Genomic DNA, 144,179 nt, shown 5'->3' on the forward strand with positions numbered 1-144,179 from the left:
TTACAATTTATTAACATTAAATGTTATATTCTATAAAAAAATAAAAAATACCTAATTTTATTTTAATTAACTTTTCAATATACTACTATCTAATTTAAATATATATATATATATATATATATATAATTTAAAAATTTTAAAAAAATGGTTTAACAAATGTTAAACACATAATTTTAAAAAAGTTTAAAAAATTAAAAAAAATTGAAAAAGTTTGGGGCTGTGGTCCCTGCCTGCTTCAAGATGCTCAGCCACTACATATAATTATCATTAATTTAATTTATAAACAAATATTTTCAATTAACTAAATAACATCAATTAATTTGCTATCCAAGATTTATCTTCAAAATTATCTCAAAGGTTGTCTTTAAGATTATCTCCAAGAGTATCTCATGTAAGAATGTCCCTTTAAATCTCGTGGGTAATATAATCTTAATCAATAGTTTTATCTCGTAGAAAATCCAACTCAACATCCAGTCTAGTGGTTTTAATTAATAGCTATTTCTGCATAGTGATACTCGAATTGCTCCCTATATTTCATTAGGGGAAATTTGAGATTTTTGTTACTTCTTATGCGGGTAAAAGAGGTTTAAGAATAAATGAGCTTAGTCTTAGTAAAAGTTTTCTTGTTCGTAAGATTCCATTTCTTTTTAAAAGGAGCTCCGTACTTAGCTGATTAGATCTTACTTATAATAATCTCTCACGTAAAGTACACAAGGAACTTGTTAGTATATCATACATTTCTTTTGATTTCTCACAAGACCTTGACTCAAAATTAAGGGTGCTAGACTACTATTCTTTTGAAGAAGACTCATTAATTAATGATCACCACATGTCCAATTTCACATACTAGCACTTGATCTACCAAATCGATCATCAAATTAGAAAAAACAAGTCAATGATCATGTTGTTTGTTACTCCTATCATTTTATTTGGTATTTTAGTACTCCTTTCAATATTATATATTCTCGAGATGTATTCCAAGAAAAAAAAAACGTGAAGAAAATATCATCAAAGAATAGAGATTGCATTTGAGGATATCATTGAAGTAATCGAAGACTTTGACCTCAAGTATTGTATTGGGACTAACGCATATTGAGCACAACTGCCTACTGGAAATACTATCGTGTTAAAAAAACTCCATATGACAAAAGTTTTTGAAATGAAGTAAAAATGCTACAAGAAAAAAGAAAATAACACAAAAGATAGTGAAAATAACTAATACTTCTGCCTCTTTACATAGTTTAATGAATGAGATCTTCAAGGAATACTTAAGAAAATTTGTGTTGGTTTCTTTTGATGATATTCTGGTCTTCAATGCTACATGGAATGATCACTTATATCATTTGGAGCTGGTTTTGGGAATTTTGTTGCAACTTAAAGCCAATTTGATGAAGGCTCAAAACTATATGAAGCTCCAGGCCAATAAAAAGAGAAGAGAGTTTCAGCTGCACATTGGAGATCTCGCATTAGTCAAATTGCAGTCCCACATACAACATTCAGTAGCTCTTAGAAGAATAAAAAATTAGGCATGCGCTTCTTTGGACCATTTGAAGTGGTGGAGAAAATAGGTCCAGTTGCTTACAAGTTGAGGCTTCTTGATACAGTCAGAATTCATCTTGTTTTCCACATTTCCTTGCTTAAAAAGTTTGAAGGGACTCACTCCCAACAATATATACCATTACCTTTGACTACTAGTGAATTTGGACCAATCTTAAGTCCTATGAAAGTGTTGCAGCAAAGAGTTATAAATCATAATGATGTTATACAATAGGTGTTAGTACAATGGCAATCGACTCAAGCCAATGAAGCTACTTGGGAAGACTTTGAGGAATTTCATAATACTTATCCTCAATTCAACCTTGAGGGCAAGGTTGAGGTTAAAGGGAAGGGTATTGCTACAAGAAAAAAGAAAATAACAGAAAAGATAGTGGAAGGAATGGGCCTAGTGGAAGTAGAGCCACATGATAAGGCATTGAGGAGAAGCACACGTGAACGGAAAGAAAACGTGTATTTAAAGGAATTCATTCAGTGAGAGAGGCACGTGTCTGGTATGCAATCCTCTCTGCTAACTGTTTATGCTCCTTCTCTGGTTATTCTCTCTCTGTTCTAAACCAATTTTGTTACTCATTTCATCATTCCCTTTCTTCAGGTATCCGCATTGAACGTAAGGAATTCCATTACTTGTGGCTTCGTTATGTTTTCCATTTTTAATTCCTTGTAAACCAAAATCCATCATTTCAAATTCTGTTGACAATTCCATTCCACTGTTCCATTGGATTTTTACTGTTTCATATGCTATTTCACTGTTACTTTGGTTGGTCCTACTCGTTACAAAAAATGTTAACAGAAATCCATCATAAAAAAATATCGTAAAGCTTTATAACTTTTTCCTCCAAAAAAAGTACATGTTTCTTGTTTATCGACACATTGAAAGGGGAAGTCCTTATTTTATATTTTAAATAATGATGTGGAAGCTCAAGAGCTCAATAGGAATAACAGGGGAAATGTCTTTAAAAGGATCACACAAACTTTATCTTACATGCATCGTCATATTATATTGAGATGTAACAAATAATAATATTTTATTGAACTCACAATTATATTCTTGTGTGTCAAATTTTGGCACGACCAGACTCTTTGATCCGTTTCTTCAAATCCCTAGAAAGCTATGTCCAATACAATAATGTAAAACTTGAAATCAAGCAAATAAAGTCTATCAATAAAACTAGTATTGACCTATCTGTGCGTGTACATGCTTTCTTCCATATAAATACTTAAGTTATAAAAGAAAACTCGAAAAGAGTAAGGTACACTAATACAAAGTATAAAACATTCTATGATGATGATAGTTTAACAATCATAAGTAATGCAATAACATTTTTGTAATAAACTTCAATTTATTTCACGTGAGATTATGAAAGTCATAACAAGTATATATTATGTTTGTCTATACTATAAAACCATGGTAATAAGTTACTTAATATGCTCAATTGAATCTCCACTGACATAGTAAGTGTTTTCAATTTTCGCAATTTTTTTCAAACTCTCATCTCTAAACCCGATTTTTCTTCTCCTTTCTCTAGTCGAACAACAAAACATTCCCGGAGGAGCCATTCAGTGAGGGAGGGAAGATTCAAGACCGAACAACATTCCAACTCCATTCTCTATCCTCGTCGTTCGTGTAGTCTTCGTATTCACAATCTTCAATAAACTCGTGAGTCGTTTCTACCCGCGTTTTAATGTTTACTAACAATGCATTGCATCCATTTTCATCTTTGGTGTGTGGAAAACGAAATTTCTAATTTCTATTTTTCACTGTCATTTGAAATTGAATTTGATTACCTTGGAATTTGTATGTGGAACTAATTTTACTTTGATGCTTGTTGACATATCTTTAGAGTTGCTATCTAGAGCTTGTTCATGACATAAAGGTTGTGTTATTGCTTTTGTCTGTAAATGCAGTTATGTGGATTCTCTTTCGAAATCTTTTATGCTAAAGAAGCTTCATAATGGACCAACTACACATCCTTCACAGTAATTAGAAGGATAGCTTAGAAGGATAGTAATATCTGATGCTTTATTTAGAACTCGCAAAAGCTGAAAAACTTGTTTCACAGTGATTTATCCGTGACTATAAATAAGAGTTTCTTAATTAATACTTTAATTTATCTACATTGGATTTCATGTGTATTTTGTTATTCCTCTTGCGTACATTTTGCTTTCATCAGTTCTTGGAATTCTTGGCCAACGAATCCAAAAACCATTAATGTATAATTGATTAGACAGATAACTAAACCAACCTGTGAATACATTGATAAATTCATGGGTACTGCCGTCCGGATATTAAACATCACATTCCATTTTATAAAATAACCTTTACTTCAACCAATCATATCATAATTCTTTCGGGAAAAACAAAGTCTTTGAACTTTCATATACGAGTCTTTCTGTCACTGCTACATATACCGACCCTTAAATCTTGTGGCAAATGTATCATTACAACAAAATTTAATTGACAAGTCAATGAATGAATCAATTATGGCAAACTGTTTTTGCAGTTTACTAGTTATGGCCTTGTATATGATGGGTGAGCTATCATCTGTGTTTGGTGCCATCAATCAGGAACGCGAGGCTTTGCTCAACAGCGGTTGGTGGAATGATTACCGTAATATCTCAGACCATTGTCGTTGGGTGAGTATCGATTGCAATGAAGCTGGAAGTGTTATTGCTATTGACAGTTGGTACATGAAGACTCCTTCATCACAAGAATTGCTTTGGATAGATAAGTTGAACTTCACTGCCTTCCCCAATTTAGTCACTCTGTATCTAACTGGAATGGGTCTTAGAGGAAGCATCCCCACAGCAATAGGCTCACTTACAAACCTTACTTATATTGACCTGTCCAAAAATATTCTCCAAGGTAAGTTGTTGTAGTTCTCTTTATTGCATTATTCCTTACAAATTCTGTCAATGGGAGAATTTTATTATCTCTTTCTTCCTATCATCCAATTGCAGGTTCAGTACCACCAGAATTTGGTAACTTGACACAATTGCAGACGCTATCTTTCTTTCATAATTCTCTATCGGGTTCAATCCCATCTACATTGGGTCAATTGATGAATTTGAAATTTATGTATCTTGATTCAAACAAACTTGAAGGTAGGATTCCCACAGAATTTGGTAATTTGACAAAATTAGTCAAATTATATCTCTCAGATAATTTACTCACAGGTTCAATTCCTCCAAATTTGGGTCAATTAGAAAGCTTGACATACTTCTTTTTTCAATCCAACCAAATTACTGGTCCAATACCAGTAGAATTTGGAAATTTAAAAAGCTTACAAAGGTTATATCTCTCAAATAAGATACTTTATCAATACTTATCAATAAAATATCTAATTTATGAAATCGTAGTAGACATATATTTATTATTTTTTTAAGAATTATTGTACATTATTCAATATTCATATATCATATACCGTATCATATTATTTTCAAAATAAACATATTGACGTATCAGATACGTGTTATATCCGATACACATATCAAATACGTGTCATATCCGATATACGTATTGTATAGTATCATCTCTGATACACGTCTCGTATTATTGTGGATACAATTTCATAACTTTTAGGCTTAAATAGTCATTTGGTCCTAGTTTTGGTCGATTTTTTTCACTTTGATCCTACTTTTGAAATTGTTTTCAATTGGTCCTACCTTTCGTTAATTTTTTTCAATTAACTCTTTTTCCTTAACTTCGTCTAAATTGTTAACAGAACAGTGACTAGCGCGATTCTTTTGTGTGACGTGGATTACTGTTCAGTGACATGTTCGTTTCCACTGTATGCATAAACCAGATATTATAATTGAAAGTTAGGGTTTGTGTGTTCTTGAATTGTGATTGTCTTCCATCCATCTTCAGCTGAAAAGGAATGTCTCGTGGGGCATCTTCCTCTTCTTGCAATAACTGGGTTCACCGAACTTGTAATTCATACCATGGTGGTTATAGGGTTTCATGCTCACTCCCAATTTGCGATTGCGGAGACATTGCAGTGGTGCGCACAACTAGAAAAAAACAACTACAAATTAAAATAATCCATCGAATGCATAAACAAAAGTGTTAATAAATCCTAATCATCAACACTAATAACAATCAATAGTCAGCAAAAATCAAACCCTAAACCAAAACCTACCTTCGCGATGAACACTTTCAACCCTCCGCAAACGATTCTTCAACGATCAGCGTCAATATTGGATGGCAGAAATTGATATGAGATGGCCAATTGAAAGATATCCCCAAATCGACGAACAAATCCCCAATTCGAAACCAAATAGTTCATTTTAAATAGGTTGAATTTAAGCTAAGCTAATCTCTTTCAAAATAGTTCATTTTTCAAATATTTTTCTTAGACAAGGCAATTCAAATTTATCGAATCATATTTTTCTTATTTGAATGACATATATTTTAATTTCGATCAAATTCAAAAGAATATTTAGATATTAACAAATAATTAATAATTCAAGAATATTAGTATTGATGATATATTTTAATTAATCTTTCTTTATATTATTTTTCATTAAAATCTCATTTATAGTTTTTTCTATTCAAATTGACAAACTTTTTCTTGATTGTCGATATTATTTTCAATTAATATCGAATTTAATTATTTAGTCTAAGATCAATTAGCTATTTGATATAAAAAAATAATAATTAAAGACATCGACAAAAGAAAAACACTGTCAATGAAAACCAATCTAGATCACATCCACTAAAAAATAGTCTTCCAACTTTGACCAAAACAATTGTGTCTAATATAAAGAAAGAAATAACAGTAATTGGAAACAATAAAACAGAATTCCAGTAATGTAAATAAAAATAATTCTTATTAACATCAATAAAAAACCTAGTCTACATCGGTCGAAAGGTAGTTCACCCACTGTTGGCCAAGAAAATTGTAACTAACGCTGATAAAAAATAACTTCGGCATGTAGTGTCCAGAAAATACAAATAATTGATGTTGGCTGAAAAGGACTTTGAATAACATCACATGAAAATAATTGAAAAAAAAAAAACTAGTTTGACTTCACTCGAAAGACATGGATAATGTGGATCAAAGAAAACTCTGACTAACATTGGTTGAAAACTAACTCTGGTGTAACATCAAAAATAAAATAACCTTGGTAGTGTTGATCCAAAAATAAAATAAATTTACTTTAGTTTAGTTTAAAAGAAACCTTCGTGGATACTAAGAAAAAAATAATAATAAATCCAATCGTTGTACTTGTCTCACCTCTTTTAACAGAGACCAATTTTCATCAATGACAATGTGAAATGCTAGTAGCCCTAGAAACCAAGAACAAGGAAAGGTTCGTCAACGACACTCTTCCTTGTCTTTCGCTCGACGATCCCCTCCACGACGTTTGATGGTGCCCTCCATCAAGTAGTTTGTGATGTGGATTACACTACGCTCGAAATTCAGAACTATCTTAAGGAAAGATTTTCCCATTCCGATAAGTGTCGTGTAGTCGTTCTTCAATATCAAATCCAAAATTGTGAAGAAGGTGAGTCCACTGTTTCTGATGGAAAGAAATTGAGCTATACCATTTATGATGTAAAGATCTTATGGAAAGAAGGTGAGTACACCGTTTCTGATGTAAAGATCTTAAGGAAAGAAATTGAGCTATACCGTTACATTTTGGCTAGTACTTACTCCATGCCTTGCTCTCGTGACCTCTTTCCTAGATTGCAAATATCTTATTAATTACCATCCAGTCATCAATTTATAAACTAATTTTATTGATAATTTAATTTTAGAAATTAATTATAATTTTTTATTGATAACCGTTACTATTTTAATGATTAACAATTTTTTATTTCGTAAATTAGAATTTAAATTTATCACTTTATTAACAAATAATTTTTTATTACTAAAATTATTTATTATTAAGGGAGGATTTTTTTTAGTGAAACAACATATTTTATCATAAAATATTCACTACAAAAAGCAAGTAGAATTATTGATGGACAAAATTTGTGGGTAATCATAGAAATTTATCAATAAATTACAATAATTTTTTTATACAATTACCAAGAATTTACTAACAAATTTTAAAAGAAATTGAATCTTCAATGAATTAATCCATAGATTTTTGAAAGATTCGATTACCGACAAATTAAAAAAAAAAATCCATTATCGACTAATTTTAAAAGAATTCATTTCTGGTGAATTTATCGACAAATTTTAAAGAAAAATTAATTACTAACGAATTTATCAAAATATATGACTACAATATGATCAAGACCCAAAAATTTTAACATTAATTTTACCAATAAAATTTATAGACAAAAATACTCATTAATAATAAATATTATAAATTATTGATAAATTTTGTCAACAAATTTACTATCAACATATAATTTTATCAATAATAAAAGTTTTAATTTATCAATGAATATCATCGAAAATATTATCGACGTATATTTTTGTTTGTAATTAAAAATTACAAAATATGTTGATGAAATCGATTAGTAAATTTCATTTCCCGGACAAATTTGTATTCTTTTTGTTTGTAATTTCGCACTTTCTAATTGTCACTAAAATAAATTACCCTCGTTAAATTTCTTATTGGTGACGAAACTTCCTTAACAAAAGTATTTTTTTTAATTTTAATATATTTTACTTTTTAAATTTGTATATTCATTAATAAATAATTTTTTACATCAATAAAACAATTTTATTTGAAGATCTCTATTACTCATCCAACTAAAAATAACTTGATGTATGCTAAAATATTGAATAGAAACTAATACAAAACGTTGATGTGAAACTTTAAAATATTCACTTAAAACAACTTCGAATCAACGCATAACCAATCTAAAATAGCTAAAATTTGTAAAAGAAAAGAAAATAAAAGATGAAGAAATCTTGTTTAAGTTAGAATAAATATGTTTTGAATTTCAACCGGTAGGTTTTGATTTTGGTTCTTTCAATTTATATTTCTTTTAAATCTTTCAAAAATGGAAAATTATTAATTTGATATCCTTTTAGAGAGCTTATTTATTTGTTTAACGAGAAGATAAGTGATCATTCTAACCGATATCTGTTTATGAAATGATGTGAACATTTGTAATAACTATATAATTCTTTGATGAGAAAATAGTGTAAAAGTATAATTACCTTGAACATGATCAAGTTTTATATTTCATTTTCATCTCCAATTTCCGTAAAATCTTGTAGGTCAGTTGTCTGACAGGTGAAGGATTACATATTGCTCAACTCAATACATAAGTATTTTGGAATGGAAAGTGATATACTCACATGTAGAATTTCATTACTTCTCTCACAATCATACGTGACACTGCCTTGTTTTTTTCTTTTTAATTTTTAATGAAATTTCACGCTGAAATTAGTCTTCAACTGTGTTCGTTCTCTCAAACTAGTCTTCCTCTTTTTCAACCTCGTGTACACTTCTTGAATCGTTGTTGTTGGTGTGCAATATATTTTTGTTGTTAAAGTGTTGTTCTTTAACTCAATTGCTGATGTTCCTCTCCAACCAGTGATCTTCTTCTTAATACATGAAAATAAGAGTTGACTAATTAAGTGTACTTTTCGATATACATTGAAGACGACGGTAAAAGATATATCCACACTGGAAGGGGCATTAAATGAAATTGCAGGAAGGGGAAGAAAGTCAATCAATTAGCACTGCACTTTCTCATACAGATTCCTCATTGAATGCACTTCACACACATTTTCTCTATCTTTCCACAAATATGGAACCTTATTCAACCAATCCTATCATAATTATTTTGCAGAAACCTTCACATACATTCAATCAAATAAGAATAATGTTCCGTGTGCATGAAAAGTGAATTTACGTCTAAGTCCTCGGCAATGCATTAAAGAGAGTGCACCAACCTCAAAAGCGCTGAACATTGGTAAAATAAATACACAGGGGCCATGGGTCCAAGCTATTAGGTGTAAACTAGTTGGTATTATAAATGTATCATACATATCTTTCAACCAATCCTATTAACTCTTCTGAAAAACCGCGTCTTTGGACTTCCATTTTTTCACTGAAAACGGTTGAGCAGAATTTCGAAAGCATGTTTCCATGGGTCACTATTATATAGTTGATGAGTTACCGAAGGCATTTGAATCTGATACAATCAAGTATGGCTAAGTGTGTATGCAGTTTACTACTTATAGCCTTTTATATGATGGCTGAGCTATCATCTGTTATTGGTGGCGCCATGCATTCTTCTTCCATGAATCAGGAACGAGAGGCTTTGCTTCACAGCGGTTGGTGGAATGATTACCCAAATATCACAAACCATTGTGATTGGGACGGTATCTCTTGCAATGTAGCAGGAAATGTTATTATTATTGGTGGTTCAACGATGAACATTCCTTCATCAAAAGAATTGCTTTGGATTCAGAAGTTGAACGTCACTGCCTTCCCCAATTTAGAGTATCTGTATCTAGATGGAATGGGTCTTAGAGGAACCATCCCCACACAAATAGCCACACTCACTAACCTTAGCTATCTCATCTTGTCTAACAATCATCTCCATGGTAATAACTTCTAATTCTCTTCATTTCATTCTTACAAATTCTAACTCACTCTTTCTTCATCTCCTCCAACTGCAGGATCAATACCACCGCAACTTGGTAACTTGACACAATTGCAGATGTTATATCTCTCTCAGAATTCTTTAACAGGTTTAATCCCATCTTCACTTGGTAATTTGAAGAACTTGCGTGCTCTCCTTCTTCATGCAAACAAACTTCAAGGTAATAACATGTAATTATATTTCTCTCATTTCTCATGTAATTTAATCATCTCTTTCTTGCCAACAATAGAATCTAACCATCTCTTTCTTGTTTCTTGTTCTGATCCAATTGTAGGTTCAGTACCACCACAACTTGGTAACTTGACACAATTGACGAACTTATTTCTCTGTGATAATTCTTTATCAGGTTTAATCCCATCTACATTGGCTTAATTGATGAGTTTGCAATTTCTCTATCTTGAATCAAACAAATTTCAAAATACCTTAATGGTTAAAACTATTTCTTACTCTCATCCAATTGCAGGTTTAATACCACCGGAACTCGGTAACTTGACACAATTGGAGGTCTTATTTCTATGTAAGAATTCTCTAGCAGGTTTAATCCCATCTGCATTGGGTCAATTGATCAATTTGCAATATCTTTATCTTGAATCAAACAAACTTGAAGGCAGGATTCCGACAGAATTAGGGAATTTGACAAAATTACAAATATTACTTCTCTCGGGTAATTCACTCACAGGTTCAATTCCTCCTGCTTTTGGTCAACTAAAGAACTTGACGGATTTCTTCCTTCAATCTAACCAAATTACTGGTCCTATACCAGTAGAGTTTGGAAATTTAAATAGTTTACAAAGATTACATCTCTCATATAATTCCCTCAACGGTTCAATCCCTCATAGTTTAGGCCGATTGGAGAATTTGGTACACCTCTACCTTGATTCTAATATGTTACAAGGGCACATACCCGAAGAATTAGGAAATCTGACCAAATTACAAGTTTTGCAACTTTCTCATAATAAGATTTCCGGTTTATTACCTCAAAAACTTTTGCAAATGGAAAAATTATCCTCTTTATATCTCTCGTCAAATCAGTTATGTGGTTCAATACCATTAAAAACCATGAAATGTCCCTATCATACAGTCGTTGATTTGAGCCATAACTTATTTAATGGGACAATAACCTCTGAAATTGGTTGTGTAAATGACCTCAGTCTGAGTCACAATTTTCTTGTTGGTGAGATTCCATTTCTTTTTAGAAGAAGCTTCATACTTAGTCGATTGGATCTTAGTTATAATAATTTTTCAGGCAAAATACACAAGGAAATTGCTAGTTTATCATACATAAACCTTGCATACAATTCCTTTGACTTCTCACAAGACCTTGACTCAAAATCAAACCTACCAGATTACTGCTATTTCCAGGAAGACTCATTAATCAATGATCACCACATGCCCAATTTCACATACTGCCACTTGCTCCACCAAACAAATCCTCAAACTAGGAAAAGTAAGCCCGTGATCATGTTAATTGTTCTTCCTATCATTTTCTTCATTATTTTATTACTCCTTTCAATATTATATTTCTCAAGATGTAAGCCTAAGAAAAAGTGTGAAGGAATAGAAACAAAGAATGGAGACTTGTTTTCTATATGGAACTATGATGGTAAAATTGCATTTGAGGATATCATTGAAGCAACCCAAGACTTTGACCTCAAGTACTGTATTGGGACAGGCGCATATGGTAGTGTTTATAGAGCACAACTACCCAGTGGAAATATTGTTGCGTTAAAAAAGCTCCACCGTGTGGAATCTCAAAACCCATCATTTGACAAAAGTTTTAGGAATGAGGTGAAGATGTTAACAGAAATCCGTCATAAAAATATCGTAAAGCTTCATGGCTATTGCCTCCACAACCGGTGTATGTTTCTTGTATATGAATACATGGAAAAAGGTAGTCTATTTTATATTTTGAATAACGAGGTTGAAGCTGTGGAGCTGAGTTGGAGTAAGAGGGTGAATATCATTAAAGGGATAGCAAAGGCTTTATCCTACATGCATCATGATTGCAGCCCACCAATTGTTCATCGAGATGTAACAAGTAGCAATGTTCTATTAAACTCACAATTAGAGGCTTGTGTCTCAGACTTTGGCACAGCTAGAGTCCTTGATCCTGATTCTTCAAATCAAACCTTGGTAGTTGGCACCTATGGCTACATTGCTCCAGGTGAATGCTACTTTCTATTACAAAACAACAATATCTTTTTGTAGAACTTTTATAATTGGAATTAACTTTCTTTACTTTTTTGTTCACAACAGAGCTAGCTTATACATTGAGCGTGACAAAGAAGTGCGATGTTTATAGTTTCGGAGTGGTGACTTTGGAAACATTGATGGGGAAACATCCCAAAGAGATAATCTCATCGTTATCAAACCCAACTACTCAAAATATGTTTGTGAAAGATCTCTTGGATTCACGTCTTCCTCTCCCTCTTAGGAAGGAAGCTCAAGATATAAGTCTTGTGATAAATGTAGCATTATCATGTTTGTGCTCAAAACCAAACTTGAGGCCATCAATGCAAGAAGTGGTTGAGAAACTCTCAAGTTTCAAACTACCATTATCTTTACCTTTCCATGAAGTTTTGATCTATCAGTTGATGAGTCAAGACATATGCTATCTTTTATCCAATTGTCAAGAGTGAACTCTATTGAGCCAAAGTTGAGGAAAGTAATAATGCTTTGCATATTAAGAACACTAACTTTTGCTTTTATTGAATTCAAAAGGTACACGTTATTGTTGTTTGTTTTCTAGTTTACATTATATTTCCATTTGAAAATGTTTCTCATTTGTTTTCTTATAAGTGTTTCCTTAAAACAACAAAAACTTGGTTTGAAAACCATTAAAAGGACTATTTTGTTAACTTTAAAACATTTCCCAACCTGATACAACTTTCTGATCACATGCACAATCAGATGGTATTCAAAGGAGTATAGTTAGTGAATCGGGGACCTCTCCTCGGGTCCCTAGACGATCAGCCAACCTAATGGAACTTTCCCATCATGTTCTTATCAGAGTTTTCCTCCATCCTAACTTGCTTTCTAAAGTCTCTCAAATCCTCCACTTGCATAAACTTTGTCGCACGCCTTTGTTATTCATATGTTGTATGCGCGCCTTTTCTTCATCTCTTCCATACTCATAAAGGTAGGTCTAGGCCCATTCTTGCAACTTAGAACCTAAGGAATTCAAACCTGATATAATTCCTCCACTCCTAGTTGAATGAATCCTTGCTTTAATTTGCAAGACTCTTTCACCGAAGACTACTTCTAGATCATGTGGAAGCCTCTAGCTAGAGTGTGATGATTTGTTTTGACTTTGAGACCAATTTTCCAACTCAATCCAAACTAACTAAGTAGATGAGTTGTCAATTCATCACTAAGCATAAATCAAAGCACAAACTATTAATGAAAGCATAGATAAATATCCAAGAAGTAGGAGTACAAAGAATTAGAATTGGTTACATATAACCTCAACACGAGAGAGTTCAACTAATTATAAAATATTATAATACAATTCCAACAACATCTACATATAGGATTTACAATAAAAGCATCTCTCTCTAGTCTCAGAGACCTATTCCTATTCTACTGTTGCATATTTGAGCCTCCACAATTCCTAAAATGAGGAAATGAGGTCTTCATTTATATAAAGTGCTCAGCCCAACTTTTTGCGCTCAACTACAAAGGTTTCCTTTATGGAGGATTTTCTTATCATTTCAGCCCCTTGTTCTTGTGCTTAGCACTTGACCTTTCCTTTTTGGGAGAGTTTTCTTGATTGTTCAGCCTCATTCATTGGTGCTCCATCTTTCCTTCCAAAAAGGATTTACTCATGTGGCTCAACTCCAATTTGTTGTGCTCAGCTAGGAGATCAAAATATGATGTCCTATTTTTTCTACTTCCATGGTTCAACACCGGTGATTGCGGCTCAGCTGCATATTTGATATTTTCTTTCATATTCACTGCAGAATAGCCAAATTTCATTAAAATTCATAATACCTTATTTTGTATCTTAAGTCAAAAAGGGTTGTTTCCCCCCTAAATATAATCATTTAATATGACTAACATGTCAAATTTGATATGAAATTGAAGGTATCTTGAACACTTTCACCGTTGCTTACACCTTTGTTGTTCAGTTCGTCTAGTGTGTTACCTGTCAAAGACACTTTGACGCTAAAGTCCGTGTTCGGTTAAGACAAAGTTCAATAAATACAGTAGATTTAAAAGTATTTTATGATACATTTTTATTTTCTACTCTGCATTTTGATTGCTATCAAACTTCTGTTTCCTTTGACAGTACGTTTTATTTGCAGAATTTGTTTAACTGATTAGTACAAAGGTAAATCAATGATTTTATTCTCTTTCAAGACCAAAACTGTGACCTCCCTCCCTATGTCTAAAATCTTGATGATTTTTTTTACTTTTTTATTTCTAACTGTTTGATATTCGCCATTCATGTTTGTCAGAGCCCAAATATATTTTTTCTTTAGGGCCTTCCGTGTTGCACTCCAAGGAAGCATTCCCAAATAATAAGCACACTTACGAAGCTTAGGGATCTTAACCTTGGCAATAATCATCTTCATGATATGTCTGTGCCTAAAGCACTTTTAAGTCTTTCTGAATCCTTCCAAGAGCAGAATCTCACATATCTATTTCTTACTCTCACTGGATTAATTGCAGGTTCAGTACCACCAGAACTTGGTAATTTAACACTATTGGATACATTGTCTCTTCATAATAATTGCCTAACTGGTTCAATCCCTTCTACATTAGGTCTATTGAAGAATGTGGTCATATCTATCTTGATTCAAACCAATTTGCATATATATAATTGGAAAATTTGACACAATTAATGGAATTATATGTATCAAATAATTTACTCACAAATTCAATCCCTTCTGCATTGGGCCAATGAAAGAACTTGACTACTGTGTACTTTGAAAACAGAAAATTTTTTGGTCATATACCAGTAGTATTTTGAAATCTGAAAAAGATGTTTGCTAGTTGAGTGTGCCTCTTGTTTTCGTTCATAGAATTTGAATTATTTCTCCACGTTGTTCCCACAAGAGTTATTTGGAAAATTTCCTGGTTTTGTTTTTATTTCCCATATACTTTGATTTCTTCCTCCTTAAAACCTCCACTGTATGAACATTATGCAGCCTATTATCTCACTTCATAACAAGGAGATTTTCAAGCTGAAAATAGAACAAGAGATATACCACTTCTTGTGTGTATGAAGGATCATGGCACAACTTCCTTTCATTCAAGTATGGTTATACATAACCAGCTGATAAAGTTCTTAGTATATATGTAGAAATTACATAATTACAATGATAAAGTTCTTACAATAATTACATAGCCATGTATAGAACTCAAATATTGTAGTTGTTGTTGAGTTAAGGTTGCTGAAGAGTAATCTATAGTTTGAACCTCCATGACAGTGGTGGTGGCCCCAAGTGCATGGCTTTAAGAGTTTGAAACCAAAGTGATCAAAAAAGTCAAATAGATCAGTGGCTATAACTGCAGAGGTTAGGTCCTTGGAGAAAATAATCGGAGCCTCCCCTGATATCATTTTAATATCCTCCCCAGATTTCTTCATGATCTTCTTTATCCAATTATTATAGCATCAGTGTCAAGTTTCAGTGTTATATAACACTATTTCATTGAATCTTTCACAGTTTCATTCCAATAGCATTGCCGGCCAAGGCTACTTTAGCCGGCTAAGTGGAATTATAATAAATAGGTTAAAATGTTTCGTTGGTCCACGTTTTTGTTCAAAAATCTCAATTAAGTCTTAAGATTATTTTTAATCTCAATTGGATCCATATTTTTTAAAATGCGTAACAATTAGATTCATTTCGTTAGTACGGTGGTAACGGTGTTAAAAATATGTCACGTGTCAACATCTCATTTTATTTTTTTTGAATTTTGTTTTTGCCACGTGCCACGTAACAATTTTTTTTTTGGAGTCACGGTCTGCAACTGCAAAATGATTTCTGTAAAATATATGTTTATTTTGGCCACTTGGTCCTCCCTCACACCAGAATCAATAAACCATTCATATATAATATGTTAGATTGGTCACTGAACCAGTAAAAGAATAAACAAAATCATAGTATGTAAAACCAACATTGGTTCATTGAGATTGACGAATTCAAGTGGTAACTAAATGTGTTATGCAGCTTTTTAAGTGTTATTTTCTTAGAGGAATACGAGACAAAATCTCAACCCAATTTCCTCTTACCAATTACACAGAGCACAAAAGTAAAACAATAACAAATCGATCAATTTAACATAACTTTGTTTATCATTCAGTTTAAAGTAAAAATAAAAAATTAATAAAATATATGAGCAACGTGAATCTTACTCATATCTCGTGAAGTTCAACTAAAATCCACAGTAAAAGATATTAAGCAGAGTCCACTCTACATTGGTGAACAGAGATGTGTAAAGTGCAACGTTTTGATGAAGGCATGGAATGAACTTGTAGGAAGGGGCACAAAGTCTGTCAGTCAACACTGCACTTTCTCATACAGGTTCCCCAATCAATGCACTCAACACACATTTTCTCTGTCTTTCCACAAATATGGACCCTCTCAACCAATCCTATCAAGTGCGTGTTTGGTTCTGCGTCAAAATGATGTAGAATTGATCAGAATTGATTTTGTAACGTAGAATCAATGTGTTTGGTTTTCAAAATCAATTAAAGGAAAAAAAATTTACAATGTGTTATATTTCTCACGTAATTTACTAATCTCTTACTTGTCGATATAGGAGAATCTGATTATCTTTTTCTCACTCACGAAATTTACTCATAGGTTCAATTCCTCCTACTTTAAGTCGATTGCATAATTTGACATATCTCTTCCTTGATTATAACCAAATAGAAGGTTACATACCCAAAGAATTAGGGAATTTGTCCAAATTAGCATTTTTGCAATTTTCTCATAATAAAATTTCAGGTTCCATACCTCCAAAACTTCTGCAAATGGGCGCAATGTTCTCTTTATATCTCTCATCAAATCGGTTATGTGGTTCAATACCATTAGAAACCATGAAATGTCCCTATGCTCCAAAAGTTGATTTAAGCTATAACTTGTTTAATGGAAACATATAACTTCTCAAATTGTTTGTGTTAATGACCTTAATCTTAGTCACAATTTTTTTGGTGGCGAGATTCCATTTATTTTTAGAAGGAGATCTGTACTAAGTCGATTGGATCTTAGTTATAATAATTTCTCAGGTAAAATATATAAGGAACTTGCTACTCTATCATATATAAACCTTTCATACAATTCCTTTCTCTTCTCGCATGATGTTGACTCAAAATCAAAGGTACCATATTACTATTCTTTTCGAGAAGAATCATTAATTGATTATCACGACATGCCTAATTTCACATACTCCACTTGGTCTATCAAACTGAACCTCAAACAAGAAAAGGTAAGCCAACGATCATGTTCATTGTTATTCCTATCATTTTTTTTCAGTCTTTTAGTACTCCTTCCAATAGTGTATCTCAAAATATTAGTAATTACCACACACCGCAAACCGCTTAACACCTTTTACATGTGTCCAAAAGAGTAACACGCGTCCAAAGGAGTGACAGTTTCTTACTTTCTGTTTTTCGTTTTTCTGTTTCTCTTTTCTTTTCCTATATAAGTTCTTTCTCTCTCTCTCTTCTTAGATGTACTTTTTACCAAACAGTTTGGAAATAATACGTTCTTTCTTTTGTTCATTCTCTCGCTCTCTTCTCCTACTCGTGTTCCTTTTCTTTATGCCATGGATAACAATGCAAGGTTCTGTTCATCAGTCATGCTATCAGTCAGTAGTGAAAACAATGAATGTGGCCATCAGTCAAAGAGAGAATTTTAAGATGGTATTAGAGCACTTCTTTTGAAGTGCTCTGCTGTGCGTCTCTGTTTTCTTCATCTCTTTCGCTTCCTTTTCTGCCTTTCTTTTTGATCTTGATATCTTCTTTTCTTCTATTATCATGTCTGGGGATTCAAAAGATGTTAAAGATCTTACTAATGAAGTTTCTGTTCATAGCTTCTTGTATCTCCATCCTGGTGAGAATCCTGCCATTTCACTGGTTTCACTAGTTCTTGATGTCAACAATTATCACGCATGGAGCAAATCGATGATGACGGCTCTAAGTGCGAAAAACAAATTGGAGTTCATCGATGGAACTACTGTTGAACCATCCATAAAAGACGCCACCTATCAAGCGTGGAAACGGTGTAACAATATGGTGGTTTCTTGGATTGTGCATTTGGTATCTCCTTCCATACGCCAAAGTATTCTATGGATGAATAAAGCAGAAGAAATCTGGAATGATCTCAAATCCAAATATTTTCAAGGCGACCTTTTACGTGTTTCTGACCTTCAGATGGAGGCTTCTTCTATAAAACAGGGAGATCTTACGGTAACTGAATTCTTCACTAAACTGAGAGTTATTTAGGATGAGTTAGATAATTTTAGCAAAGTTAAATGTCCCTGTAATCCTATTTCTTTGATTTCTAAAAGAAAAAATGAGGATCATGCTATGCAATTCTTGCGGGGTTTAAACGAACAATATAGCAACATAAAGTCTCATGTGCTTTTAATGGATCTTATCCCTTCAATCTCCAAAATTTTTTCGTATGTTGTGCAACAAGAACGACAAGTTATGGGAAATGTTTCATCTAATGAATCTGATATAAAAGTTAATACTGCTAATGTTCAAGTTTCTTGTAGCTATTGTGGCAAGAGTGGTCACACTGAGTCCACGTGTTATAGAAAGAATGGTTTCCCCCCAAACAATGATAGCAGAAACTCCAAGAATCCCGCAAATAAAAGGATATGCAGCCACTGTGGGAGGAATGGACACACCATAGATGCATGTTATAGGAAACATGGTTTCTCCCTTGGACACAAGTTGTACAATGGGAAAAGTAATGCTGTCAAAACCACTGATGTCAAACAAGAAACTGTATCAAAGGGAGACTGCTCTTCCACGGATCAGGAAATGCGCCTGACACCACAACAATATCAAAATCTTATGGCTCTTCTTCAATCTAGTAACAAGGATGGTGTTAATTCAGAATCTCAAAACAGTCAGATAAACACTGTAACATCCGGATCAACACATCAAGGTGAATCTTTTCCTATTATTAACTTTTACAGGAAGACTAATCTGTGGATTTTCGATTCTGGAGCCACAGACCATGTCACTTGCTGTCTTAATAATTTCTCATCTTATAAGAAAATCAATCCTATAATTGTTAGTTTACCAAACGATGCTAAGGTCACTGCTATGCATATTGGTTCTGTTCAATTAAATGAAAAATTGCTGCTAAACAATGTCCTGTTCATACCTACTTTTGGATATAATTTGGTTTCTATTTCTAAGCTTTTATCTTCCCTCGATATTGAGATTGTTTTCACTCAAGATTCTTGTATTGTTCAGGATCCACATACGAAAGAGAGGATTGGTATAGCTAACACTAGTGTTGGCCTTTATATGTTTGACAGTTCAAAGAATGTTGCTGCTTTTGATCGAAATTGTAATAGCATGAATTCCAACTTATGGCATGATAGGTTAGGACATTTGTCTGATGAAAGATTAGCTGTCTTGAATCAGAAACATTCTTATATTCGTAAGCATAGGACTGATAATTGTGGGACTTGTCACCTTGCCAAACAGAGAAAATTGCCCTTTCCTAGCAGTAATTCCTATGCTGATAAACCCTTTGATGTTATACATGTTGACATTTGGGGGCCGTGTGCCATTACTTCTTTACATGCATACAGATACTTTCTTACTATTGTGGATGATCACACACGTTTTACTTGGTTATACTTGATGAGTAATAAATCTGAAACTCGTAAGCATTTAGTAAATTTCATAACTATTGTCAAGAATCAATTTGATAAGTGTGTCAAAATTGTGAGAAGTGACAACGGTCCAGAATTTAACATGAAGGACTTCTTCAATTCCGAAGGAATCGTACACCAGACAAGTTGTGTCGAAACCCCAGAGCAGAACGGGATCGTGGAAAGAAAGCATCAACACTTAATGAACGTGACACGTGCTCTTCTCTTCAGGTTCAATGTTCCTACTCAATTCTGGTGCTATGCTGTCAGTCATGCTGTTTTTTTGATAAATCGTATACCAACGCCTTTTCTAAAGAATGCTTCTCCTTTTGAAAAATTATATAACAAACAACCTGATCTTAGTTATATACGTGTTTTTGGTTGCATGTGTTACAATAACACTCTTGTTTTTAGCAGAAATAAACTTGATCCACGTGCTAATGCTAGTGTGTTTCTAGGATTCAAAAGTAATGTGAAAGAATACATTGTTCTTGATCTTAAAAATCATAGTATTAATGTTTCTCGAAATGTGGTTTTCTATGAAAAATTATTTTCCCTATTCTCAAAAGACCAATGATGATACTAACATGAATTCCTCTGATATACCCTTGCCTGTTTCCGAAAATTACCATTCTATTATGACAGATATTATTAAAAGCCTTTGTGTTGACATTGATAATGTTGATAACGAAAGCTTAAGTTCTAATGAGGCTGAACCTAATATTGATCATTCTACTTGTCAACGTGAGTAGAAGGCCACCTTCATACTTGAAAGATTACCATACTTTTTCTGCTGCTTCTGAATTAGCTAAAAATGTTAGATATCCTATTGAATCCTATATTTCATATTCAAAAATTTCACCTAGTTTTCGAAAAGTTATCTCTGCTATTGATAGCAATGTTGAGCCTACATCTTATGAGGAAGCCATCAAAGATGAAAGATGGAATGCAGCTATGAATGAAGAGGTTCAAGCTCTCCAAAAGAATAACACCTGGACCGTGACCACCCTACCTGAGAATAAGGTTGTTATGGGATGCAGATGGGTATACAAGACAAAATACAAAGCTGATGGCACTGTAGACAGATTCAAGGCACGCCTTGTAGCCAAAGGCTACACACAAATGGAAGGTTTGGACTATCTAGATACTTTTTCTCCTGTTGCAAAACTGACCACAGCTCGTCTGTTGTTGTCTTTGACTGCTATAAATGGATGGCACCTGAAACAATTAGATGTTAACAACGCTTTCCTTCACGGGGATTTGAATGAAGAGGTGTATATGGACCTTCCTTTGGGTATGAAGTCAACAAAGCCGAACCAGGTTTGCAAGTTGCACAAATCTCTTTATGGTCTTAAACAGGCTAGTCGCCAATGGTATGACAAGCTCTCCACTTTTTTGATTTCTCACCGTTTTAAACAGGCTAATGCAGATCATTCTTTATTTACAAAAACCAAGCATTCTAGCATTACTGCTCTATTGATTTATGTAGACGACATAATCTTGGCTGGAAACGATTTAGTAGAGATCAATAATATAACAAACGAGTTAGATGTATCCTTCAAAATTAAAAATTTGGGAAATCTAACCTATTTTCTTGGTCTCGAGGTGGCAAGGAGCAGCAAGGGAATACATCTCTGCCAGCAGAAATACACTTTGGACTTACTACAAGAAACCAAAATGTTAGCTTCTGCTCCTATGCCCACTCCTATGAAGTTTTCTAGATGTAACATCATTGAAAATGGAGAACCTCTTACTGATACCACTGCCTATAGAAGACTCGTTGGAAAACTCCTATATTTGACCAATACCCGTCCTGATATTACCCATGTTGTTCACCAATTGAGCCAACATGTTGCTGCTCCTACCATAGTTCATCATCAGGCATATCTTTGTGTGCTTCGTTATCTCAAACAAAATCCTGGCCATGGCATTTTTCTTGATGCAAACAGTGAAATAAAAGTCAAAGGCTTCAGTGACTCCGATTGGGCAGGGTGTCCAGAAACAAGAAAGTTTGTTACTGGATTCATCGTTTATCTTGGCCATTCTCCCATTGCTTGAAAATCAAAGAAACAAAGCACTGTTTCTAGGAGCTCAACTGAAGCTGAATATAGGGCTCTTGCCTCCACCACATGTGAGTTACAATGGATTTTATATCTTCTTCAGGATCTTCAAGTTCAACATCCTCAACCTGCTCTCTTATTTTGTGACAACCAATCAGCCATGCAGATTGCCACTAACCAAGTCTTCCATGAGAGAACAAAACATATTGAAATCGATTGCCACGTTATCAGAGAAAAGGTTCAAAATGGCATCATCAAACTTCTCCCTATTGACTCCAAAAATCAGCATGCGGATATTCTGACTAAGGCTCTGCCACCTTCAAGCTTCCAAATTCTTTGTTCCAAGCTGGGTATGCTCAACATCCACTCCCAGCTTGAGGGGGGCTCTCAAAATATTAGTAATTACCACACACCGCAAACCACTTAACACCTTTTACACGTGTCCAAAAGAGTAACACGCGTCCAAAGGAGTGACAGTTTCTTACTTTCTGTTTTTCGTTTTTCTGTTTCTCTTTTCTTTTCCTATATAAGTTATTTCTCTCTCTCTCTTCTTAGATGTACTTTTTACCAAACAGTTTGGAAATAATACGTTCTTTCTTTTGTTCATTCTCTTGCTCTCTTCTTCTACTCGTGTTCCTTTTCTTTATGCCATGGATAACAATGCAAGGTTCTGTTCATCAGTCATGCTATCAGTCAGTAGTGAAAACAATGAATGTGGCCATCAGTCAAATAGAGAATTTTAAGATTTCTCAAGATCTATTCCTAAGAAAAAATGTGAAGGAATATCAACAAAGAATGGAGACTTTTTTTCTATATGGAACTATGATGGAAAAATTGCATTTGAGGATATCATTGAAGCAACATAAGACTTTGACGTCAAGTACTGTATTGGGATAGGTACATATGGCCGTGTCTATAAAGCATAACTACCAAGTGGCAATGTCGCTGCATTGTACTTGGTAATTGGGAGGTTGTGAGTTTGAAACTTGGTTAGAATAAAATTATAACATTTTATATTTTTTTTCCTTGAGGACGAATTTGAGTAGATGAAAAATTTGGGATAGGTTCTACGAATTTGGACATAGACAAAGAGATTAATGGGAGTTGATTAGTTATTAAAAACCCAATTAAAGAATTAATTCAGATTTAATTGTTTTAATTTAATTAAATTAGTTTTTTTTTTAGGGTTGAAAGGGGGAATAAAGGAGAAAAATTTTGTGTGGCTAAAAATAAAGTAGGAGTCCTAAAAGATTGAGTGGAGAGAGTGTGTAGAAAGGTTGGGAGAAGGTCTTAAGGGTGGAGATCAAAGTTGGAGCAAGGAAGATCGTTAGTGGAGTAATTATAGCAGGATTTCCAAATGATAATGCAGATACTTCTGAAGAGGAGCATATTGACGAGACGATAAGGGTGAATTCGGAATTTTATTAATTTTTATTCGTTAAAAGTATTAATTTTATAACTTTTCGTGTCATCTCAACATTTGGAGTGTTACACACCATGACTGTGTTGCATCAATGGTTCATCGAGACATAACAAGTAGTAATGTTCTATTAAACTCACAATTAGAGGCTTGTGTTTCAGACTTTGGCACAACCAAACTCCTTAATCCTGATTCTTCAAACCAAACCTGTGTAGTTGGCACTTATGGCTACATTGTGCCAGGTGAATGTCATTTTCTATTACGAAACCACAAATATTTTTTATAATTGGTGTAATAATATATTTTGAGGAGTTAAATTAACTTTGTTTAGTTCTTTGTCTACTACAGAGCTTGCATATACATTGAGTGTGACAAAAAAAATGTGATGTTTATAGTTTTGGGGTGGTGACTTTAGAAACATTAATGGGAAAACATCCTGGAGAGCTAATCTCATCTTTATCAAACTCAACTACTCAAAATATGTTGTTGAAAGATCTCTTGGATTCACGTCTTCCTCTTCCTCTTCGGAAAGATGCTCAAGATATATATCTTGTGGTAAATGTAGCATTATCATGTATATGCTCCAAACCAAACTTGAGGCCATCAATGCAACAAGTTGCTGAGAAATTCTCTAGTTTCAAACTGCCATTACATTTGCCATTCCACGAAGTTTTTATACATCAAGTGATGAGTCAAGACATATTTCATCTTTCATCTATGTTTCAAGAATGACATCTAGTGTGACAAAAAGTTAAGGGAAGTAACAATACTTAGCATATTTAGACAAGTAAAAAATTAATGATGTTTGCTACATTTTTTTTTTATCAATAACAAATCATAGAACATAAATGACATTCATCATAAGTTGGTAGCATACAGTGGCGGATCTTGACTAAAAGTGTCGGAGGGGTCAAAGTAATATAATTTTGAGATCATTAGATTTGATCATTAGTATAATGTTTCAAAAAATGACTTCTTTAACTGAACATTTTTTATCATTAGTATAATGCTTTAAAATATGTGAAGAGGTAGAATTAATCTTGTTTTAGTCAATAATTTTCTTTTCATCACTCTTAAAGATTAATTTATTCTATCATTCTTTATCAACATACTTTTTTTAAAATAATAAAAAAATAATTGATATAATCTAATAAAAAATTGAGACATGTAATTATTAAAAGAAAAATATATTCATTATTCTTAATACATAATACACTATTATTTTTTTCTATATTCATAAAAAAAGAATATACAAAAAGCTCATTAGATAAAAAAAATAATATTTTCATTATAAAATAAGACAAAAGACAGGAAAGGAAGACTATAAATGAGAAATATAATGAGTTTATATTTAACTTTTTTTTCTTTAAAAACAAAAAGAAGACATATGAGAGTGAGAGATTATTACAATTTGTGAAAAACTAAAAAGACAATGAAAAGGAAAATAAAAATTAGGTCAATAAATATTTGGTTTAATTACTCTTTTGATTCATGCTTTCGTTTAAAAATGTTAAGTTGGTCTTCCAATTTTTTTTAAGTTTCAATTTAGTCTCAATTTTTGTAAAACTGATCGTCTTGTATGATAAATTTCGTTAAATTCTTCAAAACATATCAATGATCTTTTCATTAAAATTGAAACTCTTAATATGAATGATTTGCTTTGTTGGTATAGTTAACCTAATCTTACTATCAATTTTTAAATAAAATCAGGATTCTAAAGAAAAATTAAACCTAAATATTTTTTATTTTTTATTATATTTAATTTTATGTTTTATTATGTATTTACATGTTATGTTTAAATAAAAGAAATAAAAAATAAAAAATATAATTTTTATTAATTTCTAATATATATTATCTTTAATTTAAAAAATTAATAAATTTTAAATATATTTTTATATTATATATATATATATAAATAAATAAAAATTAATGATGATTATGGTTTAATGTTATGATTATGTGTGGTCTTTAACTTTTAGTTTCGGGTAGCAATTATGATTAATTGAATTTTGATTTAGATGTTAATGTAGTTGCAGATAAATTTTATTTGTTAAATTTCAGTATTTATTACTTTAAATAAATATTATAATTTATTAGTTTAATTATGTTTTGAGCAGATAAATTTGGAAACTTTCACTACAGTCCCTATTAAACTTTTGTATTTTTGTGGTTTATCTGAGATCTCAAAATTTAATTCTTTTTTAATTAAGTCCATGTATTTAGATGATTTTGTTAATTATATGCCATGACAGTCATTCTTAAGGAAGAACAAAGGATGTCTAGGGAAGACTTTTTCATCAAGTAACAATAGGATAAAAATTGGGAAGAAGAAAGGATAATAAAACAGGAGGCACAAGCTTGAAAATATATGCTCATAAATTAGCTTTTTTACCCATTTATAGCAAACCTATGGGTGATCAAAGTCATGACATAGTCTTATTGTTTGTCTGTGCAATATTCTTTTGTTTTTCTTTGATCATTGCATCTTTAATTTAATTGCTTGATGATTTGTGCAGGTGGGTATTTGACATGAAGGTAGACCTCCAAAATCTTTGATAATAAGATATTAGCCTCTTCTAAGATCCAAATCTCATTTTAGTAGAATTTCTATGTTTATGTTTGTGTGTAGGATCTTCTACAATTTGGGTCGAATTCTCTCCAAACATGGGAGAATGATAAGGAATCATCAAGTAATACGAATTTGAGAACAATTTCTCTTTAAGAAGGAATGTATAATAGAGGACTATCTCTTGAATTTTGAGTTGTACAAATTTTAGAACAAATTATCTTCAAGAAGGAGAGTATGATATAAGACTATCTTTTGAACATATATAAGAAGAACTTGAGAAAAAAATATTTATAATTCAAAGAATCTATGACAAGGTTAAAGATACAAACACATCTCCTTAAAGCTTATAATGTTCCATGAAGGGGAAAACTTAAAGAACGTGAAGATTATGAACACAATTGAAGAATAGTTATTAGGAAAATTAGTTTATGTTTCTATATTTTTGGGCTTTGAGTTTTCTTCTAGGAATTAGTTTATGTTTTTATGTTTCTGAACCTTGTTGACTTTCTTTTATAAATTAGTTTATGTTTTTGGGTTTGGACTTCTTATTAGGATTTATAGGTTTTTGTAATTATATGTCTGTATATAGAGATACAAAAAATTAATGTAAACACTTTTAGTCATATATTAAATTTTATTTCATTAAAGAAAGATTCTCTTTGTTCTTGGCTTAAGCCTCACGTTCTTATCAAAGTTTGACATCTTTGTGACAAATTTTCCTTGACTTATCAATCTTATTGATTGTGACATCTCTATTATCGATTTTTTATCAAAAGTTAAAAAATCTTTATGGTAAATCTTCACTTAATTTATCAATCGCTAGATTATAATGTCTCTCATCCATATTTTATTATACGTTCTCTGATTTATTTTTGTTGTGTATCTTGAAAATTCAAATTTGAAAATGGTCATACTCTTTTCGTAATTAGGATCATATCATAAAATAAATATTTTAAAGTTTGAGCGAACTGAAATGTAACATTAGAAAAGAGAGAGGAGGACTACGTCACTTTATATTTCAAGAACTAGATTAGAACAAGAGGAAAAAGTATAAAATATTACGCATACATAATTTTAAAGATATCAACCTAAGTAAAAAATATTTATTTCTATTAGACATTCATACTAATAGACAAATCAAATTAGAGACATTTACAAAACTATCAAAGATCCTTCCAATAGATGACATCTACAACCACCAAATACAATATCATAGAACCAGTTTTAATACATTAAGATCTACAAGCAAGCATGATTGTTTTAGAGAATGGACTTCCTGAACACATGCAGGATTCACCTTGTTATCAATCTTTTTCACTTCAATCATCTTGTCATTTTGAAGTGATATCTAACGTCAATATGTTATGTCCTACCATATTGCACATGATTTGACTCAAAATATTGCACAAGGTAAGTAAAAAACATTTAGGTCAACCTAAATTTTTATTCTAGACTACCCTATACAAAACACAAATGTCTATTTTCAGATTCTCCAAATCACATATATACTACAAATCCTGAAAATAATTCAGAAAATGAATTTAAATTACGATTCCAGAAGACATAATCCGATATAACTCAATTGTATAATAAATTTGTTAAAAAAGTTATAAAATGTGAAGACGCAGCAAGATAATGGGATAGAGGATGCAACGTAAATTGAAACCAAAGAAATAAATAATCCACATACATGCAGTGTAATAATATTTTTTGGAATCTTCTTAGAATATACATTTATTTTTATGTCATACTGCAGTATACTTCGATATAATTTTATCCAATAATTTATTTTCTTGTTTTTCATGTCTATGATTTTGCCAAATTTTATTATTTTTCTTTTTTACTTAAGATTCTTTTGATAAAAGAATGCAATATATTAATAAAAATAAAATACCACATCCAAAGAAAATTCCTGTCTTTTTTCTCATGATTTGAAGGACAGGGCATCAGTCTACAAAGAACATCCCACACGAGGTTGTTGTCATTACATCCCACGTAATTATAATTTGATTTCTCTTTTTTAATCTAATTTTTATAATTTCAGAAATGAAAAATAAAACTAAACCACAAAATTAACTAAAATATTACAGTTTAGAAAAAGAAAAAACTAAAATATTCCAGGACCACATTCAAACCCTCACGTAGTTTCCATGGGAAACAAGATTAGCAGTTTCGAATACAAGCACACGCACACACCCAGCAGAGAGAGGGAATCTTGAAAATGTCATGGTGAATGGTAAAAGCTGTACTAATAATGAATTTTACAAAACTTGTCTATTGACAGCATAACATTTGGGATTTATGAACAAGGAACAAATAATTTAACGGACAAAACAGCTCTATGAATAACTCAATGGAATCGTACTTTCAAGTGAGTTTACGCCATATCCCTCCCTTGACTGCCGTTAAGCACTTCACTCGTCGGAAAACGAAACCAACCTTTGGAGGTCTTCCGTCAACAAGTGAATTTTCATATATCTCTTTGCACTCTTGGATGACCTTTTCAACAAAAATGACATTTGTCAATTACAAAATCAATCATTTCACCAGCCTTCATGAAATAGTTTTACTTGGATGAATCTTCAATTAATATGTTATGGCCTCCTCTTAGAAGTTGGGACTAACTGATTCCCTCCCATAAAGATTCCCACATAAATAGATTCACCAGAATTTAAAGTACAAGCCACTTTCAATTGTTAATTTATAGGTTGGGGAATATCTTCAATGAAGAAATTCATGCATTAAAATCAGAACACTAACGAATTCCAGCAGTCAACTTGATTACAAAAGAATAAACCAAACCAAAATATGTGCTTATCTTGATGATATTTCTTGAGTTTAAAGTAAAATTTACCTCTTTGGCATCTTTCCGAGGAATGCCTTCTCGTAGATTAACAAGTTTCTCAACAACTTCAGGCTGCAATAGTAAAAAAATATGTTTATCCACACGATAGAAATCTTCATTAGTTTTGAAATTCGAAGCATATAGAACTAGTAGAAGTAAATTTTCTAAGCAAAAAGATAAATTATGTAATAACTTGAAACCCATCCCAAAGAATATTTCGGACTGCTTAAAGAACTCGTACTTTCGTTTGAAAAATGCAAATATTGAAATTAGATTAGACAACATGATTTTACCGGGCAGTCAGGTTGATGTTCAAGTATATTTGTATAGATGAGTGTGAAGGTATCCAGGCTCTCTGCTGAAGCAAGTTCCCTCAAGTCACTAAGTACACTCACTCTATTTTCAACTTTCTAATCCAACATGAAGAAATTAGAGTAAGAAACTTGAGCTGGAAGTCAAGATTAGAAGAAATGGAACTGGCATAATATCCACGTTAGAGAGCAACAGTAAGAAAAGTTATACAAGGAACTTACAGAAACACTGATATGTTCCCTAAAGAAATCCATGATAACCTCCTCATCTAGTCTCATCCGTTCTATAGTTTCTTCCTTAATATAATTTTTCTGGAATTAAAATATCAGTGAGATAATCAAGTCAAATAAATACAAAGCTCTTGTTAAAAGAAAATCTGCACAATTTTAGTTCATAAATAAAAAACAGCAACTGATTTTATTGACAACAGAACCTGTGTTAAGAGATGATCAACATAAACAATCACTGTTTCTTCCAGGCATGCTTCAACAAATCTCCTAAAAGATCGTTCTTCAATATACCTTAAATATATGAGTAGTTGAAAGTTAGTTTTCCTCACAAATAATATATTTAACAATAAAAATTCAAATAAATGCAATAGAAGTCATTCGCACTTACAGAAACAAAATTCAGATCTTATACAACGGAAATTTTATAGCTAATCTGCTATGAATAATTTAAGAATATTGGAATAAGATATGACAATAAAAAAAGGTAAACAATAATATACTGAGAGAAGAATAAAAACAAGTATTGCCACCAAAAATAATCCCGAAAAAGGAAACTAAATTCCATCAGATAGGAGAATTTAGTGTAAGACTTGTCTTTGGCTGTTTAGTTCAGAAGTCTTTGTTTTGGTATAAGACATGGCTACAAACATACAAATTCACATGTATTATGTACTATGAAATAGAATATATTTAAATGTGAATTTTATTTTCATTTTTATTGTGTTAACAAACACACTAAAGTGCATGCAGCACCGATGTCTAAAGCAAGAAGGCCTTTTACTGTAAGTGAGAATGGAAGAGCTTGACAGCAACTATATTTGGATAATCAAGATTAAACTTACTTAAAGATTAAATGAGCACTTAAAAACTGCACATCACTTTGTTCTAATCTCAGTCATCCATATAAATAAAATCGTACACTTTGTGCTTGCTTCTATTACTCTGAAAATAAATATACTCTCACTTGTTGTGAGCACAAGAGTGGTGGTGGGGAATTTCCATCTCATGCTATGATATAATATTTTTGCATCTATCTGCCATGTACAATACAGGATCAACGAGTTTGACAACCCTGCTAAACCTTAGAAGTTTAGCAGTCTATAAAAAGCGGATGTGGATCCCTGCTGAACAGGTAACAGTTTCTACAGAGATACACGAGAAAGTGCCACAGCACATACGGAAAATTAAACAAGTAAAATTACATAGACAAGAAAATATACTCACATTTTAACATCGCCAAAATAATCACCAAATGTTGCGACCAAGTACTCAGTAACCTGCCCCTCACTCCATTCTGATAAATGCAAAGAAATGAAAACTCAAGTTTTGCACCAAACAAGGTGCTAAAGCATTCAACTAATGATGTACAAAAGGAAACATAGTAAATTTTACAATGAGGATAATGTACAGGATAATGATTGATAATAGTACAACATTAATCAAAATATGCAACTACTTAGCAGCAACTATCAAGTACAAGAAGTGTAAACTGGTATTATCACAGGCTTTAAAACACTTGACAATAATTTGCAACCTATTATATCTTGAAGTTAAAGACAGTGTGCATTTCCTATTTAATTATATGAATGTATTGCAGGAAAGTACAGTTCCAAAAATAGGAATACTGCTAAAAGAAAAAAATCCCATGTAAAAGTTATAAGCATAAACCAGAAAGACCCACTAGTTAATTGTAAAAACTTATTTTACCTTTCTGGTATAGCTTCACCAGTAACTCCTGGACACCAGGATCTTCAAATATCACACTAACAGTTTGATGCACAGCTTCCTATCACCAAGAAGAAATTCAATGTATGAGAAGTCAAATTTCTTCCAAGTATAATATATTCATAAAAATTGTAATTGCAGTGAACTTGTCTGATTTTAATATGAAAGTATGTTGTGTAAACTATCAGAAAAATGAAAACTGATATGTAAAATTTAGAAATAAAACATCTGATTTTCCACTTTAAGTCATGGCTTCAAATCCTAAAGGTTTTATAGATTTACTCTCCTGAAACCCCACTAATTAAAGACTCGTGCACTGAGTTGCCACCTTTTATTACGAAGCTTTGTCACATCCATTTTCCTTTATGTTAGTTGGTTTTTCCTCTTTTGCTCTTATGTTTAGGAAAAATCATTATTGTTGCTCTTTTTGTAATCTTTTATCTTAATTAATTCTCCGTTTTATCAGATAATAATTAGTATAATCATAGAAATAAGGAGTCGATCCCTTGTAACCATGAATTAGGAACTTTTTATAAATTAATATATCATATCTTTGTTATTAGAGAGGATAACTACTCTCCTCAATTTAGTGTATTAATTATTTTTTCTTAATATAAATAAAACACTCGTGCCGTCTCCGAAACACAGTTTCAGCTTACTGATTCTCTCTTCCCTAGAGTTTTACAATAATAATCAAAATTATAACAAAAATAATAACCAGTACCCAGATGCACTACAGATCATTGGTCCACAGCATTTTTCACCAACTTGGCATACAAAGATTTACAAACTGTAATTACAAGATAATAAAAAGATATAAACAAAATACTTGATGAAATGATAACGGCATATATATAGAATTAGCCATATCTGTCATACACAACTCTTGATCATTTCTAAACAACTACACAAATTTGTCATGCACTTGGATAAACAGAAACACCTGCAAGCAACTAACTAAGATTTGGCATTTGGCTTCTATTTTTGTTTTTGAAACCATGGTCATTTTAAATTAGTGGAATTTCCCAAACATACATACAGTACAAGGGAATGAGTTTTTTCTCAATTGATTTTTTTGCTAACGTTGTCCTTTGATTTTGCTCCAATATCAACTGTCAAAGAAGTTTCTTTATCCTCCAAACTTATAGTAATTTCATCTCTTCATCATAATGCAATGATTTATCAAATTATAATTTATAATATATGCATAAATGGCTGTGATCTACTATAGACCGATGATCAATTCTGTATGTGATTAAGAATCCTCAACTTCAAGGATTTTGACAAAATATCAATCAATTTAAAACCTTGGTTTATATCATTTTGAATTTCACAAAATGAGGCATATGTGGTTTCCAATCCACAATCATGCGATCTCATTATTTGTATCAAGTTAAAATATCTGAGATTATTAAAATAAGTGTGAAGAAACAGACACATACAAATAAGTTCTTTCTGAAGAATAAATGCTTTTTGAAGTTGAAGAAGATGAATGTCAATTAAATGCATCGATATTTCACTGAATAATTGCTTTACCAAAACAACGCACTCGAGAAACATATTAGAATAAAAAATTGTACTCTCTTCCATACCTTAGCAACGTCAAGAAAACCCTTACAGGTATCTTCAAAATTAACCTGTAGTGAAACAAAACACAAACACATAAAGTCAAGAAAATGATTGGGAAATTTAATCATAAGTATGACAATCAGGTAAGTTTTAGACAATTTCAAAAGAACCAAAATATTAGGAACAGAACAGGAAACTGATGGGTTTCATCATTGGTGATTAACACAATTCAACTTGGTGATACCCAAGTGGAAGAGAAGCAAGCAACATCAATCTATAATTCTTAAAAAGCTCAGTTAGTTGGGCTAACCAGCACCAGTTCCACTATAAGTAATTGACAATCTTAGTTCTGAAACAAGGCAATTTTTTTTAACCAAACTAGGTATGCAAAATCATCTACACAGATTGCAACCCCAACTAGGTTGACATTCCAAACTATATCAATCATTTGCACCCGTTAGATATTGTTAAGATATTGTTAGATATTGTTAATCATAATATCAAATAATATCTTCTATTTACTCTATTTATTTTTAGTTATTCTTTTTAGTTGTACCTCTCTCTATTATAAATAAATTACCCTATGTGTGGTTTATACACAAGGGAGATTAATCTCAAATCATATTTTCTCTATATTCAACATGGTATTAAAGTCATAGTTAAAACCTATCCTAGCGAGATTTTTTGGATATTTTGTTCCACCCGCTATTGGGCCGCTAACGAACCACCCATTTCTAGACCTATGCACGAGATTTATATACCTCGGCGTGAGGGAGGTGTGTTGGAAGTCCCACATCGACTAGAAATAAGCAAATTTCATAATTCCCCATGTGAAGATCATTGGAATGCAGTCATTCGTATCTCGAAGTATATTAAAGGATCTCCTAAAAAAAGGATTGTTATATGATTCTAAAAACCATACAAGAGTTGTTGTTATTCAGATGTTGATTGGGTAAGATCTCCTTCTGATAGAAGATTTAAATCTGGGTATTGTGTCTCCATTGGTGGTAATTTGATTTCGTGGAAAAGTAAGAAATAATGTTGTGGCAAGATCCAGTGCAGAAGCAGAATATAGAGCTATGCTGCCTGTAAACTTGTTTGGCTCAAGCAATTGCTTGGAGAGTTACAATTTGGAGATGTCACTCAAATGACACTTGTGTGTGACAATGTTGCTCATCATATTAGCTCTAATCTTGTCTTTCATGAGAGGACCAAACACATTGAGATTGATTGTCATTTCATTCGAGAAAAGATTATGTTTGGAGACATCAAGACTGAGTTTGTTAACTAAAGTGATCAGTTAGCAGATATTTTTACTAAGTCTTTACGGGGACCTAGAATTGATTATATTTATAACAAGCTTGGCACATACAATTTGTATGCTCCAGCTTGAGGGGGAGTGTTTGATATTGTTAAGATATTGTTTGATATTGTTAAGATATTGTTAAGATATTGTTTGATATTGTTAAGATATTGTTTGATACTGTTAAGATATTATTAGATATTGTTAATCACAATATCAAGCAATATCTTCTATTTACTCTATTTATTTTTAGTTACTCTTTTTAGTTGTACCCCTCTCTATTATAAATAGATTATCCTATGTGTGGTTTATTTACAAGAGAGATTAATCTCAAACCCTATTTTCTCTATATTTAACAGCACCATACCTTAATTTATTAAAAAAATCAAGAAAATAAAATAAATACAAACCAAGAGGGGGCCTCCAGTCTCCTAAACAAGGTAGTTGATATTTGCATATTGATAGTAGGGAAGGAGGAGGAAGGAAGGTTATTGTTTTTTATGTGGCTGACAATTTTGGGCATTCCATGGGTGTCTTGAAAGGAAGTTAAGAGTGCACTTTGGAGGAGGACCAAAGAGAATCAGAAGGAGAAATATTAAAAAAAGGTTGAATTATGGAACCAAATTCAAATGTTGCTCAGGAAGGCACAATTCCCTTTAAAAACAAAGTTGCTACTGTATTGGGAGGCATTATAAGAACTTTCTTATAAGGCAATTATTACAGTAATAGTTCTAAATTAGTAACCAAGTACTAAATTAGTAACCAAGCAGATGATGTGAATGATGGAGTTGTGCAAGACATGGTTCGGCAGGCGGGCTAGCTAAGGGGAGAACAAGTTGTGCAAGCTTATCTGGTATTAGACACACACCAGAAACAGAAATAACAAAGGAGGTAGTTATACAAGCTTACCCAGTGGTATGATATAGGAGAAGAGGACATAATGGGAACAACTATCCATTTTTATGGTGGTTTTGGGAGAACCTAGGATCTGGGTTTTCCATTTGTAAGAACTTAGACTCATCAAGAATAATATCTCCCTTATACTATTTTGTTCTATATTAATTATTTAAACAGTTTCAAGAAAATCAAAACTATTGTGGATAACGATGATTTGGGCAAGGGAGGTTGTGCACATTGCTAAGTCACTACTTGTTGAATATAGTGAAATGATATTAGCTTTACCCTGCTCTGGTGCATTTGCCCATTCTTAATGTTGCACTCTAGTTTTGTATGTGTTTTCTCTATTGGTGCTAAGATGAATGATTGACCTTGCACAATGAACTCCAATCTAGTGTTAATTTCTGATTTTCTGAACTACCATTTCAGCTGCCACTGGTTTTGCACTATTTTATTATGCTATTTGCTGCACTTTTCATTCCATATGTTGGTTCAATTTTAATTCTAAGATAGTTTTTCTATTTCACAGTTTTCAAGGTTATTGAAGCGTCATTTCCATTCAGTCCTTTGCTTTATAATTTTCTCAGTCTCGGTTTTTTTTCTTCTCTTATAATTCTCTTGCCTTGGCCTTTAATACGTTTTCAATCTTAGTTTGAGAAGCTCTGATTGGTGCTGTTCTGTTCTTGCGTCCAGATTAGAATACTTTTCATTTGATATATGCCATTCAGAAGTGTTGAGCATTGTTCCATTGTCCCTGCAAGCATCAATTAAGCATTTGATGTTCGATCATCTTTTCATTGTAACTCTTGTTTTATCTTAGTTAAGAATGCATTTTATTTAGGTTGGCCTGCAGTTTTAGATTCTGTTTTGCATCATATTAGCTATAGATTGCATAGTAGTTGGCCAATTAATTTTATGTTTCTCTCAAGTCCTTGGACAGCCTTAGTTTCTCCAATTAATTTTGTGCTGCACATTGTTATAATAGTCTAGTTTTAATTTTCTCACGGTCATTGCATTTTATTTGCTTGCTATTTTCTGTTTTCACTAAAAACCCCCAAAACATGTTCTCTTGCATTCAATTTAATCATTGCATTGGCCTTATACTACATTAGTAAGGTGATTAATTCATTTTCTTTGGGATAGTTTAGGTGACAAAGCTGTTACCAAGGAATAATCTCTCTTGTGTAGAAAATAGACATAAGATACTGTATTTATAATAGAGAATATGGGCTAAACCCAAATTACAGATAATGGATAAAGAGAAATAATAACAAATAAACAGAAGATAAAACATAAGATATCTAATATATCTAACACTACCAATTATCCAAGTCATTCAATGGAGCATGGACTAAAAACATAGAATCCTAAACTTGAGAGCCAATTCTTGAGAAATACGTCATATTTTGGTTACAATTTTGTTAATAATTCAGTGCAGTGTTATGTTCTTTTTTGAGGATAACAGATTGATAAGAAAGTAAAGCACATGCTTTCTCCTCATTCACAACATGCATCAATGAAAGAATATACATAACTTTCCCAACAAAATTTTAACACTTTAGTTCCCAAAGACCATGTCAATAACCAACAGTTGTCATGTTAATGAAATTAAGAAAAACAACAAAATCAAAGAAATTCAAACCTGATCAGCATAGTTCTGTGGGAGGGCTTCTATGGTGCTATTACTTAGCTCCATTGCAAGGTCATAGCAACGCAAATTGTTGTTAATCTAAAAACGTTATATTGAATGTCATGTTAACAAAAAGCAATCCTGTGCTGAAATAATAAGCCAATACTTCCAAAAAGAATTACACTAACCATAGCGCATAAAGGTTCCAGACCAATTTCAGAAGCTGGCTCTTCAAGTCTCTTCTTTTCAGCTGCTTGAAAATCAATCATTACCTGTAAAAACACATAGTATAACCTAGGATACAAAGCTACCGATATAAGCAATAAGCACTACATGTTATGCTGTGAGGACCACTTTATAATTTCTGGTGATATCCTCCCAGTAATGATGTGTTACACTCAAGTCTCAAAAACTAAGTTCTCTCCAGTTTACCTTTTTTTTCCTAGAGTTTAATTTTCGAACAGATAAATGTATAATAAGCATGTCATGCTACATCTATATCTTATCCGATATTACCTGAATGGTTGCCAGGGCAATTCTGTATAACATGAGATCAGTGCTATTATCCCGAACAATTTGTACTTGCTCACCAAGTATCCTGAAGAGATCAACAGCAGCAGGGGTATATAACTTCCCATCTTCAGTTTTCTTTGGTGGCTGTGTTCTATCTGCCTCTAAAATGTTCAAGTACCATTTCTGAAAACATTAAGAATAAAGCTTAGTCCTTTTGTATGGTAAAGAAATTACCCAAGAAACATCATAGATTACTAAAGCTAAAAGATAAGCAAGATAGTTAGGATTACCCTAGTTGTAGCTTGCATTCTCTCAACATAAGAGTTCATTAGAGGATCCATTGAACCACTCTCAGAACACACTTGGGCTAGAGACTCATCAACTCCAAGCCCAATCAGATTATCTTGGTATTCAACCACCCAACCAGTTACCTGTTTCGTAAAAAAAATAAAGAAAAACATAAGCCTGGGTATTTCTTTTTCCAGCAAAACATTCAGAGCAATAGAGTATACTTATATTGATTTACACACACACACACACACACACACACACACACACACACACACACATATATATATATATATATATATATATATAAAAACATATATTGTTGAGTCAGCACATAGTCAATGTCAGTCAGTTATGCTACTGGCAAAGTTGTCAAACTCGAGAGTTTACGTAAACTCGTAAGAGCTTAGTAAACTCAACTCGTAGAGTTAACTTGTAAGTTCCGAGTTTACTTTCTATAAAAAAATTATAAATGTCATATTAAATCAAATATTACAATAAAATAATTAAGCAAAATAGTTAAAGAAAATAAGTTCAAACAAATACAAGTTCAATTACAGGTACTCTATATTTAACAAATTAACTACTTTAGGAGCATTTTTACGTCTATTTTTAATAAATGGAATACACTTAGAATGCTCCCAATTAAAATTAAATTTGATTCATTCCTAGATATACTTTAAATTGATTGCTAATTTCAGTTTTATATTACAACATTAAAAAACATATTATACAATTATTAAATAACTAAAAGTAATCCCTAACCCTTAATTAAAAAACCTAATATATAATATAAAATATATTACCTTTCATAAAGCTAATAAATGGAATACACTTAGAATGCTCTCAATTAAAATTAAATTTGATTCATTCCTAGATATACTTTAAATTGATTGCTAATTTCAGTTTTAAATTACAACATTAAAAAACATATTATACAATTGTTAAATAACTAAAAGTAATCCCTAACCCTTAATTAAAAAACCTAATATATAATATAAAATATATTACCTTTCATAAAGCTGTAGCACACCACCTAACAAATTAAAACCCTTAATCCCTTTCCACAAAAGGGTGCGGTGCAGCAACTGACAAGAAAAAAAGACCCACCTTTTTCGAATAGAAAACAAGAACCGACACTTAGCTAGAGAAGAATGAAAATGGAGACCACCTCGGCGACACGAACGACTGCGCGACGAGGGACAACACAGTAAGCAAGCGGTGGCACAACGAGCAACAAGAGCGACAGTGACACAATGAGGAGGCAATCGCGCGTTGAAACCCTAATCTAATCTCAACGAGTTTTTCTTTTTGTTTCCAGTTTCGGACACCAAACAACTATTGTTGATGTCATTTTGGGTTCAAAAAATTTCTCCTTTAAACTCGCCAACTCGATTGCAAACTCGCGAGTTTGGGCGAGTTGACCAAGTTCACCCCCGATTCTACCGAGTATACACCAAATGCGAGTTTGCTTTCGAGTTAACTCGAAAGCTATGTGAAGGAACGTAAACTCGTCCAAGTTAACGAGTTAACTCGCAAGTTTGATAACCATGGTTATTGGAATTCATTGCATTATCCAGTTGCCATTCTATTATGACAGCTGGAATGGATCAAGCTTCAGTCTAACTCCATAATTACGCTCATGGTAGGCATCACTATCATTACATAAAAATTTTATGAAAAAAAGAAAAAGAATAGTAAAACATAGGGAGACCACACCAAACATGATAAAATTACATTGCACACATAGAAAAAATACCTATTATGAAAAAATTAAGTAATTAAATCGGTGGAAAAAAGTAAACCAATGCAACACCTAGTTGCTCAGTAATCAAATTCAACAGCATATCACGAGATCTATCATTAGCTAACTCTCTCACATTCCAAAAAATCTTTAAAACTCATTATTGCATTTTAGAAGTCCTTGCTTTGGTATATTCGTATTAACTTTCTTTGGCCTACTCCTACCATGTTTCCTTGTACTTTGAATTGGCTCATCATCCTCTTCGGTATTAGAATCATCCCTCTCATCTCATCAAGCATATTAACCCCTTTAGAAGCTAATTTCAATTCTTCCGCAAACTGAGCTCCAAAGATCTTTGTGTGTAATCAATTCATTTTACAACTTGACAAAATTTCACTTTCCTTTTTCTCAATTTCTTTGACTTATTTATGGTAATTTGAGCTTTCAAAGCCCTATCATGGCTATAGATCCTTTTCTTAGTTGGCCTCTGCATCCAAAGTCATGTGCGTTGATACCACCAGATTAGCTTTCTCAGGCAAATTCCAGACAGTATTCCAATCACCTATGCCTATCAAATAACAGAAACTTGACTAACAATTTTCTTGTGTGGAGACAATAGGTTGAACCTATTCTCAATGGATGTTGACTTCACCAATTTTTTATTAGTCCTAAGATCCCTCCACAATTCCTTTCTCAAACCTATGGTCATGAAGTCGTTGTGTTATCAAAGTTTTAATCCTACATACATTCCAACACTCCAGAACTGTCAGAATGTGTGGATCAATATCAGAACTTCTATTAAAACCCTTCTGCTCAGTTTGTTGCCTATGTTATGTTGCTCATCAAAATGTTCAATACACCATACAACAGTGACCAATACAAAGTTATCTTCAGACTTATTTAGCTAACTCAGTACCACCTAAACTATCTAACAACTGGTATGTGGACTTAGGTGCCACTCATCACATTACTGTGAATCATCGAAATAGTGAATGAAGTTCCTAACACTAACAATGAACATGTATGCCTAGGGCATGTCCAGGTTTTCCTACTCCCTATATTGCTTCTACATTGCTTCCTTCCCTTTTATCATCTCATCTCAAACTTCATCTTAATTATAATTTAATTGTTCCTAAGATCAATAAAAAAAACTAGTTATTTTTATTCAATTTGCCAAGGATAAATCTACTTATTTTGAACTTCATCCCACTCAATGTCTCATTAAATCTCCAGTTGATAATCTTGTTCACCTTCAAGGTGTTTTGGGTCAAGCAGGTCTCTATGCTTTTTCTCATCTTCGTCAGCCTTTCTCGAAATCTTCAAGTTGTTTGATGCAGACCGCCACAATCAAATAAAATAAGGATAGAAAAGAAATGGAGTGAATATGGGAATAGTATTATTTATCGCTGAAATCTGTAAAAAGAAGAACATGCTCTAGAAAGGATACTTCCTTCTACTACCCTAGAGCAACAACTCCTTACAAAGTAGCATAACAACTACCCGGTCCCACCATACAACGTCAAAAAGCTTTCCCCCTCCCCATACTCTCATACTCCTTAATAAAAGGGATTTTATTCTCTCTATAACTAATTTTGCCAGCTCATTATTCCTTTTTGCTATATCTGATCTTTTCCCTTTTCTTTTGTTAACAATCTGCTCTTTGCACTGTGACAATCCTTTCCTCTAGCCCAATGCTTACTGCTTGATCCCTATTAGTGTTCATGGCTCTTCTATGACAATTATACTTGCTACTATAGGATATTAGGTTTTGCTTGGAGAAAATATTATCTTGTGAAAAAGCAAGAAGCAAAATGTTATTTGGTCATCTGCTAAAGCTGAGTATAGTGCAATGGCATCCCTCAGCTATGAGCTTATATGAGTAAAATGGTTCCTAAAGAATTAGGTTTTTGTAGCATTCGCAATGAAGATGTATTGTGATAACCAAACTACTCACCACATTGTTTCCAATTCAATGTTCTATGAGAGGACCAAACACATTGAAAGAGATTGTCATTTTATTTGAGAAAATTTGTCAAATAAAATTATCAACTTCCAAATGTTTTAACAAAATCCTTAACAGGTCCTCGGATTGAATTTATTTGCTCCAAGTTTTGCACAAACAATTTGTATGCTCCAGATTAGGGGGCATTTTAGAATAAATATTGTTAAATAGGATTTATTGTCAGATATTGTGTGCTTTGAGCTGAATCTAGTTCCTAGATGTATCTCTTAGAATTCTCTTCTCTTCCCTCTCATACATTGTATATGATGTATCCAAAATGATTATAAATATGAAATCCTAAGAGAGGGAAACACACGCTGTCAAAATTCACTCTAGTATTGCCGTGTATCTTTCTCAAGTATCTAAACTCCAAGCCTCTACCCTATTGGCATCATGTGTTTCACAAACAGCATACCTCAAAAATGGACTACCCTTTATTTCTTATCTTTGATTTTTCTTGAAGCAGAGAGGCGCAAGCAAAAAGAATAAGGAGAAGAATCTTCTTCCTTTCTCATCTCCCTCATGACATACAATCCATTTAATGTAACATTACATAAAAAAATAGTTTAATACAGATGAATTGGAAGGATAGTAACTTATTTTCTCATATGCCACAGACTTGAATAGTTTGAGGCTGGCTCTCCTTTATCCAGGAAAAATATGACATTCTATGCAAGTGATAACATGTTATGCATAAATAACAACTCCAGAGAAATACCTTTAATATCTCAATATTCGTTAATTCATTGGCCCTGTCGCTGAGCAATCTTAGCATCTGAATAAACCTCTCAGTGTAAAGATTTACCATCAATTGGAATATTTCATATCTGCCAGAATTAAAAAATTGAATTAGAACAAAAGAAACATGTACATAAAGAAGCCTGTTGTAAATAGCAGGTTATTAAGATAAAAAAAATGTCCAATATCTCTATAATAATTAGGAAAAAAATTTATTTAGATTCTTCCAGTTTATTTCAGCATATCATTTATTTACTTTTTTTTAACTTTTGGTTATTAGAATGTAATGTGTGATTGATAAATAATTCTTTATTTTTCAAGTTGGTACAAGAGAGCCCGGTTTCTATTGCCTTCTTAACTTAAGTCATTGTCATTGAGGTTAGTTGTGGAACAGAAAGGTGTGCCCCACTCACTGCTGCCACATATAGGGTCGTCAGGACCTCTTGCGGGGTGGCATCTTATTTAACTTTGGTTTGGTTCCAATGCCAAACAGGTTTTCCATTTTACGAATCAAAGTGATAAGGGTTGAATTTTTATTATCTCTTTGTTTGTGTGTTTTCCAATGTAAGTATGAAAGCTTTAAAGGAGGAACTAGATCATTTGAAAACAATGAATCAATCAATGACTAAATCATCTACGTTGTATACCCTACCCATGAAAGGTAACAGTAAATTCAATACAATTGAACCTTTGTCTAAGAGTGTTTAGATTCTTGATTCACAAACAACTGATCACATGACTCCTTTTCCTAAGCTCTTCAATTCGTATGTTAAATTGCCCAAAGAACAACTCATTAGAATTGCAAATGGTGATAGGGTACTCATATTCAAATCTGGGAATATCACTTTAGAATGATCTATTGTATTAAAAGCAGGATGTCTTACATGTCCCAGAACTAACCAATAGCCTTATCCCTATACAAAAGCTTACAAACGGTTTGAATTGTTCAGCAACTTTTTTTCTCTTCTTATTGTGTATTTTAGGACCTTGACATGAGGAAGACAATTTTAATTGCCAAGGAGTAAAGTCAGTTGTACCTATTGGAACTCAAGGGCCAAATCAAACACAAAGGTCATAAGACAATAAGCAATGTCAGAAACAAGGATAAATTCCCAAATATGGCTTCATCATAAAAGACTTGGGCATCCCTCTTTCAACCTTATAATATCTTTGTTCCCTCATTTGTGCATTACCTAGTCTATTGAGTCTTTCAAATATGATAGTTGTCTACTACCCAAGCATCATCGTGCATCTTATCCCTCATCTGGTAAAAAGAGTATTTTTCCAGTTGACAGGATTCATTATGATGTTTGGGGACCTATTTTAGAATCTATTTCTGGAGAAAAATGGTTTGTAACTATTTTGATGATTAAACTAGTGTAATGTGGACATACCTTATGAAAAGTAAATCTAAGGCCTTCCAATTTTTTGTTAATTTTGTCTATCTTTTCCAAAATCTATATCACCATGGATATCACCTTTCAGGAAACAATCCTCTACCAATAAATGCTTGTTATATTAAGTGAATAGAGTAGTTTGACTGCGGTACTCGAACATGGACTTAGGATGTGTTCCACAAAGAAGCCAAGACAAGGTCAAGGCAGCACTAAGAGAACAGAAGGATACCCCAAACAATGGTTTTGTTGGACAGTGCTAGATTAAGTTCTTCAAATGATCATTGGTTTTTCTTTTTTCTATTTTAAGTTGGGTTACTTTCACTACAAGCTGAAAACTATGCCTCAGTGGAACGTTGTTAAGATATATTATAATAATAAGGAATGTGGGGGCTCTGGGCTCAACCTATTAGTATAAGTAATGAATGAATATTAAATTTAAATTTAAATTTAAATGTGTATAAGTAATGATTTGATTGTATTAATGACTGATTCCCTTTACACTCCACTATGTTATTAAGGATATACACACACGTGTATCTCTGAGACACAACATTCTCATATCTTTCTCCTCCTAACATGTATTAGATAGAGGTAGGAGGTCAAGTTATGACTTGGAACCATTCTAAGTAACTAGTAAAAGATTTTGTTCTCAATGTCTCACATTTTCTGTTATTCCTTTCTTTCTCTATCAACTTTCACAATACTCTCATATTTCAAAAAAACCTACTCACCAGAAAAACTAATTTGAATTTTTTTAAAAACCTTTGATGATATAAAAAGCACATGTCATACCTAAACAGGGAGAAATTACAGAACAAAGCACATCAAAAATATCAAAATGACAGCTTTAATTAGCAGAAAGTTTGTTCAAAAGATGTGAAGATTGAAAAGGTAGTATATTCAATGTAGAGCAAACCTTGGAGGAAAGCAGGGGGCTACGTAGTCATAGACATCTCCAAGCTCTTCACCAATCTATATGCCACTCAAGTAAAAAGGTCTATAAGTAATAGAGAATAATACTGGACTTCACGTACAGAAAGCTGAAAATGATGATATTTTGAATAATTACATTAACAATTGTACTGTAAATAAGAGATCACGACAAATATGGAATTCCTTCATAGCATGCATCACTTGGTATAATTTAATTGACAAAAGGATAGGGGGGAGAGGGTGAGTCAGAACATTTATTATTAAACTTGAGATTAAAATTATACAATATAACTTTCCAACCAATAATATATCAACTTATACAAAAATGAATATATTAAGTAAAACAAGATTTTCGCATTGCACTTTCACTACTAACAGCTTACTTAAGCAGTATACTCGACAATTAAAATTTTAAGTGGGATATGGAGAAGATACACCATTTAAAATGGAATATGGAAGCCCTTCCGCATTCATTTCCAATTAAAATATAAGCAAGTTTACTCAAATCATAGTTTATAACACTTAACAATATGGTTTCATAAGGAATGGTCATTACATTTTGGTAAACTGTTTATAATGCTGTTCTTCCAGAATGGAATCCATTCTTTACAGGTGAAGCCAAGTGGCAAACCCAATTGTCCAGTCTTTACCAAGCATAAACTTTAAAATGCAATGACTAGCTAAATGTTAGTTATACAAGTCCATCATATACCCAACCCAATCTTATTGAAATATGAGCATTTATTGATAGTTTTAAATTAGACTTAATTGATTAAAGCTAATTGTTTCTACCATGTAAACAGGATATCATCTCATGAATATCTGAGATATTCCAACACTTTTCAAGTAAACGTGTATGTATCATTTTGCCAAGATTATCAAATATATAGTTGAGCCAGGTATCCATAGGCCTAATTCAAAATGTCTGGAGGTTGATCATTGAGTATACAAATGATTTTGCAATCTGCCTAACAGAAAGTTATAAATGTTATTAGAGTATACAATGTTATAAATGCTTTTACAGAAAGTAAAAAGATCAGAAGCTAAAATTTAGTCAAACATACCGCTCGTGCTTCCTCTAAAGCTGCTTTCAAGTCCTCAAACACATACTGGTTCATAAATGAAATTAACAGTGAGTTGCATAGAGAATAAAAAATTTACATTGGTGCACAAGCAAGTCAGTGTCTTCATACTTGTAACAGGAAAGGGAACATGTAGAACAGTAATATTGACTAACCTCAGTGAGAAGCTTGTTAAACCGTCCTTCTACAGTCTTCCTTATTTGTTCATAGCATTTATCCTTATAGCCTTTCCCCTGAACCTTTAGTTTTTGCTGTGTCAAATTTTTTGAAGAAGCCAATGAGCTTGTCGATTTTCTGTAATTTATCAATGAACAGAATTTTTAGTATGAGGGTAGGGTGGTTTGGGGCTTTCCTGACAGATCAACATGGTATACAGAGTAAGAAGAGAAGAGATGAAGATGTTGGGAAAACAGTTAAAAAAATGAGCACATGTCTCATGAAAAAACATGCAGGTATAACAGAGAAATAAGACAATTTTTTTAATTTCATGGGAATGAATAAGAAAGTTCTAAAGTATGCCATACTAAATTTATATAAGTTTTTTCAATATGTTTCATATGTAACATTGCAACTGGTACATGGATTGCTATTATTAACTTAAGCAAGCTAGTAGCACAGCTGTCAATGGCAAGTGACAGCCCATGGCAGAGGCCAAACATCCCCCATCGTATCATGGTAGATTGCAGCACAATCAATGCAGTAGAAAGCCGAGCAATGTTAGAAAATGTAAAATTTAATAAAAGTAATCATAAAAATTAAATAAAATTACTGAGTAGCTTATATCAAGAACATTTTAGGCAAATAGTTCAAAATAAAAACTTGAAATTAAAGAAATAGTGAATTTTCACATTTCTCAACAGGGGAAAAAGGAATAAATACATAAATAAATCAATAAAGTCTCTTCTCAACAAGTAACATGTACCAATTTCCTTTTAAAATAAAATATTTTTCCAATAGAGTGTGAGTAAAATTGAAATTACCAGGAAAATCAAGCATTGACTAGCAAAAGCTAGAACACATTATTATGTAATGGTGAGAAATAATGCGACCAACGAAATGTCAAAGACAGACAAGCAATGTCTGGAACAAAAATGATCTAACGCAAATTTCACCAGACTCGATGGCCAAAAATGTACAGAGAAAAGAAAACAACATTGTTCACATTAAACAAGACAACCCCACCCAAATAAGAACACAGTAACAAAAACAAGAAAAAAGGGAGTCATGGACAATGAGCAACTAAAAGAGAACCAGAAAAAAGGAATGGATGGAGAGATTGAAATGTTGAATTTAGAAAAATTTGGTGATTTTGACCAAATCGGTGAATAAGATGAACTATATATTAAGAACATCAGAATTCCATAGTTAGAACTGATTAAAAGAACAGAAAAAAAAAAATCTCTAACAACCACGAATTAGATGTACAATCTCAAATCAAAATCTAGAAAGCACCGCCTATACTCCAAAGTGAATCTTAAACCAACACCTATCTCATATCCAGTCAGGTATTCTCAGATACAACCCATACCTTTAAACTATTTTCTGAACTTTTTGTAACAATAAGTGTAGCAATGATTAAATAAAGGCATAAACGTATGTGCAATTTTGGTCGTTATAAAATTTTAATTTCAGATTTGGTGTTTAAGTTTTCCAAAATTAAGCAACTTTGATCCACAGTTAATAATATATCATCTAATCGATAATAGAAAATGTTAAATATATATGTTAGAATAACATCCATTAAAGTTTGTTTTTAAGCCTTACCATGAATATATTAAGTGGATAACTAATTGACACTGTTATCACTTGCAAACATGTAGCAATTTTTATAGTAAGCAAATGACAAAATAAAAGTGGACAAAATGGCTTAACTTCGGAAAATTAGGGGAATAAATTTCCAAGGACAAAAATTGCACATTTGAAAAACTATGGGGACCAAAATTACACATTTTATTGAAGCCTTTACTTTACGTTAGAATGTGTATTCTTAATTTATGATTTCAATAATATAAATTTTATTAATTTAACAATGTTAAGAATCTTGAACATATTCCTATTGATACTCAGATCAATTACATTAATCTTATATTTATGTTATTATTAACATAAATAAGATAACTGAATATTTTATGATCATATTTTCTCCCCCGTTTGTTGAATAGCTCTATTGTAGTCTAAACACAAAATTAATCATAGTTCAATGTACTCAACATGGTATCAACATCCCAACGAGAATGTTTTCCTTCTCTGCTCATAGGTGTAATTTTTTTCAAAAACATTTTGTCTTATATTTTTCCTACCACGTTTCGTTTTTCATCACTGTCTGCAACTTTCCAACCATCCTTTTCCAACTAGCAAATGCCACAGTTGGCATCACCTTGTTGTGCAATGACCAAAGCTACCACATCCTTTAAGCATATTTTATCTATGGCAGTTCTCACGTCATCTAAATATTAATGCTTTGCAATAGCTATCAAGCTCTCCCAGCAATTTTGTCTCTAAGCATCTTTTTCCACTCTCCAGTAGCCATCATATCCTCTTGAGCACTTTTGCATTTAGGTAGCCATCCTGCCTTTTGACCACTTTTCACACTAGTAGTAGCCACTTTGCTCTCCAAGTAGTTGTTGCAACAATTGTTGTGCCCTCCAAAAACTTTTTTGCTCTTTGGCAGTCGTCATGTCCATTGAGCCTTTTTGCGCTTTGCAAACCATTGTGCCATCTAACCATTTGTGCTCCCCAAGCTATTTTTGCTCTCCCACAATGCCCTTCAAACATTTGCTATTTTTGCTCTCCCACAAGGAAGTGAACATAAACTTTAAAACAAAAAAGGATGGATGTCCTAGACAACAATGGAGAAGCCAAATTTTAGAGGACTCAAAAGAAGTGCAAGACTGGAGAGAAGAGGTAGTTGTTTGCTTACCGATACTATTCTTAGTTTCCAAGTTGTTAAAACACTACAACTCTCCATATTCCTTAACAAATCCAATCGTCACATAGTCTATTGCACCAGAATTTCGAACCCAAGAGTCCTTACATAAAGTTTTAGAAACATTAAAAGAAGAATTAGAGTTTGTTGAGAATAAAGAAAATAGGGTTTGAGATTAATCTCCCTTGTGTATAAACCACACATAGGGTAATCTATTTATAATAGAGAGAGGTACAATTAAAAAGAGTAACTGAAAATAAATAGAGTAAATAGAAGATATTGTTTCATATTGTGATTAATAATATCTAACAATATCTTAATAATATCAAACAATATCTAACAGAGTTTTTACCAGTTATGGATAGAGAGCAAGTACCAAAAGGTGGCTTACTTATAGACTCCATAAGAGTTTTCAAAATTTTGAAGATGCCTGATAAGCTTTCCTTGAGGATTGTCCTTTTAATTCAGCTAGACTATTGAGAGTTTTCTCCTTTCCATGAAGCTTTAAGCAAGTGTCCTTGGTGTGCCCAGATTTCTCACAATGAGAGCACCAAAGCTCTTTTTGACCTTTTAAGCTAAGTTTAATACTTGCAAGGTTTGAAATCCCAAGTTTGGAAGTCTTTTCGAAAAACATGGCAACTCCTTCAATGGAGGGCTCATCCATCATGACCATTCGACAAGCCTCCTTACCTCGAACACCCAAGAAGTTGAGCCTGAATAGGATCATAATCAGGATTCAATCCTGATAAGAACATAAATATCCGAGATTGTTCAACAAACTGAGCAAGTGTGATAGCATCTTTCCTATTCTCAAGCTTCAAATTTTGATACAAGTCCAACTCAATCCGCAGAGCCTTCAACATTCCATAATATTCTGAAACAGAGAGAGTTCCCTGCCTGGTACCAAAGATCTTGCTTTCTAACTCATAGCATGTAGAGATGTTTTGTTGCATAGAATAAGTAGTTGTAAGGTCCTCCCAAATTTCACAGGCACTAAAGCAGAACATCTAGTTTATACTTATCTTTGTAGTCATAGATCCCCATAACCATGTAATGATTTGTGAGTCATCATTATCCCAAATCTGAAAATTAGGATTATCTAGAGAAATGGTCTCTCCTTCAATATGATTGAGTCTTCCCGTACCCTTAAATGTACGTCTGATCAATTGAGCCCATTGGAGATAATTACGATTGTTAGAAGGTGAACTTTAAGCCTAACTTAACCTAACAAAATCGGTTTGTAAGGTAAGGTTTGCACCTACTTATATACTATGAAATTGTCTTATCTCTAGTCGATGTGAAACTTCCAACACCGACCATTAAGGTGGTTGTCATCAAGCAAGTGCGGAAGATCAGCATTGCTTAGTGGAGTTGCCAAGCCAAAAAATAAATAATAGAAATTCCTTAACCCTCTCATAAATGAAAATGAAAGGTAAGACAAAAAGTGAAAACAACGCCACAGCATTTGTGATGGCAACAGTGTGACAGCAGCAACGATGCAGCAGCGACGATGACTGCAGTTATGCAGCAGTGATGATGACAGCAGATGGGGCAGCAACGGTGACAACCAAAACTTGGGGTACTATAGGCAACCCAATAATTTAAAAACTTGGGGTACTATAGGCAACCCAATAATTTAAAAAAATGGCTGCACTTCAGACAGCGCTAATGAGAACCGTAACTAAGACGGAAAAGAAATGGGAAGCAAGAATCCCAAGATCGGGAGTTCTGATACCAACTTGAAAGGAATAATTTGAAAGAAAGAAAAATCTTATTTTGTTAATTCATATGAAATAGTACATCAACTTCTAAATATAGAGAACTCAAACCCTAAAATAATAATTACAAGAGATCTCTAGAATCTTCTAACAACTTCTAGTAATACATTTAATATCCTATCAACAACTTTAAATATTGCATTTAATATCCAACTAATAACATACATGATATATAATATTTTATTTTATTGTATTGGAGATTCACAAGGATTCCCTGATATGACTATCATTTGTATATACAAAGATTAAATGATTTTTAATATCTTAATTTAAGTAATAGTCTCAAAGTTCTTTTGTTGAACGAAAGAAAGATACATAGACGGAGGATAACAACATTCTCCTGGAAAAGAAACAAGATAAATCAACCACGTCACTCTTAGAGAATTGAATGCCTTCCTCTGTTTTTTAGATGATTTCCCAAAACGGTATATAAATTAAATGCTGTAAAACTATCAGGAAATCGTATAACAAGGTAGAAGCAAGGATTGTTGCTCCCATGGCTATAGATTTTCAAGATCACACAATTGATCTGACATAATGGAAATTAATTAAAAATATTATAACATACATGCCGCTCTTACGAGGATTTGCAACTGGTGCAATTTCAGCATCCCCTTCAGCCTCTGCTGCTTCTTCTGCAATCTGTTGATCAAGTATCTCCTGCATTTCAACAACCCTGGAATGTTGAAAACAAAGGGAAAATAAGATTATATTATTTTTTGAAAGAGTAAAATCATCTACAAGCTGATTAGAATTTCCAATCATCCAAACTAACATCTAAAACTGAAGGTAATGAAATGACTGGGAAAAAAATAAGTGCAATTAACAATCAACAACATACCGTACAGCTCGAACTAAAGTCTGTGGGCTGCAAAGGAAAAGAAATAATAATTAAAATAGAGCGTTGCAGATCATACTACAATCAAAGTATATACTTTATTTTTAACAGCACAACAAATCCAATCATGCTAAGTAAATAGGATATAGACGGTAGCCACCAAATTTTCATTCCTATATTTTCAATTTCTTACCAAGCACAAACTACTGCTCTAGCATCTATCCCTGCTAAAAAGTATACCAAACAACTAGAGAGGGTTTAGACCAGCATTCCATTTACACCCAAAAAACTCCCTTTAATACAAGAAAGTTCATAATTGTCATTGCCATTGCTTGTACACTAGCAGTCTCACTATGCAGCCACAGAAAGGAATTAGGGTTTCGGTACTTATAAGCCAAGGCACTACTTCTGACTTTTCAAATTTTCCTGCTTTGTAATTATAAATATCATCTCTTTGGTCACAAACAAATGATGATGTTAGTGTGATTTTTTTAACTGAAAAAATATTAATAAGAATATTCTTGAAACTATATACTAGAGAAATTAAAATTAAAATAATATTCAATTATAACAAAATATACTTAGAATCTTACATCTCTGAAATATCGTTTAAAAATTGACTATAAATAGCTTCTTAACTGTCTAATAACTATTATATTAAAAGTTATGCCACCACAGTGATGGATAGAATAATACCTCAAAGATATTAATGAATTAATTTGAAATAATTAAAATTTAAGAAACTATTTTGCTGATCAAACTTTTAAGAGACTAATATAAGGAAATTTTAAGCAAAACTAGTTTAGAAACATAATTTTAGAAAGAATAAGTAATATTAAATTAATTTACTTGAAAATTTGCTACAAAAGAGGTGTTATATTTTTCTTAAAAATATAATTGAAAGCTAATAAATATTTTAAAGATTTTTTAATGGAATCTTGAAAATGCTTCTTGACTTGTAAGGCTTTAAGCACTTTATTTCTCTGACTTTTTGTGCAATCTACTTTATGTTTTGGTAATGATGGCAGTGTATAAAGTGGGTAAATTAACTCATGCTGAACATTTACATATACAGCCTTAATTATTTAAAATATAAAAAATAAAATAAAATAAAATAGTGGTCATCCCGCTAACTGTTATTCCACTGCCCCACTTTTGCAATCGACGGCTCCATGCTTTTACAAACACAACATTTAAATTTTAATATATGTTAAAGCAAAATCTGACACTTCATGATTGCAAAAAAGAAGACTGATATCACCAAGCCTTAAAATTCTAATAAACAATTAAGCAAACAAATGACTCAAATCTGCAAACCAAACTCAATAGAAAATGCATTAATTTCAAATATCACAGGTAGCACTCAAAAGAAGTTAAGAAGGATAGCTTCATCCAAACAATAGACCATGTTATTCTAGATGTTAATATTCAAAACAGTGCACAAACCTTTCTTTAGAAAGTTTATAAAGATTGGAAACATGTCCCCATAGCGTTTTCTCAAAGGTCTCCCAGGTTCGATCTACATCTTCAAAATATTCTCTGAGACATACACAAGATGTGGAAAAACAGATACTTAGCCTTAAATTTGTAAAGTAAATCATCAAAACAGAATCATTATAACAACTCAAAATATATATATGTGTGGTCATCTTTCATATACTTACACTCAAGTTCTAAAAGCATGTAAACATGAAATCTTCACGATGCAAGTGTTTAACCCTTGATTTTCATGAGTTTGTGTATAACATAAGTAGTTCAATCACCAAATTTGATGATTAATGACCATTAAAAGGCTCAATTCAACCAATAAAATAAATAATGACTTTAGCCACAACTGGATTGGTGTTTCAAACCAATGGTCCAGTGACCCCTATAAGCCCAGCATAAAACAAATTAAATAAAGAAACATGCAGAACAAACAACAAGTAGTCTAGTAGATACCTTTACACCGGTAAAAAGCGGTGACTAATGCAATAAAAGAACAGAAATTTGACCTATTGATGATATACTAAATTTTATAGTTGCAAAAAAAAAAAAAAAAACAGAACTTTAAATACTGCCCTGCCTTTGCAGTTCAATCAAATGGCATGTCCTCTTGATTGTCACAAGCATTCAATAACTATATTTGTATTTGATCAAGAGTTATCAACATTTTCTTGGTGCCAAACCAATAATTGTAATTTTTAGCAAATCTCACATTGTTAGTTCATTCTTACCACATTATATTTAATCATGTGAAGGAACCCCAGTTGGGTTTAAAATCTATCAAGTAGTTTTGATATAGACTTGACAATGCAAAGCATATATAAATATGATGTACAAGGTACAAAAGGATGTGCCAAGTCCCACAGGATAAAAAAATTAAGAGATAATCTTCTCGGGTTACCTTCTTTTAAGAGAATATAAAAAACTTCCACGCTGTAGAATACTCTTTTAAAAACTTCTTAATGCAACATAATGCATAACTAACAACCCACCTACATATTTCTCAATCCCCTCCAACACCATGAATTGACTATAGGAATAACAAAGTCTGCATCCGAAGAGCCTGAAAGAACTTCTAATGATGAAAGAATTTTCAATCATCCATATAATGGAGCACAAAATAAAACACCTATTTTTTTAATAAGAAAGTTGAATAGATCCCGTTATGTGATTATTAGTTACTTCAATCAGTTTTCTCAAAAATAAGAAATATTCCGATTTTGTCAAAGGAAACTTCTTAGACGAACTGAGCAGACAGAGAAGATGAACAGTGCACAAAGTATTTTATTGATACTGAAAAAGTAGTTCAAGTCACGTACAATGATTATTTATAAGAGATAGATTCTGTTTACTAAACCAGAACCTTACAGCTGTCACAGATGAAACTAAACAGAATACAATAGAAAATACAACGGTACACAAAATACATTTGAACTAACTAGATATTACTCTAATAAAACTCAACACTCCAGTACTACAAAATAAAATATTCATAGCAACCACTACCAAAGTCTCTGATAAAAATAGCCACAAATTGGATGATTAAAGTATCAATTTTAAAGATTTGAATGACCAATAAAATAATTTAAAAGTGCAACACTGACTACGCAATTAAATGGTTCATTACATATCGATGAGGGCTTATGCAGATGGAAATTTTCATTCCCAAATCTGTAGCAGCCCCCTCCAGGATTCTTGCTTTCCCAGACCATGAATGTGACAGTGCACTAAAAAAGACACACACCTTAGCCTTCCAACCTCTTCCTTGTGAGATGCAGCAGCTGCCAACGCAAACCTTCGTTTTCCATCCAATGCAGTTAACCTCTGCAAAATCAATAAAAGTTAGAGATAAAATGGAAAATGAAGTTTCAAATGCACTTTAGATTTGAAAAAAATTATGTCATTCTATAATAGAACCAATAGCTTACACTCTAAGGAAGACCAGCATTACCTCATAAGTGTTGACAATTTCTTTGTCATCACTTAAAGAATCCCGAGCTTCTGCTGCCTCAACAGAGATAGACATCATACCTTCAACATCCTATCATAAGACCAAGAAAACAGCCAAAATCATAATGACAGGATATGCACATACCAGTACATGTGTACAACTGAGTTTCAATCATTTAATTTAAATGGGGACAAATGACTCACAATCATAAGTTTGTACAAACCATTCTAAAAATGAAAAATTAACCAAGTTAAAAACGTTTGAAACAGTGAAGGCAGCATTTGAGGCAATAACCTAAATACATAATTGCATCTGCAAATTTAACAGTGATTATGCAAGGTACAAAGGAAGAAACACCCATTTTCTGATAGTTGAAGATAACAAGCTCAATACTACTGCAGAAAACTGGGCGAGGGAAAGTTCTAAGTAACGACTCTTAACTATGAACCAGTAGAATGAGTATTGGCAATTAGCATTTTAATCTAGAAAACCACCTTCAAGGTTGTGTTTAAGTTATTTCTTGCATTGCTGAGTAACTTTATCTGATCATGGTTGTCAATTAATGTTTGGCATTCCTGACATAACCTGATACAACAAGAAATCAAAGAATCACAGTAAGTTCCAAGTGAAAAATACTGGTCGTAAGCTTATTATCAAGACCAAGCAAACACCCTCTAGTAGGTGAAAATAGTTTCAGTCTGTCTCATTTCTAACATACTTCTCAATAGAGACAAAGTTTTCACGAAGCTGATTTATTGTCTTTTCGGATAAGGATAGTGATTTTAGTCCAGCTTGTGACTGCTCAACCTGCAGCAATATTTTGGGCAAAGCACATCAAGATATGAGATTTAGTACCTCGGTTAGGTCAATATCAAGAGCAATAGCATTTTCAAGGAAACACATGTTTAATGTACTAGATAAACAATGACATGCCATCAATTGAGATCTCAATTAAATTTCAGTTTCCAAGTTCTGAAATAATAAAGTCATGGTGTAAGGAAGTAGTAAGCCTGAAAACATTTTATGTTTAGTGGCGTTTGGCAAGGAGGAAGAGGATAAAAATAGACTTATAAAAACTATTCCTTTTGTCTAACCCTGTTAAAGTTCAGTCATGAGCTTCTAAAGTTAATTCGTGATGTTCTCTTGCTAACATATAATGAAGCAAAAGATATGCCTTTTTCTTGTACCCACACCTATTTATAATCTTCAATAGTTCTTTTAACACACCCATTAATTAACATACAAAAAGCAAAAAACCTACCCTATATAACAAACATTTTCCAGGAGATCCTTTAATGTACTTTAATATACGAATGATTGAATGACTGTGTTCCAATGATCTTGACATGGGGAATTAAGAATTGGCTCATCACACTGACTACAAAGGAAATGTCAAGATGAGTAACTGTAAGGTAATTTAATTTTTCAACCAATTGTCTATACCGCTCAGGATCTGAAAAAGACTCCCCCTGATTTGGTAGGAGTTTGGTATTAGGATTCATGGGTGTGTCAACAAGTTTTGAATTCATCAACCCAGTTTCCTCCAAAATATTCAATGCATACTTCCTTTGAGATATAACAATACCATCGTTGGATTGTGCTACCTCAACACACAAGAAATATCGGAGTTTGCTAAGATCTTTCGTTTGAAAATGGTAGCAAAGGTGTTGTTTCATCTGGGAGATGTCATGGTGGTCACTACTTGTAAGAACAATGTCATCAACATATACTATCAAATAGACACATTCAGCACTTGAGTGACGATAATAGACTGAATGATCTGCCTCACTTCGAGTCATACTAAATTGTTGAACAACGATGCTAAACTTTCTAAACTAGGCCCTAGGAGACTGTTTTAGGCCATATAAAGATTTGTGAAGACGACATGCCAATCCAGAAGACTCCCCCTGAGCAACAAATACGGGAGGTTGTCCCATATAAATTTCTTCCACCAAATCTCCATTGAGGAAAGCATTTTTGGCATCCAGTTGATAAAGATGTCATTGTTAAAGAGCAGTCATAGCTAAAAATAAGCGAACAGAAGCCATATTTGCCACTAGAGAGAAAGTATCACCATAATCCAATTCAAAAATTTGTGTGTAGCCTTTGACTACGAGTCGAGCTTTGAGGCGATCAATAGTACCATCAGGACCAACTTTGATAGCAAAAACTCACTTGCAACCAACAACAAATTTCCCATATGGTAATGGAACGAGCTCCCAAGTTCCACTATTCTTAAGAGCACTTAGTTCATCTAGCATGGCCTGACGCCAACCAAGATGGGCTAAGGCTTCACAGACAGATTTAGGAATGGACATAGAAGAGAAAGACGAAAGCTAGGTATAAAAAGGTGAAGATAATCTATGGTAACTCAAAGCAATATAATGTGGAGAAGGATTACAAGTAGAACGTATACCTTTACGAAGGGTAACAGGAAGGTCACACTCAGTTGTCAGATCCAGAGGAGACGAAATAATTGGCACTTAAAGTGAGTCACTTAGTGGTTGTTGGGGACAATGTCTTCAACTATAAACCTTAAGAGGTGGTGGAGGAGGGGAATCTAACGGTGGACTATGCACAATAGGAGGATCACATATAATAGGAATAGTGACCGTAGTAGATGGAGACATATCAGAAGAAGGACCCTTAAAGTAAAAAGAAAACTCATTGAAGGTTACATCTGCAGACACAAAATAACGATTAAGAAAAGGAGAAAAACACTTGTATCATTTTGTAATTGAGTAAATCCTAGAAAAACATATTTGTGTGATCTAGGAGATAACTTATCAAAACCAGGATCAAAATTATGAACAAAACATGTGGACCCAAAAACTTTAAGGGGCAAGGAATGGAGAGGTTATGAGGAAATAAAATAGAATGAGGAATTTTGTTATCTAAAACCAAAGATGGCATACGATTAATAAGAGAACATGTAGTAAGAATAGAACCACCCCAAAAATGTTAAGGAACCTCACCATGAATTAAAAGGATGAGAGTTGTTTTAATAAGGTATCAAATCTTGTGCTCATCCACCCCATTTTTGTTGAGGTGTATAAGCATATGAAGTTCTATGGAGAATGCCATGAGAAGCCACAAATTGATTAAAAGAATTTGAAAGATATTCACGACCATTATTACTTGCAAAATTTGAATAGAAACACCAAATTGAGTTTTAATTTCATTATAAAATGTTTGAAAGATAAAAATAAAGCAGAATGATTTTTCATTAAAAATAACCAAGTACATCTGGGAATAATCATCAATAAAAATAACCAAATATTGAAAACCTAAATTAGACTTAATATGATCAGGTTCCCAAATGTTAAAATAACTTAGGCAAAAGGGGATAAAGCACGCTGTGAAACACTACTAGGAAACGAACTACGACTATGTTTACCTAATTGACACGACTCACACACCAAACTAGACAACTTGGATAAGCGGAGAACAAGATGTTGTAATTTGGCCAAACTAGGAAGACCTAACTAAGCATGAAGGAGAGAGGGATACTTCATAACTGTGCCAACATGTGTAGAAGGGCAGAGATGATAAAGACCATGAGACTCACATACGGTGCCAATCACCTATCTCAAACTCTAGTCCTGTAAACAAACAGAAGTTTTGATAAAAGAAATAACAGAGTCAAGAGAACGAGTTAGACAACTAATGAATAATAAGTTAAAAGGAGATCTAAGGGCATAAAGAACATTATCAATGGATAAAAAAGGAAAAAGGTTAACAGTCCTAACACCATGAGCTAAAATCGTAGACCCATTAGCAATTGTAATAGAAGGTAAAGTATTCGGAGAGGATAAAGAGGAAAACAAATATTTGTTACCAATAGTATGATTTCTGGCTCTTGAGTCGAAAACCCAAGGACTAATAGAAGAAGATTGAGTCAGACCAACAAAAGATATACCTGTACGTACAACAGAAGTAGTGGAACTAGAGGTCTTACGATCCTCCCACCATTTAAGAAAGTCATTGAAGAGAGCAAATTTGTCGACAGGAGCAGATGAAGGAGATCCACAACAGATGATTGTGAGGGAGGATCAGTTTGAGCAACAGCAGCAGATTGAGGAGGACAAGCTGTAAAGCATAACACCTGTCAATTTTGTGGCCTAGCTTACCACAATGGTCACACTTGGGACGTCCTTTGCCTGGCTTGCGAGAGCGATTGCGATCATCAGGTTGAGATGCCAAAACATGAAGCTCATTAAGAGGCTTACATGGCACACAGCAAAGGGTGGAACAAGTAGAAGTAAAATTGGGAATAACAGGGGAACCCAAGATCTGATCACAGACATGAGAATATTTATTAGCAAGTTCGTGTAAAGTCAAAACCACAAAGAACTTTGACTGTTGCTCTAATTCGTGAGCAGGAGTAGAGGCAGGAGGTAATAAATAACTCATGAAATTCATGAAAAAGAGCATGCATCTTACCCAAATAATCAGTTATAGGGTCCTGATTGCGAGGAGCAACAATATCAAAAAGGTTGTGACAAATACAATAAAGACGCTAAATATCATTGGTGAATAACAATTTGGCATGTTCCCATACTTTAGAACATGTGTCGTAAGCCCAAAACATTTGTTTTAAAGAGGATTGGATCGTATTCTCGAGAACCATGTGTATATGAGCATCAATTCCCTTCCAACAAGAAAAATCACCAGGAGCAATATCAGTCACTTTTTGAATAAGATGATCAAGATACCCCTGACTCTCAAGCCAAAGTTTAATGTTTGATGCGCAAGTCGCATAATGCATGCCATCTAACTTATCAATGGGCAAATTCACATTGACATAGTTAGTGAAGATGGACTGGTCAGACACACTATAAGAGATTTCAGAATTGGAAGAGGTAGCGGAAGATAGAGAAAAACCTTAAAATACCAGTGAGGTTCAATTGGATCAATGAGACCAAATCCATAAAGAACGAAACGAGGCGATTCCAGCGCAAGTGATCACTATAAGAGAGGATGGACGACACGCCGCCAATCGCAACGGCAAAACGGGAGGAGGCACGGTTGCGAATGTGTGAGGGTGTCGCTGCTCCCATGGCAACGATTCTTGCGACGTTGAGGTCGCCTAGCCGTGGCAATCAAAACCGTGTGATCGCCGATCGAAACTAACACTTCGGCCACGGTAATGACAACAGTTGCACTGCTAGGGGCGACGAAAAAAAAATGCCAAAATAACCTTAAACTCTAGATACCATGTTGAATATTGAGAAAAACTGTACAGGGTTAATCTTCCTTGTGTCTAAATACACAGAGTTAATGTATTTATAATGAAGAGTGATACAAGTATATATGGTAATCAATCATAAATATGGTAAATAGAAGATATTGTAATAAACAATATCTACCAATATCAAAGAATATCTATTTTTTCTAATAAACAATAGACACTATGTTTCCCTAATTAATGCGATATCTCTAACACATTTCAAGGGATATTTACATCGTAATAGCTCCCAAGAGCTTTTGTTAAAAAAATATGTTATAATTGTAGCAACTTCCTCATCACATGTTTTTATTACTATCATAGAACTACTTTCATGTCTAAATCAACCTCACAAAACCAATTTGGTGAAGTGAGGGTTGCCCTGTATTTATATATTCTATTTAGGCAGTAAATGTGGGAGATGGATTTTTCATAGTGCTCATACTCGAGTAGATGGATAATATGATGGGTAACCATTTTTAATGGATCTAGGATAAACTTTTATATCATCTTAGAGTGTAGGTTTATGGCTAACTCAATGTTAAAGACCAGCTTGGAAGTTAAGAGTTGTCCCCCACTTACACACTTTTTTCAAGCTCTATCTCAAGCCAACATGGAACATGGGTTTTTACCCAGTGAGCTGTAATAAAAAAATCACAATCAAAAGCTCCAAAGAACAAGTTCAAAACAAAAGGCTTCTGCCACTTTTTTGAGTTGGTCATAGGGATCAAAAACATTGTTCTGTCAAAAACTTATTAGAAAACAAAAGAAGCTAACTTAAACACAATGGAGCAGGCAGTGTGTGACCTTGTATGGAGTAAAAGAAACAGTAGTTCAAAGGTTTGGAACTACTAAAAGGTTTCCTTTTTTTGTAACCTGCATCTAACCTGTTGATATCTAGTTAATTAAGAAAGAAGAAAAGAATACCTGTTCAGCAACCATTGTACTAAGTTGTGCATCATTGGCCTGAAAAATAATGCAAAATATACACACTTAGAATTGTAGCTGCTTAAATTCTGAATAAAAGCTGCAATACTAATGAACGATGGAGATGCCATACATGATCTAATAATTGTGAATGTTCTTTCAAACAAGACATGATCACAAATAGGCAATATTGTATATTTAGGTCGTTGTTATATAACTCAAACTAGTAATTGACTCAGGAGAGGTACAAAGTTCGAGGCAAAACACCATAGTGAGTCATTAATCAAACAATATAAAATTACAAACGTATTTAAACATTTAATGAAGACCAAAAATTAAAAACACAACATTGTCATCATACTTGAAATATAAATCAATTTAGAACTAAAGAAAAGTTATGTCTCAATTATTTAAAAATAAATCTTATAAGAGGAGACGAATACTCAAAGCTCCCACTTAGTCAGACCTGAAGGAGTATGTGAGAAAAGAACTTGAGAGATCTTAACTTAGATCTCTTTACTAATTCAGATTCATATATATAGGTCAGTGGCTTACAACAAAAGCTAAAGGAAAGACAAAAAAACACAATGGAGTTACCCCTAGGAGTCTAGGTTACAGATAGATACCACACAACACAAAACAGCTTTTGATCAGAAAATATATGAAGCTCAGACATGCCTCTATAATGATGTGTCCCTATGTCAAACACATATCGGACACCAACACTCATACAACACATATCAGACACTCTGTTGAAATTTCCAATTTAAAAAAGGTTTTTTTGAGCCAATGATACACCTCTGATACAGTGTTAGTGAGGAAAGACACGGTGATTTTTTTTATATGTTAGAAACTCAAAAACTTATTGTGTAAGCATCTATTATAATTATAGAAATAAAGAGTAAATCTTATATAATCAGGAATATTATATTATATATGTACTATTAGGAACATTTTTGTTTATTCTCATATCATATCTTCATATATTATGGAATTCTCTTAATTTTTTACTTTGTCTTAAGATGAATATCGATTAGAGTGTTTTTTTCAATGATGATGATCAAGAATGAGTGAAAGGTCTTAAATAGGTTAGATCATCTTTTCACTTTCTGGACTTTAGATAGATGCATGAATTAAATTCATTTTTGTATTAGGTAAATTTGGTCATATTGTTATATCTGACTAACTTTCTTAAAGATGATTTTGAATATATAAATATTGATTGCCAATTTAAATAATTCATGTTATGCATGTATATATAGTAAAAAATTAAAGAAAAAATATTATTTGGTATTATCACTTTTGAAGTCTTTTGGCAATTTATCCAAATTAACCTTTCATTATTCAAGATGGACAAAAGTTCAGAACGATCTTTCATGAATCTTTCGTGAATAAACTCAAACCATCCTACCCATCTTTTTTTCTCTCTCGCTCTCCTTAAACTCCATTCATGGGCAGAAGAGTAGTATGTTGTGGTGAGTATGGGTGGAACTACCCCCAAATACATACCCATAGATAAAAAAAAAAACGATGTCCGCTCCCATAAAATTTAATTGCATAGCATCCTCCACTTGAAGTTTACCAGACTCAATTTCCTACCAAACAAGAGCAAAGTGATTCCTCTTCAAACAATCAACAACTACTGTAGCGTCTAATTATCTATTCCATATAAGTTACTCGGATTTCAACTTACAGGTAAACGTACAACCCATAATTCCCTTCATAGTAAACACCTCCACTGTCACATCTTAACAGTTAAAACCGCCCCTATAGCAATCAAATCAAAATCCACTGAGCAAAAAAATTTAAAAAATAATAAAATAGAAGTTCCAAGTAGCTCAAAACCGAGCTCAAGAATCACACTACCTTAATAACAAATCCAAACACACAGCAACAGCAATAGTAGGCAAAAAAATTAAAACAAATATTATACAATATACTGAATCAAATCGAATAGAACTGAAACCTGTTGGCGCGAAATGTAATCAGCCTTGATGGATGAGATCGATTGAAGAAGGTCCGGCAGAGGCAACAGCTTCGCGACCTCGCGAACCGCTGCCTCCTTCGCCTCCACACCGAGATCCTCAGCCATCATCGTGCCTGCAGAAAAAGGAAGAAGCAAAATGAGCTCAAACCTCGAATGATGCACATATTCCTGAGTTAAATGAACAAATTCGCCGGTGATTTCCCGAATCTAGAGAGAAATTTACCTGATTTTGGGAAAATTGAACACGGATCACGTCAGAGTGCACGAAATTGCGATGCTGACGAGGTGCTAATTCGAGAAAGAGAAAGTTCTATAGGGGGAGCCGCGCTTGAACGAGCTTCCACGAAGAATAACGAAACAGGAATTGGAAATTGTTGCGACCACGGAGTGAAGGAGAACAAGTGAGAAAAAGGTTTATGAATTGGAAATGGAATGAAAATGAAACCACTAATTCTGGTCCAATTATTTTAATTTTTTAGATTAAAAAATACGATGATGAAAGAGTACGAAAAAGTGTTTATAGGGAAAAAGGTTTATGAAGTGGGATTGGAATGAATGAAGATGAAACCACTAATTTTGGTCGAATTATTTAAATTTTTTAAATTAGAAAATATGATGATGAAGACTACGAAAAAGTGTTTATTGAGAAAAAGGTTTATGAATTGGAAATGGAATGAAGATGAAATCACTAATGTTGGTCGAATTATTTAAATTTTTTAAATAAAAAAATATGATCATGAAGATTTACGAAAAAGTGTTTATTATTACTTTTAATATTATTATTATTATTATTTATTATTATTATTATTCACCAAAAGGCTGTAAAAAGTTAGTGACTTAAATTTATACAAAATTCTCTTCAATATTGAAGTTGTTAAAATAAGTGCTTAAAATTGTCTTATAAGATAGTCTTTCTATTATATATAAGTTTTACTTTAATATAATATTACAAATATAAAAAAAATAGTCTTTAAGATTAAAAATTAAAATAATTTTCATTTTCTTTCTAAACTTTCTTTCTATCGTTAGAATTTTCGTCTACTTGATACCAAAACCATAAAACCATGATATAAGTGAAGAAAAACAAATTAAATATATAAAAAAGTAAATAACAAAATATTCCCGGGGTTAATAACTTGTTTTAGATATTTTATATAAATTGCTAAAGGAATATATATATATATATATATATATATATATATATATATATATAAGTTTAATTAGTATTTTGTTTTTTGTATTTAGATTTTTAATTTATTTTTATCTTTATATTTGATTTTGAGTTAATTGAGTTTATACTTCTTCTTTTTGATAAAAATTCAATTTGGATTTCTTTGTTTAAATTGATATTTACATCATTTAGAAATGCAAGTCAAATTCTAGGTCATTCACTTGTCAAAATCTAAATATGTTAATCTTTTTTTTTTTATAACCTTTCTCAACACACAACACTTTCTAAGTAAAAGATAATTCAAATGTTGATAACTAGATAATTCAAATGTTGACAACTAGATAATTTTTAACATGTGCACTTTGAAAAAAGTTAATGTCAATTAAACGAAATGGAACACATTTAATTATTTAAAAAAATAAAAATTAAAGACTCCGACTGAGTTTTGTTTTTTTTTTTAAATATGGGTATTTAGTCTCAAATTGATTTGAACATAATCTTTATGGTCAAGTAGATGGTATTATTAATGTAATAATAATGACATACATCATAAACAATGAATGACATGTCATCAATTAAAATTAACTTGTTAATATGCCGGTCTAATGATATCATCATGGTGAATTTGATGAATCAAAATATATTGACATTTTGTATATAAAAGTGATATTGAAAATGATACTAATTTGAGATAATTTAAAATGGAGGGATAAAAATTGAAAAAAGAAAAAGGTATTGTAACATTAAGACAAAAAGACTACATACCCAGAACAATATTCTTATAAGCAAGAAAAAATGACATTAATGAGTCATATAATACAATCACATCATAAATAACCATGAGAGTTATCCTAACTTCTGCCAATTATATATATTTTTTGCTTTATGAGTTGGTGAATGGAAATGCTATCAAAATGCCAAAGCAATGGTGGCTTGGAAGCTAAAAGCTCATTAGCTATTTCCTGCATTGATGGTCTGGATTTTGGGTGTGGACTCAAACATGCTAATGCCAACGTTACAACAAGCACAATATCTTGCATATCTTTTCTAAAATGTGGTAGTGGAATACGTGAGTCCAATATATCTTTCAGCTTCTTCTTCTGAATGGATGGGTCTGATAAACAAGAAATCAATTCAGCTGGATGTCTACCCATCATTGTTTCCAAAACCACTACTCCAAAGCTATAAACATCACATTTGGTGGTCACACTCAAGGTGTAAGCCAATTCTACATCAACCAAACAAACATTGTAAGCTATGTTAAAAGGGTTATCAAATCAAGTTTTGAATTACTTTGTTTTGAATCATGAATCATAGGATTCAGATCCATTGAAAAAGCACTTCTTATATATCACACAGATGATTGATTATAAGTGTAAAAAAACCAGAAATGGACAAAAATAACTTTAGCTAGTCATAAAACTAATAATTAAATTGTGTATCTCTGATTTTAGATGTAGATCGTTGAGAATACAAATGTGAATTTAAGTATCGTAATAAGTAGAAATGAGAAAGTTGAGTAAGAAGAGCTACAAACTTATTGGTTTAAGGTTTTGGATTGGAGATAGCGTGATCCCTCAAGTGAAAAAGTTTGATCATCATGAAATACATATTCATGCATTGTGAGATACAGAGTTCATTTTATGATATGAATAACTACATAGAAAAAATATATATGACTTTCATGCAAAAGGTTGTCCATAAAGAGATTGAATTTGTGACTCTATAACAACAATAAAACTTTACCTGGAGCAACATATCCATAAGTACCAGCAGGAAGAGTCTGATTCGATGAATGCAAATCAAGAAGTCGTGCAGTGCCAAAGTCTGAGATGAAAGCCTGCAACTCTGAGTTTAACAAAATGTTGTTACTGCTTATGTCTCTATGAACAATTGGTGGTGTACAATCATGGTGCATGTGAGCCAAGCCATAGGCTATTCCTTTTACAACATTTATCCTCTTGCTCCAATTCAGCTCTTGAGCTTCAACATCATAAGACAAGTTACAAAATAAGCTTCCTCTTTCCATGTACTCATACACCAAAAACATGCACTTGTCATGCAAGCAAAAGCCATAGAGCTTGATGATGTTACGATGGCGAATTTCTGTCAAGATCTTGGTTTCATTGCAAAAGCTCTTGTAAGAGGATGGATTTTCAGATTCTGCTTTGTGAAGTTTTTTCAGTGCAACAATTCTGCCACTGGGAAGTTCTGCTTTGTACACACTCCCATAAGCACCTGTTCCTATGCAGTACCTTATATCAAAATCTTCTGTGGCCTTAATTATGTCTTCAAATGCAATCTTACCATCATAGTTCCAAATTGAAAGCATGTCTCCATTCTTTCTTCTTTGCTCATTTCCAAACTCATTATGCAGGGGACAGAAAACATGAATTCCCCAACAGACAAGGACCATTGAGAAAATCATGCCATTGAAGGTAGAAAAGACAAGTATCATCACAAGAGAAATGTCAGCATCAGAAACATCAACATCAAAAGAGCAAGAATCTTTCATACCCTTGTTACCAATTAAAGATTCTTTTGGAAAACTACAAAAACTGTGATCTGAAGCATTAAAGGAGTTGTAAGACAAATTAAGGAGAGAAACAGAATGAAGGGCCTCAGGTATGTTGCCACTGAGGTCATTATAACTAAGATCTAGATATGAAATATTTCCTACTTGAGAAGGAATGCTCCCATTTAAAGAGTTGTTCCTTAACTGCAGATACTGACAATGCTCCAAAACATCATCTGGGACATGTCCCTGAAGATGATTGTTGGAAATATCTAAACTTTGAAGTCTTAGGATTTTCCCAATCCCAGGTGGAATAGAACCAGTTATTTGATTCCAAGAAAGTTGAACACTAGTTACTTCTGTCAGTGCAGATATCCCTTCTGGTATAACACCAGAAATCTTATTATGAGAAAGATCCAAAACTTTGAGATGGATCAAGTGCTCTAAAGTAGAAGGGATTGAGCCATTGAGTGAGTTATTTGAAAGAGTTAACTGCTCCAAACCTCTTATACTCCCTAGTTCTGAAGGAATGTGGCCATTAATCTGGTTTGAGTCAAGGGAGAGTAGGATCAAATTCTTCAACTGGCCCAAAGTAGAAGGAATCACACCAGTAAGAAAATTGTTAGAGATGTTAAGTGTCTGAAGTTGAGTGAGACTTGAAAGAGAACTAGGTAACTCACCTTGAAGAAAATTAGAAGACAGATCAAGATGGAGAAGTTTTTTCAGAGAGCTTATTTCTGAAGGAATGTTTCCTTTGAGTCCTGATCCACTAAGCTCTAGAGTGATTAAATCAGGGAATGCAGCCACATTGAAATGCTGAATATGAGCTTTTGTTGAAGGAATATAAAAATATTTCTTAGTTGAAATCTCTGTAACACTTTGAGCTTCATTGCACATAATACCATTCCATTTACAGTATTCTGAGATATTTCTACCTCCCCATCCACTCTGAAAAAAAGCTTTTTGTTCCTCATTAGTGGATGAGGAATTGGAAGCTGCATTGACTCCTTGTAGGAACAATGCATAGAAGAAGGTAACAAATACAAGATCCACTAATGGTAAACTGATATATGAATTTTCCATGCTCAATTCAAATTTGAATGACTGAAATTTCTAATGAGAAACTTGGTTATAATGTTACTGGCCCTTGGACTAATTATATGTGTGTGACACTTTCGGTACTTGGATTAAATTTTGAAGTTTCCTTGGCTTTGCACAAAAGACTTTTTAAATTATGGTTGATGATAGAATGAGACATTTAAGGTGGCCACAAATAATAAGTGTCACCTAGGACTTGTTTGTTGTTTGGAGGAAAGTTCTTCTTAGGTACTTTAGAAAAAAAATTGAGAAAGAAAAATAAAATTAGTTTAAGCATGAGTTACACATAATACTAAAGAAAAATAAAATTAGTTTAAGCATGAGTTACACATAATACTTCATATAAAAACGAATTAAATTGTGTATAAGATAATTTTAGTTTAAAAAGATGGATTTTGTTTGTCTTAATTTTTTTTGAAGTGTTTACAAAGAATTTTCCATGGTACATACAAATTTGAATGACTTGTTGAACACAATAATGTCCTTGGTCCCAGCACTTTGAACATATGATACTGGCATGGAATTGTGGTTTCATTTCGGAATTTTCTTTCAAATTTTGGAAACAGAGCTGTTGAATGGGACAAAGTCTATGGACGTGCAAAATACTTTTACACAGTGGAATTCTAAGACTATTGGTTGAAGAGGGTTCGCTGATATATTGAATGTGGAAAATTGGCACATATCATAGAGTTTATCACTCTGCCATAGTTCCTGCAAAAGTCAAGGTCATGGAAACCAAATATTGGTTCAAGTTGTCACTATTAAGTTGAATTTGAAGTATAAACTTTAAATAATTATAATAATTAACATTAACAAGTTAAAAACATTGTTTCCAATTTTATATTAACAAAATAAAAATTAATAATATATATTCTTTTCATATTTGACCGAATAATTTTTGAGGTAGACTAACCTGATTGTCAGATTTTAACTTAATATATTTTACATCTTTATTAGCTTATTTATAAATTTATTGGGACAAATATTAAAATTTAAAAAATATAAATATCACTTTACGTTTATAGTTTTAATATTTTTAAAAATTATAAGTTTAAAATATAATTTTTTTATTGAAATTAAAAATGTAAAAATTAAAATTAGTTTTAATATTTAGGTAAAGTGATTTAATGTATACATTATCAAAAATTATTTTAACATATATATATATATATATATATATATATATATATAAGTGGTAACTTGACTTAATTACTAATTTGGTATCATCTTGGAGAAAGACAACCTTGTTCCATATTTTAAAAAAAATTTGAGATTAAATTGAGTCAAAATTTATACAAATTGAATTGAATATAAGATAGTGTTATGTGGCACTGATAGGTGACATTCACAAAGACACCTACACATGACACAAATTCTACCAAGTAACACAGCACGACAATAATCTGACACGTGACAAAAACATCTTAAAATATCAAAAGAAAAAAATTAAAAATACTACAAATTGACACTGATATGTACGAAGACGTTGTTAATATTAATTTAACCATTAAAATGGCCTAATTAAATTATTTAACAAAAATGAAAACTTAATTAAACCAAATAAAAATTAAAAAACCTAATTGAATAATTAAAATAAGAATTTTATCCGTTATCTGGATTGGAAAGCTTTTTCACAAGTCCACAAGTTAGCTTTCCATTCATGATAGAATAACAAATTTATCTCGAATAAACAAATGTATCTAAATATATCATATATAATGGAAAGTACAAATCAATTGCGGGGATAGCTCAGTTGGGAGAGCGTCAGACTGAAGATCTGAAGGTCACGTGTTCGATCCACGTTCACCGCATTTGTTTTTAGTTTTTCGATTATTTTTCTTCATAATTCAGGAAGAAGACCCCATTTGAGTTTTCTGGGGCAACTTTTGCAATGATGAGCAGTGAATGAATTGAGTAATGCTGGTCTAACAGAGTAACGAACGTTGAGGTATGAACCTTTTGACAATACCTAATTTATCATTCATCGTTCAAATGAAGTTCTTCATCTCATGCCATAGTTTAATACAGTGCCTTATTCATCTCTCTTCAATCACTTATAATCTGTCTCATTGTTTTATCAGTTTATCATAGTCAGAAGCAAAATAGTTTATAACTAAATCATTTATCTATAAAAATCAATAGCCGTACAGCACAATTCTCGTAGCTTACAATACCATATTCTTTTATTTTAAAACAGACACTCTTATAAATTATGTATTTCAACTTACATAATTTAAAATGCTACTGAGATATGCTAGGATTAGACAATTAAAAACTACACTTGAAAAAGTTGTAATTGAATCAAAACGATGTAGTAAGACTATGACATGTTGGATCAAAACCTTACAAACAAGTTCCATTTTTCAACTCTCAGATGAAATGAAGTTGACAAGTGATTACACAAACATTTAAAGCATTTCACCTGCAAAAATACTTTCCATAACTTCTTTTAAATACAATAATTAATAACTTCCAAAATAACAAAAGATGTGAGCAGGGAATAAACTTGTTTTGGTTATTATATACATGCATGCTAAATTTGTTAACATGAATAAATGGTTACATAAACAGCATATCTACAAAACTAGGTTGTTCCAAGAAGAAATCTACTTTTCATCCTCATTTCACACCTCAAACAATATCACATGGATGAACTTCACAATAGGAATTTACAAACTACTTAACAAAGAATAAATCTCAGTAATATGAGGGTGTGTCCTGTCTTGTACAGAGAACTGGTTATCTAAAATTACCATGGACAATAAAAAAGCACGTACCATTGCGGGGATAGCTCAGTTGGGAGAGCGTCAGACTGAAGATCTGAAGGTCACGTGTTCGATCCACGTTCACCGCATTTGTACTAATTTTTTCAGTTTTTGGCTACTATATACATCATTTTATAGGAAAAACTGTTCGTAGCTTCCACCAATCTAGTTCTATCATTTAGCATTAGCAGGATCAAGGATTTATGAAATGGTGCGAGAGAAACTTACAAACATCTTATCACTACATATTCAAGGTAGAAATATATTGATACTTTAAAACTGAATCCATTGGCCAAGTGTCTTTCATGGATACAACAACGAAAGATTGTTCTTGCAAGGACAAGGTTATGTTATCTTAGTGAATATTGTTCCTCCAACGATACCAAGTAACATCAATTCGATATTCAAATTAAATTATTACGAGATAGAAACCAAAACGGCATTTCGGTAATCAATATTCAAAAGAAAATTCATCATCAAAACTACCATTGGATAAGTGTTCTAACAAGAATAGAAAACTCCAAATCACATGAAAGAAATAAATTGGCTAATCAAAAAGTACATTGATGGAAGAATTCTATCATATCTTAAAACATTTCACTCTAAGCCACAAGGGTGCTGGCAGTTGTAGGTTCACTGCAATTAAGATAAACCAAACAAATATTAGGAATAATAAGAGAGAAGCACAGAAACTTAATATAGCAGCAGATAAAAGCAAGAAAATATGGTAATAGGAACATAGAATCAAGGTGAACACCACAATCCGTAATTGATGACAGATCTACAGTGACAAGTATATATGACTGCAGAAAAACTCTTGATCAAAGCAATGATGTTTCGGGAGGTACATTTGTTGAATCTATCAGGAAAATTTGACCAATAATGCAGAGCCAGCAATCCTTGTTAGCAATTGAAATCACCATGCATTCAAAATATTCTAAAGATAAAATACTTAAACAAATCAATTGTGATCAACTTATTTAGAAAAACATGGCAAATAGGGTTGGTCAACAAGTTGAGAATGAAAATGAAGAAAAGCTGAAAACAACCATTTATCAAAACTAGGCCTTTAACAAAAGGAAAGGAATGACAGGAATGGTAGGTTTGTAAGTTTTACTGATTAAGTGCACCTTCCCCAAACTATATAAAAAGGACAAAAATTATAAATCAACCATTATCAAACGCAAAAGCTTACGCCTTTATAGAGTATACAAATTGAATATTTACTATTTCCACACAGGTGGAAGCTTCATAGTCTTCTTGTAGTAACGGGAAAGGTGGTGAATCCTACTCTCAACCAAAATTAAACTGAATTTAGAATCCTTTTCCTTCCTATTCCTCTCCAAGGCTTCCTAATGGAGACAGCCTTTTTGATCAGGTGATACAAATTCTCAGGAATTTCAGGAGCAAGCCCTACAAATGACAATGATACTCCTATTGTAAAATTCCAAATGCCACACAGTACCATAACCGCCAATGATGGAAAAGGTCATACCATGGGCAATTCCATGAGAGTCACGAAGAATAACACCTGACCCCAGAACAACACATATAACAGAATACTAATACCAAATTTCCTGACTAAATTCCATGTCATTTAAATGATCCACATATATTGCATCTACTGAGTTATGTTAGAAAGTATACTTTTCAAAAACTTTTCATTGTCTCTGTGTGTTTAGATTGGAGACTAACCATATATGCATGCTAAATTTGTTAACATAATAAATGGTTACATAGACAGCATATCTACAAAACTAGGCTGTTCCAAGAAGAAGTCTAATTTTCATCCTCATTTCACACCTCAAACAATATCACATGGATGAACAAAATCGGAATTTACAAACTACTTAACAAAGAATAAATCTCAGTAACATGAGGGTGTGTCCTGTCTTGTACAGAGAACTGGTGAACAGTTCCCCCCAGTTCAATCCAACTACAACCTGGAATTTTCTTTAAATGCCTTTCTTTCATTTCAGTCCTAACCCTCTTTACATTGTCCCACATGCCCAAACTGGCATAAATATTTGACAGGAGCACATAGGAACTTGGACTGCATGAATACTGTTGAGTCAATTGCTGAGCTATAGGCTTTCCTATAGAGAAGTTTTCATAGATTTGGCAAGCACTAAGTAAAGCCTTCCAAATCACATCATTAGGTTCAACAGGCATCTCCTCAATGAGTTTCCTGGCTTCTTCAACATGCCCTGCTCGGCTAAGCATATCCACCATGCATCCATAATGTTGCACTTTAGGTTCCAGCTTGTACACTTTTTGCATGATCTCAAAACATATCATTCCCTCCTTCAACATGCCAGCATGCCTACAAGCACTCAACACTCCAATGAATGTTATATCATCGGGAATAACTGAAACCCTTCCCATCTCCAAGAGAAAATCAAAAGCCATCTCACCCATTCCATGAATAGCCAAGCCACCGATCAAAGCATTCCAATGATCAACACATTTTTGTTCAACATTCTCAAACACTGAGACTGCATTCTCAATGCTACCACATTTTGAATACATGTCAATTAGAGCAACACCAAGCTTACCATTCAGAGAGTATCCCTTCTTCATCAAATAATGGTGTATCACAATTCCATCTTCGACATGTCCTAATTGGGCAAACGCTGTAAGAACAATCAACAGAGTAGTATCATCAGGCAACACATTCGCTGCCCTTTTCATATCATGAAATATTTTCAAAGCCTCAACGCAACAACCATTCTGAACATATCCAGCCATCATCGAATTACAAGAAATAACATTTCTCCTTGGCATTTCATCGAACAACCTCCTCGCAGCAAGAACATCACCCGATTTCGCATAACCGTCTATCATGGTAACCCAACTCACCAAATCCCTTTCTGGCATCTCATCAAACAACTTCCGAGCATCCTCCACCCTCCCGTGCTTCACACAACCACCAATCATCGTGTTCCACGAAACCAAGTCTCTCTCAAGCATTTTAACAAACAAACTCCAAGCAAACCCCAGACCCTCTTCCCACCTCACATACCCTCCAATCATGGAATTCCAAGTAATCAAATTCCTCTCTTCCATACCATCAAACAACTCACGCGCCCGCTCAACCGCCCCACACTTCACATACCCACCAATCATCGAGTTATACGAAACAATATCACGTTCAGGCATTCTGTCAAACACCTGCCTTGCAAGCTCAACACACCCGCATCTCACAAACAACCCGATCAAACAATTCTGCAAAAACACATCAGACCCAAAATTCATTTTCAAGAGCAACCCACAAACCTGCATTCCCTCTCTCTCCAAACCCACTTTCCCACAAGCCTTCATAGCCAGGGAAAACGTGTACGCATCCAGACACACCCCATTTTCGAGCATCAAGCGGAGCAGGACCAGAGCCCTTCTGGGGTCACACCCATTAGAGTGTGACCTGATAACAGCGTTCCAGAGAAAAGGGTCGTCGTGGGGGTGGCAAAAAGCATGGTGCTTGAAGAAGACGTATCGAGCAAACTCCACAAGAGGCTCATGGGGTGAGGAAATGAAAGAGAGGACGAGTCTGGTGGTAAAGGAAGGGTTTTTTATCAACCCTGTTGTGATGAAGCGTGCATGGAGTTGGTTCACGTGTTCTGCAGTTGTGCATTTCGAGAGTGTGGGAATGGGTGAAGCCCATGGCTGGTGTGAAGAGGAACTAAGACAAACAACCATCAATGGCTCAAACTTTCAGATATTTTGGTTATAAAAGGTGTATTTTAGTGTAAAATTACTTGCTATGTTGAGTCATCAATTTGGGCTAAGGCAATGTGTAGTACTATATCTCTTTTATAGTTTCATTTCAACAATCTATGGTGGCTCATTGCCTCCCATTTGGATAAGGTTATCTTTGTTTCCATGGAAGAGGGAAATGCATTTCTTACTCTTCATTCCTTTTCCATTTTGTGTTTATCACTTTCTAGCTCTCTTTTTCGATGAGTTTACAACGGAGAACTATCTCAAAAGGCTTATAATACTCAAGAAACTCTTAAATCTTTAGATCAGTAAGAAAGTTTGTATTCCATTAAACCATTCTTTATTGATCTAGTAAAGTGTTTGTTACTATGTTTCATAAGCATATATGATTTAACTTTTGCTCAAAATTTGAAAGAATACACAAAGACTACATTGTGTAAGTTCAAGTTATGCACAGAGAGACATTTGGTTGAGATAGTGATTGGTTGTTTGGTTGCAATGACAGATATTTGTGTGCCATTGCCAAGATATTTCTACTGTATCACTTCATCCAAAAGTCTTTCAATTGATTGGTTCATTGAAAGGCACAAAAATTTACATTTCTCTTTGCAGCTCAACTTGCAAATGAATGAACGAACATCTTTCTCTTCTCACAAGGATGATAATGTCTTTATAAATTTTTGTCTGCAAATGTATGAATATATGTCTCTTTCACGAGGATAATTGTGTCGTTTTGCTTCTTAACAAGTGTTCTTTACGTGAATAAAAAAATACGATAGTTAAGATCGTGCATATACAAAATTAAATTGTAATTAAGTTAAAATAAGATTAGAGGAATTAATGAAGTTATATAAAATATTTTAGTTTATTTATAGTATTAAATAGGAGATTAGTATTTAAATTTTGGAAAACAAAATGCATGTGTTTGTCTGAACTCGAGTATAACTTGTGGTGAAAAGGTTGCAAATCCTTTCTCAAATATCATCATGCTATTAGTTTATATGTATATATTATTATTTTATGAAATTGTATGGACCAGCTCGGTTATGAGTAAAATGAAGGTTTGTGATCGGTTCCAATATTTAAAATTGAGAATTTGGATTCCCTATTATGTTTTTCTATATTGTTCCTTTTTTGCTGTATTTTAAAATATATTCTTTATGAGCACCGAGTTTGATAATTCAAAATATATTACAAAAAAAGTAAAGTATTAAATTTGTTGGAAGTCTCATATCGACTAGAGTTAAGGCCAATTCATAATATATAAGTGAGGTGCAAACCTCACCTTACAAGCCGATTTTGTGGGGTTGAGTTAGGCTTTAAATCCACTTCTAACATGGTATCAGAGCAATCTAATATAATCTTACAAACTATGCCTCCAAATCCTAAATATAATTTGCTTTTGAAATTATAGTGCAACTTTTAAAGAAACTTCTGCTATACACGACATATACATGGAAATATTGTTATAAGAGTTACACATTTTCCTCCGAAATGTCTTGTGGTGATTCATTGCTGACAGAACTTATCATCAATATGGCGATTTTGGCTCCTAAAAGCACCACTTGGCAAATCTGCATTTTGAAACTGTGGACGATAAATGGAATCTCCAGTACTATATTCATCAACAATGGCTTCACCTTGTTGTATTGGTTGAGAAACATGATCCATGTTCATACCAAAGTTGCAATTCTGTGAGACAAAAGGTTGATGATTTCCAGAAATCATCGTGGAAGATGGCTGAAAGTACATTGGATACATTTGATTATGATGCATAGTTGGATCATCTAGAGTTCCCACTTGAAAATTCTAGTTACTTGCTAAATTATGATCATGTGCCAAAGCTTCTTCCTCTGCATGAAAATTGTCACCCAGTTGTGTATTTGGACTTGATTGTTCTTCTGAACAATTCTCGGTGATGGCAATGTTACCAACGGTTCCTAAAGGATGATGATCATGTGCCAAAGCTGCCTCTTCCATGTTACCTGTAAAACCAGGATAAAAATTTGTCATTGCAGTTGCAGAAAGAGGTTGCAAGTGAACTCTTTCAACTGCACACATCCTTGGTTCTGTGTTCCACGACATGTCATTCTGTTGCGATTGTTGTTGTCTCCTTGAAACAAGAGACATGTCGTTCTGTTGTTGTTGTTGCTCTATTTGTGTCACTGAAACAAGAGACATGTCATTTTGTTGTTGTTGTTGTTTCTGTTGCTTCTGTTTTAAATATTTTTTGTATTTCTGCAAATGACTAGCAACATGTCCTCTTTCCAAACCAGGGACATTCATTGCTTCAAGAATTTTCTTTGGCACAACATTTTCAATTCCAATTTGTTTGATAGCGTTGATAAATGCACCATGCAGTTTTTCTTCCCATACAACACGAGGCTTCTTGGTGGAGGGTGGATTTATTGATTCATCAACATCATCGTCTTCTTCAAAATTATTGTTGTTGCTCCTAAGAGCCATTGATGAAGCCGGTTCAGAATTATCACTTATTCTTCTTATTAAGCAATCAGTTTCAGTTTCCTTCTGCGACGTATCTTCTTCACTTACACATTTCTTCAGAAAGTGTGTGCGCATACTCTTGAACCGAATCTCATGCAAAGGTTTAATCCAATAATCATGAGCTACAAGTCTGAACGCCCTCATCATAGAAACCATACTATCATCCCAAGACATCGTTATGAGAGGAACATTAATTTGTTCTTTGTTGAGAAAACTTAGAAATTCATAGCCATTAACGATTGGCATATCAACCTCCACGAGTATCCAATCAATACACCCTTTTCTTTCTTGTAATGCATTCAGAGCAGGTAGAGATTCAGAGTATGCCAAAACTTGAATACCGTACTGGTTGCATGTTTTCTTGATGAATTCAAGAACGGTTAAGTTAGTGTCGATGGCAAGAATAATGAGAGTTGATGGGACTTGAAAAAGTGTATCCTAAATTTGAATTGCAGAAGAAGAATTTTGGCCATGGCTTTGCAATGTCACCTTAGAATGCAGAGGAAGAAAGCAAGTGAAAGTAAGTGAATGCATGTTCTCATTTATCTAAAAATGGAGAAAGAGAGAAGGAAGAAGGATTTAGAGTTATAATGGAAGAAATGATGATTATTTACTAGGAGAATAAGAAACTAGATTGTTCACTTCACGTGTCAACCAAAAATCTGGAAGCCCCCAAAATCCATCAACTAATACATATATCCAAAAAATTTACCCTAAAACTATAACAATAAGTTAGAATAACAATAAGTTAGAATAACAATAAGTTAGAATATGCAACTTTTTTTACTAGTATAACCGTTCAATTATTATGATTCAATTGTGATCCTAAAACATAAATAAAAATAAATAATCTTTTTAACATAAACAAAATTAATAATCAACTTTATAGTAATTATATATAATTATATATAATACACTGAAAAGAAAATTAATTAGAACCTTCCGACAATACCGAATTTATCATTGATCGTTCAAATGAAGTTCTTCTTCCATACCATAGTTTAATACAGTGCCTTATTTCACCTGTCTTCAATCACTTATAATGTGTCTTACTGTTTTATCAGTTTATTATATTCTAGAGTAAAATAATTTATAACTAAATCATTTAGACTATTTTTTCTTGTACCTCCATGTTTTCTTCTTGCACCTCCATGATCTTGATAAAATGACAATTTTATCCCTTCTCGCCCTCTCTATTCAGCAAATATCCACTACATGCACCTCGTGCCTATCGAAGCATGATATTCACTCACAGCCTCTGCATTTTGTATATCGAACACCATCGTAATCGCATCCAACAGAGACATGACTCGTGCGTGAGAAGCATTTCGTAATACTAAATTAATTTTATATTTCCATACAATCCAAAATGTAATTTATATTTCAGTTTGTACGTGTAAAATTATATTTCAGATGTATAATTCAGAATGAATATAAGAATGTGAATTACAATACATATTCCAGATTGTCTTTCCAATTTACATTACAAATTCTATAACCTAAAATACCAAAAATATAAAACAAAATTATACAGTTTAAATTATAATTTCACATTTCAGATTATATATTTCAAAATATAAATTGCATAATTCCAAACTATTATTAAACTAAAGATATAGTTGAAATTTATAAAATATGAGAATGTAAAGCTCAATACTCATTGCTTATAATACCATATTCTTTTATTTTAAAACAGATAGTCTTAAAAAATAATTAATAACAATATGTAGTTCAATTTATATTATTTAAAACGCGACTGAGACAAAATTGCATTAACAATTAAAAAATATTATTGAAAGTGATATAATTGAATGTTACTGTTAGGCCAAAAGAAGTCAGCATTGACTATGGCATGTTGGATCAACCAAAACAAAAAATCTTCACCAATATGTTCACTTCCAAATTAAATTATTACGAGATAGAAACCAAAACGACATATCGATAATCAACAATAAAAACAAAAATCCATCATCAAAACTACCATTGGATAAGTGTTTTAACAAGAATTGAAAACTCGAAAATCACATGAAAGAAATAAATTTGCTTATCAAAAAGTACATTGATGGAAGAATTCTATCATATCTTAAAACAGTTCACTCTAAGCCACAAGGGTGCTGGCAGTTGTGGATTCACTGCAATTCAGACAAAACAAACAAATATTAGGAAAATGAGAGCACAGAAACTTAATATAGCTACAGATAAAAACAAGAAAATATGGTATAGGAACATAGAATCAATCCGTAATTGATGACAGATCTACAGTGATAAGTATAAATAACTGCAGAAAAACTCTTGATCAAAGCAATGATGTTTCAGAAGGTAAATGCATTTGTTGAATCTATCACGAAAATTTGACCAATAATGCAGAGCCAGCAATCCTTAAAAATGAAATCGCCATGCATTAAAAATATTCTAAAGATAAAATACTTCGATTGTGATAAACTTATTTAAAATCACATAGCGAATAGGGTTGGTCAAAAGAGTGAAACTGAAAATGAAGAAAATCTGAAAACAACCATTTATCAAAAGGCAAAGTTTAGATTATATCATAAATCAACCATTATCATAAATTTGAAGACTTACTATTTCCACACAGGTGGAAGCTTCTTAGTCTTCTTATAGTAACGGGCCAGGCGGTGAATCCTACTCTCAACCAAAATTAACCTGAATTTAGAATCCTTGTCCTTCCTATTCCTCTCCAAGTGCTTCCTGATGGAGACAGCCTTTTTGATCAGGTGATACAAATCCTCAGGAATTTCAGGAGCAAGCCCTACAATTGAAAATGACACTCTTACTATACAATTGCAAATGCAACACAATACCATAACAACAATGATGGAAAAGGTCATACCATGGGCTTTCAATATACGGAGAATCTTGCTTCCAGTGACACTCTTCACCTGAGCAATTCCATGAGAGTCACGAAGAATAACACCAATTTGGGATGGAGTGAGACCTTTCTTGGCAAACTTGCAGATGTTCTCCTCCACCTGTGAAATTCATAATATCATAACAAAATAACATAATCCATAAGTGCACCGCTGTATGATTAACACAGCAACAAACATTAAAAATTAAACAAATCCGAACTCTTTAACCATATTCATAAATTTATTAGAATACTAGAATGTTAACACCAAAATACATATGAAGAAGATATTAGAAAACAGTCCAGAACCCAATTGAACTTGCCATGTAGTTTTACAGGAGCCCTTACATCATTAATACAGCAATGTTGATTCCAGCAATGTTCTTTTCTAATTATACACAAGAACAAGGATTCACCAATGTCTTACAATTTTTTGTATTAACAAGTTCAAACATTTTTTTCAAAACTTCCCTAATAGCACAGATCGCAACAAAACTGCTTGAGATAAAATTACAACAGAGTTTCCAATTAAAAGAGAAGAATCGTTGAACCTAATTATATGCATGCACAATGAAGTAAGATAGATACCTAACAACATACGCACATTACAAAAACACATAAAAAAACATTTATTTAGGTTAACAGTCACAGTTTTCAAGCATCTAAGAAGAAAGATAACATCAACACAAATTCAGGCCGAAGAGCAAGAAAGAAAGTAAATGGGGTGTGCATTTCTTACATCCTGAGACGAAATCTTCAACCAGCTAGGTGGGGTCCTCTTATATGGAAGAGCCGAACTGGAGATACCCTTACTGAAAACAAAAACATTCAGCGAACCAACACATTAGAACAGCAACAACGTTAGAGAAAAGGAAAATGAATAGAACTGTTTTCTCCGTATTCTCTAACGTGAAAACGTGACAATGAAAACATACCCGCGACTGTGCATACGCCCCATGGTGACCGCGTTTGAAGAAGGACGACACTCTCTCTGTCTCTCTGCTGCGCCTGCACCGAAGAACTAGAATGAATGAGGAGAAACCCTAAGAATATGAAGGTAGTGAAAACTAGGGTAAACCTCATTGGATCGGGCCGTCATTCAATTGGGCTTGGACCAGTTGTTTTTATTTCTCCCGGGTTTGTCCTAGAGCCTAAATTAAGGTCTCATTGAAGTTCAATTTAGGGGTAACTAATGGAAAGAATTCATACAAAGAACGGTTAACCTATTTTTACATATTATGTTTAGCGAAATTTAAAATAAAATTTTGAAAATTAATTACTTCATAATTTTTTAATACTAGTTTATCAACTATTTCAACAGTGTTTATACATTGACAATATCTATCTATACTATCTATACAAAATCGAATATTTTTTTAGTGTATACTTTTTTTTCCTTTTTTCAAATTTAGTCTTTAATAAATAAAAATTTATCAATTATACCTTTTTTCAAACTCAATTCTTTTTTTAAAATTGAATTATTTTTTAAACTAAAACAACTATTTGTAATAAAATATTATCTACCGAATGAACAAATAAAATTATAAAAAGTATTAATATTTAGTTCTATAATTACATCTTTATTATTTATTTTTGTTATCATTAAAAAAATAACTACGTAAGACATGTATTTTTACTGATAAAATAATAATTATGATATTTTTTAATAACAAATTATTATGTAAAATAAGTATATTGGTTTTTATAATAAATATCTTCAAAAATTTTCTTGCCTGTATTTATTTATTAAAAGAGAGAAACTGAAAAAAAAATATTATTTTTTTTTACTTAAGGTTTTTCTTTCTCTAATTTTAACTTTCGCTCCTTTTCTTATCATTTATTTTAACAAGACCATGAAGACCGAGGTTGCTGAATCATTTGGATTTAGAGCGATGTGGGCCATGAAAAGCTGGACCAAAGTCCACTACAGTAACTTGTACAATTATTTTTCAAATTATTCCTGACTATAAAACCTATTAAGTGTTGTATAGTGGTCGATTCTGTTAACCTTTTTTCAAATGGTTTCTTGAACATGTTCTTGTTGGATGCACACCATTATCGTACCTCAAACTATATTTATAAGAGTGAGTTATTTAGAAGACGGTCATTGTTCACCAACCAATCTTAAAAATATATGAATGACGTGTGAACGTAAAAAATGTTTTGAATGGATCAGAAAACTCTCCAATTTTGTCGGATGAAATCTCAACACTTGCTTAGTATTTATATTTAATAATAATAATAATTAATATATTCAAAATTTATATATTTAATTATTGTCATTAATACAATACAATAAAAATTAATACATAATTTAGTATAATTGTACCTACAGAATAAACAATTATAACTATAATAAAAATCACATATATTTTTATATTTGAAGACGTTTTTTCAGATCACGTTCTAAAAAATAAATATAAAATTCTTGACATGTAATTATTCTTTGAACCTTAGAAAATGGGTCTTCTAATTGAACGATTAGATTATTAATATCATATTTCCTAATATGTAAATAAGTGAATCTATTCTTTTAAAAAATAAATGTATTCTTTTATTTTTCATTAATATATCTATTTTTTAAGTTTAAGATTAAAAAATTATTTAACATAATCAAATCAAAAATTCAAAGACTCAATTACTAAAAGAAAAATTTATGATACCCACAATTAAAAATCGATTATGAAAAAACACAATACATTATTTATTTTTTATATTCATAAAATTTGAATATATAAAGGCTCATTGTAAGGCCCCCATTTTTTTTTCTTCTGCCTTAAAGTTGGTGGATTGCCCTTATAAGTGGGCCTGAGGCCGGCCCAACGTATAAAGTTCTTAGGTCTGCCCTAAACCTAAAGTTCCTTACCATTTTCAGAAAAGCTTTGTCCTTGCCTTGAGCCACAGCCACCTTTACCTCTGCTAGGGTTTGGAAGAGTCGCAATCTAGCAAGCTCAGCCGCATCCTTCCGTTCCGCGTAAGTCTCCCCAACTCAAGCTCTATGTTCGTTTCGTCTTTTCTTTACGTTTTCAGTTTGAGCTTTCTAGTGAGCTCGTTTTAAACCTTGTCCTGCTGGTTTCAGTTCGCGAAGCCGTTCCTTGGGCTACTGTCCTTCGCCGCTCGAGTATCGGAAGCTCTAGCTCGCATCTCCCAGGTACGGGAAGTTAGAGTTTTCAAGTTTCGAGTCATCCTTTGATCTGTGCATGAGTTTATTATTGGTTGTACGGTTCGATCCTCCGTTTTGATGCGTGAGAGTAGCTTGTATGGGTGTTTTGGCCGGAAATCATGGCTGCTGCGGGTGAAGCAGTGGCGAGACCTGTTGGTGTCGCCCAGGCGAGACAGTCTCGCCTAGGCGAGACCATTAGGGGCTCGCCTAGATCAGTTATGCGAGTGGTCGCCCAGGCGACCCGCTCCTTGTTTTTGAGCGAGCGAGCATCTCGCCCAGGCGAGAAGGGACTCGCCTAAGCGAGATCCCGTGATGGCTCCTGGTTCCTCCTTCGAGCCCTCGCCTAGGCGGAGGGGTTTCGCCTGAGCGAGAACGTCTCGCCTGAGCGAGGGACTAGGCGAGACAGTGAGGTGTTTGGTTGCGTATTCGCTCTCTTATGCTTGGAATTGTTTGGGTAAGACTGCTACGATAAGATGCATGTACTGATGTATGAATATATGCCTAATGGGTTGCTATATATGTGTGACATGATTCATGAATGATGAATGATGAGTGTGGTGGGGACTTAACATGTGAAATGAATATGTGGTTTGAAATTAAAGGAACATGGTATTAACATGAGAGGAGACCCTAGACTCATGGGGTGGCGATGATCAGATGTATGGATTCAAAATGTGTTGCGTACGAGGAATAGTTGTCATGGATGGGTATGGAATTGTAAACATTACTTTGATGTTCTCCTACTGTTGTTTTATGAATGTTTGCCCGTGTCAGCGTGTAATTCCTTGGGGCCTCTAGGTGAGACCTCCGGGACTACGCTTTAGTGGTCGGGACGTAATCCCATGGCCCCTGTTAGTGGGTGTCCATGGTGGTGCCCCATTTGTATAACTAGGTAAGGGTTCAAGGTAAGGTTGCATCCTGACACTCTGAGGAGCCAGTTAGTCTCACCTAGAGCGGACTGACTCCTGTGGTGAGAGTAGCAGGAGGCCTGAAATCCAGTAAGGGCTAACCTTGTGGTGAGGGAAATTTGATTCATCATAACACTTATATTACATAGCTCAGGATCGAGCAGCTCAGGGTCGAGCAGAGGTATCCACCACAAGTGCAAGCATCCGCTGAATCCGACCAAGTTATACGTATCCGGATGAGTCGAGTCGAGTCGTAGTGTATTGAATGAAGAGTCATAACACGCTTGGCTATTATATGGGTATGAGATGATGAAAATGTATTTGACTGTATGATGAATATGTTGTTGGCTCTAGCTTACCCGTTTCGTTGCATGGTTGTGTTGTATGTGGCTGTTCTTCCTTGCGATGATCATCAACCTGGTTGATGGGAGCAGATGGGCGAGGTTCTCGTGGTCAACAAGGGAATGGCGATTCCGCTACTTAGCCATCTGGGCTGGATCTCACCCTTCTTTCCTTCATGTTTTCTTTAGGGCCATGGCCCTTGTATTCGTGGTTATTAGATTGTAAACTTTTAGTTAATCAGTTCTCCTGCTTTTGTTGGCATCGTGGTGTGCCTAGTTTTGTAGGGGTGATGTTGAGAACCCCAGGACTGCGTTGTTATACTATCTTATGTGTGGCGTTCCTTTAATTGCGTTTATAAATTAAATGGGACGTTACATTTATGGTATCAGAGCGGTCATTCCTTAGGTCTGTGGACTTGGGTTGTCCGCTTAGTTTTCTCTGTGTGTCTCTGAGTGTTCAGTTAAAATTTTTGCCTTTATCGAGCCTAACCAAGTGATTTTCTGTGTGCCAGTGGACTATGGCACCTCCTCGTCGAGCTTCTCAATCATCCCATAGAGGCGATGGTAGCAGCTATGGCATAGCAGAGTGCTGCGATGATGCAACAACATGAGACATCCATGTAACGACAGACGGCGTCGCTTGAGCAGCAGCAGGCAGTGATGCAGCAGATGGAGGCTGCGAGGTTAGCTGCTGAGGATGCTCATCGGCAGCATATGGAGGCCCTCCGCCAGCTGGAGGAGAACAGGGCGATTGCCCCTGTGGTTGGTCCTGAACCACGACCTGCAGTCAGGGAGTGGAGCCTGGAGGACTTTCTGAAGCACCACCCGACGAAATTTGATGGGAAGACTAGTCCTGACGCCGCAGACCAATGACTGAAGGACCTGGAGCGCATCTATGATGCGAAGATGTGCCCTGCAGAGAACAGGTTGGCGTTCTCTGTGTACATGCTCACAGGAGAGGCGAAGCATTGGTGGAGCAGCACCAAATCTATCCTGGAGGAGAGGGATGAGCCAGTGTCATGGGAGACTTTCAGGGAGAGATTCCTATCAGAGTACTTTCCTGACAGCATCCGGTACGCCAAGGAGGTGGAATTCCTCCAATTGACCCAGGGAGGGAAGACAGTAGCAGAGTATGCTGAGAGGTTCAAACACCTCAGCCGTTTCTACACCCTACCACTCGATGAGGAGTGGCGATGCAGGAAGTTTGAGAATGGGCTTCGCGGTGATATCCGCTTGATGGTGGCACCCTTGTCCATCAAGGATTTTGCTGCTCTGGTAGAGAAGGCCAGAGTGATGGAGAAGATGAAGCGTGAGGTGGAAGGTCAGCACCCACAACAGCCACAGCCGCCTCAGAGGATCGGTGGACCATTTGGGTCCAGGCCCAGACATGAGGAGCTGAGGAGACCGTATGATAGACCACACCATCAGCCTCAGGAGTCTAGGAGCTTTTCTCCTCAGCAGGGCCGAGTTCGGTGTTACACATGTGGAGGACCCCACCCGAGGTATGCGTGTCCGCGTAGGGAGGGTTACCGTAGGTGCAACAACTGTGGCAAGGAAGGACACTTTGGGAGGGATTGTCCCAACCTTGCCAGGGCAGCGACACGCCCTCCAATTCAGACACCCCATCAGCATTAGGGGAGAGATAGAGGCAACAGGCCTCAGGCGACGGGCAGAGTCTATGCCATGACCGGAGCTGAGGCTGTAGGTTCAGGTAACCTTGTTATGGGTTATTATGTGATTTATGGGATGAGATGTTGTGTACTATATGATTCTGGAGCGACACACTCTTTTGTATCAAATGCATGTGTGGAACGGTTGGGTCTGCCGGTGCGCGAGTTGTAGTGTGAACTTGCGGTGTCTACTCCGACGTCGGGTTTGGTCAGGACGTCGTCCTTGTGTGCTAGACTTCCAGTGGAAGTAAAGGGGCACAGGTACAAAGTGAACTTAATCTGCCTACCTCTACAGGAGTTGGAGGTGATCTTAGGAATGGATTGGCTCTCTGCCAATCGTATTCTGATAGATTGTCGGGAGAAGAGATTGTTGTTTCTCGACTCAGATGAGCGTGAGTTGGTGTTCTCTCAGGGTGTTATGAGGGAACTACAGGACGGTGCGTAGTGTTACTTGGTCTTCACGCATATGGAGGTGGAGAGAGGGGAGACGACGTCTGTGATACCAGTCGTCCAGGATTTTGTGGATGTGTTTCCGGAGGAGGTACCAAGGTTGCCTCCCAGTAGAGAGGTGGAGTTCTCTATTGATCTAGTCCCAGGAACAGGCCCGGTCTCGATGGCCCCATATCGCATGGCTCCGGCAGAGTTGGTAGAGCTCAAGAAACAGATAGAAGATCTGATGGAGAAACAGTTCATCCGACCCAGCACTTCGTCTTGGGGAGCACCAGTGTTGTTGGTGAAGAAGAAGGACGGGAGTTCACGTCTGTGTGTGGACTACAGGCAGCTGAACAAGATGACGATCAAGAATAAGTATCCGCTCCCGAGAATCGACGACTTGATGGATCAACTACATGGGTCATCGGTATTCTCGAAGATAGATTTGAGGTCGGGTTACCACCAGATTTTAGTGAAGGCTGATGATGTGCAGAAGACGGCCTTCAGATCCAGGTATGGCCACTATTAGTACGTGGTTATGCCGTTTGGTGTGACCAACGCTTCAGTAGTGTTCATGGACTACATGAACAGGATCTTTCGGCCCTTCCTAGATAAGTTTGTCGTGGTCTTCATAGACGACATCCTTATCTACTCCAGGACTCAGGAGAAACATGCAGAACACCTGAGGTTGGTGCTTGGTGTTTTGAGAGAGAAACAGTTGTATGCCAAGTTGTCCAAATGTGAGTTCTGGATGGACAAAGTTCAGTTTTTGGGGCATGTGATATCCGCCCAGGGGATTGCAGTGGACCCGGCAAAGATCGAGGTAGTGGTAAAGTGGGAAAGTCCTAAATCAGCCACAGAGATCAGGAGCTTTGTGGGGTTAGCGGGCTACTATAGGAGATTCATAGAGGGATTCTCCAAGATAGTGGCGCCTCTGACTCTGCTTACTCGGAAGGACCAACCTTTCACTTGGACGGACAAGTGTGAGGAGAGCTTTCAAGAGCTAAAGAGGAGATTGACGAGTGCTCCTATATTGGTAATTCCGGATGTGGGGAAACCGTTTGAGGTCTACTGCGACTCGTCTCATCTGGGGCTTGGCTGCGTCTTGATGCAAGAAAAGAAGGTAGTGGCGTATGCTTCACGACAGCTTAAGGTACATGAGCGTAATTATCCCACTCACGACCTGGAGTTGGCGGCCATAGTTTTTGCCTTGAAGATCTGGAGGCACTATCTGTATGGTGCTCAGTTTCGGGTGTTCAGCGACCACAAAAGTTTAAAGTACTTGTTTGATCAGAAGGAGTTGAACATGAGGCAGAGGAGGTGAATGGAATTCCTGAAGGATTATGACTTCGAGCTTCTATATCATCCAGGGAAGGCAAATGTGGTGGCAGATGCTCTGAGTAGAAAGACGGTACATACGGCACATCTCATGATAAAAGAGGTAGAGCTACTAGAGAAGTTCAGAGACATGAGGATACAGGTGGAGTTGGGGTCCGAGTCCATTAGGTGTAGTACCCTTACTATATCGAGTGACTTCTTGGACTCAATCAGAGAGAGGCAGTTATTGGATGTCTGCCTGAACAGAGTTAGAAAACAGATTGGGTCAGATGAGGCTAGAGATTTTGCTTTGGGTGATGATGACATACTGCGGTTTCAGGGTAGGGTATGCGGACCTGATGATGCGGAGGTGAGAAAGTTGATCCTCGAGGAAGGACATAAGAGTCGTCTTAGCTTGCATCCTGGCATGACTAAGATGTACCAGGACCTCAAGGAAACTTTCTGGTGGCAGGGGATGAAGAAGGATGTGGCACAGTTTGTATCCGCCTGTCTGACTTGTCAGAAGGCGAAGGTGGAGCACCAGCGACCCGGGGGAATCCTACAACCTTTAGAGATACCGGTGTGGAAATGGGACAACATATCCATGGACTTTGTGACTCATCTTCCACGGACTTTCAGAGGACATGACACCATCTGGGTGATAGTGGATCAGTTGACCAAGAGTGCACACTTTTTGGCGATGAACTTGAGGATGTTCATGGCCAAGTTGGCCCAACTGTACGTCAAAGAGATTGTGAGGTTGCATGGAGTACCTTCGAGCATAGTCTCTGATAGAGACCCACAATTTACATCCCGGTTTTGGCAAACCTTACAGGAGGCTTTGGGAACCAAGTTGACTATGAGCTCAGCTTATCACCCTCAAACTGATGGCCAGTCTGAGAGGACGATCCAGTCGTTAGAAGATTTGTTGAGAACTTGCATATTGGATCATCTGGGTGCTTGGGAAGAGGTATTGCCTTTGATAGAGTTCACCTACAACAACAACTTTCATGCGAGCATTGGCATGGCGCCATACGAGGCTCTTTACGGCAGGAGGTGTAGGACTCCTCTTTGCTGGTATCAGGATGGAGAAGTCGTGTTGGTTGGACCCGAGTTGTTAGAGCAGACCACCGAGAAGGTGAGGATGGTGAAAGATAGGATGTTGGCTTCGCAGAGTAGGCAGAAGGCCTATGCGGATCGCAGGAGGAGGCCTTTGGAGTTTGTAACAGGAGATCATGTATTCTTGAGGGTGACCCAAACCACGGGCGTGGGAAGGGCTCTCCGCTCAAGGAAGCTTTCGCCTAAATTCCTTGGCCCATATCAGATCACGAGGAGGATTAGACCGGTGGCCTACGAGATAGCTTTACCCCCGCAGTTGGCGAACCTTCATCCGGTGTTTCACGTGTCGCAGCTGAGGAAGTATGTATTCGATCTGGCCCACGTGTTGGAAGCTGAGAATATACAGATCAGGGAGGATCTCACAGTGGAAGTACCACCCATCGCTCTTGAGGATAGCAAGGTTGAGGAACGTTGTGGGAAGACCGTTAGTCTTGTTAAAGTTATCTGGGATCGGAGGACGGGTGACTCGACGTGGGAGTTAGAGGAGGACATGAGAAAATCACATCCACATCTGTTTACCTAGTGAGTCTTTATTTTCGAGGTCAAAATTTTTTATTGTTGGAGAGAATGTAAGGCCCCCATTTTTTTTCTTCTGCCCTAAAGTTGGTGGGCTGCCCTTGTAAGTGGGCCTGAGGCCGGCCCAACGTATAAAGTTCTTAGGTCTGTCCTAAACCTAAAGTTCCTTACCATTTTCAGAAAAGCTTTGTCCTTGCCTTGAGCCACAGCCGCCTTTACCTCTGCTAGGGTTTGGAAGAGTCGCAATCTAGCAAGCTCAGCCGCATCCTTCCGTTCCGCGTAAGTCTCCCCAACTCAAGCTTTATGTTCGTTTCGTCTCTTTTTTACGTTTTCAGTTTGAGCTTTCTAGTGAGCTCGTTTTAAACCTTGTCCTGCTGGTTTCAGTTCGCGAAGTCGTTCCTTGGGCTACTGTCCTTTGCCGCTCGAGTATCGGAAGCTCTAGCTCGCATCTCCCAGGTACGGGAAGTTAGAGTTTTCAAGTTTCGAGTCATCCTTTGATCTGTGCATGAGTTTATTGTTGGTTGTACGGTTCGATCCTCCGTTTTGATGCGTGAGAGTAGCTTGTATGAGTGTTTTGGCCGGAAATCATGGCTGCTGCAGGTGAAGCAGTGGCGAGACTATTAGGGGCTCGCCTAGATCAGTTATGCGAGTGGTCGCCCAGGCGACCCGCTCCTTGTTTTTGAGCGAGCGAGCATCTTGCCCAGGCGAGAAGGGACTCGCCTAAGCGAGATCCCGTGGTGGCTCCTCGTTCCTCCTTCGAGCCCTCACCTAGGCGAAGGGGTTCCGCCTGAGCGAGAACGTCTCGCCTGAGCGTGGGACTAGGCGAGACAGTGATGTGTTTGGTTGCGTATTTGCTCTCTTATGCTTGGAATTGTTTGGGTAAGACTGCTACGATAAGATGCATGTACTGATGTATGAATATATGCCTAATGGGTTGCTATATATGTGTGACATGATTCATGAATGATGAATGATGAGTGTGGTGGGGACTTAACATGTGAAATGAATATGTGGTTTGAAATTAAAGGAACATGGTATTAACATGAGAGGAGACCTTAGACTCATGGGGTGGCGATGATCAGATGTATGGATTCAAAATGTGTTGCGTACGAGGAATAGTTGTCATGGATGGGTATGGAATTGTAAACATTACTTTGATGTTCTCCTACTGCTATTTTATGAATGTTTGCCCGTGCCAGCGTGTAATTCCTTGGGGCCTCTAGGTGAGACCTCCGGGACTACGCTTTAGTGGTCGGGACGTAATCCCATGGCCCCTGTTAGTGGGTGTCCATGGTGGTGCCCCATTTGTATAACTAGGTAAGGGTTCAAGGTAAGGTTGCATCCTGACACTCTGAGGAGCCAGTTAGTCTCACCTAGAGCGGACTGACTCCTGTGGTGAGAGTAGCAGGAGGCCTGAAATCCAGTAAGGGCTAACCTTGTGGTGAGGGAAATTTGATTCATCATAACACTTATATTACATAGCTCAGGATCGAGCAGCTCAGGGTCGAGCAGAGGTATCCACCACAAGTGCAAGCATCCGCTGAATCCGACCAAGTTATACGTATCCGGATGAGTCGAGTCGAGTCGTAGTGTATTGAATGAAGAGTCATAACACGCTTGGCTGTTATATGGGTATGAGATGATGAAAATGTATTTGACTGTATGATGAATATGTTGTTGGCTCTAGCTTACCCGTTTCGTTGCATGGTTGTGTTGTATGTGGCTGTTCTTCCTTGCGATGATCATCAACCTGGTTGATGGGAGCAGATGGGCGAGGTTCTCGTGGTCAACAAGGGAATGGCGATTCCGCTACTTAGCCATCTGGGCTGGATCTCACCCTTCTTTCCTTCATGTTTTCTTTAGGGCTATGGCCCTTGTATTCGTGGTTATTAGATTGTAAACTTTTAGTTAATCAATTATCCTGCTTTTGTTGGCATCGTGGTGTGCCTAGTTTTGTAGGGGTGATGTTGAGAACCCCAAGACTGCGTTGTTATACTATCTTATGTGTGGCGTTCCTTTAATTGCGTTTATAAATTAAATGGGACGTTAGACTCATGAGATTAAAAAGATAATGCTAACTCTTAAACTAGTATTCTACTACCAAATGAGACAAAAGAGAGTTATTTTTTGTATTTAAGAATGAAAGAAAAAAGATGAAAAAATGAGAGTAAAAATAGTGAGTTTGTGAATAATTTACTTTTTTTCTTCATAAACAAACATAAAAATGTGTGAAAGTGAAAGATGAGAACAATATGTGATAAAAATCAAAAGACAATAAAAAAGAAAATAAAAATTATCTTGATAAATATGTATATTCTTTATTATACTTTATTTTATGTTTTATTGTTTATTAATATTAAATGTTGTGTTGTAAAAGAAATAAAAGTATATCTAATTTAATTTTCATCAATTTCCAATATATACTCTACTTATAATTTAAAAATTAAAAAAAAAAACTTTAAAAGTTTCCAATATATAAATATATTATTTTAAAAATGTGGTCTAAATTATCCACAATTTAACAACGGTTGCCTAATTATCAACATCTTCTACTATATTGCTTAAAACAAATAGGCAACATTTTTTGTACGCTCTCTAAGTCTTAGGCAAATAGAAGTCACTATATAACCAACAATAAATAATTGTAGTTTATTCCTACTTTACACAATGATTTTTCAATTGTTTGCTTAATGTTTTTGCTTTGAATTGAATCATGAAACCCAATATGAGTGAAGCCTTTATCATGTATTGTTACACACCATATGTTTGATAAAAAATACAAAAAAAAATTGTTTTTGTGATATTTGTTGTCTAATTAAGTTATGAATTTCAAGAGTTGACAAATGTTGCACAAGCCTCTTGGGAAACGATACTTGAACTTTTAACTTTATTACTTGTGCGATGTGATAGACTTGTCAATCCGTAACAATATATTAATTTATATCTCATTATTTTTCAAAGACTACTTCTACATATTGCCCTCTCATCCTTGGCTCAATATTTCTTCCCTCCATGAGTTCCTTTGCTAATTTTACTTTGTGTCTTTTTCATTGAGGTGATAACTAGGTGGACTATATTATAATCCCCATTTTTTATCTTCGAAATGTACCTTAAGTTTGAAGTTGTCAGTTTGACCCTTGGCCCATAGGTCATCCTTATCCCACCATTGAATAAGCTCCCTTTTGGGGAGTCCCAAATGAGGGGGGTAAAGAAAAAGCTCTAGTCCCTAAAGTCCCATCTCAAGTGGGTTAAGGTCAAGGTGGGCTTGGTCCCACTACAAAGACTTCAATTAACTCTTAAAATGAAAATGTTCACCATGGGTCAAAGGTTGAGCTAAGAAATCTCGAGTCGAAGGTCAGGTCGAGCCATCTTAGGCTTAAGGTCGAGTTGAGCCATCTCAGAGCAAAGGTCTAGCCAAGTCGTCTCAGATCGAAAGTTTAGATAGGTCAGTCCAAACTGAAGGTAAAGACGGACCGACACAGGCTAAAAGTCGAGAAGAGCTAACTTAGGTCGAAAGTCGAGATGGACCGTGTAAAATCCGCAAAATTTAATTAATTAAATAAATAATTAATTAATAAATGCGGGAGGGTAGTGCATTTATGACATTAAATTCTGTTATGTATTATGTGGAAAAGTACTAGCTCAAGTGGTTGAGAGTACTTTGATTGTGTGAGAGGACTTGGGTTTGAGTCCTAGGTGTGCCATTTGTGTGTTATTTAGTTATTATTGTTTTAATAAAATGTTGGGTCACATTCTGTATGAGATAAGGCTTGAATTGTATGTGTTAGCAAGAAACATGAGTTGGCCTGATGGTTTAGAATTGATTTGACTTTGGCATGGTGTGGGTTCGAACCTGGGTGGACTCAAATTTAACTTTCTTTTTGCTAAAAAGTGGTGTGGCTGAATATGAATAGGTGAGGAAGACCTTAGCAGAAGGAGGGGTAGCCAAAAGGGGCTGAAAAACCATTAAGTATCGTCCTTTTTATTTAACCACATTAAAGCTTCATATAAAAAGGAAAATTGGGGGAAAATTGAGGGTTTTTAGCAGAGCTGGACTGTGGCAAGAATAGAGAGCACGAAATTGAGAGTGTTGACAAATGAAGGAGATTTTGGGATTCAATTAGGGGATAGACGGAGAAGGGGTGTTGTTGGTGTTTTTTTTAAAGCTTCAAGTAATTCACTACTAAGCCAAATTTCAAGGTTAGGGGAGTTGTACTGAATTTGTATGCTTTTGGTCATATTTGTTGCGTGTATTGGTTTTTATGTGGTGAATTACATGTTGAAAATGAGGGAAATTGGGGGTTGTGGGTTTTGGATACTGTTGCATTGGAATTGGCCCTAAATGTATGTATATATTGGGGTTGTGTTCTGTAAATATGATGAAGTATGCAAGGTGGAGTGGTTGGGGCATATTTTCGAGTCCAAATGTGCTCATAAGTTTAATGAATTGGTGTTGAATGAATTGGTATGTTTTGATTCGTGTTTTGAGTCTCTGAAGCAGTGAATCGGTGCCAAAACCTACAATTCTCGCTCAGGCGAGCCAGGCTTGCCTAGGCGAGACATGCAGGGACTCATAAACCTCTCTCTGCTCGAGCAGTTCGTTCAGGCGAGGTGTTTTGATTTTGGGCGACTGGCCATCTTGCTTAGGCGAGTGCATCTCGCCTAAGCGAGAACCCATGTGTGTTTGAGTGTTTTGGATGCTCCTCTCGCGCAAGTGAGGTTTTTTATTTTGGGCGAAAATGCGTCTCGCTCAGGCGAGAGCCTCTCGCCTAAGCGAGGATTCGAAGCACGTTTTGATGTTGGCTTAACCTGCAGCCCAAGCGAGATATGTGACTCTCGGGCGAAATGTGATCTCGCCCAGGCGAGTGTAACTTGCCTAAGCGAGTGTTCGAAGCTGTGTTTATGTGTGGTGCTCGCTTAGGCGAGGTAACCTAGCCTAAGCGAGATGAACTGGAGTGCTTAGGCGAGAACTGGGAGATTAAGCCTAGGTTGGATGGATGTTGGCGTAAGGGCAACCAAATTCTGGTGGTATTGGATTGATGCGAGTTGAATGGTGACGTTTGGTCATAAAGTTCCTAAGATATCTCAATGGTGGGCTTGCTAGTGTTCCTTGGGTGGTGGCCCGGAACGTATCCTTGAGTAGTGGCTCGAGATAGGGGTTAAGCATGTGGCATTCTATGGGTTGTGGCCCGAAATGACTTCCTTTGAGTTGTGACTCGGGATAGCGGATGAACACGAGGAACCTTGAGTTGTGGCTCGGGTTGGCGAGTGTGCCGGTGTGAGTGTGCTAGTTGTGGCCAGTACGGATGGGTCCAGATGGATCGCCCTCCTTAGTGAGTCACTGACGAGTGGTAGTCCTGGGACATTGCAGACTATGTTCGTATTTGGGAACTCCACCTGGCGTTACAGTGTGTGATCCGTAGCATGGTTTTTGCACGTGCTCTATCGGTTGTGGCCGATAGGTGTGGCAACAAGGCATTTTGAGATACTTAATAGGAGATGTAGAAGACTGCTAACATGGTTGTGGCCATGTGAAAGGACTGGAACGAGGTTCCCTGATATACTTTACTATACATGGTGGTGGCCATGTGGTGGGAAGGTAACGAGTCTTCCACGAGGTGTATCGATGTACATGGTAGTGGCCATGTGATGGGAATGGAGCAAGCGTTGTGGGAAATGAAAGGATATTATATATGGTTGTGGCCATGCGGTATAAAGGAAGAGTTGTGTTAATGATATAATGTTTTATCTATTATACATGTATATGTGTGTTTGGTACATTTTTATGTGTTTTTTCTGTTAGTTCATCCTTTCTGCTTGTGTTTGGCGATGATCGTGTACGCGGTACACGTGAGCAGGTGATGATGCAGGTGGAGCTGGTGAGGCTTAGCTGCGAAGAGGGGATGATCATGGGATTTCATTACTATGTTTTCTTGGTTTTGGATGTTTAAATGATATGTAAACTTTTGAGAGATTCTGGAACATTAGTTCATGTTATAAGCTATGAGACAATGTTTATTATACGATGTTAAAAGTTTTAAATTTCCCTAAATTTTTGGGAAATGAGGTATTATTAATTATTGTGTAATTAATTCTTTATTTTATTTTATTAAATTCATAATATCCTGACGGGATGTTACAAACCGACCCATTTATAAGTTCAGAATAAGTTGACTCGAGCCAAAGGTCTAAACGGGCCAGCCCATGCCGAAGGTCAAGATGGGTAGGTCCAAGTTGATGGTTGGGACAACTAGTTCGGGTCAAACTTTGGGACAATTGATCTGGGCCAAGGGTTAGAACAAGCTAGTCTAGACCGAAGGTCAAGATGGGCTAATCCAGATCAAAGGTCACTAGCTCAATCCAATGGTTAGGATAGGCTGGTTTGAGCCGAAGGTCCACCAGCCTAAGACAAGGTCGGGATAGGTCAATTTGGACCGAAGGTCGGGACAAAATGGCCTGGACTGAAGGTCGTGAAGGACTGACTCGGGCCGAAGGTCAAGATAGGCGGGTGTAGGTCGAAGGTACGTGTCCCCCGCCAGGCGATTTTGCTACAGCTGGTTGGTGTTATACTTTCTATGATGTGCATGATCTACAAGGCTTCTAGGATATCTTAAAGGTCGGCTTGCTGGTGTTCTTTGAGTTTAGCTCGGAACGTATCCCTTGAGTTGAGCTCGGGATAGGGGTTAAGCACATGGCATTCCTCGAGTTGAGCTCGGAATAGCATCCCTCGAGTTGAGCTCGGGATGGCGGATGAACACGAGGAACCCTTGAGTTGAGCTCGGGTTGGCGAGTGTTGCCAGTGTGAGTGTGCTGGTTGTGGCCAGTACGGATGGGTCCAGATAGATTGCCCTCCTCAGTAGTTAGTTGACGAGTTTGGTAGTCTTGAGATGTTACGAACTATGTTCGTATTTGGGAACTCCACCTGCCGTTACGGTGTATGATCCGTAGCAATGGTTTCCCACACGTGTTCTATCGGTTGTGGTTGATAGGTATGGCAACAAGACACCTTGGGGTACTCACTAGAAGACATAGAACATGATTGACATGGTTGTGGCCATGTGGTGTGGAATCAAGGGAAAGGATTCCTTTGGTGTGTTTATGTGATATATATAAATGTGTTTATATTTATATGTTTATTTTGTTAGCTCACCCTATCTGCTTGTGTTTGGCGATGATCGTATACGCGGTATATGTGAGCAGATGGTGTTGCAGGTGGATCTGGTGAGGCATAGAGCCGAAGCAGGGCTAGTCTTCGGGAAATTCTCTCAGAGTTTTTACATTGTCTTTATGATTTCAAATCAGTTGTAATTATTAATATTACTGGACTTTTTGTTAATGGTAATAGTAATTATATTCAAGGATTTTGAAATTATTATTGAACTAAATAAAGTTTTGGAATTTCTCGCGTTTTTGGGAAATGAATTTATAATTAATGAGTTTTTATTTTCTTATTTTATTTTATTATTTAAACCCGTAATATCCTGACGGGATGTTACACTATATTTTCCCATCATTTTCTGCTGCTGAATTATTTTTCTGTTGTCATAGTTTTTAGTATTATTCTGCTATTGTAATTTAAACAGAATACTAAGCATTATTCTGCTGTTGTTGTTTTAAGTATATGCAAAATTGTATGCTTTTGAGTTGGAGTATATGCGTATAAGTGATCTGATTCAAGGTGATATGATTCAAGGTGATCTGATTCAACCCTTTCATTATCTATGCAGGTCATTGCAGCATTGGATTCACTCTGTTATGGTGTTGCATATGCAGGTTAAGAAATATTTGGAAGATAAATGAATTGTCAACTTTTGAACATGTTTAGTTAGTTAGTTTAAAGTGCTTGTTTATGTGTATATGGTAGTCCAAGCTGTAAATACTATGGTTCTCGGGAGGAAATGACATCTTTGCTTTTATCAAATTTGATGTTGGAAATATTTTTATGATTACTAGAAATATTTCAATACTTGAAAAAAAAATTCAATTTTGAGGTGGGTTGGTGAGCCAACCCACTTAACCCACCAACTCATGGTGGGTTGAGCCGGGTTACAAAAAATTTGGCTCACCTTAAAGTGAGCCGGGTTGGGCTCACTAGTTTTTTGACCCGGCCCGTGGTGAGCCAACCCGTGTGAGCCGGGTTGGCTCACTTTGACATGTCTTAATATTGAGCAACAAATACCAACAAACATAATTGGCAATATAAATAATAAACAACTTATATTGGCAAAAAAAAAATCTTAATTGATATAAACTAAAATTTAATAATTGCAATGTTAGCTAAAAAAATCTACTAACCCTATGAGAAAATCTTATAATATTGAAAAAATTTTAATGACAACAAAATTTGTGGATGAAATAATATTTATCATCATATTTTATCGATAAAAAATAATATGTTGGTAACATAAAATTTTATCAACGGAAAAATTCGTCGGCAAAATAGAATATACCGATAGATTCGCCAATAAAATTTGTCAGTAATGCTAAACTTTTATTATGATGAATATTTCCATCAGTAAATTTTGTCAATAAAATTGAAGTCAAAGTTCTCCACTTAAGCTTTAATCATGCAATGGTAAAATTTGTCAGTAATGATTTTTTTTTTAAATCCATTGTATTGAAATTTTGAAAATTTGTCGATAATTGTATTTTTTAAAATTCGTCGATAAAATGATGTCCAATTTGACGAAATATATGTTATCAATTAAATGAAGATGAGTGTGAGTAAGAGAAAAAGAAAAAAGAAAAATAGGAGAAGGAGGAGGATGAGAAAGGGAAGGAAAAAACGGAAAATAAGAAGAGGAGAAGGATGAGAGGGAAAACCAAATCACAATATTTAGTAACGAAAAAATTGATAAATACTCACCAATATTTACTAACGAATTTAGATCGTTGGTAGTTATCGACGAATTTTTGACCGTTGGTAATTACCGATATATTTTTTGATCTATTATTGACAAACATTTTACTGACGAATTTTTGTCGTTGGTAATATTGAAAATTCATTGATAATTATATTTTTAAAATTCGTCGATAAAATGATGTCCAATTTGACGAAATATATGTTATCAATTGGATGAAGATGAGCGTGAGTAAGAGAAGAAAAAAAAGAGAAATAGGAGAATGAGGAGGAGGAGAAAGAAGAAGGAAAAAAAGGAAAATAAGAAGAGGAGAAGGATGAGAGGGAAAACTAAATAACAATATTTACTAACGAAAAAGAAAATCATCGATAAATACTCACCCATATTTACTATCGAATTTAGACCGTCGGTAGTTGTCAACGAATTTTTGACTGTTGATAATTACCGATTTTTTTTTATCTATTAGTATAATTTATTGACAAACATTTACTGACATATTTTTGTTATTGATAATATCAATTTTCTTGTAATGTAACTGTAGTTAAGAATTGTCTAAAACATAACTTTAGTTAATATTGGTTGAAAGAGAACTCTGACTAACATGAATTGAAAATAATCCCAACATGAAAAAATATATTTGACATCAACCAAAAGGATTAAAAATGTTCTTTGTAATCAAATTATTATATTGTATTTTGTTTATAACTTGAATTATAAATTTAGTATTTAGTCGTGTAATTTATGAAAATCATGTAAAATATCATCTTCAAAGACGATGTTTTCCATGCCTTTCACAAAATGTATGAATGAAATATATGTTATAATTTAATTATGAATGAAACACTTTTCTTTTTTATAATAGTCGTAACAAATAACATATTTAACCCAAAAAATATAATATTAATAAAAAATACTTTGACTTGAAAAATAACTATCTTAACATCACCAATAAACTAATTTTAACTATGTCAACTTGAAAAGTAACCATGATTAATTTTAGTCTAAAAGAAACTTTCAACTTATAAAAACATATTGAGATTATGACACTTGATCAAGCTAATAATATTTTGTGTTGAGAAGATAATAAATATAAATTAAAAATTATATAAAATTTTAGATTAAATTTGAAATTTTCTAAGAAATTAAATTTCTAAAATTTTTGAAATAATTTCAATTTCTTTTCAAAGCATTTACACTATTTTATTGTTTTCTTTTTTCTGTAAAATTCAACCAGTTTCTTAAAATTCCCTGTCGAAAAAGGTCAACAGTATACTAAACAAATTCAATATTGACCTTATTTTTGGATATTATTTATGCGATTGTTAAATTTGATACAACTTACACTAACAAATCCTATTTCTCTTCCACAAAATTCTATATATAATGATTTAGAATCATTACTTTTAAGAATGAAAATATTAAATGTTGTATTTTCTTTTTTTCTCAAGACACTTCTTATGTCTTTGTCATTGATATTTTATATTTTCAAGACCCCTCAATTTCTTTGCTAATATCGTCTTTAATGTTAACTTTTTTAATTTCAACTTTCTTAAATATGTTAATTTCATGTTTTTGAATTGTTTTCCCCAAATTTAAATTGTTTGTACTTCCACTCTTAATTGCAACTGCTTCTTGTTTTTAGTTTATTTCTTTAAATTAATTACCTCTACCAATATATCAATCGTTCACCGAAATAGTACACTTTTTTTTTTTTTTTAATTTTCGAATTGGGTTATCAGGGAACAAATTATGTGAAAGAAAATGGCTGGAAAAAAAATAGAAAAGAATTATTAGAAAACTGAAATTTAAACTGATTTTTTTTTTCATTAAAAGAAAAGAGAGGAAGAGATTTTCGAAAAATCCAATATGCAAAAAACAAAAGTTCAAAATTCAGTTCTTTGAAGTCGAATTCTGACTTTAAAAAAATTCATGCAAATATTTGGCACAATATGCTGCCTAGGTTCATTTTAGGTCCAAGTGTGCTATTTGGGTGAAAAAATCACTTATAATATATTGTAATTTTAGATTTTTTAAATTTTATTTTAAAGAAATAAATAAAAAAATTATTTTAAAAAAATAAAATCAATACTCAACTTTATATATACACTGTAATTATAACTTTTTAGATCGCTGAAAAGAAAATTAATTTATATTGTCTAAAATAAATTCACTTTTTGTACCTAAGCAAATTTAGAGGTTGAGAATTTTGATCCTTTTTCGATCTAATCTTATCAGTAGGCAACAAAAAAGGATTTGACTTTTTTCAAATACAACTTCAAAACCACTTGTGAAATTATTTTCTCTTCCCAAAAACAACACAATACATTTAATTTCTTCTTTGTTCATTTAGTTTCATATTTATTTGGCCATAGTTTGGTCCCATAGTTTGAAGTTTGAAGTTTTGTTTTTAGCGGCAAGTAGCTTGGAGTATTACAACATCCTTAAAGACATGAAAGAGAAAAAGAATTAAAAAGGTAGATAAGTCGTTTTGACTTGATAGAAAATTGAAGGAATCACTTAATGTTCATCACTTAAATTATTTTATAAACCAAAAAGGACAAAACAAACTAAACTAAGAAGGTGTTACTCATGGTGTCATCATTTGCTGGTTTGTCTGAATGACAATGTTTTTTATTTATATTATTTATAATTCATATATAGTTAATATATGAAGATGTGGAAGACTCTAACAATTTGCATAAAATTAATTATGTGTCATACTCCACAACTTGCTAACCCTAAAGTTGATACCATTATATATTTGTGTGTTGTTGTTAAGAATAATAAATAAATTCAATGGGTTAAGTATAGTTTGGCTAGCTAGGAGTTTGGCAGAAAATTCTTTGTAGGCAATTATTTTTTACAAGATTATAAAATTCACAGGTATTTTCTATAAATTTATTGCGAAAAGTCTTTTATACAAAATATTTTGCAAAAAAGTTGACAATAATTTTTTGTAAATTTTTTTTCATAACAAAATTTATAAGTATTTTCTAAAAAAATTCAAAATAAAATTGACAAAAAAATATGAATTTTGTTAGTAGTGATATTTATATAATTCTTATGTGTAAATTTTTTAATTGTTATTTTTTATCCTTATTATAAAATAAGGTAAGTTTAATATTAAAAATAAAATACCAGTTAATGTAATTAAGGCAAAATATGTGTTTTAAATTATGGTGGTTAACTTTTAGTTAGGTATTTTGATTAACTAATATTTTATTTATTTAATATAAATAAAGTATTATGCATATTTTTTTATTCAATAATTTACTCTCTTTTTTATTGAAAACCAGTGTAATTTGTTTAGATTTTTACAATTTAATTATAGTATTTTTGTTTCAATAATATAACTTCGAATGATTGTAATGATTTATTTTTTAAATTAGATATTTAATTTCTAAGAAAAAGAATAGTAAAATATGTTTTAAACATTTTAGAATTACTAATCATATTATATTAAAATTATTTATAACTTTTTTTTTATCTTTACACAAGTTCAAACTACTATAAAATAATTTATTCATAATATTTTTTTCGTTAATGGTTTTTACATATAAAATGATAACTATATAACTATAAAGTAAAAACTATACGAAATAGTTTCCTTTAAATAAAATTGTATAAACAAAAAATATTTATTATCCTAAAGAACAAAATGAAAAGTATTAAAAAGTATAAAACTACAAGTAATAATTTATTTATATAAAATTTTTAATATACTACTTAATTGAATGAAAACAAATAAAATCTATTTATATGGAGTAAAAACACTTTCAAATTTTTACGAAAATAAAATTAACATTATATACATTATTTTTGTTAAACAAAAATGAAAATGATAATTCAAAAGGATAACTACATCATTATGTCCTCTTAATTAATTAATTAATCTATGGAGTATAGTGAGGATAACATTAAATATGAAATATTCAATCCCGAAGTGTTGATTTGACCAACTCAAAATTTAAGTGATGAAACATAGGAAAATAATTATTCAATTAATGTATTTGGCGGCTAAATAATGAATTTGTTTGTATGTATATAAAGTGGTGTAGAATATTCAAACATAAACAAATGATTTGTAAGTATATAAAGTTTTTTTCTTCTGGTAGTCGTTGGTGCTATACAATTTAACTAATTATGCTCATGCATTTTTTTAATCATTAATTTTTTTATTATTATAAAAATATTTTATGATTTATCTTACAATACTACAATAATATAAAATAATATTGGAATAACATATTTTTTTTCTTTTCTAAAATAATGATTTGTTTGCGAACAATACGTATGTTTTTGAAAAAATTGTTGCACAGACTATAGAAAAAAGATCTCTGGACAATTAATTTTTAATAGATTTGATTATGAAGACAGGAATGACTAGTTAAATTTATCTAGCATGCTGAAATTTAAATATTTGATTAGTTGTGTTAAAATATTTATGAAATAGAAAAGTTTAATCATTCAGATATTTTTTTTAAGAGATTTATTTATTAAGGAAGAGAATAATATAATCTATTAATCATATTTGCGCATGGGTATTGTATATCTAGATATGAGTGTTCACATATACATAGTTTTGATAGAAAAAGATGATTTCTATTAGGAATGATAAGGGAGGTGGGTGTGAGTATAGGTTTGACTAACACCTCTTTATTTTTAAAATTAAAACTCATATCCATCGTTATCTATATAATTAATTAATGGAACTTTTGTTTCATTCCTAACTTACTTTATTAGAGAATAGTTACATGTATTTGTTACAATTCTTTGTTGTTTTAAATATTAATTAAATATTTGTTTAATAAGAATTCAAAATTTAAGCAAAACTGTAATATTATTAAATATTTAATATTAAAAGGATATGTTAAATATCAAGAAAGAAATTAAAATTATATAAATGTCAAATAAGAGTATCAAGTAATAATTGAAACAAAGTCAAATAATTATTTAAATGATAAAAATATCAAATATGTATTATAGAAATAAGTTATGAAATTAAAGACTTAAAATTAAAACGTTTTACTAATTTAAAATGGGATCAAAGATGAGGATAAAATTAAGTATAAGGTATGGAGATGAGACAAATATATAAAAACTCATCATATCTCCATATCCAATATGGATAATTAGGTGTACCTATATCCATACTAGATTATTTGTGAAAATTGGGATATGTTTTAAAAATATCGTCAGACACAATTTCCTTTGTCATTCTTAATCTTTACTAGTTTAGGGTTATAATGACACCTCCAATTTGATGATCAAAGTTTTTTTGTAGATGTGTAAGTTTGAACTTCATGTGGTAAAAGCTACATTTTGTATAAGTGTTGTTTCGAGTAGTTGGAATTTTAATTAAATGAAGTTAGTTAAATTTTGATAATATATTGGGGTTGAGGATTTGTACCTGGTAGATGTGACCTAGTAATGATGGTGAATTTTTGGTAAAGAATATATTCATATGAATTTATTTGTTGGTTGTATTTTTGAGATGTATGTATAAACATAGATATGAGCAGTGGCGGAACTTGCTCAATATTTATAGAGGTGCCAAAATACACTTAAAATTTATATATTTAATTATGGATCCGTAAGATTATTGAACTCAATAATAATTGAATCAATACTAAAATTTTTAGTTATATTTTGTTTTTAATATAAATAATCATATGGTCAGCAAAAAAAATCATCTTCCGTTTTATTTTGCAATCTTATTTTGATAATTTTCACTATAGAAAATTATCTTTCTGATATAGTTGTATAAACAAGAAGAGTTAAAATAAGACGAGACAGATTAAAAAATCAAACAAATAGATGCAATTGACTTCCTATTTTTGTCAAAGATTGATTTTGTCTATTTTCTTCCTCACGGTAGCTTCCATTTTATCACTTTTAAATAATTTATTTATTCTTTTATTTCTTCATCAATATACTTATGTTTTAAAAAAAATACTAAAAGATAATTTATCATAATGTAAATAAAAATTGCGATACGTAATTAATAAAAGAAAAATATATGATAATCAAGTCACAATTAAAAACCAGTTATTAAAAAACACTTGGTGCATTGCTTTTTCTTCTATATTTATAAAAATGAATATACCAAATGCTCGTAAGATAAAAAATAATATTAATTATTAAACTAATATTTTACTGTCAATTGAAAAAAATTACTTTTTTCTTCATTAATAGAATAAAGCATACAAAAACAGAACACAAAATAATGATTTTGTGTTCAAGTTTCTTTTTTTTCTTCATAAACAAAAGAAAACAAAACAAGTAAAAGTTTAAAGTGGGTACAATATGTGAGAAACTCAAAAAACAGTGAGAGAAAAAATAAAAAATATCTTAATAAATTTATTTATTTTTTATTAAATTTAATTTATGCTTTATTATTTATTAACATTAAATGTTATATTTTATAAAATAAATAAAAAGATACCTATTTTAATTTTTATCAATTCTCAATATATATTTTTATTATTTAAAAAATTCAAAAAAATTAAATTTCTTATACATAATTAATAAAATAAAAAATAAAACAATTTTCATATAACATTAAAAAAATTTCAAAAAAGGTTTGGGGGGGCCAAGACTTCCCCCTGTCCCTTCGTTGGTCCGCCAATGGATATGAGGTATTAATGATGATTTTTTGTTTGGGAACTTGTTTATACTTTTCGGTAGAAATTCATGTAGTAAGGTAAATAAGAAATTGTACATGTTTTACTTTTGAGAAAAATGTAAGTAGTTTTAGAATGGAAATTTGAATGTTTTAAAATAAGTTTGATTGATTTGGACAATAGAGAAATTATGTGAATGGATCTTGTTAGTAGGGTTTGGGATTGTCAAATATAATTATATACACTTTTGCATGAAAATTGATACTTGAACTTGGTATACATTGATGATTTGTAATTTGTTGATGGTTAAATTGTCAAATTTGATATGTTTGGTTGAGTTTTGAATTATCCATAAATACAATTTTTTTAATCATAAGTTTAATGGATCTAAAAATCACCCAACACCTTTGAAGTTATGAGAAAAAAAGTTTATGTGAAGACTGAATTATAAGGAAAAATTGTGTTTAATGGCCAAATTTTATGTAGTGTGACTATTGAGAGAGATTTTTATGACTTAACTTGGAATATGAAAAAGAATAAATTCTTACAAGTCAGAAATTTATCATCATATGAGTAAATAATGTTTTTTGTCTCTAATTATGAAAGACAACAATAGTGTGATAAAGATATGATATATCTTCTGTTTTTAATTCAATTGATATAGAGATAGCATATATTTTATTTCTCTTTGTTATCAAATATTTTGTATTATGATGATATATTATGTTTTTTTTCTTATATTGTGGGATAATGTACTCTATATATATTGGACAAGTTTCTAATAGATTAATATGAAAGCTCTCATTGAGTTGCTCTTCATCAAACACCTCTTGTAGACATTTTTCCTTCTCATGGCTTATACATATCTAACATATCATAGCTAATAGCCTTCCACATTTTCTCCTTTCTTGTTGATTGTCTGTCATGGGAATCCTACTTCATCTTCTGGTTCTCCCACAAATTTTGTGAAAGGACTGTTTTCTCATGGTTTTGCTTTCTAATGGTGTCGACTTTCTCACGATGTCGACTTTAGGATGCCTACCTTGAAAAGGGTGATAAAGATATCATATATCTTCTAGTTTTAATTCTATTGATATCATATTATCTTCTAGTTTTAATTGTATTGATATAGAGATATCATATATTTTATTTCTGTTTATTATTAGATATTTTGTATTATGATGACATATTATGTTTATTTTTTTCCTCATATTATAAGATATTGTACTCTATATATTATATAAGTTTCTAATAGATTAATATGAAAACTCTCATTGAGTTGCTCTTCATCAAACATCTCTTATGGGTATTTATGAGTATTTATGAGTATTTTTTCTTCTCATGACTTATACATATTTAATAATAATGTGACAGGTGCAAATGTGAAACTATATATAAATGTGATTTCATCAAACATATAATGTGATGTCAAACATATAATGTGATGATATAGATAAATATGAGTGTAATACTTCTTAGATGTAGAAAGTGATATCTTTAAATTTTGACATATAATGGATACACGTTTTGATTAGTTATATATTAGTTAAGATATGCTTGTGAACTTTTTTAATTACTAATTTATTCCTTTCAGATGATATAATTACAATAATAGTATTCTTGCACCAAATAATAATCTTGAAGATGAGAATAAGTTACTTAAAATGAGTTGATTTTTTTATTGATTTTTTTAATGATGTTTGTAACTATTTTAAAACAAAAAGACTTAATTGTTTAGAGCTTGAAATGTGGTGGGATGTTAGAAAGATAAAGAAGAAAAGGAATTCACGAAATTAAAGTTGAAATAAGAAAAAAAAAAGTGAAATGAACACAATGCTATAGACTAAAACTAAATCAGCATAAAGAAAAATAGGAAAATGCAACATTTGTAACTAGCCAATTCACTCAAACGATTAAAATGAGAAATATTCTTTTTAAGGAGACAAAAATAATAAAATTGACTGAGGAATGTATTTCCTCTAATACGAATCAATGCATTTGCAAAGGTATTAGAAACATGTCCATAACATATATTTTATATTTTTCTATTAATCGATCTAACATACTCGTGTAATGCAAAAACTAAATTATACCATGTCACCATTTACATTTTTTCTAAGGAGGATTTTCGTGATTATGAAATTTATAATTATTTTAATCTGAGAAATAACAATTGTGATGTGAGTTTAAGTTACTGAATTTTTCTGGAGCAGAACTTTTACCTTTTCTCTACTACCATACATTAATCAATGGAGGAAAGTTAGGAAACAGAGATAATATTATTTTAAGGTTGATATTTGTAGATGATTGTGACCAATGTATGACGTGTCACCCTTTTCAACTTGCTAAATTATAATATTCTTACTTTGGTTTCTTATAATCTTGTATTGAATTTGTATGGTATATTATTATGCTTTCTCATTCACTCCTTTCTATACATTGTTTTAGTTTTTTTTTCTTATTTTTTACAAATTGAACTAATGATTGAAAGCGTATATAGTTTTGGATCAAATCGGGAAAGATTTTTTATTGGTTAGTACTTAATTTTTACAATTTGTAGTTTAATAAGAAAGTGAGTACAATCTAACTTGTTTGATTGAACCAAACTAACCCAATTTTATTTAACCAAATTTGACATCGTGGATCCAGATTAACTCTATCTTAACTTGAATTAATATGACACATTTGAACTTGATCTAACATTGTCCAAACGTGAATCTAACTCAATTTAGTCCAACGTTGACCTGACTCAAATTGGTTCGATGTGGGTCCAACCATCACTAAACCAAAGACTGGTTCTACTTGACTCAACATATTGTAGGTTGACTCAACTCAACCCGAGATGGACACAATTGATTCGGTCCTATGTGGACCCAACTAGACTCGACCCAACATTGGCTTGACCGACTCAATCCAATGAGGCTCGCCTCCACTTGACCTAACACATATACAACTCTACTAGATTCAGCACAAGCTTGACTCAACTAGGACCATGATTGACCCAACTAGACTCAATGCTAACATGACTCGACTAGAGATGGGCTTGACTTAACTTCGCATGATGTAAAATTTGCTATAACTTGCGGGTTTAGCTCAATTTGAATATAGTCGGCCTGACACGGACCCTACTTGCTCTAATTTGAGGTGGGTTTGACTCGAATTGGCTTGAAGTGTATCCAACTCAATTGTACATGAGGTGGGTCTAACTTGATTGAACCTGACATGAGCCTAATGTGGGCTTAACTTAATGCAATCCATCATGGACCTAACTCTGCTTGGTCTGAGTGGACCCAATTTGATGGGGCTCACATGAGTCTAACTTGATTTGACTCGACTTGATTGGGCTTGAGTGAGTCTTACTCAACTTAACCTGCGATACGCCCGACTCACTTTGACTAAAGGTGTGACCAACTCAACACCGACTCTCATAGATCGACCCATGGGTTGACCCTTACCCATGGGGCTTTTGTTGTTATTTTGGCCATGTGAACTTTTTCTTTTGTTCACTTTTTGACCTTGTGGACTTTTCTAGTCTTGACCTGTGTGGATCATGATCAAGCCCAATGAACTAGGCCAAATTGATAGGTTTAAGAAAATGTTAGACTATATAGGATTATGATTGTCCTTAGTGGTGGGTGCCTAGTATAATAACTTGCATTAAAGGTAAGATAATTCTTCTATTTTAATGGAAGTCACCTTTAATATAATGAAATAACTAGTGTAAATAAATTAACTACATAGATAAACCACACTTGTAAGAAAAACGTAGCATATGCTTACTTGGTGACATTTTTGAAAATATTGTCAAAGTATAGGCTACGATTTAGATAAAATCAAAGCATATACTAGTATAGACTATGACTTTATCTAAATTGTGTCCTATACTTCCCTGAATAGAGTTATTTTCTTCATTTTTTACTTGCCCACGAGAGTTCCTATTGCCTTTTGCCACTACAAACTAGTCGTTTTTCTCTTGTATCCCAAAAGGTAATCTTTTTCTTGTTTGGTCTTCTTGGCTTTTGTTTGGAAGCACCCGTGAGTGGTTGCATTCGGGTTCCTCCTTTTGATGCAAGAGTCTCCTACATAAGTCTATTTTAATAAAAATAGGCCAAGGCTCCTGAGAACCGTAACTTATTAAAAATTATATGTCTCGATTTTGAACTATAATAGAAAATGATTGTTTTATACTATAGTAATAGACTACAATTTTTTTAACCATATTTTATCATCTAAAATAACCAAAAATATTTTTGCTGCAACAGTGAATCGGTGATTTTTATAAAAGTAAATTCTATGTAATACAAATTCAAGATGAAATATTGAAGAATATATTAAGTTTAAAAAGAAGGAGAATTTCAAAGAATGGTTGTCTTTACTTAATGTGGCTTCATCAGTTCGTATAAGCTTAAATTAACAAAAAAACATTTAATATTGGATATGTAAGTTTCTAGTATGAATTCTTGTCAATATAAAAAAAAGAAATCAATGCCAAAATAGTTATATAATGATGAAAAGTGGGGTCAAGCCGGCCCAACAACCTAGACGGGTCGGGTCGGGCTGGGTTGGCGAACTTGACGGGCATGATTGGCCTATATGGGTTGTCAGGCTGATCAAGCCTGTCTGGATCGTCGGGTCAACCCAACCTAGGCTATATGAGTTTCCCAATTGGTCCGGCTCGGCTTAGTCGTCAGGTTAGCTCGACCCATTTGGGTCTTCGAGTCCATTTCCAAATTTATCATGAACTCAAAACATAATTAAGCCTAAAATAAATATTTTTAAAATGAAATTTTATCTCACAATAAATTCAATTATTTTATCCAAACAAGAAATTGAAATGTAAGGTATTTTAATTTCTTTATCCAAACAAGTTATTTAGAAAATGAAGGAAATTTAATTGCATGCAATTCAAATACAATGCATTTTAATTTCTTAACATTATTGAAATGCTTCGTCTAAATACAAGATTAAAGTATAAACTAGGACTAAATCAACCAATAAATTTGCATTCTAACACGAATATAAATAAGAAAATAAGAAAATAAAGAAGTGATATAAAATATAAAACAAAATGTGTATTCAAATTGTTGTTATACATATTTTTACTACTCATTATTTTTGCAATAAAAATATGAATAGTAATAATAATAAGATAATAATGATAATAAAGATTAAATAGTTTTAGTCTTTAAATTTTGACACAAAATTAAAATTTATTTATGTTCTAAACTTTGATATATATATTTTTCTGAAATTTTAAAAGTGAATAGATATAATTCTTATAATCTAACTGAATTAAATTTTTTTGATGTGTTAGAAAGACATTTTAAATTGATCTTTAAATTACTTACACTATTTAACACATTCCAACTCATATATCAATTTAGAACACTATAGTTATCACCTAAAATAAATTTAATGTCATTAAATTACAAAAATTATGTCTATTATTTTTAAAATTTGTGAATTAAAATATATCAAAATTCAAAACATAAATAAATTTTAGTTTCACGTCTAAATCTAAAAATAGTAATTGTTTTTAAAAAATTGCTATATTTAATATTACATTAAAAATATAATAAAAATAGTTGAGTTGTGTTGGGTATTGGGCTCCCTTCCTATGTGGAGAAAAGGCCCAAAATTTGAGAAGCCCATGTCTCACTTAAACCTAGTGGAGAGGAGGCTATAAAATAAAGAGAGAGGCAGAACAATAGAGTCAGAATACACTGAAAGCCCTAACACATAGAGGGAGAGGTAGAGGGAAAATTCTGTTCACGTTTTTCATAGAGCTGTCGCAGTAAATTCGGCGCTGCGGATTCGTTCACCGTTGGATCGGGCTGAAATTTTTACAGCAGGTTCGGAACTCATTGCTCTTCATTCTGACCGGTCGGATCTTTGATACGAGGTCTGAGTTGGGAGATATTAATTTCGCACTGCAGCAGTGATTTGTAGAGGTTTTCCCCTCTTGTTCTTCTCTATTTGAAAGCTTTGTTGCTTTGTTATTTGGTTGGGTGTTGGCACTAATTTGTGCTATTGATTGAGACTCTTTTGTAATCTTGTTGATCATAGTGGAGCTATTTCTTTGGTCTGGACGACTCGTGGTTTTTACCCTTGATTTGAGGGGTTTTCCACGTTAAAAATCTTGGTGCCTTTATTTGTGCTTTTGGTGATTTATTATTGCTGCTCTTTGATTATTGCTCCTCATAGATTCTTGCAAGTTAGGGGAAATTATATCCGCTGCATTCTCTGGTATATTGTTTATTGTTGTTTTCCCCATCAGAGTGGCATCAGAGCTCTTGGTTGGGCTATATTTACTTGCTTGAATGATGGAGGCAAATGCAAAGATGGTTGCTTTGAATGGTACAAATTATCATTTGTGGAAGGGCAAGATGAAAGATTTATTATTTGTCAAGAAATTGCATCTTCCGGTCTTTACTACACAGAAGCCAGATTCTATGTCTGAAGAAGAATGGGACTTTGAGCACCAACAGGTATGTGGTTTTATTCGGCAATATGTTGAAGATAATGTTTATAATCATATTGCTAATGAGACACATGCCAGAGCTTTGTGGGAGAAGATTGAGTCTTTGTATGCTTCTAAGTCGGGCAATAATAAATTGTATTTGTTAAATTGCTTGATGAATTTGAGGTACAGGGAGAATTCTTCTATTTCTGATCACTTAAATGAGTTTCAAGGGCTCCTAGATCAATTGTCAGGAATGGGCATAAAGTTTGATGACGAAGTTATGGGATTATGGTTGCTTAATACTCTACCAGAGTCTTGGGAGGTATTTCGGGTTTCAATTACAAACTCTGCCTCGAATGGTGTTGTTTCTTTTCAGATGGCAAAGAGCGGTGCTCTTAATGAAGAGATGAGAAGGAAGGCACATGGTTCTTCATCTCAGTCTGAGATGCTTGTTACAGAAGCTAGGGGGAGAAGTCAGAAAAAGGAACATAAAGGTGGTAGAGAGAAGAGTAGGAGCAAGTCCAAGTCAAGATACAAGAATTTAGAGTGCCATTTTTGTCATAAAACTGGGCACATTCAGAAATACTGTTTTAAGTGGAAAAAGGAGAACAAAGACAAGAAGGGCAAACAAAGAGAGAATGATCATGATGATGATGATCGTGTCACTACTGCTACAGATGGTGATCTTGTTCTTCTTCGTGACTTTGAGTCCATTAATCTTGTATCTGATGAGAGCATGTGGATTATTGATAGTGGTGCTACACTGCATGTTACACCTAGGAAGGAGTTCTTCACATCTTACACTTCTGGTGATTTTGGAGTGTTGAAGATGGGTAATGATGGTGAGTCTAAAGTGATTGGTGTTGGTGATGTTTGCCTGCAAACCAACATGGGAGTGCAGTTGTTGCTTAAAGGAGTCAAACATGCTCCGGATGTCCGTTTTAATTTAATCTCTGTGCAGTTGCTTGATGATTGTGGTTATGACAATCACTTTGGTTCTAGTAAATGGAAGCTCACTAAAGGTAACTTGGTTATGGCCAGAGGGGAGAAACAATCTAAATTGTATTGGACTAAAGCTTTGGTTGCTAAAGACAGTGTGAATGCTATGTATATGGAGGCATCTTTGTGGCACCGAAGGCTTGGTCATATAAGTGAGAAAGGGCTTAACTGCTTAGCTAAAAAGGATGTGCTTATGGGATTGAGAAATGCAGAATTGGAGAAATGTTCTCATTGCATGGCTGGTAAACAAACCAGAGTATCTTTTAAGAAGCATCCACCCTCAAGGAAGTCAGAATTGCTTGAATTGGTGCATTCTGACGTTTGTGGCCCATTAAAGGTAAAGTCATTTAGTGGTGCACTTTACTTTGTTACTTTTATTGATGATTGTTCCAGGAAGCTATGGGTCTATGCTCTTCAGCGGAAAGGTCAAGTACTTGAAAAGTTCAAGGAATTTCATGCTATGGTTGAGAGGCAATCAGGCAAGAAGCTGAAATGCATCCGTAGTGATAATGGTGGTGAGTACCGTGGACCTTTTGATGTTTATTGCAGGCAGCATGGTATTAGACACGAGAAGACTCCTCCTAAAACTCCTCAGTTGAATGGTCTAGCGGAGAGGATGAACAGGACCTTGGTTGAAAGGGTTACATGTATGCTTTCAGAAGCAAAGTTGCCTAAGCACTTTTGGGGAGAGGCATTGCTTGCAGCTGTGCATGTTATTAATCTCAGTCCCGCAGTTGCTTTGAATACTGAGGTGCCAGACAAAATTTGGTTTGGTAAGAATGTTAGATATGATCATTTGCGTGTCTTTGGTTGCAGGGCATTTGTTCATGTTCCTAAGGATGAAAGATCCAAGTTAGATAAAAAGACAAGACAATGTATCTTTATTGGCTATGGTGAGGATGAATTTGGCTACAGGTTTTATGATCCTGTTGAGAAGAAGCTTGTTAGAAGCCGTGATGTACAATTCATGGAAGACCAGACCATTGAAGACATTGATAAGGTGGAGAAGACCACACCCGAGAAAGACAGTAATCTCACTGATGGTAATCCGATGAGGTTGCCCACTCACAATTTGGAGAATGTTGAAACGGAAGCTCAATACAATGAGCAACATGGTGATGTTGATGATCAACAGTTTGGAAGTAGAGTAGAGGTTCCAATTGATGATGCTCAAGAGGAACATGATGATGATGACGATCTTGGTGATATACCTGAATCACCTCAAGTCCAACTCAGGAGGTCTAATAGACAGAAACAACCTTCTACAAGGTATTCTTGTGATGAGTACATAACCTTGACTGATGGTGGAGAACCTGAGTGTTTTGAAGAGGCAAAGTTCATTGCTATTACTGAAGCATGCAAGGAGTTATTATGGTTGAAGAAATTCTTGCAGGAGCTTGGTTTTAGGCAAGATAACTATTCATTGTTCGTTGATAGCCAAAGTGCTATCCATCTTGGTAAGAATCCAACTTTTCATTCTAGATCCAAACATATTGATGTGAGGTATCATTGGATACGTGATGCTTTGGATGCTAAGTTGTTGGAGTTGGAAAAGGTTCATACAGATGATAATGGTGCTGATATGATGACTAAAGCATTGCCAAGAGGGAAGTTTGAAGCTTGTTGTGAGATCGCTGGTTTGGCGGTTCTCTCCACATAGTTGTGAGGGGGAGATTTGTTGGGTATTGGGCTCCCTTCCTATGTGGAGAAAAGGCCCAAAATTTGAGAAGCCCATGTCTCACTTAAACCTAGTGGAGAGGAGGCTATAAAATAAAGAGAGAGGCAGAACAATAGAGTCAGAATACACTGAAAGCCCTAACACATAGAGGGAGAGGTAGAGGGAAAATTCTGTTCACGTTTTTCATAGAGCTATCGCAGTAAATTCGGCGCTGCGGATTCGTTCACCGTTGGATCGGGCTGAAATTTTTACAGCAGGTTCGGAACTCATTGCTCTTCATTCTGACCGGTCGGATCTTTGATACGAGGTCTGAGTTGGGAGATATTAATTTCGCACTGCAGCAGTGATTTGTAGAGGTTTTCCCCTCTTGTTCTTCTCTATTTGAAAGCTTTGTTGCTTTGTTATTTGGTTGGGTGTTGGCACTAATTTGTGCTATTGATTGAGACTCTTTTGTAATCTTGTTGATCATAGTGGAGCTATTTCTTTGGTCTGGACGACTCGTGGTTTTTACCCTTGATTTGAGGGGTTTTCCACGTTAAAAATCTTGGTGCCTTTATTTGTGCTTTTGGTGATTTATTATTGCTGCTCTTTGATTATTGCTCCTCATAGATTCTTGCAAGTTAGGGGAAATTATATCCGCTGCATTCTCTGGTATATTGTTTATTGTTGTTTTCCCCATCAGAGAGTGGTGTCAATGTCTTATGTGGTTGGGCTCAGGTCTCATTGGTGTTGTTCTCCCCAGTGAAACCCCCTCCTTTATAAACCTAACAAGTGGTATCAGAGCCGATGGTTAAAATCGGTTCAAACGAGTGCAGTAAAGCCGATGGTTAAAATCGGTTCAAACGAGTGCAGTAAGGTCCCTGTATCGAAAGTCTTCCTGGCAAAGAGTTCCAGGTAAGCGTGTCCCGTTAAGATGAACGGCGGTACGAGAAGGGGTACTCGTGGTTGGGAATGCTTCCGCTGGAGGGGGAGTGTACCAATGTGGTTGAAGGGACTCACCCTTGAGGGGGAGATTGTTAGGAATCCAAGTGTGAGTCTAAGTCCCACATTGACCAGAAATGAGAAAGTAGAGCACCATATAAGGATCAAGGCCCATAAACCCATTGCCTTAAGGTTTTGGGTTGAGAGTGGTGTCAGTGTCTTATGTGGTTAGGCTCAGATCTCATTGGTGTTGTTCTCCCCAGTGAAACCCCCTCCTTTATAAACCTAACAAGTTGTTAATATGGGTAGGTAGAATATTATACCTTTACATTGTTGTTGCCAAAAAAAATGCTAAAGAAGACGATACGTGTATGAACCAAAATAAGTTAAAAAGTGTACAAGCAATGATTAGGAAGAGAAATTTCTAACAATAGAGAAATAAAATACAATAAAAATGAAAGCAGTAACAAGGAAGAAAAAAGTAACCACATATGTAATGAGTAAGAACATGAACACATGGAGTTTTTATGAATTTTATTCCCATGTACACTGTATTTTCCCTCTTGAATTTGAGGTCCATCACCCTTTAATTATTCTTATACATTGCATAGTTTTTTTCAATCACATCATCCCCCCCAAGATGGTTATAGTTCTTGTTCAAAAGTGGTTGCTTTTGCCAATATTATGGTGTTCTTTCAATCAAGTCAACTCTTCAAATGTTCCTTTTCAAACATCCAATTGACACAATTCAAATATGCAAAAGTTAAAACACATCATTATAACTATTGAAAGATGGAATGGACAATGAAGTTAAAATGTTTAATTACTATAATGAAACATAAAATTTAATCTAATTATGGTGATAATTTCGTTGGTTCCTTCAACTTTTGAAAATAATGTGGAGATGTGAGAATGAGAAATGATATTTATAACAAATATGCTATTGTTAGTATATTGATTGAGATAAGTTTTTGAAAAATGAAAAAAATATATTATTATAAAAACTAGGGTGTTCTGTACAAGTGAAATAGAAAGTATTTTTCACATAATATTGGCTCCGATGACGAACTTTTCTATATTTCGGTACAAAAAAAAGTGTTTTAAGTGGTGATATAAAATTTGGGAGAAACAAAGTTTCCCAATAATTTATATAAATATTTTTTACTTTTGACTTTTCAATCATTATAGAACAAATTTATCAATCGATGATTAAAGAATAAAAGTATTCTTATAGTATAAGTTCACTACAAGAAATTTTTTAAAGAATAATTAAGTTAAATAATTAAAAATAATTACTCATTATAACTAATTTAGATATCAATTTATAAATTAAAAATTATTAATAACTAAAAATTTTTTTCTAATAAATAAAATTTTATAATTAGCTTTTGAATTGGTAACTAATCAATATTTAAATTGGTCATTATAGGTAAACAAAATTTTATTATTAAAGAAATTGATTTCTAATTAGGAATGTGATCTATAATTAAAAAAATTGTCTCTAAATTTGTGTCCAAATATATTTTTTGTCACTTATTTTTTTTTAGTGAATACCTATATTTCAATTTCAAATATACTATAAAATTACATCATTAAGTTAATTATGATGACATTCCATATTGATGTAATTATTTTAATTTATATGTTCTTTTATTTGATTTTTTTTATCTTACAATTTGGATGTGCCAATAACGTGCTTCTCACATTTTGATTTAAATTGATTTGAGCTCCACTTGGAAGTGTTACCTCCATAGACTCATAGACTTGAATTGAGAATGGTGAGATAACGTCTTCTTCTTGGTATGGTTGAGTATAGCACGAGGACATTTCCTTATGGATAGGGTTATTGACTGTTTCATAATGAATTTTCTAAAGCAATTAATGTTTTTTCCTCATTGTACAACATTAAGGTTTACAAAGGGTAAGAAATTAAGCCATTGTTAAAAAAAAACACGTTTTATTTTAATACCATTTGGCCTCTATATGGTTGAAAAATGAACAAAATAAGGATAAGAACAAATATTAGTCAGCTGAAGATGGATATTAGGTTTTATCATCTCCAAATCAGGTAACAATGAAGGAAAAACCATGCATGAAAAGAAAAAAAAAATGAAAAAAAAAATCTATAATATATTTAAATAAATGGAAGTATATTTTTAAAAAATCCATAAAAATTGAATGCATGCATATAGATGTAGATTATTTATTCATTGGGCTCAATCTACACACGTTGAAATTGCGCAAGCAAAATGTCAACGCCCTCTCATATCTGAAATCTCTTGTATATATCAATCTTCTGAGCACACCATTTTATCAACTCACACACCTAACGCTGCCGAGTACGTCAAAGTGTACCTCTGTTCTTCCTTCAATATATCAAAATCCTCACCCAGAAACAGAAACTGATCAAGAGAACACTCTCAGACAAAGAAACACAAAGAAAGAAGAAGACACATATATATGCACACCATGAAGCTCGTTTGGTCCCCAGAAACAGCCTTAAAAGCTTACATAGACACCGTTAAATCAGTAAGCACCCTTTACATCAAGATTCAAGAACCATGTATATCGATCTGTCACACAGTTTTCTTGCTTCTTAGCTCTATATTTTCCGCTGTATGTGTGGTTGTGCAGTGATGAATTTGATAAAGGTGTGAGTTTTATAAGAAAAGATTTCATTTTTGTTATGTGGGTCGAGTTTGATTTGTTTGTTTTGCCAGTGTGAGAAATTCAAGGAATCTGGGGTACCGGAGTTGCTGTCAGCCATGGCTGCCGGATTTAACACAAAGCTCATAGTGGAATCATGGTGCTACGGTGGTCCTATAGCGGCAAGCGTAGGCTTAGCAGTTGCAGCTCGCAACACGGGTGCGAGGCACGTGTGCATAGTCCCGGATGAAAAGTCGAGGGTGCGGTACATAGAGGCTCTGGCGGAGATGGGGGTGTCTCCGCCGCCGGAGGTGGTGGCGGGGGAGGCGGAGGCGGCGGTGTCGCGGCTGGCGGGGCTGGACTTTCTGGTGGTGGATTGCAAGAGGAGGGAGTTCGCTAGGGTTCTGAGGGTGGCCAAAGTTAGTCCCAAAGGAGCGGTTTTAGCATGCAAGAATGCATGGCAGAGAAATTCGCGTGGCGGGTTCAGATGGAGCGTGGTGCTTCAGAGGGGTGTGCGAGTGGTTAGGTCGGTGTTCCTCCCCGTTGGGAAGGGTTTGGATATCGCATACATAGGTAGTAGAAGTGGTGCACCACTGCCACCTCCGCCGCAAACCACCGCTTCAAACGGTGGTACTTGCCGTTGGATCAAGCACATAGACCAACAATCAGGAGAAGAACACCTCTTCAGAGAGTGACCCATTTTGTTCATATAATAACTTAGAGCATAATTAAATAAACTATTCAGACTCCTTAAAAAATATTAACATGTTTGGTTTTCACGTTTTGATTTTCAGATATGTCTAAACCTGGTTTCTTCTGTTCAAAACGTGTTCCAAACATGTTTTTGTTTTCACGTTATGTGATTTTCAGATATATATATCAAACATGATTCTTGTGTTCGAAAAAAGAGTTTCTAAAAACATGTTATATATATATATATATATATATATATATATATATATATATATATATATATATATATATATATTTTGGTGGGTTCAGTTTGAATGTCTAAGATGAATTGTTTCTGATGAGTCTGATGAAGATAAAATTTCTTAACTGGGTTTCTGAGAAAATCGTGCACGTATGTATGATGGATTCAGATATTATTTTTATAACTAGGATAATGGCTAAGGAAGATTTATGAAATGATAATTAATGTTACGTATATGCTTAATTAGTTTAATGCATATAGATACAGAGTTTTGTTTTTCAAAATTATTTGTTGTTCCCCAGAAGCTTGACTTTGTTCTTTCACTTATTTTATGGCAATTTGATGCATAAAATCCAATCTACAGAGTCATACTCATTGGCTTTTATTGTATTTGTAGCCAAAGTTGTGCTTTTCTTTGACCAAGTCTTGTATATTATTTCACTGTTCATGAGAAGAAAAAGCATATTTTTTACACATTTTTCTTCTACCAAGTGGCAATTGAGAACTACTTGCGATTTTATATAACTAAGTTAAGATTGATCATTGGGAAGTAATGATAGGTACAATAAACTTTTTGTTGAAGTCAATATCTCAGTTCGATCAGAGAGTTAAATTAATATTTTCTTCTTCTTTCTCACCTTTTTTTTTATTGTATGAGTAGCTGTAAGGTTTTATAAATTGATATATTTCAATGTCAATTAGTTATATAATGTCAATTTGGGTTTGGTGGGTTGATGGCAATCATTCCAGAATTTTGGTTATTTTTGTGATAGTTTGTGGCATACAAATCAACACTAAAAGTTTAATAGAGTCAGCCTCTCACCATTTTGGAGATTCATATGTTGAAATAGCAATTTTTTTACCGAAGTGTTTATCTTTTTATAGAAAATTTCAAAGTACATTTATGTGGTTTTAAAGACATGAGTTCTAACAATAAAAATTATATTTTTAATTACGTAATATCTTTTTAGAGTTTACTTATTTTTTTATGATTTTTTTTCCTGTGGAAAGTAGAAAAAGAAAACCCAAGATTGGGACATGGGTTATCATTTCTGAAAGTTTTTACTTTCATTAAACTTTTCGTTACATGAAATTATTTTGAAACTTTTTTATAAACATTTATAGAAAATTGACGTAGAAATTGGTATTAAAATTAATAGTCGTATACGTGAATGTTATAAAAAAGTTTTCTGGATGACTTTATGACAAACTAGTGGAAACACATGTAACTAAATATAATTTTTTTTTTACAATAGAAAATTTTTATTTACTCTGTAAATATTTTTTATTAGATAGTTATTTTAGTTTAAAAACAATACTCAAATAAAAAAAGTTTTTAATTTAAAAAGAACAGTTACTTAAAAAAATTAAAGGTTGATAAAATTATGTTAACTTCAAAAAATGTACATCCCAATTGTAATAATATTCATAATCTAATGCTGTTTCTTATTTATTATAGGATATCTAATAGTATTTAGGTAGCTAGCCACTTAATTAATTATTATCAGAAGTTTACTCTCTCAATCTACAAATTACTATCTTTTGTTTAGATTCCATATTAATTGCACAAGCATAGGAAAAATAATTTTTTATGATCTATTTATATCCCGACAGTTTATTTGATTCATGTAATCAAATTATTGATTGGTTCCAAGCTTTTATAACACTGGACCATCATGGCATGTGCATGTGCATACTAAAGCATTTTTTAAACTTCTTAAATAAAATTTTGCATGGTTTTGTGTTACCTTGTGAAAATTTTCATTATACTTTGTGAATAAAAACTACCTTTACATCAACACCTCGTCAAGATATTAGTGATGATGGATTGTTGACATGTATCTAATATATCGATTATGAAAAAACAACTTTTCTTTATTCTAAATAATAATCTTTAAAGCAGTATTGACTAACATAAAATAGATATATAATGTCTGTAATTTGATGTCTGATATAAAGAGATAAGACATTAAACATAACCAATGATAAATTGGTAAATAAGTAATCAATATTCATAAAAATATTACAATATGTGTAAAGTAGAGATTATAATGGAGTGTAGTGTTCTATATTTTTGAAAATAAAAGATAAAGAATAAAAAATATTAAAAAGAAGTAGAAATAATTAAATGAGTGTTCTAAAAATTATTTGATTAGATGAAATTAAGGTTTTGTTTCTTAAAATGGAATAAATCATTTGAGCGAAGCGATACCAGGAAAAAAAGATATCTAATTAAGATTATGATAAAAATAAAAATACTTTAAAAATTTCAGTGAACTCTGTAAATATTGAACATGAAGAACAACAATTTAGAAAAAAATAGAAAATTTTGTCTAAATAAATAAATAATTTTTTTAAATGAAACAAAACTAAGAACAAGAAAGAATAGTGAATATAAATTTTATGATATAGTAAAATGAGGACACTACTAGTAAACTTCTAAATAGTGACCAATTTTAATGATCAATAATGATTAGTAATTATAGTAACCAATTTTAGATATTTACAAAACTAAAAATTATTAATTATTAAAATAATACTATTATGAATAAATTATAATTGGTCTTCAAAATTAGCTACTATAGTTTTGACTACCAAAGGAAATTGATCATTAAAAATTAGCTACTTAGGTTTTGACAACCAAAATGACTTAGTTTTTAAATTGGTCTCTAATTAATTAGTGACAAATTATAATTTTTTATTTATAACAGTGATTATTTTAGTAACCAATAATTTTTAATTTTGTAAATTGGTATCTAAATTGGTCACTATATAGTATGAATAACTATTTTTGTTTTCTGATTGATGGTTTTATTGTAGTGGGATATGTATGAAGATGAAAAATGATGAGTGATGAATCCAATCTATAGAAGCCTAAAATTGTCCATTTAATTAAATAAATCAAAATAAATTAATAAAAAATAGATCTTCAATATATAAAATGATTTTTTATGTTTGTGTAAATTATAAAGCTAAATGCTTTTTGAATTATGTTTGTATTTGATTTTTATTAAAGTAAGGGGTAAGAAATACGGTTTTAGTAATCATGTGCTGAGTTTGAGAGGTTTATATTTAGTTTTTTATTATCAGAAATTCAAAGATATAAGAGGCACAATTTTGGTCGTTATGGAATTGTAAGTATACAAGACATTTAGTTATTACGAAACCTATTTCCCACCTTAAATTTTGAGAAGCTTTAAAAATTTGTTGAAGGAACAACATCTTGATGAGAGAATTCACTTGACAGCCAAATGAATATCTTGCACACACTCAATGTAATACCAAATTTGCAATATAAACTGTTATAATGATTAGTATCTAGGGTGAACAATTTAACATGAGCATGTGTATATAAATTGCTTCTCTTGTAAAACGCTTTTTGTTATGATCATGATGTAAGGTTCAATGCTCTTTTGTATAGGATTATCATGTTCTTTTTGTAAAAAGGTTAAAATATTCCACAAATGATCTATTTTAATATTAATTTAATTTTTTACCGATAAAAAGGATAAGATTTAGACTATAGTTATTCACTTTTGTGAGATAATTAAATAAATTAGAGACAATAAAATTAATATTCCATTTTTTTTAAGATAAGGATAATGTAAGTATATAAAGCATGTAATATATAGAATGATGTGCGAGTGCATGATAAAAAAATGTTTAATTATTCATTTGTTGTCTATTTTCGTTTAAAAATATCAAGTTGGTCATCTAATTTTTTTAGTCTCAATTTAGTTTCTGTTTGTGAAAATGAATGTAATTTGGTCCTAATTTTTTTAAAAAATTGATGTAATTTGGTCATTTTTGTTAAATTTTTTAAAATAAATTAAGATTTTTCATCATATTTGACACTAGGATTATGTTAATTACACAAATAAACAAATCATCCTCATCAACAACTTCATGAAAAAACTTTTATCCATGTCAAAAAATTTAACGAAAATAATCAAATTGTATCAATTTTTCATAATTCAAAATCAAATTATAATCGATTTCCACATATCGGAACCAAATTAAGAGTAAAAATGATTGGTGAAGCAATTTGATATTTTTAAACAAAAACAAAAACCAAATGAATAATTAAACTAAAAAAGAAAAAAAAAACAATTGAACACAAAGTATAAAAATTTCATAACTGTAACTAATAAATAAAAATTAATAAAAAACTCAATATTGTTGCATCATTCATCAATTTTCTCTCTACACCTAATAAAAATAGGATAAAAATATAACGAATGAAACTTTAAATTTTTTTCAAAGCTTCAGTACGCGAAAATACTTCCTTCAAGACTTTCGGAAAAGTGAATAACGGGATAAATTGCAGGTTTCTAGTTTTTAATACTGGCACTATATATTTTTCAATTTTTCTATGATAGTTTTATTGACAGGTTATTAAATAGTTTTGGATAAATAGTCGTATGTTAATAATTAGTATAATAAGAAAAAGAATATAGCTTTAGTACACAAATTTGAATTTCTATTATTTTTAATGTTAATTTTTAATTGTTTAAAATACTGACAAATATTGAAGACTAGATATGAATTCAGGTAACTTAGTTATTTATGAAATTTGTAAGCATTTTAGTATTTGACTTGTATATATTGTTTGACACACTTTTATTTTAATGTTAAGTTAAATATTATTATGAAATGCGCTTAAAATGTCAAATAAACTGAACAAAATTTGATTAAAAAAATTAAATCTACGTATTTCGAAAGATGAAGAACTACATTAATCCAAAATTTTAAAATAAACTAATTCCAAAATTCACCGAAAGGGACAAAAATATATTTAATCCTAAAAAATTTAAATAAAGTTAATGTAATTAAAATTTTCATATTAAGTTTATAATTTTTTTATTATATTAATTGAAATATATATGAATCAATTTTATTTACTTTATTTTAGGTTTTTCTTTATTTATTTTTCAAATTTGAAAGATTATTATCTTTATTAGTAAGTGCTCGGAAACACTTATATATGACTATTTTATATTTATATTTAATTTTAATGAAAGATTTTTACTTTTCACATCAAGAAAATATTTTGAAGTTAAAGATATTACTTCTTTTTTTATTATTGATGTAATTTTTTATTATTATTGCTCTTCAAAATATTCTTTCAAGTTACATATTTTAGTTTTTTTTTTTTTTGTTATTTACCACCGTTAACACATGACAATAAAAAATTAATAATACATAGATAATCCTATTTAGACCTACAATCAGAAGATGAGAACTAGTCATCATTGATTTGTGTTATTATAAAATAATATTTTAGATTTGAAAATATATTTTTTTTCTATAAATCACACAAGTGTTGACATTTACCTAAACTTCTAAATTATGAAGGTTAACAATAAACTCCCAAGTCCTATACCTCGAAATTCCACAACAACCCCAATAAAAATGTAGAAAGTAACAAAACCTCAAATTCAAATGACTGGGGTCTGTTCCTAAAGAATCAACATCCTAAGAAGCAATGACCATAAGTTCATAATTAACATATTTCACCATTTCAGCTCAAACTAATATTTGAAAACTTTTCTCTTCCTGTAATAGTATAACCAAAATGAATTTAAAATTACACGTTATATTTAAAATGACTAATCAGAATAAATATTTTTTATATAAGATTATTTTATTCTATTTAATATTTATTATTTTAAATATTTAAAGTTAAATTTTCAACTATAAATTATACAACTCTTCGTTTAAAAATTAATTAATAATAATAATAATAAATTAATATAATGAAGAAAGAAGGGGAATTAAGTCTATGCACGTTAAATTCTTCTATTTTCGTTATTTCTTTGCACCCAACCCAAAACTCTTTTTTTTTTTCTCGAATCCGCCTTCTATTTCATTTGTTTAAGAAATTAATCACACATTGAGTAATTGACGTGTCAACAAACATTTTGGATCGATTAGTTTTTCGAGTAAGTTTATATTTACTTTATTGTTCCTTTTTCTTGAGTTTTAGTAGTACTTTAGTCATCAAACGAAGTTAGGGACAGTTGAAATAAGTGACCATTTCATTTTGATTTACCTTATACTGATTTTTGGTCTTGTTTGGACATTATGCAATAAATCTTTAATCGGGAGTGATTCAATTATTAGAGTTTTAGCTTTGGATAATTTTATTTGAGGTAGGAGAAACTATAAGGATTGTATAATACTATTATTTTAAAGTTATAGTAATATTCAAACGCCACTAATGAGAACTTCAGGAGTTTGATTGATTTTTTTGGTTTTTCTTTTTGATGTTGTTATGTTGAGTTGATTTGCCTTGTGTTGAATAAATCATTTGGGATGCAACTTTTATAAGAAATGGGATCGGGTAAAATATATGATTTAGGTTTAATGTGTTCAAATTGGTACATTGGTGTATCCAGGACAATTCTTTCAAAAGGAAAAGTCTTTATGATATAAGGAAGTCTTGAGCACTTGTGATATTTTCGTTGTACGAGAGTGGACTTTCATTGGCGAAAATTTGAGAGAATTATTTTGTTATTACTATGTTTTAAATTAATTAGAAGTGATAGAAGTATATTATGATGTTTTGTGTGAATGTGGTCTATGTAATGATTCCTGATGTGGGTCACTGATAAGTGTTCATTTTAACTAAAATTCAGTTGCATTTTAGCACTTAACTTGATTAATTATATTGAATATGCTAAGATTTTATTCCCGTTTACCTAGAATTCACTAACCTTGTGTTTTGATGAAGTATTTCAACAATGTTGAGAAATTCAAATCCATTGTATTTGAATTGCTTGCAAATAAATTTCCTTCATTTTCTAAATAACTTGTTTGGATAAAGAAATTAAAATACCTTACATTTCAATTTCTTGTTTGGATAAAGTAATTGAATTTCTTGTGAGATAAAATTTCATTTTAACAATGTTTATTTTAGACTTAATTATGTTTTGAGTTCATGATAAATTTGGACTTGACTTACCTGTTTGTGTTGTCAAGCCCACCTGACCTGTATGTGTTATCAGGTCACCCCGGTCTTGTCTATCTAGACCATCTAGCCAACCTAGTATGTCATGGTTGTCGGATTTGTTGGATCCGTTTGTGGTTGAGTCCAGAGTGTGGGGTTAAGTGAGAAGAATTTCAAATTCCACCTTTTTTTAGGGTATTTGAATTTCTTCTAATTTAGATAATTGAAATACTTCAAAAAAATGCATGGATTTTAAATGCTTTTTAATTTCTCTATCCAAACAAAACATTTTGTTACAAAGAATTTTAAATTCTCCAAATAAATGAATCACCCTCTTCAATTGCCTCATCCAAATACACCATAAAAGAATTTAGACATAAACATGTATGGTAAATTAATGCATTTCTAAATGAATTTTTGCAGATTTAGAAGAAACAAAGTCTAGCAACTTGAGCTCTAGAATCATAGCTTGAGCATTAAAAGGCGGTTTCAAGAAGATTCAAATTTTGTTTCCACAACTTAAGTAGAGAAGATAGTGTTTGAGCCACGTGAAGAAAGCTTCACCATGAAGTAATCTAAAACACCCAATTCTAGAACTCAACCATGGAGGAAAACCATCATTGAATGAAAACTTATGGGTTGAGCATCACAAAAACGATTTAAGCTATGAAGAAACCCTCTATGGAAGAAAATTTCAAAAGATCATCCACCATGTTTGAAGCTACAACAAAAAATCCAAAATTCTATAAATTAAGGCATAAACCTTCCTGTTTTATATCCAGAATTCTATATCTAGGTTCTTAGTCTCTCTCTGACTTCAGTTTAATATGATCATAAGTTGTTGAACTTCCAAGTGCTGGGATTGGATGTAGCACTCTGAACTTTTGTATTGGTACTGTTTTATTGATTTATATAAGTATTTGTTCATATGTTAGTGATTCAATTCACATTTCACGTGTGATGAACCGACCAATCATTCATTGCATAATAACTCGAGTTAGGTGAAAGTTAATTTGTATTGTAGATCAAATTGAGTCGTCTAATGTTGTTAGGTGGTAGATATGCATCTATATGCTTTAGCTGGTGATATAGTTTTGTTCAAATTAATGCAAAGATTTCATTCATTAGGAGTGAAGAAATCGCACTAAGTTTGAATGTCTTTAGGTCCTAGGCTGCAAACATAGGTCTAGGATTACATTAGTGTACTTATAAAAATGAATGAAGCTTGTTAATTCAATGAAACAATAACCAAATTTAGGAACAAAGTCGCAAAATCCAATTCCAAACACGCTTTCTTTTATCAAGTTATCCATTTTACTTTGAAGTTATGGATCATCATATTTTTCCAATCAAATCGTTTTAATTACAAATCCAAATAACATCACGAGTTCTAATAAAAGTTTATTGAATCTATATGAATATGACACTTGGTACTACAATTGAATCAATGCACTTGTTGGTGTGGTTGCTCCCCACTCGGGAGGTCATCAATGACGATAGGTGGTGGTGTATTGAAAAGAATTCTGTGTGGAGACTATCCTATCTCGACCATCATTTGACTCAAGTAGAGGATGATTTCTAGTGGTGAGAGCCGAATGAGGTTTCTATACTTTGGAGTTCAATATGAAAAAGGACTGGACCCACAAATATAGAAATTTATCCTAATCATCCTGATATTCAAATCTATAGTTATGGTTCCTAAGAGGCAACAAAGAGACTTGACAGGTGTAGGGTCTCTAAGTCACCCAATACACTAGACTTCTAGAAATAAAGTTAAATTTTATAATTATATGTGCTATGAAGGTGCATAATAAGATGAATATTGATCAATGTTATTGAATCTTTTGTGATAATATTTGATTATAAGAGTATTAAAAAATTTCACTAGGTTATACTTCATTCTTTTATGGTATTTTGATATTCACTTGGAGTGATTGTATATGTATTATACATGAGTAGATAACCAGGTCAATATTCCTGAGTAGTGAGGATTAATGGTGAGGTTATGTAGTCGTTATTTTGTATGATAATTGAAAAATGTAATTATACGATAAATATTGTAAATATTGTGTTAGAATTTCTTAAACATACCGATTATTAGGTTCTTTTTAAAAGACTTCCATATACAATTTAAATACTTGTATATTAGTATTTCATTGGTATTGTCGTATTACGACGTTACCATAATATGTAGAATTATTATTACCTTTCTATATAATTATTTATCAGTCAAAAATTTATATTCTAAATAAAAACTAATAAATGTATATTCTAAATAATTTTTTTTTAAATTTTGAATTTCACGGTTTTTTTGTATTTCTGGATTGTTTTGACCATGAATTTGTAAAATAGGGTGACATTAAAGGTGAAGTCATCGGGGACGACAATAAAAGTGAAGTCGTCCTCCCCTAAACCGGTTTCATTTTTTTAAAAAAAAGTAATGTCGTCAGGTGGTGGAGACCGATTTCAGATTAAAGTCGTTAGAGTACATGACGGTTTCACTTTTATTTTTTTTTAAAGTTATGTTTTGAGTTGTGACCAGTTATTTCAAATGGTAATTAATAGTATAAATCACAATGAAATTGCTTTTCTTGTTTGGAAATATTAGAGTGGAAGAAAGAGTGATGACAGAGGAAATAAAATAAAAATCTGAGAGAGGTGCTAATTGAGTTGGAAGTCTGCAAAAAAGGTTGCACCAGGACAGGAAAAGCAAGAGTGTAAAAACAGGGCATCCATTGATTGATCGATTCCGAAACCCGAAAAGATGAACCAAATTTGGCGTTGGATAAGAAAAAGGTAGTACTGTTGTTGTGAATAAGGGTTGAAGTTCCAATTTTTTTTCTACCACTAATTGTTTAAAAAAAGTTAAGAAAAAAAAACATAAAAGTGAAGTAGTCAATCATGAAGACGACTTCACTAGACGACTTCATGTGGAGATGACAGAAATCGGACTAGTCTATGACGACATCGCTTTTTAAAGAAAAGGTATAAATATTGATTTGGTACCCCAACTTTTTGGGAAAGTTCAATTTGGTACCCCAACTTTAGGAATGTTCAATTTGGTACCCAAACTTTTTAAACAGGTTTATTTTGGTACCTTCTGTTAAACACTACATAACGTCGTTTGGCTTCTGTTGAGGTGGCACTGTGCAGGGCATACGTGGCAGAAACATGGTTGGGTACGTGGTTTTTATGGTAAAAAAAAATTGAAGTAAATAATTTGTGAAGTAAAAAATTTTACAAAAGCGTTGTTTTCGATTTGGGAAAAAAATTAGGGATGTGAAATCGAAAAATTTGCAGAACGAAAAATTAGGGCAGAAGCTAAATTTGGGAATTAGGGTTCAGTGGTTGATTTGCGTTCGATGATCGGAGAAGAAGGACGAAGATTTCCTTCCGTTCGTTGGAGAGGGCGAAGTTGGAAAGAAAAAGCTTCAGCCGTTCTCCAAAATTGTCTCCCACCATTCTTGATAGTTCTAGCCGTTCTCAGCACAGCTTCCACTCCGCAATTGCATGTGGGTGCTTCACCCAACCCTCTACAGCCACCACTATTACAGGACAAGCTTTGATTTCACATCAACCATGAATTGTGAGAGCAAGAGGAAGATGATTGAGCCCTTGACATTTCTTCAATGTCTAGAAAGATCAAAAGAAGAGAAAACCACCTATTAGGGCACTCTCCACAAAATAGGGCACTTAAAGTTTACAAATAAAGGGGGATTCCAACTCATTTTATCTGAACCATTGTTTTTGCCACGTATCCCCAGCACAGTGCCACCTCAATAAAAGCCAAACGTCGTTATGTAGTGTTTAACAGAGATACTAAAATGAACCCGTTTAAAAAGTTTGGGTACCAAATTGAACATTCCCAAAGTTCGAGTACCAAATTGAACTTTTTCAAAAAATTGGGATACCAAATCAATATTTATATCTTGAAAAAACAAAAATCAATCGAAAGGAGGACGACTTCACCTTTAATGTCGTCCTCCCCTAACTCTGTTTCGCATAAAATAAATATCGAAAGACCTCTTTTTATAAATTTGAGTTACAATGACCTCCGGTTACAAAAAAAAAAGCCGAATTTCACGTTTGAAATTGATAAACTTCGAAGAAGGATAGGTCTGCAAGCATATTTTTGGAAATTGGTAACGCTCTTTTGTTTATTTTTACTTTTTTTCTAATAATTATGAAAAAAATTGTATTATAAGTTTAAAATGTTATCGTCAATCTATCATAGGATAAGTGGTGCTCAAATTAAAGTGTTCCAACGTGAACAATGAATTTCCTCTCCCAAGACATGCCATACTTGTTAGCTCACTAAACTGAAAATCTGAAAATCTGATCAATTTATAGAAAGAAAAGCATAGCACACCATCTTCAATTCCATCATATGAATTTATTTTGTTTATAAATAATATTATTTAATAGCATCCTTAATCGTGATCGAAGTCTATTCTGAACTGGATAATACTGAGAGTGCCAAGAAACTGTTTGATGAAATGCATGAGAGAACTGTTCCCATGTAAAATATACATTGATGGCTTCTTTGACCTGTGAAAAAAAACTAACAGGCCAAATGATTTACAAAGATATACACTTAAACACATGAAAAAGAAAAAGGCAAAATAAAAGATCACTGAACACCAAATAGCTTCTGTTCTATGACACATTCCTAAGAGGTACCCTTGAGACCATGTTATATCTATGTTTACTTCTACCATTTGATATTATTCATAATCATAAACAAAACCTATGAAACTATTAGCTTAGACTTGAATCTGCACTTTCTTATGAGGAGAGGTGACCCTAAAAATATGTTCCTCTCCAGTGCAGTTGTCCACTTGAACAATCCAACGACTCCTCCTTTGTTCAATCCTGTGATTATTATTTGGATCTATTTTGGCCACCAACAACCCTTCTCCAATGGGTAAAAATGATGCTCTTAGTTGTCTCCATCTTGAAGCTCTGTGCTTAACATTGTATCCAACCACAACTGCACCGTCTCTACTAGCACCTTTAAATGCTGCTAGAAAAGCTTCCCTTGCATTACCAATGTCACAATCCACAAGCACAAAATCAGCACCTTTGTAATCTCCTAGCAGAAGGCTTCTCACATCTCCTTCAACAAACTCAACATGATCTGCATAAACTCCTAGATCTTTTCTCAATGGTTTTGTCTCTGTTTGATCACAACATACACATATCACACGGCCACCGGTTTGATGAGCCGCTGCAGCCAGAGCAAGTGTGGCCGAACCGGCTACACCTGCTCCGGCCACCACCATGAGTTGTGCATTGTTTCCTGCTGCAAGAGCAGATATGAACTCTGCCACATCAGGTTCTTTGTCTCTTTTGGCCTGCAAAAACACAGCAAAAACTATGATAAATGAGGGTCGAAGATCACTCCGATATAATACCAATAAGATATGAATCAAACTCGAAAAACTTTAAGATTTGTATAAATTTTCTTCCTTGTATAATACTGCACTTTTATGAATTTTCTTTCTTATATAATACTGCACTTTTTTATTTTTATCTGAGACTTAAATTCACATTTAAATTTTTCTGACCATGATATCACTGATTAGTTCCACAACAGAATTTAACAGTATACTTAACTCACAGTATTCAAAACCTTAACATTATATCATTTTTACTTATGATGTTCAACTCAAGAATATGTTACACATACCCTCTTCCTTTAATCCACATAGACATCTTTTAATAAACAAAATTATGCAGATTAACCAGGTTTTATAGCAGATAATATCTAAAATACAGTAATTAACCTTAACAGTTTACAGAACATAACATATAAGTCATTCCCACATCTTAATGTCCAAAAATGCTACATCACTCATGAATCAAGATTAAATCAAGATTAAAGATAACTTATAATCACTCTACTACTCTAACCTAATAGACACCTTAAGAAACAAAACCAGGAGTTACCAGATTCATCACCTTGATTATTAGATCCCAACCAAATCATGACTACAACAAATCTCATGGGACAAAAGAAACAAAGTGACATAAGACAAACCCATGTCAGATATTGGTGCTGGTTCTTACCATTTTGAGTGCTTGAAGATAAGCTTTCTTGGCATTTTCAGGGGACCAATTGGCCATGTCGTTGATGTGTTGGTTTCTCTGAAATGGGAGATTTCTTTGAGTAGAACTTTGAGGTAGCTTTGATGTGTGAAAATGGTTGCTTCATGTTGGTGAAGAGGTACCAAGGTTATACATATATAGTAATAATAATAAATGTGGTGAGAAAACCATAGCTTATCTCTGCTACTGGCATTGAATATTTTAGACTTTTTGAGTTTGGAAGCAACTGAGGGAGGCCGTTATCGTAGATTCTCAAAATTCTGCCGTCCAAACAGGCGCCATTAATGTTCAAAGTCTCGTTACAAAATAAATATGATTCAATTTTGCAAATTAGATTCTCCTTTCTCATACAAACGCTACAAAGACATCATACAACACATTATTTTGAATATTCTTTCAGGATTCATGGTAAAATTCCTTATTTGACCACTTTTACATCGCACATATATATATATATATATATATATATATATGTATAAACTATTTGATTTATAACATTATTTACAAATTATTATGAAAAATAATTTTTTATTCACCAACAAATATATCTTTACAAATAGGATAAAAAAAATATGTGACAGTTTTGTTGAACAAATTTCAAAATAGTGATTATTCTTAAAAAAGGTAATTAATAATAATTATATTATAAAGAATAAAATAAAAATATGAATTATATATAAAAAAGAATATATATATATATATATAAAATGAATTAAATATATTTTTAGTATTTAAATTTTGACATAAAATTTGAATTGGTTCAAATTTTTTTGTGTTAAAAGACTATATTTTTTTTTTTTTTAAATTTTTGAGAACTAACATTTTTGTAAAGATACAAAATTCAATTTTTCGTTAAAATTTGTGCCTAAAAACATATTTAAATTCTTTTAAATTTAATACATAAATTATAACTACTACAATAATCAATTATAAGATGACATCCTAACTAATCATTACTAAGCTATTTGAACTAATGGTTATATTCATTAACCTAAACACTTTTGTTTTTGTTGAAGATTACACAATTCCCAAATAAAATTGTGTGGCAATTAGGTTCACCAAATATCTGCCACATATATAACTTGGGCAACCAAATTTATATCCTTTGATCTCCATAATTAAATAAGCAATTTGGTCACAAGCACGCAAGGACACGTGGAGGGAGGGATTTTGTTCTTTGATAACCATGCATGTATGGATGAAAGTGTGGAATTAGAGATTTGATTTTAAAGTTTTCCTTTATATTGGAAGAGGAGCATTCAATTAATTAAGTGGTCCAAACTAACCTTAAACACCACAATTACACATACAATATAAAGGGTTAGATATGTTTTTGGTCCCTCAAGTTTCAGTGAATTTTGGAATTAGTCCCTCTTCGAAATTTTATACCAATTTAGTCCTTCATCTTTAGAAATGCGTGGATTTAGTCCTTCTTACCAAATTTTTTTTAAGTTTATTTGACATTTTAAACACATTTTATGATAATATTTGAGTTAACATTGAAGTAAAAATGTGTCAAACAGTGTAAATAAGTCAAATACTATCATGAAATGCGTTTGAAACGTTAGATAAACTTAACAAAATTCGGTTAAAAGGACTAAATTCACACATTTTTAAAGATGAAGGACTAAATTGGTCAAAAATTTTGATGAGAGACTAATTTCAAATTTCTCTGAAACTTGAGGGACCAAAAACATATTTAACCCCAATATAAATTAAGGCATCTTAATTGTAATGTTTAAGGCATGGAGTTTACTAAGTTTAAAATTTGCGTATTATATGATCTTTCCGTTGGAGAAGGCTAACATGGTAAAGAATTCTAAGATTTTTTTTATTTTGAATAACATACTAAGTTATAAGATTTTTTTTTTTTAATCATGAAGACTTTTTTTTTGCTAACAATTAAATAAAACATTGATTAAAGTAGGAATCGTATAAGATCCTTTGCATTGGAGTAAAAGTTCTAAAGATATTTGAAAGAAGTACGGCACACTAAAGTCTACAAAAGTAAATTAAAATTTTTTACAAGATGACCTAATTGATATAACCATTTTTTAATGAGAAGCTAAATATTTGCCATAAACCTAATACAGTATATGAGAATAATTTGTATTTGTGCATTGAAGAAAAAGAAAAATAATTAGATAGTGAAATTCAATCCTAGCATCTTCTCATTTTGTTATCTTTTAACATTGTAGTTATCTTAATTGTGATTCACTTTACAACTTACAACTCAATAGTAAATGAACAACATTAAATTTAAATTGTGCACAAACCTTTTTATTACAAGTTTAATTAGAATTATATGCTGCAAAATATCTCATAAGATCTTAAGGATATAACACTTATTTCAAAATATTACAATAAACTTGGTACACTTATGAAAATAGTAAGAATATAAAATTGTCTATAACATTAAAAATATACACATTTTTTTTTATGGAAGAAAAAAATTGAATACACAAAAAATATTCGTAAGTTGGTTAAGATGTGCCATTATGACTCATAACAGTATATGTTCCGATATAAAATACGACCAAAATAATCATCATAAGACAAATAAAATATAAACAAGACTAAACTAATCTGAATTAATCTCAAATATAAATTGTTTTGAATAATCATGCAAAACTCCTGTATACATGTCACATCAATATTCATTCTTAATTCAATTAAATAATCTCATTGAATAAATTACACTTGACCATTTTTAAACACATTGTTGGTATATTATCTCAAATCCATGAAATCAACATAATTAATATAATTAATATAATCAAATCATACAAAATATATATATGATCAATTTCAAAACATTGTTAGTCAATAAACACCAACTTTAATGAAATCATGACAACGTGTAAATTCTTATAAGACTTGTATTAAGTACATTCCATCAAAGACTAAAATGTGACTTATACTAACATTGATAAATTGATAAATTTTAAGAAAATATTTTAGGATGCCAAATTGGTTTACAAAATTGTTAGGATACCAAATATACAATGTATATTAAAATAAAATACATTATTTTCATTTATAAATGTGAAAATAAAAATTAGGAGAGTCAAACTCTGTCTCAGACACAACAAAGCTCTATCACTACATACTAAGTACTTTTGATTTACAAACCTCAAAAGTCAAGGTAAACTCATTTAATAAATAATTATAAAAGTGATACATAAACCTACTTTGATTTCTCAGCATATGATATATTATTTAGATTATAAAAGAATATTTCATTAATGGGTTCATCTACTAAATACTACAAATCATAAACTTGTTCAACATAACATTATGGATATCTACTTATCTCATTCAAGTAAAAATATCACTTAAACCAATCAAATTCATACATATAATTAGAATGAGATTCAAATTTCATACATTAGACCAATGAAAGTTATAAGAAATTATTTTATACCTAATTCAATTTATCTACATAATTTTTTATATACAATCAAACACATACACACACAAGCGTGCATACGCACATACCTTTTTAAGTAACATGAAGTATTTGTAAATAGAGATATGTCGCTTAATTAAGGTAACCTTTCTTGTGTAACTTGTCTTCGCCGAACAAAACATAACTTTTTGCTTAAGTTGTGAATTCACCATTTAAGCACTACATCATATTGATTGAGCAAGCTTATGTCACTTGTACGATAATAACTTAAGAGAAAATAGAGTTGGTTCAACCCCTTCTTTGTTTGAGTATCCAACGAAATGTTTGAGCACTCAATTTTCTATGGAAAGAAGTCAACATTGTGTCATCGCCCAAACATTGCATCCTTAAGCAACATGACTTTGTACATCAAGTCACCTACTTATAAAACCATCTCATATCAAACTTTCATCCCTACTCTCAATTGACTGATGAAATATCTAAAGTTAAGAGAATTGTCTTAACGTCTCTCTTTTTCTTAAATTTGTAGTTGTGACTTGAGTGATGAGCATTATTGCTTAAGCGACCAATTGGATAGTATTTAATAGTGTTCTGTGCATGAAATAAATGACATTGCTCAAATTATACTCAAATGATAACTCAATGCTCAAACGGTACGTGAAAAAATATTGCACAAATTAATGCACAGTCAAATTTTACCAATTCTAAAAACCCTAACTTCTTTATATATCAATTTACATCTACTATATACTTAGTTACCTAAAATTACAAGTAATTCAAAATATACATACACCTAAAATGAAATCCAAAATCACTTGTATTGCTAATTGAGTTATAATTCATTTTCATAATTCTTAATCAATCTTCACATCCAATCCAACATCGTATACTACTAACAATTTAATATCACAAAATCAATGTAAAATATATAGCAGATTTTTAGTTCAACTTCCCCTTCCCTTTAGATATTGTATTTAATTTTTTTCCAAAACTTTGAATTTAGTAAAATTCTAACTTACTTCAAAAAATCTAATTACAAACATAACACATTTATATATAAACTAACATAGATGCAATTATACGTAGTTGTATGTAGTATAGCTACGCAAGCAAGATACAACACATAAAAAAAAAATACAAAAATGCGAGAAAACAAAGCATACGTATGATAAGTTGAAAGTGATTTATATTGATCACATCCTAATTGAGAAAATAAGTTTCCAAAAAGGGAAAATGAGGAAGAAAAAAAAAATATAAATATAAATAAAGATGAGAGAGAAAGCACGAAAATTGTATTTTTCTATTGAAAAACACGGTGTTTACGTCATTAACATATTTATTATTTATAATTTATTGGAGAATAATCAAAATAAGTTTTTCAAAATATTAAATTGAAATTAGACTTCAAAATTCTCAATAATATCACTTACGATTTTCTGAACTAAAATAAATCTCATAATTAATGATTTTTTTTTATTAAAGAAAAAGTAAAGCATGAAATATTATGATATAATACATATAATTTATGATATAATACATATAAAATGATGACTCTCTCTTTTAATTTACTCCCTTTATTTCTTTTAATTTTTTTAAAATTATTATTATGTATTTACCATATGTTAAATTAAAAATTACATTAATTACCTTTTTTTATCAGTTACATGTTTATATCTTTTATAATATTTAAATAACTTACACATATATTTATTGTATAAAATAAAAGTTCTATAACTACTTTATTATTAGAATAAAAATGACTTTTTTATCAACTAGATTATTCATTTACTAGAACTTAGGAATACTTTATTGAATACTGAAATATATTTAAATGATTGATAACTTTCATAAGATATTTTTCTTTATACAAAAGTAAAGAATGTAATATCTTATGTTATGAGCATTGTATCTCTTAGTAAAATCCATAATTATCTATTAATCTCACCTCGAAATCTTAATTATGCGTGCAAAATGTAATTGTGGTGCAATGTTCCATGTCAGGGAATTTGTGTCATGCACTTAGATCAAGATTCAGAAACTAAATAATAGTTTCATCACCGTCCAAAATCTGCTCCAGGCAACAAATAATGAACTATTATATTGTTAAATTCTGTCCCCAAATCTAAGAATATTATATTAATTTATTTCATTTCAACATATAATTGTATCAGTAAAAAGGAGAAAAAAAAAACTTACACTAACAATTAAAGAAAATAAAAGATTGAAATTAATTTATAAATAAACTAAATTTATTTATATAAAAACTAATTAAAAAATATGTAATTTTCAAAATTTTAATTTTACTTTGTATAAATATCTGTTTTGATCTTTTTTCTAGTGTTATTTATAACTCTAGTGACTAAAGTAAGAAGATTTTATGCAATTAATATCCAGTATCATGTACATGTACAGAGGTATAGATTTAATAATAAAATTTCATTGATTTGATTGATACTTAGTATACATTTTGGATTTGAATAATGTGAAAAGAAAAGATATATAATTACCAAAACTTTATTAAAAGTATCTAACATATTTATATTTATAAGTGAATTTCATTAACAAAGTGATAGCGATTTTGAACAAATCTAAATAATCCAGAAATTTAAAAATTGAGATGATCATACATAAATACATCTAGTATTTTGAACTAATAAAGGTTAAATTTAGGTTAAATCATTTTAGAAGTCTGATTTTTGTAGCGAAATTTCAAGTAGATTTCCCAATTTTCATTTAACTCAATTAAGTCCCTATTTTTTAAAATTCGTTGCGATCAGTTCCTTTTTGTATAGTAATAATGTTAATTATGTGTCACATGTCAGCACGTGGTTTTTTTTGACTTTTTTTATTATTTTATAATTTTTTTTTATAATTTTTTTTATAATTTTTTTAAAAATAAAATAAAATTTCCACGTGTCAATCTGACATTGTGCCACATGACAGAGACAATGTGATGTGGCAATGCCACGTGTCACTGTTGGATGTGAAAAGTCTCAATGTAGTCCTTGTATTTGTTATTTTGTCTCAATTTGATCCCAAATTTTTTAAAATTGAATCAATTTCATCCCTATATCAAATTTAATTTTGGTATAAATTTTACAATGATATTTTTATTATAGTTGATATTTTTAACAAAATTGAGTTTATTTAAATGTATATTTTGCACTGATATTTATTTAATTTTTTTAAAATATTTATATATATAATTTATAGATAAATGTTAGAGTTGCTATAAAAATAAAAACTTTATAAATTCAAATATAAAATTTTAAATTTAAATTCTAACCTTTGTCTAATAAATTATTAATATATAAATATTTGAAACAATATTTAAATAAAGTTCAATGCAAAATATATATTTAAATAAACTTAATTTTGTTAAAAATATCAATTATAATAAAAATACCATTGTAAAATTTATATAGAAATTAAATTTGACATAGGGATGAAATTAATTTAGTTTTAAAAAAATTGAGACCAAATTAAGACAAAATAACAAATACAGGGACTACATCAAGACTTTTCACCTTCAATAGTGACACGTGACACTGTCATTGTCATTGCCATTGCCACTGCCACATCACATTGTCTCTACCACGCACAATGTCAGATTGACACGTGGCAATTTTATTTTTTATTTTTTAAATTATAAAAAAAATTAAAAATTAAAAAAAAGTAAAAAAAAACAAAAAAAAAACCACGTGACAAATAATTAACACTGTACAACTAACGGGAAGAAACTGATTGCAACAAATTTTCAAAAAGAAAGATTCAATTGAGTCACATGAAAATAGAGGGATCTAATTGAGATTTCGTTACAAAAATAAGAATCTCTAAAAATAATTTAACCTTAAATTTATGGTGATGGATGTATTTATCATTAATAGTTTGAGTCAACTATAACATATATTTATCAATTCTTATTCTGGAGGCAATTTATATATATATATATATATATATATATATATATTTAAAATTTGAAAATAAAATTATAATTTGTTTTTATTTTAAATTTTATACATTTTAATTTTAAAATTTAAAAAGAAAATTAATATTTTTTAATTCAATAACATTAATTTTTTCACGTATTAAATAATATTCATGTAAATATTTAAGTTTAAAGATGTACAAAAATTTGAAAAAAAAAGAATTTTAATTTTAGTTTAGAATTAAAAATGTATTTAAAAAAATAAACTTTTATTAATAAATCACATGTGAATCATTATTTAAACATTAGTTGTGGCGTTTTGGTCTATGTAGGATATTGGTATCATTATTCTTTTTGTCTTTATTACCACGTTCATAGTCCACTGTCACATGCTAACAATGTATTTATTAATACGTTAATTTAAAAATAAAATAGTAACAAATGATTAGTCAGATTTTCTTTTCATCTACTGAACAATTAATTTTATATCCATATGATCTAAAAAAATGGTTATATTAAAGTTGATGGATTGTTGATTATATTAATATTTATACAGTGATATTCATATCTTGGAACCAATCAAAGATCCATTTTTATATAAAAAAAATTGCAATTTTAAGTCATTAATAATCATGAATAATCCTTTCATTTTAACCGGTTTATCCTATTTTTCAATTCACATAAATAACCGTAAAACCTTAGAAAATTATATTTTAACAGTAATAATTTAAAAATAATGAGATTCAATTATTTAAATATTTAAAGATTTTAGTATAAATAAAATTGTCATAAAAGAGTTTCATTATTTTAAATTACATTATTTTTCTAAAATCATTTTCTTAGAGCTATGATATTTTTCTAAGAGTGTTGTTTTTGGTCGTCTGATCGAAGAATCGAGATAGTAGGGTTGATTTTCAGCGAGTTCTTCAAATTGGACCGATTAGTTTCTCCTCTTGGGTAAGTTAATTTTTCGCTCTTTTTTTTTGTCTATTTTTATTTTTGCACATGAGCTCTCTTTCGCTTGTGTGCGTCGTTTTATTCATCAATATTAGTCTTTATTGATAAGTGATCATAATAGTATGTTCTGATCATTATTGTGATGTTTCTATGAGGAGATAGAGCATCCTCTGAAGTTAGAGTTGTTTGACATTCATAGAGTTGTTTAAGCAGTATACCAGGTAAGGGAAGCTAATTGCATTATTTTTAAGTTGCAAACATGTTAGAATTGTAAATTGTATTGTTGTACTGTGATTGATTGTTTTATCTAAAATTTTAAATGATTTGTTATATGTGAAAGATATGAAATCTAAGTGTTTAAATTATGTTCGTATAGAAATATTGATGTTTAGTATTGCAATTGAGGTGAATTGGTACTGATGTTTGTACTATACTTGATTTTGATATGTGATTGACATCTACAAAGGTTCTTGGGTTGTCTGGATCAGCTTGAGTATGCATAATTATACAGAAATCAGATTCTACATAATTATGCAGACTTGCTGGACGAGCATTATTCGTTGGGCAAATGGGTTGATTTGCAGAACTACACAGAATACTAAGCTGCAAATTTATGCAGATTCGCAAACTCGTTGGGCGAATTTTCAAGTCTAGAACTTCCAGACCTGGGGCAGTAGCTGGACGAGTGTTACTCGGTAGACGAATATGGGTCAGTAGTTGGGCAAGTATTACTCGCTAGGCGAGCAGGTTAGAACCTGAATTATTCCTTATGTGGTCAATTGAATATGATTTGAATTGTTGTGGATGTTATTTAAATTATTGATTGATTAATGAGTATATAAGCATACTTATTCGAGGAGAATTACTGGTTGTAATTATAATGTAAGCATTGATGTGGGAGTTCAGTTGGAAAGTTATCATGTCGCTCTAATGACCATCAATTTCTCAAATAGAGAAAATGGTCGGGAGAGGAGCAGTAGGTCCTAACTTAGGGTTTTGTTGACAAAAGGAAAAAGATGAACATCTTCTTCCAATAAGGAGTTTTGATGATGATGATGACTTATGAAGAAGTATGGAAGACTTGATGATGATGCATGAAAAAATGTTGAAGACTTAAAAGAATGCTTTGATTCAAGAGATGCATTGAAGACTTAAGGGTTTAGTTGTTTAAGTCTTGTAATTTGTGTTTGTTATTTAAAATAGTTAAATTAGCATGTCAAGAGTCAAAAGGCAAAACCCAAGTAGTAGAGCACTAAGAGATTTTTTTTTTATCTGCAAAACTTACTGGAATAATCGATTATTCTTAGTGATAATCGATTATCTTAGTTAAAACTGATTTTTGAGAAAAGCCTCTGGAATAATCGATTATCACTGCTGATAATCGATTATCACCTGCTAATAATAGATTATCCTGACTGATAATAGATTATCACAGCAAGAAAAATATTTTTAGAAAAGTTTTTGTGATAATCGATTATCACTTATGATAATCGATTATCTATGGCAGTTATGACTTAACTTTTCATATTCTTAACCTAATTCCTAAATAGGCTTCTATAAATAGAGTGGTAGGCTTTCATTATAAAAATACAGAAGTTAGAGAAGTCTGAGTACTTGAGAACTCTCTGTGGGAAGGCTTTGAAAAACCTAGTGTGGGTAGAGCGATAACTTTCATCAAGTGGGATCTTGAGTGATTGAGTGCTGCTGTTGTTGCTAGGAGAAGCCGATCATCCTTTGTGGGATTCAAAGGAGGTGTTCATTCCTTGTGTGATTCAAGGAAGGTGTTTTCATCCCTTGTGGATTTCAAGGGAGGTGTCTTCATCTCTTGTGTGATTCAAGAGAGGTGTTTTCTAAACCCTAATCTTTCTTATCATTGATTATAAGTTTGGTTTATTTTAGTGATTGAGTTAATATCGTTTTTTAGAGATTAACAACTGGACATAGGATCTTTTGATATGAACCAGTATAAATACTCTGTGCAATTTTCTCTTCTCTACTCTCTTTATTTTATTGTGTTTATTAAAATAAAGGAGATAATTTTAATTGATATTTGATTTTAAAAGGGAAAATTTTAAAAGCACAATTTTTATTAAGAACTCAATTAACCCCCTTTTAGTTTTTGTCCAAACGCTTAAACATTCTGCTGCGCGATACCAACAATTGGATGAATTATTATGATGATGGGAAAATATAAAATAAATTGTGATGATGGGAAAAAAGAAGAATCAAGATAAATTGCGATGATGGGAAAAATAGGAATAATAGTTTATTTGATTTGATATAGACGAAAAGCTTTGGTATTCCATGAGAGCTTCTTCTCCCATTTGTTTTCGTACTGATTTAACAATGGCATAATTCTACTTTTACAATTGCAACTTATATTTTATATAACATCTCATTTATGACTTACCTTTTTCATTGTGGATTTATTAGTGGAGTTTATTTATTTTTTTCTATTATAGCATTATTATTTTTTTTCACCTGTATGAGAGAAAAAGTTAGAAATGATAATAGAAATTCTATTAAAAATACACAAATGGTTTCCTTATTTTTATTAACTAACAGTGCTATTAAAGTAATTGAACTGTGGTATCAAATTCAACACATTTTAAGTATGCAAATTATCAGTCAAAGATAAATAAAAGAGTCAATTCATATTTTAAATTTATTACTTAATGGAAAAAAAATTCAAGTGTCAAAAGTTTCTGATACATATAGTTAATATGTATTTAAGTGTTTTCAACAATTATTTAATATGCTATTAACTTTACAACAAATAATTAATTTAAGTGTTTTCATGATAATTTGTTCAATTCTTATAATTTATTAATATTATTATCACTATAATAATAACAATACCATTAAATATTATTTATAAGACATTATGTTTTTTTATATAAATTTAAATAATAAAGAATCTTAATGTGTCATAAACATAAGATATAGTTCTATAATATGAAAACACAAGCGTTTACTTTTTATAGTAAAAATATTATAATTATAAAAATAAATAAAAGAATTTCTACAATTTATTTATAGAGAATTTTTTTAGATGATTCTTATTTATTTAATTTTAAAAAATGGTTAAATTTTAAAAAAATAGTTAAATTCAAATAAAAAAGTAATTTATAGAATAAAATTGAAAAAAATGGGATATAATAAAGATGAATCATCTCCGTATAATAATATAGATTATTGTTATTATTATAATTATAAAATTAAATATAAATATTTTTTATAGTTTTTTTGTAAATAACTTTTATTTATTTTGTAGATAATTTTATGATTACAAAATAGTAAAATTAATAAATAATTAATTTGTTTTAAAAAAACTTTTATTTAAAGAATATAATCTAACTATTATATATATATATATATATATATATATATATATATATATATATATATATATATATATATATATTTTTTTTTTTGAAGGAACACTTCAAATATGCGATAGTATTTCATTACAAGAATAAGCTGAATTATTCACATATAATTATCTATAGAAAAAAGTTAGTTTGTATATACTTATTACATACAGGATTACTTACTGATTTTAATAATATTAATAAAAAATTATAAAAAAAAGGAAAACTAGACCCATAATAAAGTTATCTACGAGAATAGGGACCAAGGGAAAAAAAATCCATGGGTAAGACTAATTAATACGTCGATAAAATAAACCTAAAACAAATTAAATTAAAAACAAAATAAACCTAGTACTCTTCTCCCAAAATCTATCTAACATTCCAACTTTGGTAAAATTTCTCTTCAAACCCATGGCCTCCAAATGTCTTGAAACCTAGCTCCCACTCTCCCAAAATATTTGACAATGAGCCCTAAATCTATGAAAGATAGGAGAATCTTGAATGGGGAGAACTAATTTTTTTTTGTTTCCGCAATGCACAAGTGTTGCTCGCGTGATTCTTTTGTCACAACAAAGTAAAAGGAAGAAGGGTCCTTCTCACATAAGTGCTACGCCTCTTTTCCCTATTTGGTTTTTCACAACAGGTGGGTAAATGATTTTTTGTTTTAACTATAAAGGATTGAAATATTTTTTGTTTTAGCTATAAAGGAAGATTCTTGGTTTGAAAATTTTGATACTCCTTTGTAATTAACAGGTGAAAGGGTGGGAGAAGTAAAAGTTGTTGTTGAGGTGAGAGCAGTTGCTGCATTGCTGAAGTAAAAGTTGTTCCGCGTTATTAGGTTTGATTGCAAATATAGTTTTTTAATAAATAAAAGACTGCAATCACGAGTGTGCAAATGTTGAAATTCTTGGGTGAATGAATATATATTATAATAGATATTTGAGATATGCAAATGTTTTATACAAAACCAACTTTCATGGCACATTCCAAGGCTATTATCAGACGGAGCAACCCTTCAAAGTTGGTTCAAAGTGATGTTGACCTTTCATGAACCCTTTATTCATTTATGTGATGTTTTTCTATTGAATTCACTGATATATGTTAGGTTATGTAACCACTTTTGACTTGACAAAAGTTAAATAAGGTTTGAATTAATTATATCCATAGGCCCACTTATTCATTGTGATTAGTTAGGATGTATGTGCCAACTCCACTACGAAACAAAATACTCTAGTGAGATCCAAGTCTATGAGTTCCACCAATCCAACTAGGGTGAACATCTCTCAAGTATCAGAAGATGGTTGCATTCTTCAGAAACTACATAATTCATCCTAGGCTCAGCAAGATCAAGAAAATGAAAAACGATGATAGTTTGGTTCTATTTTCATTGGCTCTTGCTCCTCCAATCCTAACCACAAGGTAACAGTAGTAGAGAATGTCAATGAGGATTGAATAAAGGGTTAGCCTTTGGGTTTTGTTGGGAGGAAAGGCTATTAAAGCTGATAAGATTCTGGTGCCATATTCAAATATGGGGCTGGTCCAACAACCATAGAGGGATTGGATCAATGCATAAATCAAAGTAATTACACCAACTGCCAGACTCGTTTAGTGCCAATGCATATGAACATAATTCCCATTGCACATGTTAATAGGGGACTCGGCCAAAATGCTAACCTGACTACTCTTGTGGAGTGGCATGTCGTGATGTGTTGTCGTGTGAAACCAACAATTCCAGCACATGTTGTTGAAGTTAGAAAGTGGGGGTAACATTTCTGAGGGTGCAAATGGTGGGTGTGAGCGTCAGAGATAAGACCAAGAACAAATACAAGTAGAGCAGAATTGGAAAACCTTTCTTGTTGCTTGACC

At 32.6% G+C, this 144,179-nt stretch overlaps 8 protein-coding genes, 2 non-coding genes and 2 pseudogenes across 12 annotated transcripts; 6 read left to right on the forward strand and 6 right to left on the reverse strand.

Annotated features, from left to right (window-relative positions):
* The first annotated feature begins 9,677 nt into the window (after positions 1-9,677).
* LOC114166870 (uncharacterized) lies at positions 9,678-12,860 on the forward strand. Its single transcript, XM_085667918.1, has 5 exons — positions 9,678-10,079; positions 10,155-10,298; positions 10,413-10,484; positions 10,602-12,302; positions 12,395-12,860. The coding sequence occupies exons 1-5, from the start codon at positions 9,680-9,682 to the stop codon at positions 12,775-12,777; spliced, it is 2,700 nt and encodes an 899-aa protein (XP_085524044.1). The 5' UTR covers positions 9,678-9,679; the 3' UTR covers positions 12,778-12,860.
* A 1,724-nt stretch (positions 12,861-14,584) lies between these two features.
* On the forward strand, positions 14,585-17,688 carry LOC146883298 (uncharacterized; annotated as a pseudogene).
* Positions 17,689-22,947: 5,259 nt separating this feature from the next.
* On the forward strand, positions 22,948-24,196 carry LOC146883299 (MDIS1-interacting receptor like kinase 2 pseudogene; annotated as a pseudogene).
* Positions 24,197-28,105: 3,909 nt separating this feature from the next.
* SEC6 lies at positions 28,106-62,873 on the reverse strand. Of its 2 annotated transcripts, none has more exons than XM_028051761.2 (26): positions 62,584-62,873; positions 62,340-62,473; positions 60,374-60,412; positions 54,938-55,026; positions 54,714-54,804; positions 54,220-54,309; positions 54,013-54,092; positions 52,230-52,322; positions 50,787-50,813; positions 50,514-50,621; positions 45,397-45,535; positions 45,224-45,268; positions 44,143-44,198; positions 41,810-41,918; positions 37,348-37,488; positions 37,061-37,240; positions 36,733-36,816; positions 36,557-36,643; positions 32,738-32,782; positions 31,128-31,206; positions 30,645-30,714; positions 29,624-29,711; positions 29,412-29,501; positions 29,172-29,288; positions 28,888-28,950; positions 28,106-28,532 (listed from the first exon to the last, which is right to left on the reverse strand). In XM_028051761.2, the coding sequence occupies exons 2-26, from the start codon at positions 62,466-62,468 to the stop codon at positions 28,401-28,403; spliced, it is 2,271 nt and encodes a 756-aa protein (XP_027907562.1). In that variant the 5' UTR covers positions 62,469-62,473; positions 62,584-62,873; the 3' UTR covers positions 28,106-28,400. The 2 variants fall into 2 exon arrangements, with proteins under 2 accessions (XP_027907562.1, XP_085523839.1); XM_085667713.1 differs by lacking the exon at positions 62,584-62,873 and adding an exon at positions 62,067-62,140.
* Positions 62,874-64,293: 1,420 nt separating this feature from the next.
* LOC114165534 (uncharacterized) lies at positions 64,294-67,165 on the reverse strand. Of its 2 annotated transcripts, none has more exons than XM_085668165.1 (2): positions 65,278-67,165; positions 64,294-64,645 (listed from the first exon to the last, which is right to left on the reverse strand). In XM_085668165.1, exons 1-2 carry the CDS (start codon positions 67,127-67,129, stop codon positions 64,383-64,385), a joined length of 2,115 nt encoding a protein of 704 aa, XP_085524291.1. In that variant the 5' UTR covers positions 67,130-67,165; the 3' UTR covers positions 64,294-64,382. The 2 variants fall into 2 exon arrangements, with proteins under 2 accessions (XP_085524291.1, XP_027905935.2); XM_028050134.2 differs by having other exon boundaries at positions 64,294-64,759.
* A 1,717-nt stretch (positions 67,166-68,882) lies between these two features.
* On the forward strand, positions 68,883-68,955 carry TRNAF-GAA (transfer RNA phenylalanine (anticodon GAA)). Its single transcript has one exon. It is a non-coding gene; the product is annotated as a tRNA-Phe (tRNA).
* A 778-nt stretch (positions 68,956-69,733) lies between these two features.
* Positions 69,734-73,816, reverse strand: CRR4 (Pentatricopeptide repeat (PPR) superfamily protein). Its single transcript, XM_028050340.2, has 2 exons — positions 71,137-73,816; positions 69,734-70,545 (listed from the first exon to the last, which is right to left on the reverse strand). The coding sequence occupies exon 1, from the start codon at positions 73,603-73,605 to the stop codon at positions 71,749-71,751; it is 1,857 nt and encodes a 618-aa protein (XP_027906141.2). The 5' UTR covers positions 73,606-73,816; the 3' UTR covers positions 69,734-70,545; positions 71,137-71,748.
* Positions 69,926-69,998, forward strand: TRNAF-GAA (transfer RNA phenylalanine (anticodon GAA)). The gene has a single exon. It is a non-coding gene; the product is annotated as a tRNA-Phe (tRNA).
* Positions 73,817-75,135: 1,319 nt separating the features above from the next.
* LOC114165536 (two-component response regulator ARR14-like) lies at positions 75,136-77,414 on the reverse strand. The gene is made up of 4 exons (XM_085667506.1): positions 77,385-77,414; positions 75,799-76,569; positions 75,466-75,717; positions 75,136-75,366 (listed from the first exon to the last, which is right to left on the reverse strand). The coding sequence occupies exons 1-4, from the start codon at positions 77,412-77,414 to the stop codon at positions 75,136-75,138; spliced, it is 1,284 nt and encodes a 427-aa protein (XP_085523632.1).
* A 669-nt stretch (positions 77,415-78,083) lies between these two features.
* On the reverse strand, positions 78,084-80,092 carry LOC114165849 (small ribosomal subunit protein uS15). The gene is made up of 5 exons (XM_028050456.2): positions 79,936-80,092; positions 79,740-79,812; positions 78,983-79,121; positions 78,715-78,901; positions 78,084-78,263 (listed from the first exon to the last, which is right to left on the reverse strand). The coding sequence occupies exons 1-5, from the start codon at positions 79,956-79,958 to the stop codon at positions 78,230-78,232; spliced, it is 456 nt and encodes a 151-aa protein (XP_027906257.1). The 5' UTR covers positions 79,959-80,092; the 3' UTR covers positions 78,084-78,229.
* Positions 80,093-116,309: 36,217 nt separating this feature from the next.
* Positions 116,310-117,415, forward strand: LOC114167271 (uncharacterized). The gene is made up of 2 exons (XM_028052308.2): positions 116,310-116,540; positions 116,732-117,415. Exons 1-2 carry the CDS (start codon positions 116,472-116,474, stop codon positions 117,350-117,352), a joined length of 690 nt encoding a protein of 229 aa, XP_027908109.1. The 5' UTR covers positions 116,310-116,471; the 3' UTR covers positions 117,353-117,415.
* Positions 117,416-129,008: 11,593 nt separating this feature from the next.
* On the reverse strand, positions 129,009-130,836 carry LOC114167194 (uncharacterized). Its single transcript, XM_028052201.2, has 2 exons — positions 130,610-130,836; positions 129,009-129,894 (listed from the first exon to the last, which is right to left on the reverse strand). The coding sequence occupies exons 1-2, from the start codon at positions 130,664-130,666 to the stop codon at positions 129,304-129,306; spliced, it is 648 nt and encodes a 215-aa protein (XP_027908002.1). The 5' UTR covers positions 130,667-130,836; the 3' UTR covers positions 129,009-129,303.
* Positions 130,837-144,179: the final 13,343 nt, after the last annotated feature.

This window comes from Vigna unguiculata, chromosome 10 (genome assembly GCF_037176805.1).
Source record: "Vigna unguiculata cultivar grain cowpea cultivar isolate G323 ecotype 2 chromosome 10, ASM3717680v1, whole genome shotgun sequence".
Taxonomy (NCBI): domain Eukaryota; kingdom Viridiplantae; phylum Streptophyta; class Magnoliopsida; order Fabales; family Fabaceae; genus Vigna; species Vigna unguiculata.

Bases quoted from the DNA above. Each gene is read 5' to 3' on its own strand.
- LOC114166870 (XM_085667918.1), top strand. From the start codon at position 9,680: ATGGCTAAGTGTGTATGCAGTTTACTACTTATAGCCTTTTATATGATG. The intron at 10,080-10,154 runs GTAATAACTTCT...CTCCAACTGCAG, and splicing joins GTCTAACAATCATCTCCATG to GATCAATACCACCGCAACTT. The intron at 12,303-12,394 runs GTGAATGCTACT...TGTTCACAACAG, and splicing joins CTATGGCTACATTGCTCCAG to AGCTAGCTTATACATTGAGC.
- SEC6 (XM_028051761.2), bottom strand. From the start codon at position 62,468: ATGATGGCTGAGGATCTCGGTGTGGAGGCGAAGGAGGCAGCGGTTCGC. The intron at 54,093-54,219 runs GTAATGCTGGTC...TTGATTTTGCAG, and splicing joins AAATTGTCAACACTTATGAG to AGGTTAACTGCATTGGATGG. The intron at 32,783-36,556 runs GTTTGAATTTCT...GTTTCACTACAG, and splicing joins CACAGAACTATGCTGATCAG to GTTAATTTTGAAGATACCTG.
- LOC114165534 (XM_028050134.2), bottom strand. From the start codon at position 67,129: ATGGAAAATTCATATATCAGTTTACCATTAGTGGATCTTGTATTTGTT. The intron at 64,760-65,277 runs GTAAAGTTTTAT...TGGTTGATGTAG, and splicing joins TTATGGATATGTTGCTCCAG to AATTGGCTTACACCTTGAGT.
- CRR4 (XM_028050340.2), bottom strand. From the start codon at position 73,605: ATGGTTGTTTGTCTTAGTTCCTCTTCACACCAGCCATGGGCTTCACCC.
- LOC114165536 (XM_085667506.1), bottom strand. From the start codon at position 77,414: ATGGTGTTCGATATACAAAATGCAGAGGCT. The intron at 76,570-77,384 runs GTGAGTGAATAT...ATTCAAATTTAG, and splicing joins ATATACAAAATGCAGAGGCT to GATACACTTTTTCAAGTCCC. The intron at 75,367-75,465 runs GCACATGATCAT...ATGTACTTTCAG, and splicing joins ATGCAGAGGAAGAAGCTTTG to CCATCTTCCACGATGATTTC.
- LOC114165849 (XM_028050456.2), bottom strand. From the start codon at position 79,958: ATGGGGCGTATGCACAGTCGCGG. The intron at 78,902-78,982 runs GTATGACCTTTT...TTTCAATTGTAG, and splicing joins CCGTATATTGAAAGCCCATG to GGCTTGCTCCTGAAATTCCT. The intron at 78,264-78,714 runs GTAAGTCTTCAA...TCTGAATTGCAG, and splicing joins CTTCCACCTGTGTGGAAATA to TGAATCCACAACTGCCAGCA.
- LOC114167271 (XM_028052308.2), top strand. From the start codon at position 116,472: ATGCACACCATGAAGCTCGTTTGGTCCCCAGAAACAGCCTTAAAAGCT. The intron at 116,541-116,731 runs GTAAGCACCCTT...TTGTTTTGCCAG, and splicing joins ACATAGACACCGTTAAATCA to TGTGAGAAATTCAAGGAATC.
- LOC114167194 (XM_028052201.2), bottom strand. From the start codon at position 130,666: ATGGCCAATTGGTCCCCTGAAAATGCCAAGAAAGCTTATCTTCAAGCA. The intron at 129,895-130,609 runs GTAAGAACCAGC...GTGTTTTTGCAG, and splicing joins ATCTTCAAGCACTCAAAATG to GCCAAAAGAGACAAAGAACC.